General features: G+C 42.9%; 4 long non-coding RNA genes across 6 annotated transcripts in view; 1 reads left to right on the plus strand and 3 right to left on the minus strand.

Moving 5' to 3' along the window:
• The first annotated feature begins 32,895 nt into the window (after positions 1–32,895).
• LOC135578413 (uncharacterized) lies at positions 32,896–82,562 on the plus strand. 2 transcript variants are annotated; one of them, XR_010469958.1, is made up of 4 exons: positions 32,896–33,373; positions 38,366–38,481; positions 40,605–40,677; positions 81,754–82,562. It is a non-coding gene; the product is annotated as an uncharacterized LOC135578413 (long non-coding RNA). The 2 variants fall into 2 exon arrangements; XR_010469957.1 differs by lacking the exon at positions 81,754–82,562 and adding an exon at positions 55,508–59,941.
• Positions 61,953–72,414, minus strand: LOC135578414 (uncharacterized). Its single transcript, XR_010469959.1, has 3 exons — positions 72,293–72,414; positions 67,868–68,046; positions 61,953–62,080 (listed from the first exon to the last, which is right to left on the minus strand). It is a non-coding gene; the product is annotated as an uncharacterized LOC135578414 (long non-coding RNA).
• Positions 82,563–88,671: 6,109 nt separating the features above from the next.
• LOC135578412 (uncharacterized) lies at positions 88,672–95,376 on the minus strand. 2 transcript variants are annotated; one of them, XR_010469956.1, is made up of 4 exons: positions 94,828–95,376; positions 93,911–93,995; positions 92,216–93,801; positions 88,672–89,162 (listed from the first exon to the last, which is right to left on the minus strand). It is a non-coding gene; the product is annotated as an uncharacterized LOC135578412 (long non-coding RNA). The 2 variants fall into 2 exon arrangements; XR_010469955.1 differs by having other exon boundaries at positions 88,672–93,801.
• Positions 95,377–137,664: 42,288 nt separating this feature from the next.
• Positions 137,665–144,179, minus strand: part of LOC110359952 (uncharacterized) — a 6,744-nt gene continuing 229 nt past the window's right edge. Inside the window, exons 1-2 of the long non-coding RNA XR_002415530.2 lie at positions 143,546–144,179; positions 137,665–142,356 (exon numbers count right to left, since the gene is read on the minus strand). The exon at positions 143,546–144,179 is cut by the window's right edge and continues 229 nt beyond it. This is a non-coding gene — a long non-coding RNA (uncharacterized LOC110359952). The remainder of the gene's footprint in view (positions 142,357–143,545) is intronic.

Here is a 144,179-nt window from a genome sequence, read left to right on the forward strand (position 1 = left end):
TGCTGGCATTAAGGCACTGAATTTCATCCCGACTGTTTCAATTTGAGTCAGTATTTTATGACCAATTTCTCAGATCTCAGTGGCTAAAAATCTTGCTTCAGGCATCCCTGTTGTGTTATTTTCCACATAATGACATCGTTGCGTGTAATGAGATGTTAGCAGCTAATTCACTGCTTACATCTGTCTTGGAGGAGAAAATTGCCATTTCTTGACTTATACACTGATTAGTGAAAAAGTAAGTTAGTCATGGCAAATTTTGAGAAGTCCAAACTTTGGAAATTATGGCAAGAATGATGAAGACTCAAAGGTATGTTTCAAGGGAACCACCTACTTTTGAAGAACTTGGCCTTTGCATTTGATTAATTTCGTGCCAGAGATATGCCTCACACAGGCCCTCATGCACATTTTGAAGGACATAGTGTGTTGAACAGGGAACTGATTAAGCCAGTTAGAATGCCATGAACTTCAAACCTTTATTAGAACCTCCTTCTGTATAATTCGTAGGGAAGAAAGCACAGTAGAATCAAATAGGTCCTTTAGGGGACGAAAACTAAGCAAAATCCAGGGGCAGCTCTTTGCTTTGGGGGCAATGACAGTGTTTCATTCAAGTCACTCTCAAATTTGGGAGTGCTCTTCTTGCAATGGTTTGGGTTACTGACAGTATTTTTCCTGGTACAGTCACCTGCAGTTCAGTATAGGATTTAGCCACCCACACGCAGGCAGTTAAATGTCTGAACACTGGATATCTAAACCCTCATTATAGTCAATGGAGTTCCAGTCAATGTGGTCAACAGAGTTTGAGTCACTTGCCTAAATATGACCAGCTAGTGCCATCAAAGGTGATGTAGGATATTGGGGTAGCTGCAGTAGCTGGGAGGTATCATGAGGGACCTATGGAAAGCCTCATGCTAAAAGACCTGCAGGTGGAGGTCACACATTAAACCCCCTGTTATGTCCAGTGTTTCTTGGTATCTGTATTTAAACACCAAGTTGAGTCCAAGGAGCTCTGTGTATTTTTCAGCTGGACAGGCAAGAGGTATCTATTTTAAGGTGAGCTGAATCCCACTCTAAATTCTTCAGTCTGCCTAAAAGTACACTGTAATCCACAAGAAGAAGTCCAACAGCCCCGCTGCTCAGTCTCCTACTCCCTGAGCTCCCTCCTCTTGAGACCCAGGCACCCCAGGCTGTGCCCCTTTACAGCAGCCTGGATCCTAGGGCCAGAAAAGGGGTTCTGGTGAGCACTTTTCTATTGAACTGAGGTGGGAAATTAAATAAAACATTTAATTTAAATCTCCAGAACAAGACTTTTCAGCTTGTTGACCCTGTAGTGGGACATGTATCTGCTTGATGATGATGTGGATGATGCCCCTTCCTGGTTGATCCCTTACAGCATTCATGCAGCCCTTTTGAGGGGGACAGCTTTCTGGGAGCTGCTTGGTCACAGCTGACATGGGGACATGTATCCTGGTGAGGAGCCTGGCCCTCAAATGAGAGCTGGGGACATGAGGAACCTGAATGGCAGGTCCTAGCAGCAGCAGGAACAACTCAAGGGGACATAGCCAAACACAGCATTTTGACTTGAGAATGCCAAAATCCTTTGCATTGGCAATGTCAGAAAAATGTATTTTACACAGACATTTATCAGAACTGCCTATTTCTTGAGAAACTGTGTCTGTTCAAGTTTTTTTGCTGATGAAAGCACATGAGCAATGATCACTGTTTCTCAGGGTCAAAGTCTGATCTCCTACTACCTGCTGAGCAACAGCCTGAGTAGTATCTACAAGCAAAGGAATAGGGAAATGTTTTTGCTCTCATGTTTTTCTCTCTCTTATGTTACACCACTCCTTGCAGCCCTGCATCGGTGAGTACAAAGTACCTCCTGGCCATGACATCATGCCACAGAAAACAGACTAATGAGGCAAAGGAAGCGAGGCTCACTTTTCCGCAGGGAGGCTGGCTCCGATCACCTGGTTGTAGTTAAGACAGATCACACTGAGCTGTTCCGCTTTGTAAGAGCTGAATTTCATTCTGTGTTACTGCATGTTTATCTGATATCTTGTAAAAACTGTTGTCCATTTCTCCAGCCTTTAGATCTTTTGCTTTTCTGAAATGCTAAATCTCCAACTGTGACCCTTCAGCAAAACCAGTTCACTTCATCAAATGAATCCTGTGACTTTGATTATGTAGGAGCTTTCATTAAAGGGGTCCAAAGTAAAGCAGACAAGGAAATGTCTTTGTGATTTGCAGCAATGCGTTGAGAAACAAAAGGAAATGGATGGTAGAGATAAGGAAAATAATATAGCCACAATTTTTTAATAAGGGGAATGGAATTTCCCCTGAGGGTCTGTGTTATAATGCACTTAGTAAAACACAAGCACAACTCATAGTAGCAGGACTTCAATACAAAATATAGCAAACTTTGAGCAGCACAATTAAATTGCTAATAGTCAGAGAACGCTGACATGAAGGCATCACCAGCACATTTTAAGCTCTAGATAGTTGTGCTTTGAACAAACAATTGGCTATTATGGATTTAACCATAAAGCTGTAACTGCCATGTGCACTGCTGCTATGACATATACTGCAACAGCATCACATTTTGCACTTTGTTTCCTTTGTTATTTTAATTGCGAAGTTCAATTATGGCACAAACATTTTTATTCTTTTCTGGTTTGTCTACACTATATTTTGCAGTTTTAAAGAATGAAATAATCTGTGGATGATGTGAATGGGGTTAATTTTTTTCTTCCATGAGTCCCCTATTTAGCTAGTACCAGTGTGCGACGCAAGGGCAGAATGTTTACAAAGGGGTCTGGTTGGCACACAATGCCAGCACAGACTGCAGAGATCACTGATGAAATCACCCATGCTTGCTGACAATCTCACCTGTAAACTGTGTTTACTTTTTTTCCACGTGGATTTTCTTTCCCTAACAAGGGAAGGAGGCTGATGTTTGGGGTTTTGAATATTTTTTCAGTTTGGATTTTTTTATAGGAGAAATGTGTTGGACTATTATTTCATTTACAAACTCCTCAGGAAAATTATCCAAATAGCCATCACAGAGCTGCTGTCTTATGTAAAACCCAATAAAACTATGAAGCAATGTTACCTATGAGTTGAGTTTCTTTATCTTAAACAAAAGTTAGAGCAGATCCCAGGCCATGGCAGATCTCATGTGCTTATTTTTTAAATTCCTTCAACCAAGAACAGTATAAGCCACCCAAAAGATTTGTCTAACTGTTAGCCTTTCAACATCATCCATTTTATTGCAGCATTGCCAAAATAACTGATTATCCTTTTAACAATTCAAAACGTCTTTTTTACCACCTTCATAATTTGAAAGATGCTGAAGGGATTTTGTTCAAAGTTTCCATGAAGATTATTCCTACATCTGTAACCAGCATGGGTGACACCAGCCCAGAACAGCTGAAAAAAAGGTCAGCATGTGGAAAGGAGGAGTTCAGGACAGAAAGTGTCCTGAGACCTTGAGGTAGAAATGAATCTGGCACAAATCTGAAGTCATTTCCCTGAGATGGTTTGCAGCAGCCCCAGTTGCACTCCTCCAGGGGGTCTCAGCTGGAGGGAGCCAGGACATGGTCCAGCCAAGTGGGAATCAACACCTGGGGCAGAAGAGCAGGATGGGCTGGAGGCGGATGGGGACAATGCTCCACAGAGGGACAGCAGCCCCTGCCCACTGCTGCTGCAGAAGGATCGTGAGCAAACACACTGAGTGCCCTGGGAAACTGAGAAAGGATTCATAGACATCGCGCCAGAAGAGTCCATTAGATCATCTTTTCCTCACTGAGGGCCAAATGTGATTTTCAAATGCTTTCTGAGAGCCACACAGTGGAACACCTCTTAGTATTAGAAACTCTCCATTTTCAGCAAGGCACTGGTACCCAGGAAAAAAGGATGAAGTTCAATTTCAGGGCTCTTGTAAAACCACACTCACCAATTTTCTAATAACTTTGAAATTCAATTACAATGTCTGAGATCTAAACCATGACTGATACTTCCCACTGCCGTGCAAGTTAGAGAAAAATACTGAACCAAGGGGCACTTCCTTCCAGCTGTTAGATGTGCAGGATGGCCTTTCACTCCCGCTCCCCTTAGGAGTCCATGGGACCCTGTCAGCATCAGCAGAACTGGCCCTTTCTCCCTTTCCCTGCGGATGATGGGTAGGGGGGTCACGAAGAACAGCAGGAGACAAAGTGGCAGGCTGGTCCCCACGGGATGGCACTGGACCCTGCTCCATGGAGACAGGACATACAGCAGGTACTGGGGATGGAGCAATAAGCTGTGGACCAGAGCTGGCGATGGCAATCTGTCTCATCCAGAGCAGGATGGCAAGTGTCGCAAAGCTGATATAGAGCAGAGTAACATCTGAGCCTGATCCAGTCTGAGCATGAGCAAGTTGCCATCACCAACACCTGACTGCAGGATTTCACCCGTGTCCCCTTTGGCAGAGCCCTGGGAGCTGCCTTCTGCCATCACAGACCCAGAAAAGCACCTGGTGTCTGTTGGGAGATGTTAAGAGCTGGAAAAACTACTACTTCTTCTGTGTGTTTATTCTGGTTGTTAATCTCCTTTCACCGATTAAAAGTTTATAACTCATTTCTCAGTTGAATTTTCCTGGAGTTAAGTCCTAGCCATCGGTTCTTGTTATATTTTTCTTCCTCGGATTAAAGAGCTCTGCTATGCCCAGAATTTCTGCCCATGATGGTATTTACACTTTGTAATCACATCATCCCTTGATCTTTTTGATCAGGCCTCAGTCCCAAAGAGATCTCTTGGAGATAGCAGTGGTGAACAGAAACACTGATTTTGTGCTAGTCTGGCTGCACACACAGCTGAGTGCACAGGGTCAGGTTCCCCTCTTTAACATCACTGGCACAGAAACGCAGGCCATGAATATGGGTAAGGACTTGCAGATTAAACCATCTGAAATGCTTAAACAGATTCCCCTACAAAACTTTGCACCTTTTCAATATTTCCTCTCCTTGTGACTTACACAAGTATTTCTTTCCTCAGCACCTTCTGCTTTACTCACCCTACTTCATCCTTACACAAACATAAAAATGTTTACTGTCTTAATCTGTTTTAGATTAAATTACATTGAAATTGCCAGTGTTTCCCTCAGGTTCTCTGTAGAAACAATTGTGTCTTTTCCTGTCTGCTCTGGGACTGATAGCTGTAACAGCAGGACACCAGCTGGGCAGGGATCACAGACTGGAGAGGAGCTGCTTCATGGCTGATGGCGAGTACCTGCTCCCAGCCTGCACACATGGGGGACCATGACGGTGGGGTGGGTGTCTGGGGGTGTGTGTGCGGAAAAGAGGGATGTGGGGAGCTCAGAAGCAGATGCAGAGGAGGGGCAGGCTGGCAGTCTACGTGCCAGACCACACAGAGAGGCTTTGACAGAAGGAGCTATTTGGGAGAGCACCAGAAGAAATTTCATTTTGAATTGGGAGCAAATAATTGTCCCTGGTTGTATGAGTCATCCCGTGACTGGTACACTCAGTATAACTCTAAAGAAAGGAGATTGCATTGAGGAAATAGCTAAATTCATCTTCAGTTTCTTCTCCTGATAAATAAATCTGCAGGATCCAAAAATCTGGCTATGTACTGTTTGGAAGAGGGCAGTGGCATTCGGCCAGCAGCAAAGTAAACAGAAACTGAGTTTTTGGTGGTACCTCCAGCAGAGACGTGCTGGTGCTGTGAAGTGCCTCCTGCATTCACAGTGCAGCTGCATCTGGCACCCTGGCTTTGTTCATCTGAGTTGGGGATGCGGGGCTGGAGATGGTGGAGCAGAGGACCAGCTGTCCTCTCTGACCTCATGAGCCTCATACCAACACTTTCAAGTCCCTATAGCAGCTACACAGATAACTTAGAGTTTTCCAGAAGATGACAGCAAAGGCCTGGGCTTCACTGTAGAGACGAATGGCTGGACATACATCTGGGTTTTGGGGTGGTACATAACACTGGCCCTAACAGCCCCAACTACCTTGCACCATCCCTGTGCACACATGTTGGTCACCTGGCACCTCTGGTCACACCCAGCCCTGCCCTTAGTGCTGTGAACCACGTCCCGATGGCTCGCAAGCTGTCATGGCCCACAAGTCACACGATGACCAAGTGACCATTCCTGTTCTAGCAGTGGCTTCCTGACTGCTGGCTGATCCCTTTGTATCACCTCCCATGCAGCTGAAAATGGTGATTACAACATCAATTACTTAATTTATTTTACATTTTTTTTCTTTAAGAATGAGTTAATTCATTTTCTAAAGTAGGGTAGTGCAAAAATGGTATATATTATTACATAGGACCACTAACTTGAAAACATCCAAGAAGAGCTCTCTGTCTCTCCTTTTTTACTTTGAGAGTGGAAAAAATGTTAAAAACAAATACCCTAATTTGTTTCTACACTATGATTTCTGCCAAGTGAATATTTATGTCTGAATTTGAAAGATGGGGCGTATAATAGAAGTGTTGAAATACTCTCAGGCAATCCGGAGTTGTTTGATGACACACTCTACAAGGTCAGCCCTGTTTGCTGTTAAAATCAGTGGTAAAATTTCCCTTAAATTCTTAAAGAAACAGGATCAGGCCCTTTATTTAATTTGTTTCTATCTCGGTAGGAGGTTTCTTGTTCCTCTAAAATGTACTTGTAGATGATCTCATGATCCCTGTTGTCCATGTGTGCTGGCAAGGTCCTTAAGCAGTTACAGTGCTCAGACACGACAGCATGCCAGATTACCTGTAGTCCTCCTGTCACCAGGGGGGCTGCAGGTTGGGGGATACTTTTTTTTCATAAGAACTGTCAAACTTCCCCTGCAAATAATACCTCCTAATGTAAAATTCGCTTTCATTGACGAAACAAGGAAAACATACTCCCTACCTTTCTGGGGATTTCAGATGGATATAGTCGAAAGTACATTTCTTACTCACTTTCCAAGCAAAAGTGAAGCTAAACACTTAGATTTTTGCCTTAAGGAAGAGGGGAGGGAGTGCAGCTGTTGATCGCACCTTACGCAAGGCAGCTGCTCTGTGTCCTCAGAGCCCTGCCCTGAGTCTGCTACACATTTCACTGAGGAAGATACCAGAACTTCTATGGGACGTGATTGGACAGAACTCTGTCTGATCAGATCTGGAAGTGAACACGTTTCCATATCTGCTCCAGGACTCCAGCACTAACATTCAAGTACTTTGAGTGTCCACTGTCTCCAGAAAACACGGAAAATGTGCAGCTAAGTCACAGATGAAAATTTTTGCCTTAATTCCTGTTACTGTATAGTAACTGTACTATACGGTACTGTACAGTGTTTCCTTAGAATGGGAATATATAGGATCTCCCAAACACTGATGTATATTTTCTGTTAGGAACTGGCATTTTTATTTGAATGAGATTTTTTTGTGAAGTGGCAATTCACACATTTAAAGCATCTGCCCTTGGCTTACACCTCTAGACCTAGGCTTGGATTTCAATGCTCGGCAGTGTTAGAAGGTAGGTTTTTGGTTCAGAACTCATCTACTGACACCAAATAGGTTGCTCTGATTTGTTTTTTTCTACTTTTAAGCACATGAACAGCCACCACCAAGTAATAGAAAAATATTTCTTGTATCTGTGTACTTTCCCAAGTGTTCAAAGAAAATGGCAGAGCCAATGCTCATCTGTGGTGACAGCCACCACCACCGTTTCTCTTTAACCCTCACTGTCCCTCCATCAAATCCTCCCAGCTGCCAGTCGCAGCGGTTCCTGCACCAGACATCTCCTTTCACTGCACCGCAGCCTTTCCCCTGTGCACAGCTGGGGCTGCTGCAGAATCCAGCTGCAGGACCGGCTGGTTATGGCACAGCCACACCACAGCCAGAAGAGCTCACTCACCTCCTATGCCCCAGCAGCTGAGAAAGGGCTGTGAGCACTTTGACTTTCCTCAAGGACAGCTTAAACTACTCAGTGGATACAAGATTCACCTGGTAAGATCGTGGGCTGTGTTCTGCTGCACTTTTATTACAAACGTTTAAATAAGAGGTGCTGAAAAGTTTGTAATTTTGAACCCGTTTTTGAGGTCTTCCCTTTTTCACTTTCTTTGAAAACTCCAGAGGAATTAGCTGCATCCAAAGGAATTGGTATCTACCCAGCTCCTGGCCCTCATGCTCTGCCCCATTCATTTTCTGATCGCAGTTTCACCTAAACATGCACAAAAACAGCTGGTGAAAATCTTTTGGGTCTGGACCCTGAATCACACGTGAAAATAACAAGTCAAGTTTGTTATTAAAAAAAAAAATATTATGTTGTTAAAGTTATTTTACACCTTGTGGAATGCACTGGTTTGCAACTACTGAGAGGTGTTGTGCAGCAGAGGGCAGCTCTCCCCTTGCAGGGGAGGAGAGGCAGCTCATGACAGCTGCAGCAGAGCTGAGCTGGGGACTTTCTCACAGGTCACATCCTTCCAGCCCCTCAGACAGGTCTTGGCCCTTGCAGTGCATTGCCCAGCCCTCTCTGAGGACAGAATAAGGAAAGAGATGCTATTTAGGTACTAGGCTGGTGCCATTCATAGCCAATACAAGCAGGCTCTGTTTTCTGCAGGGTCCTTTCCTAGGAGAGATCAGTAGCCCTGGAGAAGGACTTGCAGACCCTCCAACTTTGAGCATCTTGCATTTGGGAGTGCAGTCATTCTGCCTCAGGATGCCACCTGAGCTCTCTCTAAGTCCTGGCCAGGCACAATGAGTTGCATTGGTAGGTCCTGCCCACCTCCTGGCACTGCAAGGGTCCCTCCTTCACTGGGATGTGGCAGCTGAGCACAGCGTGCTGGGTGCGCAGCGGACTGTGTGACAGCAGTGCTCACTACAGGGGGCCCTGAGACTGTTTGCTGCATACGCCTCATTAATGACTTACCTCTACTCAGAAATGCTGCTGCTTCTGTGGTGAGCCAGGCTTTGCAGCAGCCCACCACAGGAAGGAAAAACAGCTGATGAGTCCAACTGCAATGGCGGGGAGGGGGCAGGGGGAATCTGAGGCTCGTCCCTCAACTTGGAACTTATTCAGCATTCAGTGGTTAACACCACTATTTTTGCACGAAATGCCTTGGGACTTCAGGCAACCACATATTTATATGATCGTTGGAGTTGCCTTCTACCCCCGCTTCTGTTTTCTCAGCCTGTTGGTTACTCTGCCTTTACAGGCTTCCTGTGCTATAGCAGTCCCATGTCCCAGGGATGGTTCAGGGCTGCACCAAGCAAGGGTTGTCATGTAGATTCATCAGCATATTTCAGTGATTAATGCTCTCAAATGCTCTAGGAATAATTACTTCCATGCTACGTACTTCCAGCTAAGATAAGAGAGAGCAAAAAGTGGGGGAAGGACCTCCTTGAAGGACTTTGAAAGCATGAGAGAGAGACAAATCTTCAAGGGCCAACTTACTAGCTGATGAACTGTTTACTGACCATTTTCACCTGAGATTTCTGTCTGAAACGTTTTTTCTCTGCTCCTTCCTCTCCAGTCTCTCTTGTGAGATGCATTGCAGAGACAGAAGCGGTGCAAGTTTGTGTCTCCACTCCCACCCCTGTGCAAAGTCTTGGGGTGGTTCCTCCTCTTTGATGTGGCCTTTGGGTTACAGTTGGGCAAAGAGCAGCCATGCAGTTTCAGAAACACACATGAACACCGCAAAATAAATCATTCCCGAAGACCCTTACCAGGCATTCATTCTTTGTGGGTTTCTCACAATCCTTTTGGCACAGAAGATGTCATCAGTTATGTTACTCCATAGCAGATCTACAGGGAGCCACGCAGAGCCCCAGGAGCTCACTCCAGCTGAACACCTTGGCTTTGGTGGCAGTGGTCAGAGGCGCCAGGCCAGCAGCAGCAGCCGGGGAGGCCCTGTTCCTGCAGGGCTGCTGGTCCTCACGTACTGGGATCCCCAGGGCAAAAGGTAAAAACAAGGCAGTGAAGCACAGCAGACACCCAAGGCCAGGTCCCCAGCAGGCAGTGACAGGGCTAGTGCTGGTGACCCCGGGCTGCTCCCACTGCCGTTGGGGTGTGCACGCCCATGTGTGCAGGCATGCACGTACATAGCGTCTGTGCTGGACAGCCCGGGCCACAAACAGGTTTTATTGGTGCAGAGCTTCAGGCATTGTCATTTTGCAGTTTTCTTATATAAACGGTGAAAGGTCAGGTGTCCCATGGGAAAGCTGACAAATGGGACCCACTGAGGGAAGGGTTACATACTTTAGCTGCTCAGACATTTCAGCCTCTTACCCTGGTGCTGGTCAGTCTCTGAGCAAAAGCTGTGATGTGCAGTGACCTCATTGCTGTTGGAAAGTCATACCCAAACTCACTAACCCTTAGCCCCGGTTTGCACAGCAGCCTTTTACACAATTACCAGTACGCACAACGAGTCACATCCTACAAGTCCAGGGAATTCAAATCTGTGCTTTAACAAGCAGAATTAAAACACTTTCCTAGGTGTTATTTCTCTCTCATCCCTCCTTTTTTCCTTTCCTCCTCCCTGTACACGCTTTTTTACTGAACCTGCCGAGTGATCCGCCTTCTGCCCATGCAGTGCAGTCCTGCAGACCTGGCAGGCTGTGCCCCCATGCCCCTGCAGCCAAACCCTTTTGCTGCCCTGCAGAGGGGTTTGCAGCAAGGGGAAGAGGCAACATGTCCCTCCAGCGCTGCCTCTGGTGATCATTCTTTGCAGGCAAGGGCAGTAGGGGATGCTTAATAAAAACTTCATGTATATGTAGAGAAATTGGTATCCTGCTGGCTCGATGCCAGGTCTGGGGTGGGTATCCCAGAGGGGCATCCCCTGGAAAATGCTCACCCTTCCAGAAGCCCCCCAACCCTGTCACCCAGGGGTGAAACCCCATGAGCACTGCCCCACGCCATGGGAACAGGGATCCAGCACAGCCAGGGAGCATTGTAGCCATGGCTGTGCTTTTCAGGGACAGCCCTTTGGGGTTCATTTTCTGTTTAATCTGAAAACTAACCCTGCAAGTGAGTCTACCGGCAGGGATATATTTTAAGCTCAAATTGCACGATGCTTGCACAGACCGAGAAATATCACCTTCTCACCAAGAAGAATAGCAGAACTGTCTCCAATGCCTCCAGCCAGGAAGAGGTGGGATCCCATGAACAAAATTCAAGTAAATTTGGGTCCAAAATGTTTTTATTTTTTTTCAGGGAGTTTCCCACTAATAAGTGGCAAACCAAGAATTATCACACAGATTGATCAATGAGCAGAGGCAAGTGACAAATTACACACTTGTACTGGGTTAGATGCTCTACAGACAATTAGTGAGAGGGTCTTCCAGTCAAGGCACAGCTGAACCAGGGCCTGGACACACAGCATGGTGGAGATATTAATTCACTCTTGTCTTACTATTCTGGTATCTCTTTGTTTTCAGCCATGAACACTAATAAACCAACTGAAAATTAGAAAATCACTTAGAAGAGGAGCACCAGAAAGAACCTCCCCGTTTGGGAAGCATTTGCTTTAATTTAAACTATCTAAAAATAATAAATAACAGGGCTCCATAATGACATAATTTGCTCATCTTCTTGGTTTCAAAGTATTTTTTAACTAGCAAAATGATGTTTCAAACATGTCTGTGATATCTCTTCTGGATTAAATATTAATCATGCTGCCAAAGTAATAAATACAGAAATCCTGCCTGGTTGTTCTGACATGCAAGTCCCTAATTGTGTGGGAAGCTGCTCAGATGGGTTTCAGTTTCAGCAGGAGATAAAATGCCACAGAGCCAGTACAGTATCTGTGTCACTACAAGATTTACAGCTCGATTCCCTGCCTGGAAACAAAGGAACAAATAGCTGCGTGTCACGCACTGAACTGAAACATTATGGATTGTATTATTACTCAAGTTTCTACAGGACTTCTCAGTGGGGGAAAAAAAATTCTATTAACTCTCTTTTACGACTACCAGCAGGGCAACGTGAAGAGAATAATCTCCTCCATTTATAAGGTCTGGGGGCCTTAAAACCTGAATAGCAGCCCAAGAGCTTTGTCACAAGGTCTGGCTGTTTCCTTTCCATCATAAAATTCCTATCTCCATTAATCTGTGTTTATTTTCCTTCTGCTTTTTAATTTGCTTAATGGACTTCAGCCGAAGTCTCTCCTAGAAGTCAGAGGAAAGTAAACTCTGATAAATCCTTTGGGACTTAATAGTCACAGTTAAGCACTTCTTTGGATTATTTTGTCTGACTTTCATCTTTGCTGCTGCAGAAATGTCGGCTGCCTAGTACCGCAGCCCTAACCCCATGACTTAAGAGCCTGGGAATGAACTGACAAAAGATATCCCTCTTTTTTTCTTCTTCTGCAGGCATGGAAATACAGCAAGACTAGATTTAAACTCATAAAAGGCAACCAGAGTGTCCTCCACATGTTTGCCCCATGCAGAAGGCACATTGCAGGCTTAGTTCTTGTTGAACTTCCCATCTCTGTTGGTCTCTCCTGTCCCCAGGCTTCGGTTTCCAGGGCAGAAGGAGGAATGCCCAGCTGGGAGGGAACTGCTGGGCACTGTCCTGCACCCAGGCTGGGGAGCACAGCCCGCTCTGGGCACCTTCAGCCTCAGCTGCCTGAAGCCAGGTAATGTTGCTGTATGTGGAGGTACCAGCTGCTCCTCCATCATGCAGCCTGGCATCCTCCACATCAGCTCCCAGCACAGGTGGGGTAAGGAGGGGGCTGCAGAACCCAAACCTCATGGGGAATCTGCTCTCTGGCAGCCGGTAACCGGCATCAGAGCCCTCCTGCAGGAGAGGAGACCTGTGACATTGCCTTGTTCCCCATCCTACCAGCATCATCTGTTCAATAACGTTTCACATTATTAATCTATTATTATTTTCTTTTCAATGGGTAGGATTTGAATGACAGTCAACATTAGTATTAGCCTCTAAATATCTTATTGTTAGGTGTCCAAATCCTCTGTGTTCTAACTCATATATTACTTTCTATGCAGCAGATTTATTTTTGCACAGCATCTATTCCTGCAGGATCCGCTTACTCAGAAATGTATAATTAGGTCACAACTGCCATTTCTAATTCTGAACAAAGGTTCACTTTATTGTTCATTTCAGAAACTCACATTTCCATTTTACTTCTTCCATGTATGATAGACATAGTTAATTAGGTCTCCTTCCACAAACTTCTCTACTTCCTGTGGCTAATGATCAGTCTTTTAAAAAGACCCTTCATGGTTTTAGATGTTGCTGGAGCAATTTACACATATCCACTTGTAGAAAAACTAAGGTATGAAGTAAAGGCAAATGCTAAGAGCTGAGTTCTTCTAACTGACAAACCCTGGTACAGATGAATGATGGGCCCATTGATTTATTGCAACTTGTAAGTCAAATTTTACATATATTTTGGGCCAATCTGCGTAGACTGAGGGGAATCTTTTCCTAAATAAAGTTTCCAGACTCCTGATTTTATTTGACCCACTTGCTAAAGTTGTTGCCTGTGAATGCATAGGCCTTTCTCTCTCAGAAGCAGTGAGGAGGTGGGCATTCAGAAAGTAGTTCTGGTCATTTTTGTGAAAACACATTGCCATGTGCCAGAGGAAAATCTGAGTCATTGGGAAGGCCCCATATCACAGTAACATCCAGCTCTGACTACTTTGTTTCGGACCTGTTTTTCTTTCCTTGATACAGAAGGGCTCAGCCCCCTACATGCTAACCATAAATCTCAGCATTACCTTAATTACAGCAGACTATACGTTATCTGAATGTGATTTATTCTGGTACCAGGTGGCCAGCCACAGAGCAGTATCAACTTGCTATTTCGTAGCATCATTTGGCATAGTAGTAACAGGAGATTAGGAGCTGGAAGTTAATATGGAGTGGACATGTAAGTATACAACTCTAGGGCCTGAAGGCCTAATTTAAACAGTGATCCAGCACATAGGGATACCAGGAAATGGACTGTGGTAGTATCACAAGGAAATGTAGTCTTTGGAAAGGCTGAAGGGTTTGTCAAACTACTACCACCATTCCTCTGCAGAGGCGATAAACCTCTGTCTGCTTGAAACTAGACAGCTAGGGGTGTAGAAGCGTGGCTGGGAGAGCACAAAACTCTGTCAAATGTAAAACCCACCCAAGGAGCTGGGTGAATACTCCCGTGGTTTGCTCTGTGGAGGTCGCTGCTGGCATCCCAGCTGCCGCGGGCCAGTACAGGGATCAGAGGGGCTGAGCGCTCAGTGGCACCAGCTGATGTGTCTCCTGGGCTCGGCTGGAGACAAACGATCTGGAATCCTATTTTTGAGCTCCCAGTGGTGGAACAAAGGCAGAGGCTGAGATGCTGTATCTGCTTCTGTGAAACTCGCACTGAGCAAGGAAAAGCTGCACAGCCTGGCCCCAGGGTGACAAAGAGCAGACTGGACCCTGCTCAGATGAGCCACTTTCCATGGGTGGACAAGAGCCCTTGTGGCTTATTAGGCTGGCTCACTGATCCGTGCTCTGGTGTCTGGGATCCTGCTAACAAAATTATCACATCTAGTAAGAGTCAAAGCTACTTTGTGGGAACCATGAGTTTCCTGTCTTCTTCGCATTTGTGAAGAAAGACTTTGTCATGTTCCCAGGGTAGAAGTCACAATTTGCATTAGGAAAATATAAACAAAATTAAAAGATCGGCCCCATGATAGAGCCGGCACAACAACAACAGATTCAGGAAAGTACTAACTAAAAGCTGCACAGCAGGCAGATTTTGATTTATATTTGTAAGCTTTTTTCGTTTCAAAAAGCAGTATTCCTCCTCTTTCATCTCCAAAACCCAGCCAATACAGAACAGAAACATAGCTTTTGGCAGTCTTCATTTTTTTAGCTAAACTTGTTTGTGTTCTTTCTTAGTGCTTGAAGCAGAGCAGTAGCAAATTACACTGCTGCTTCTCAGTTTGTGACACACTTGACCATGTTTTTTCAATAAAAATGACACCACTTAACTTTGCTGGGTCAGTAATGAAGCAGCAAGAAAGATTTTGTTTGGCAAGAAAAACTAGCTAAGAATCCAGAGCTTCTTACAGCTAAAGCAAAATAAAGGATTTAGGTTAGTTAGACTATTTATGAACTCTAAACTCTTCCCTTAATTTATGTATTATGATGAAATGTATCTCTGTGGCCACTTTGAGCAGTCTTCCACATGCTATGGGAATATTTTTCCCACTTGGCCCGACAGTGGTGGTGGGCATGCTCTGTGGAGCAGAGCTTGTCACCTGGGGACAAGCCCTCAGGAGCCCTTGTGTCTGTCTAATGGAGGAAGAGGTATTTCCCTGTGACATGAGCTGGCACCGCAGTTCAGCGCAAAGTGTTCCCATCAGAGATGGCCAGCTGACTGGAAGGGGGCAAGGATAGGCTGTCCTTTGCTTCTAGGACCGTATCAGCTTGGTGGAAACATCTCAACTATACAACTTTTCTGAGCACCCAGATTTGAGTGCACGTCCATCACCATCCTGCATCCAGCTGAGGGATGGGCCAGCTGAAGGATGGGCCAGCTGAGGGATGGGCCAGCTGAGTTGGTCCTAAGGACACTGGTTATGTTGCCTGAGGAAAACCTGGAGGGTAACAGGCACTCTACCACTTTTGGGAATAGAAAACTCATTTCCAGGTGTGTCAGACATCAAGACCCAAATCTTTTTTTACATAAGCTTGCTTTTTTCTCGTCTTTCTGTTATTTCAGTCTCATGACATCAGCATCTCTAAATGTGGTAGCATGTTCGAAAACACATGGTAGCAAGTCTCGCTTGCACTGAAGCTGGCTAAGTAGCATCACAGCACACCTGACAGGAACAGCAGCCTAAAGATAGGTATTGTATCGTGACATTTCCAGCAGGTCTTTGAAGTCAGCTAGACTAGTGCCTGCATCTGGTGAGACCTCCTGAAGCAGTGGCTCTGGGTTTGAAGAAGCTGCTAACTCAGCCCAAGATGCAGGAGGGCTGGTGAGAGCCTGTGCTCACAGGGGTACAGCCCTGCCTCACGTGGCCGTTTGCATCCCCAAGTGTGCCCATGGGACCACGGTGTCTCCACACAGACAGTCCCACGCAGCCCCTGCCGAGGTGTGGATGTCATTCACCTTTTTCCAGGGGAGGTGCACACTTCCACCTGGTTGGTGTGCACCAGCGGGCAACGAGTTAATTTTTTGGGAAGTGCTTTTCCGTGTCCCCAGAACCAGTGCATGGCACCAGGAGTGTGGGAACCAGGGGCTGGTGTTGGCCAAGCTGCTACACTCTTGCACCACAGCCAGAGACTCCTGTTCAGCATCAGGCCAGCACTGAACCCTCCACGTGTTTGCAAGGCACCACTGCACAGGCAGCGAATCACTTGCAAAAGGCATAATTACACCCCCTGCCTAAAAGTAACTTTTTTCCTGTCTAACAACAACTCCCCTTCCTGCGCCATAAATATTTCGGGGATGGCATTGGCTTCAACAGCAAATAATGTCAATGGCACTGAACTTTGTCACTGAGAAATGATCCATGTAGACAACCATACTTTGGCTTTGCCTTGAATTTTATTTTCCATAAATGCCTTGGCATTTCTCTTGCGGTGTCAGGCTTTTTTCTAGTCACAACAGTCTGTTCCACCCATGCCCTTATCTCTAAAGAGCAACAGCTTAATTGTGGAAGGATTGTTTGTGGATTGCCTGAACTCACGTAATCTTTGTGCAGGGGGTAAAGAAGGCATTTGCTTTATGGCTTAAGGGGATTTTCTCAAGTTCATATACAGCTGGTCTTAGCTGGTAAACTCATATTTGATATTGATGATGATGATTATTATTATTGTTGTTATTATTTTATAACCTCCTTCAATAAGAGTTATACAGCTAAACACACACACGTGCAGGCACACATGTAAGTACACAGACACACAATCTTTCTTTATTTTCCAATTAAACTGTTTTCTAATACTGAAAATGCAGAGAAAAATGTTTTTTCTTGAATTCATTACACCCTCACATTCTCAATTGATGAATGGGTTATGTTTTTCTTGAACAGTCACAGATCCAGTTTTGTAGATACCTTCACAGACTTCATGACTAAGAAATATACTGAATGTGCTTTACTGTGATCATTCCTGATGCCTAAATTTCACACTCAAGAGAATACTGGAAATGTTATTGTCTTAGAAGGATATTTGCATTTATTTGTGGTTTGGCAACAGAGGAAATAATGTTTGATGTAATTTTTGTTCCTATTTGTAAGAGAATTTAATAATTTTGGAGACTGAATGTTTACCTCTGTTTATCCATTAATACCACATGAGTTAACTGCATGAAATACATTAATACCACATGAGAGGTGGCCGAATGCTTTCAGACAACTTTTTTTCCCCATTAGAAAGATGAAGATAAATATTTCTAGAATTGGTCTGATTGTGATGATTGAAAATAACCCTGGAAGCTACTTTGCAAGTAAGGAAGCAGATTTCCAATGTGTTGGGTTTTTTTTGCATGGGATTTTTTGTTTGTTGATTGTTTGGGGATTGTTTGGGGTTTCTTTGTTTTTGTTTTTTGTTTGTTTTGTTGTTGTTTTTATTTGGTTTGGTTTAGTTTGGTTTGGTTGGTTGGTTGGTTTTGATTTTGTTCTGGGTTTTTGTTTGTTTGTTTGTTTTTAATTTTCTTTTTTCACCTTTATTTTTTCAGGTATAATATGGACAAAGGAAGTCACTAAAACAAGCCATGTTTTTGGGTCAGCCACAGCATCCCACCCTCAGTTTACACCAGCTCTGAATTTGGTCCCCTGGCACTAATCAAGAAAGCCTTTGCATATATACTCCTATCAACATCTGTAAACATTATAAGCTTTCTAGGCTACTCAGGGGTTAAAGTTGTTCTAGTAAGTGTCCTTAATAAGGAATTCAGACAGTTTCTGTTTGGTTTTAATTATGACAGCCTTTCATATAGGTTGGAGGGGCTCCTGGCTCTGTCCTGTGGAGACATTAAAGGTCCCTTTGTTTAAAAGCTCAGAGCCAGATCTGAGATTGCCCGTAGTTCACCTTTAGGATACAGAAAAGTGCTGAGACATGGCAGGGTTTGTGGCAGCCCCCGTGGTGGGAGCTGCAGCGCGGGGTGTTGTCAGCATCGCTCTCCCCGCTGCAGCCTGCGATGCTATCAGCATTCCTCGCTGGAGCCTGTCTGAGTGATGGCTGATTAATGAACTGAGGCTACAGCTATCTGTGAGAAAGAAGAATTGCTTATTTCACCCACGTCATAGCCCTAATTGGGAAAGTCTGACAGCATCTGGTTCGCTCCATGTAGAGACACCAGATACACAAAAGGGTTTCTCCCAAGATCCCTGTGATTTTCACTGATCTCTCCCCTGCAACACCACTCTCCCCAGGAAATGTAACAACCAACCTCGGAATTTCTTTCTGAGGTAGAGAGAGAGGAAGGAAAACCATGACCCTCTTCCTTGATAATATTTATGAAATGGAGCACAAAACACAAACTTGTTTCGCAAACACATTGACATTGAAAGTCTCATGCACAGTTTCATAAGAAAAGATAACAATCTTGCAAGTAAATACAACAGAGATCTCTGTTCTGATGATTGGAGAACTCTTTTAATTTCTGCTCTTATACGAGATATCTGCCAGTTTATTTGCTTTCTTTCACCTAACTAGTACAAGAAAATCAAAATAAAAGGCTGCAGATGCACCCCACAGCTCTAGCCAAGATGGACCAATGTGTGGTAGTAACCCGCATTGTCTTTTTTCCTGTGTACCACTGGACTTTCCACATTTCCATTCCAGCCACTGTTGAATATGCTACAGAGCTTGATGGTAAAAGAGCCAGTCTCTCAATAAACTTACTGGATTCACTGATGTTACTTCCCAATTTCTCTTGGCAACCAATTGTTTTCTCATCTATGTTATACTTGGCAGAACACTTAGGGTTTTCCAGATGGTAAAGCTGGCGTCTAGTTTGCCTGAGTGAAAATATCACTGAAGGTATAAGGCAGCAGAAGTTCAGGTCTGAAATCTGAACATAGCATTAAATCTGTACTGGCACTAAATTTCTCTACCACCTGTGGCCCGCTGCCAGGCTGAAGCACTTGGGGTATGTCAGCTATGGAGAAGATAAAATTATTCACAACTGCCTACAAATAAAGACACTGCAGGCATCTTCGTGGACATTTGGTTCTCTAGGTCTTCTAGCTATAATTCTCATACCAGTGATTTATGAACTGCAGATGTTGCAAAATGTGCTTGTCAGAAGGGCAGTATTACGTAAGACTGTCAAAAAGACACTGAAGGCTGTCAGGGTGTCCCTTTGGTGGCTGGAATGTCAACCTAACTATTCTGCATTGATGGTGATAGTGAGCCTCATAGGATATGCAAGATTTCTGCCACGACAGTGAGTCAGGACATAGGTATGCTGCCTCACCTTCTAATCCTCTGCCAAATCAATAAGCTCTTCTCAAGGAAGGGGCTTTCAACTGCAGTATAGGGAGATATGGTGGGAGGCATCATGCAAGCTGAGTAGAGTCTTGGCTTTGCGAAACCTCCCTGTTAGCCCAGAGCCACCTGCAGCGTGTGGCAGGAGCCCTGCCATTTGTGCAGGCATGGGGCCAGCCTCGCTCCGAGGTCCCGAATTTGCTTCTTCAAAGGAAAATCTGAGTAGGTCATGTACTTTAAGAAAAATATCTGCTTTACTGGGAAACCGTATTTTGGCGAGATGAGCATGTCTGATGAGCTCACCTTGGTGTGCTGTGCCACAGTATCTGAGACTGAATGAAAATCCATGTCTCTGACCGTGTGGTTGTTTCATCCTGTCGTCCTTTGATGTAACGGCTGGCTGTTCAAAGGAAACCTTTGAACCTCAAGCCTGTACACTCTCAAAACACGTACATTAGGCCAGCTTCTGGGGGTTCCTCATGGATCCCAGAGGCAAATGAAGGACCTGATGCTAACCTTGCTCCAGATTCTAGCACTGTGATGAACTTTGCAAAGCTAAAATAGAACTGGTTGTATTTCCAGCTACACAAAGACACTGCAGCACCCAAGGATTGGGGACTTCTTGGCTCAGGGTCAAGGCTTTTTCTTTTGCTATAGCCACATATCTGCAGCTGTCTCTTCTCAGCAGTTGCTCCAAGGAACTTGGTGGAGCAGACATGCTCTCTGGCTGCCCTGCATACATGGAATTTCAACAGAATCTGATTTCTGATGCCTCGTTCCTCTCCCCTGGAGTTGTCAAACACTCCAAACCTGAAAAATGGAGGGGCACTAGGAGAACCAGAGGAGCACTGTCACAACAGCACTAAACAGAAAGGCAAAAAAGATTCAAGTTACAGCAGTCCTTGTGCCTATGTCAGCCAAGCTGGTTGTAATATGCCTTTGTCTTCCCAGGAGAACACAACTTTCTTCTACTTATCAGCACACTGCTGTGTGGAAGACATAAACAATCTTACAAGAAGGCAGAGGTATGTCTTCAGCCACAGGAGAGGCAGCCAGACCCCGGAGATGAACACTTGTGCAGCCTGAAGGCCCAGGAGGTGCAAGCCATGATGCCGTAGGAACAACAGCACCCTGGATGCCTTCAGAGCCATGAAGTAAATATTGTGGCTTTCTCGGCTGTCAGTGCTGGGGTAGATCAGGTGCTGTTGTTACCTGCAGCACTCACTTGGAGTCATGATTGTTTCTGCTTTGAATTAAGTCTGAATGGGGAAAAGATGGTTGAACTCGGTATATTCATGAGGAAAGGAAGAAAGGGGTAAATTCATTCCTGATGTATACCTTGTGCAGATTCACACATTAGATACTGGTGTTAGAACTCAACAGGGCTAAACTTTTCCATAGGGGCAACTTGCAGAATAAAGCTAAACATCTGGATATATGTAGAAAAAGCAGGTTTGTTACATACAGGGTAGAGTCAGAGCATCTTGGAAATGCTGTGCTGAGCCCAGTGCTTTCTGTGTTTGGCCTTATGATTGAAGCCTGTGCATGGTCTATGCTTCAGGCCCTTCCAGTAGTCTTCTCACTCCTTCCCAGTCACCTCCATGAAACCTATTTGGGTGGCAGGATTAATGTAGCCAAAGTGCATGTAGACCATCTGGGTGGGCAGCCTTGTTTGGAGATTTTAGTTGTTGGGCTTTCTCAGGGGAACTTTTAACAAATCATATTAACAAAGCACGTGGAGTCAGGAAAATTCAGCCCTCCTTTGAACCCATCTGCTAGATCTTTGCAGGCAATTCGGAAGTGCTCTTCCTGATGGTGCCAGGGGGACAGCTGGAGGAGGCTTCACAGCCTCCACTTTTCAGTCTGAGCTCAATGAACCTTTGTGGTTTCAGCGATGCCAATGTGAGAACATTTCCTCTGGAGTCATTCACGTAAACAGCCTAGGGACCGACTGAGAGCATTCAGCTTTGTTTCACAGGACAGGGACAGTAGCCTGACTGTTGACTTATTTAAAAAGAGAAAAACAACAACAAAAAATGTTGCCAGGAAGCTACATGACTATCAGGAAATGCTCAGCAATGAGGCTGTGTTAAGCAGAGTATGCAAAGCCAGCAAGCAAATCCACTATTTTAAAAAGTAGAACTTTTTATTTGTATTTCTGACAGCACATTAAACTATTGTCAGGAATGTCAAGTCTGCTTCAAATCCCTTTTCACCTTTTTAAAACTATTCTAAACGTGGAGTATTTCTTCAGGACACATTGCAGAAAAAGGTTGTAATAGTGAATTTATTTTCATACTTCTATGTTCTCTTTTTGTCATTAACATTCTTTCCACTGTTCCATGGCCAGGAATGGGTGCCAGGTCCAGGAGTTTAGAAATTATTTCTGCATCATGCGGAAGCTCTGCTAATCGGCTGGCATTCTGTGATACAGTGGGAAAGTCCAGGGATTTTAAGCTGAAACATTTTCATACAAGCCTGCTGTGTCTTCCCATCATATTTGAGCTGCCCTTAAAACTCTGGCTTCAGAGATTTCCTGCCCTCAAAGGGGAGAAGTGGTAAAAATATCTGTTAATGCCATCAACATGGACATTATTCAGAGCACGATGGAAAATGGGGAAAAAAAATCAACAACACTGTCTTCAGCAAAGAACATGTTTATCTAAGGCCAAGGCTTTTATTCTATGGGTTACATGGGGTTTTCTTCTGTGGGGGAGAGAGCCCCCTTAAAATATGGCACTTTATAGAAAGGGAAAACAGACTTTAGAAAACCCACACTTTCAACCAAGAACATAGGTGGAGTGAAAATGTTGACCTCCGCTTAGCATTATCTCGTGCTGGCAGCCCCCCGGCTCAGAGCCGACCCCCCTGGCCCCCGCAGCACTGATGCCGTTCCCGCGGGAGGGTGAGGGTCAGGGTGAGGACCAGCCTTGGAGCCGCAACTGCTGACCCCTGTGGCAGAACCAGACCGGGGCCCCCGTGCACACCCGCTTTGCCCAGCCTCACCAGCCCTGATCCAGATGCACACAGTCCCCATTCTCCAGCAGCAGGTGTGGAGCCGGACTGTGTCCTGCAGCCCAGCTGGGACAGCCTGACAGTGACACCTGTCCCCCATGCCAGCTCTAGTCCATCCTTCCACTGGGAAACTTCGGGGTCATATGTAAAACCTATGGAAAAGAAGGGTAGAATTCCCTTTCCCCCACTCTCATTTATCTGTGCTTTACTTCTCTTGAAGAATTTATTTAGGGTACAATTTGGTGAAACACCTTACTGCACATATTGTGCACTCAGAAAACCAAACATAAGCTTAACTAGATCCTAAAGCTTTGCTAAGTCAGGGTCTTTGTGGTGTGTGTTACAGCCAAGTGCCCACCCACCATTAATTGGCTTGAAGGTGGGATACTGAAACCATGAACTCAAGGAAGATCCTATTTCAATGTCCAATACAAGACAGCATGTCACTGAGCTTCTATAAACACAGGATTCAGCCTAGATTACATCAGCACAAACCAGTTCATTCTATTCATTTGACAGCAGAATATTCCATTTCTTTAAAAACTGGAACTGGCAATTTCATAGCTCTAATTCCTGTAAAATAATAAAAGCTCTGAGTGAAGAATGGACTTTTTTGTAGATGAAAAATCTTGATAGCACAAGTCATAAAAAGGTGTGCACAGTAGTTTAGTACTCAAGATATTCACTAAATAGATATATTTCACTAATGTATGGGAGAATATTCATGTTATTTTCAATACCAGTCCAGACACTGCTTATTTAGTGCTGGTGCACATTTGCCCGGCGTCATGTTGCTTTAATACCTAGCTGAAGTGTTCTAATTAAATGTAATTTCTAAAGGTTTTCTATTATTAATTTGTTGATTTGGAAATATCCTTCTTTACACAAAGTCAGGGGGTTTTCTTGTGTGAACACCACAGTCTCAGGGATGGGGACAGTCACACGAAGACAGAGCAGCACAGCTCATTTGCTCCTTCTCCAACAGACCACAAACAACCTTGTTGCTTGCCCACAGACAGACTTAGCACTTCCTTCCCCCCTGCCAGCTCACATTGTTCCGGGGTGGTGGAGCAGGCTGAGGGTAGCTCCCCAGCAGCCTGAGCCATTGGGAAGGGGATCCTCATTCCCATTGCTGGGGATGTGGCAGGGGTGGTGGCAAAGGGCTGGTCAGGTCTCTGCCTGGCTACCTGCGGTCAAAGGGAGACTCGCCATTGGGGAGGTGCATAAGCCTTCCTGTGACCATTCTCTCTTTGTCAGGATGAATGCTTTTTTATTTTCTTTCACAGAAAAACTCTCCAAGTGCATGAGCAGCTGGCACTCTGAAGCCTGGATTTGCTGTCAAAGAACTGCAGACAATGGAGAATTTCACATGATTTGAGGCCAAACAGACCAACATGGCCACATTTCTCAGTAAATGAACTTCTGTTAGCTGTTAAACCATGTGGCCAAGGTGGGCCTGCCAAATGAAGTACTGCAGAGTGGTCTAAACAACTGTCTAGGTTTCATCACTGTTTAATACTTCCCCAATGCCTGACACCTGCAATTTTAGCAGTATTGACTCTCCACCCTGGTTACACTACTCTCCATCTTTGTGCAGCTTCCCTCCTCTCATAGCCAGCTGGTCACTCTTTATGTTTGGGTGGAGTTTCCAGAGGGGAGTTTCATGAAAGGAAATTCAGAAAATCTCCCCCTAAATCCCATCTTTAACCTGCTTAAATCTCCTTAGACGGACAGCCTACTCTGCAAAGCACCTAGGCCCTGCTCATCAGAAACACTGTAGAAAAATCTGGCTTTGTGTCCCTGTGATGTTGTCTTCAGTTGCCAGGGCAAGTGATTTCCGAAGCTTCATTGGGCCATCATTGCCTCACAGGGCAGCAGAAAGGCTACTGGTTAATACAGGAACTGTTTCATGTGGCTGCATGGAGTGACATAGGGACGTCTCCAGACCTTTCATGCTCTGTCCTTAAGGCCTTGCACACCCTGGCATTTTAAAATATTGTAGAGCACAGCAGGATCCAGGTTCTCCTGAAAGCACTCTACTCTCGGAACGCAGCAGTAGAAGGGCAAAGCATAACACCACTATACAGAGGGAAGGAATGAGTTCTGGCCTTCAGAACATCTCTTCAGCAAAGGATAAAGCAGACTGCTCACAGAAACCATTCCTTTACTCATTAGGATTGCAATCACTGCCCAAGAACTGCTGCCACCACACCTCTTCAGCTTAGAGTGTAACCAGGATTGTGTTGTCAAGAAAAAGATCCACAAGACTACTTCACCGACCTGGCCACATTAAGTGTTATTATGATCAGAGCTTGCTAGCAGAACAGAGCGCTCAGCATCGCTCTGGATCAGGACTGATTTATGATTAAATATAGACTAGAAGAAAAATGAGTAATACTGGGATAAACCTCCTAGAGAGAAAATCACCAGAGCTGTGAGGTTGGATGGTATGTCTCCTGCCTTATGTGAGAGGCAGTCTCCATGAGGATGTAACCCACCTGGCCCAGGGAAGCCACGGCACAGCAGATCAAGATATGGATTATCAGGCATGCCCCACTTCCTATTCCAAAAATATTCCTTTTTCCACCACACACTTCCTTGCTTTTCTCTTGCTGCTGTTGTGACTGTTCACAATGCAACTGCCTGCAAGTGCAGGGCTGCGTGTGATGGGAGGAGATGCAACAAAAATAAGGATCAGAGTCTTGTCCTGAACACCACCCCTGGATCCCAACTCACTCCTTAGGTATTGTGATTTTAAAACCAGAAGGGGCAATTTGCCAGTTCAAGCAGTGCACAAGCTGGTCACAACTGATGATTGCCAGCGATTTCACTTGCAAGCTTCCCCTGCCTCTGGGCAGCAACTTTGAGAATTTCTTACCTGTGCTGTGCCAGTTGTGATGCACCCATTTACCCACCAAGATCTGCCACTGATGGTGACTGGCCTGGGGTGCAACGACTAGGAGGAAAGATGGGGAATCTGATACTCCTTGGGGCGTCACATCAGAAAGGACCCTATTACCAAGTCCTGTAAGGATCCTGCTACAGAAATACAGCAGCTCTGAAACTGTCACAGTTGTTTCAATTGTTTATGAAAATAGGATTTTGCAGAATTAGTCCCAGTCTATCATTCTCAGCTATCATCTCTCAGCTAGGAGAAGCTGAGAGCTCCTGGGACGACTTTCTGAGTCCCATGGAATGGCATGTTAGAGTAATTATGAGGCTCAGGTTGTAAAGGTAAGCTCCCATTTAAAAAGCGTGCTTTCCTTGGACTAATTCCCTTGCTATTTCTCATTCTGGTGATTATCAGGCTGTGTAAAACCATCTAGCCACTGCCTGAGACAGCCTTCCTCATGGCTGTTGTCAAAGAGGCATGCCCACCCGGCCTTGGGAGAGAGGAGAAGCCACACTGACATCTGAAATGTCTCACTCTCCTTCTGATACCCGTGCAAGGGCAACCACGAGAGCTGCCCATTGCTGCCTGCCCAGGACCCAGCAGATGTCACTCCTGGATGGTATTTCTCCCAGTTCATGGGCTGTGTCTGCCTCCAGCTGCCTCAGTTGCCCCGTCCCAGCTGTCCTCCTGGGGAGATGGCTGCAGGGCAAGGCAGGGCTGTGCCTGGTGGGGGGTAAGCTCTGCTCTGCCTGTTTCATCTTACAAACTGGTGCACAAACTGCCCTGGGTGCAAGGCTGGGAACCCTTGCCAGCAGGCTGGTGCAGGAGTCCAGTCTTCTAGGCACTTCTGCTCCTCTGATAATAAGAGTAAGCCAGCATTTGGCCTCCTTGAAAGACATTCCTAGTTTCTCTCAAGAGCCTCACTGGGTCAGATGGACTTCAGATGAGAAGAACAAACCTGTGGGCTGCTGGTTGGGCTGCAGAGTAAATACAACTTACCAAACAGGTCTGGAGAGGTCAGCATCTCACAGACCAGAAAATAACAGAATCACATAACAGTTGAGACTGAAAGGTGCCTCTGGAGATCATCCAGTCCAACCACCTGCTCACACTAAGGTCAGTTACAGCAAGTTGTCTGGAACTGTGTCTAGCTGGGTTTTGAATATCTCCAAGAATGGAGGCTCTGCACCTTCTCTGGGCAGCCTGCTCCGGTGTTAGACCACTCTCACAGTAAAAAAGTTTGTTCTCACATTTAAATGGAATTTCCTGTACTGTGCTTTGTGCCCATTGCCTCTTGTCCTGTCTCTTGGCACTGCTGAGAAAAGTCTGACTCAGACTTCTTTACTATCCCCATCAGGTGTTTACACACATAGATACCACCCTTCTCCCCGCCGAGCCTTTACTGCCACTTTGACATCTAACAGGTTCTATGAGGATCCTGCTATTGAAACACAACAGCTCTGAAAAGTCAAGGTTATTAAATTATTTATCTACCTAAAACCTGGCTTTTACATAGGGTAAGCATGGTGGAGTGTTCCCAGCTTTATCATCCTCAGCTCTGTCATCCTATAAGTAGACAGGGTGCCACCTACAGAGTATCTCACTGGAAGAAGTGTTTTTATGTTACATGAATAACCGGAGGGGTGAGATCACAGCAAGGTGCATATTTCAGCACACTGTAGGTGTTTGTTTTAAATAGAGACAGCCAGCACCAGAATTTTGGATCAAACTATTCCCACTTTGGGGGAAAAGACTTCAAGCCTGGATCTGGGGTTCTCAAAGCTTTGCTGTCGACTGATCCAAAACACTTGAAGACTTTTCTGGAATTGGGGTCCAGGTACAAATACTGTTCAACAGGGTGAGCTTCTTTTCTTAAAGTTTTAGAAATGTTACATGGCTTGTCCCATCCTTGCTGGACTTTCCCACAGTCATGACTAGCTCCTAATAGGCTGGATAATGAGTTTCTTCTTCCCCTTGCTTTTTTCTTGACAAACACTGACTCCTCCAGAGAGAGGTCTCTGCGTGTCAAACCACGATATTCCTCCCAGCATGATTTCATAGTGATTTATTTATTTATTTCGGTGCTGTATCCTGCTTGCTTGCCAGTGGAAATCGGCCTGGGGGTTTTGTTTCCTGTCTTTTGCAATGGGACATGGAAATCTGCCTTTCCAGCTTCACCAGAGTACTCCCAGCCAATATTAGGAGAGGATGCCAGAATATAACAGCTCTTGTACTGCGTGGGAAATGCATCTCTCTTGCTGGCTAAAAACTTTTGCTCTTTGGTGATTTCTCCTTCCTCCTCCACCTTCTCCTCCTCTTCCTTTGCCACCTGCTCTTTTAGAACTGTTGTTAATAATACCTTTGTTTTCCAGATGAGGCAAAGGATTATCTTGCAATCCTTGCCAAGGAGCCTTATCTGTGCACTACACCCGAAACTGAAATTCTTCTATAGTCATGGACTATAGTCATTACTATAGTCATGGACCTGCCATTGCACTGAACAGCTTTATTAGTTCCATCAGCACAAACTCTTTGCCTAACAGAAGTCTTGAAACCTATTTTATTCACGACCACTTTAATCCCTACTTCCTACAGAATGGAGACAAAGGATCTTCCCCTGATAGAATGTGTAAAGCTGAACGTTAAACAAGAGAGATCACAAGGCTCTTACTGCAGCTTTTGCTGCATCCAGACACAAGACTGTGTTGTTGAGTGTATGGGTCCTTCAGAAGGCTTTCAAATGTTACAGGTTGAGACATAATGGCAAAATAAAAAGGGGGTCTAATGCAAACATGACTGTAGTCACTGGAAGACTGTCAGATGACTATAATGGGTCTTCAATGCCAAATGCATTTATTTGAGCCCATGGGATTTGGCAGTTGACTTTATGGGTTCCCAGATAATGTCTTTCAGTATTTCATGCAAATGCTAACAAGGGAGTGCAAGACCTTCCTGAATGTACTCTTGGCTTCAGATTAGCTTAGGTTCTTTATGTGAGCATCAGCTGCAAGTTATCATTTTGTTGAGTTTCAAAAATGCTGCTCCACACTAGAGAAAAAGAAAGATGCAGCACTGGGTTTTTAGAAGAGCTACTGTTGGGCTCCTCATTATGACATAGTGGGAAAACATTGTCCCTAAGCTGTTGTTACAGCAAAAATGCAGAAGATACTAGAGACAGAGAGTAAAAATATCCTGAATTTTGCATTAGATTCATTGAAATTATTTTGATTTTTCAATAAAAACTTACTGAAAAAAGTTAAAGAGTAGGTTCCTGCCTGTCTTTAGTCACATCAGACTCATCAATGGCCGAATCTGTAAAATCCTAAGCAGATTTGTACAGCAGAGAGCTGGCCACATTACAGAAAAACACAGCTTGTCATGGGAAAAGAGCTTGTTTGCCAGTCTTGCACCAGAAACATACAGCAACACGTCTGAGCAGCAGAGATGGCAGAATGAATAGGCCTTATGTCAGCTGCACCTGGCCATAAAAACATGTAGATTTTATTCCATGTCTCTTCCTCCCTTCTCCTGTTGGTCAACCCCTGTGGAGGGATGGTGAGCCAGAGCATGTGAGGGAGAAGTATGCTATGGTTGGCAAGAAAGGCTGGAAAAGAGGATTAGCAATGGTTATTTGAATGCATATGCCTCTTGATAAAGTCAGCATTAAAGATCTCCCTTCTTGATCTTAACACACTCTGACCCAACTGGAGATGTATATTCCCAAACAGGGCTTTCATCACTCCTGCTGCTCAGACTGACCAAATCCACACTTGCCAGTACTAAACTCTAGCCTTGAGTCCTGCAGGATGCTGTGGGAGGAGAGCAAAGTACCTCAATTTCTACAGTCCTTTCCCAGGCTTTGTAAATCCAGTTGGTGCTCTGGGTGTAGCTGTGCATTCAGGCTACAAATTAAAGCTTCAAAAGAAGCTGGTGTGAGCCAGTATCTGCCCAGTCAGGCAACTTGGAAAGCCAGAGCATAGAAATATGAGCTGGTATAACAAGTAATCAGAACACTTGGGGTTGCCTGAGTCATCGTCATACCCTACTAAAGAACATCGTAGGGGCTCGGCTAGAAGCAGGCAAACTTGTTTGGAAGTCAAAATCTCACAGTCTTAAATTGAGTTGGGTATACTTACTATTTCTCCTCAGATCCTGGAGTGAGCAAATGCACGGGCAACATCACTACCGTCTTGGGGAGGGAGTGTGTGAAAACACACAAGACTGATTTAGTGGAAAGTCAGTAAGAAGTGTCAACTGGCAAGGAATGCAGGGGTAGATCTGCAGGGATGGTGTTGAGGTGCCTGAAGCAAGATGCAAGCAGAATTCATGTGGTTGAATTGAAGTTCATGTACCAGTGAACTCACTGAATTTTATCTCCAGGTCGCTTGGCTTTACATCTTATGTCACAAAAAGCATCAGGAATAGGGAGGCAAAAGCCTAGGTATCTCTTCTCTGACAGGCTACAGGATCAGACCCCTTGCTTGTCCTCCTCGGTACAGTGACTGTGTCCTTGGTTGTGCCATGCCCACCTTCAGGAGCAGGAGGGAGAAAGAGCCCCATAACAGGTTGCCCTAGAGCGTGGTTATTAGTGTTTTCTTAGGAGAGATGAGAACTCCTTCCTCTCCAGCTTGTGAGGGTTCTTGCTACCCTCACCGTAGTGCGTACTGGTTCTTCCCATGCAGCCCTGAGACAAGCACTAAATTCCTATAGGCAATAGGGAATATTTTGCATCCCTTTGTTTAGCACTTTTATAATTTATAGACCTTACTTGTGAATTTTTGTGGGTTAATCTGCAGGGACTCCAAGTTTTTCCTGTAGGCCGGGAATTATTGTTCAGGGTCTTGTCTCTGATTCTACTGGGCACAGATCCACAAAGGTGTATGCTGAGTTTTCAGGCATCTTTCATCGCATGACATCAATGGACCTTTATTTTCAGCAGCCTTTGCCAGCAATGCCTATCTCTGTTTCCCTGAACTATGATTAGGAATTTATTTTTTTAAGATATCACAAGTTCTAAATTAGGGGTGCACAGGGCCGCAAAGCATGCCATGTGTTGGGTGATCATAGCTTCTGATGGCTGTAACAGTAAATTAAGGTTGCTTAGTTCTTGCAGGACTGAGCCTGGAAAAAGTCAAACACATGCACAAACATAGATAGCCTGTCAAGCCTGAGGCTTTAAGACACTGGGTCTAACAATATGTGTGACCCTTTCCCCCCAGCTCTTCCACAGTCTAATGAAGGCTATACATGGAAGGTCAAGTCTGGCCCACGATATTGATTAATCACTTTAACACTATGAAGCTCACATATGTTTCTGATGTGAGGATGAGCTATGGAAACACATACCCATAAATAGGTCAGCCTGGACATGTCAGCTTGGTGAAAAACAGTTCTCGTCTCATAAAACTGAGCCGTGAGGCAAGTCCATGTATCATTTCTCACAGTTCCAAATGTCTACCCCATAGCTCCTCATGCACAAGACACTGTTGTGTGCTTCTTTGGGGATGGACAGATGCACAGCAGCAAAAGGAAAGTTTTGAAGGCAGCCTCAAGGCAGAGGCATGTGCTTATCCCCTTGACACTGTGAAGTGATCTGTATGTATAACCCTCATTGCCTCATTTAGTTCATCAGTGAGGCACATTGCTTGGGCTGGGTGCTGTTAAAGCAGCCACACATTTTCTGACAAGCTGCTTTGTCCCTTCTTGTATCCCTGCATTTAATAAATATGTACCTCATGTATCTAGAAGAGACAGGCAGTTTGTGTTTAGTCTGCATCCTCCATTCTTCTCTTGACTCTACATCTATATGGCTTGGTGCTCCACACACAGTTCCTATTCACAGTCCAGCCCAATGCACGCAGTATAAAACAAGAGAGAAGCCAGCAACTCTTAGACCCCACACTTACAGCCTGGAAGCTGCATCCCTTCAATGTGGCCTGTAGTAGCACTAATAGAAACTGGTGGATGGGAGATGGTTACCTGTCAGACCAGTCTGGTATCACTGCACTATATTCTGCAGGATCTGGAGTACAATGCAGAGATACCTGAATGCAAAATCAGCTCAAGTCAATCAAGCTGGAGCTGCTGACACCAGCCCTGGAGGGTGGGAGAGAGGACAGTGGGTGGAGGCAGCACCTGGAACCACTGTGTTGAATGTTTCATGCTCTGGGATGCCAGAATTCCTATTGCTCCAGCATGGAAGAGCACCCACGTGGGGAGGCAGCCTGGCTGGGCTCCCCATGAACCCAACCTGCAACAACCAGGTGCACAGAAGCGAAGGGTTTCTGCAGGACCCAGCCCAGCTACACCACAGCCAAACCTTTGTGAAGTTGTTCAGATACCTGTGCCTCATGCTTTAGGAGTTTTACATTACCAGTGGGATCCTGGCCCTGTATTTCCCCAGCTGATGGGGAGTTGTCTATAAATCAGTGCTTATTTATCATGATTTGGCTTCAAAGTCCTTCGTTAACATTAACTGACAGTTCTCTGATGAAGATTATCATTATCCAAAATAAGGAGACAAGGCATTTTCTTAACATGTCCCAGTGAATCAGTGGCAGCCCAAGGATGTGCACTGAGATGCCCTGGCTCCCCTGAATAATTCACTAGACCTCCTTGGCTCTCATGCTAATGGCTTGCATGCACAGAGAGCCTTACTGAGAACCTCCAGTGAGTGTGAGAAAGATGCCTGCAAGGAATCTTTGAAGATCCTCGTAAAGATGGGGCATGCAGGAAATGCCTGAATGATGGTTTAACTGGCCATGCGTCCTTGCATGTGACCTTTGCTGAGTTCTGTCATGCACATTATGCTGTTAATATCCTTTGAAGAGAAGGCACTTTCCTATCCATTCATGCAGCTACGTGTCTGAAATGCACTTAGTCAGGTAAAGCAACTTGCTTGTATTTACCTCTAGATCAAAAGCTGCTCTGATATCCAGGTATATTTGAATTACAATTAAACTCCTCACAGCTGAAACAGCCCTTTCCATGTCTGACTCTGGTTTTAGGCAAGTGAGTGGGAGTTAGAAGGTGCCTTGAAAGTATGGGCATTTTTAACAACATGAATGAATAAGCAGCGAACAGTTTTGGACCGCAGATGTTTTGGTTCAGCTTAAGGGCAGACATTTAGGCCCTGGTGAGCTTTCCTTAAAAGTCTGAGAAACTGCAGTTCAGACGTGTGCTATCCCTAGACACATGCTTCCCTATCTACTCTCCTTTGCACACAGCAGCTGTGTGTTTGTGAGAAGAACTGGTGTCAAATTAATAGTAAGTAATTGCTGAGAGCTGACAAATCTCTCAGATGAAAGGCATCACCTAATTACAAACTTTTGACATCGTTTGTTTTTACGAAGCCATCAGTTAAAGGGCTGTTGCCCCTAGAAATATTTTTGTTTGTTTATGAGATTTTAAAGTATTTTAGTTCTTGGATCTTGCTAATGTTTTGTCTTCGGCTTTTGTCTCTTTTTTTTGGGGGGGGGGGGCGGTTCTTTTCTCTGAAATAACTTTTTGCCTTTTCTGTTTGGCAAAATCTCTCAGTGTGCCATATGGGCTGTGTAAACAAGATATTTGCATGCCCACCTTGAAAACAGTCCAAAAGCTCACTGCGTGTATTTGCAGCCATGCCTTAGCTGAAGATGCAGTGTTTGGGCCTCATCTCTGGTTTCTTAACAATGTTTCTGTAAATTGCAGCACTTGCTGGAAGGAGACAAGACTTGGGAAAGAAGATGGAAAAGTTCTTAGAAGTAAAAGTTGATCAAGTTCAGCAATTATCTGGTCTGTGTATCTGTGTATGCCTGGACGTGTATACATGCAATTACTACAGAGCCAGGCTGAAGCTTGTAAATAAGAACCACAATAACAAGGCAGATATAAAATAAACAGCTCAGGAGATCAAAGAGAGAAGCACTCAATATATGTGAAACAGAATATCAGACATAGCGCTAAATAGGATCAGACTGGAAACTTAAACCACCACTGTGCCAAGTCCAAGGCTGGAATAAGTTCATGGAGTTTCGTGGTAAACCAGGGATGAGTTTGGCATGGAGTGAACATTTTGTTCTCGGGTAAGTTGTGACATAATGTTGAAAATATTGTTACTGAAGTATGGCTGACTCAAATTAGCTGAGACTCCAAGCGGGAGCCGGGTTGTTGTGAACAGAAACTGCATGCAAGTTAACAGAGGCTAGTTTAGACAGTGATTGCTCGCAGTTGATTAAAGTAAGATAACCACCCTGCTGAAAACCGTAACTGCATTTCCACAGCCATTCACTCTCAGAAGGCTTCAATTAGACTACTGTGCATCCCTTCCTCTGTGCTGGAAACCACGCTGCTGCTCTCCAGACCACCTAGGCACTGTCCTGGGCTCTCTTCTCCTACTGCCATGTGGCTGTAGGAGGTGGAAACACCCATCTTCAGCTTCCACATACGGGGCTGAACATTTTAAGTTTTGATCAAAATAGCTGTTTCCCCTGGTTAGCTACTACACTTTGCTAAGGGTTCAAATAGAGGAGCTGAAAACTAACTGTGTTCTTGGGATAAGCAATTTTGGCCCAATAGGTTTAGTCCTGCAGCGACCTGATCCTGAGCTGCATGTAGGCAGACCCCACAGTTTCACTGCTGTGTCTTCAACACACACTGTGTACATCATTGATGCTTTCCTGGGCAGGGATTCTGTGTGGTAAGTGGTGGATCTCAGGGCTATCTGAGATCAGAGCAAAAGTCCAAGTACAAAAGTCCTAATATGAACAAAAACCTCAGGCCCTGGGGAAAATCTAGTTATTCAAAATTATGTAGGAAAAATAACCCCGGACTATCCCTATTTCTTTGTAAAACAACAGACAGCTCCATTGCATCTCTAAGTATTGCAATTTATTCTGATCCTTTGAATCCACCCCAAAACAAGTGGGAATGATTATAAGCCCTTTTTTAAGGTGAAAAGGAAAATTTGTCTCAGTTCTGAGAGCTGATGTATGAAAGATGCTCTTAACCTTGCAGACCTGGGCAAAGATACAAGTGTTGCTGTTCTGCAGCAGGAACACAGTGGGGAAAGGATTTGCAGAGTCTTCAGAGTCCCAGTGATGCCAGATACTCCTGGTGTCTGACTGATTTATAGGCTGCCCTAAATAACTCGGCTTCCCCTTGCTGATAGCAGAAGTCTGCTTCGCTTAATCCCACTGAGCAGCAGAGAGTTGGTGTCATCTGCACTTCTGGTGAGCATTTACTTGTGAATTTACTGATAACACCTCCTTCTGAGGAAGCCAATACTGACAAAACAATAGCTCCTCTGCTGACAAAGCTATTTAAAACACAAAATAACAAGTTTATGTTACATACTATTGGATCTTCTAAGAAAATGCATGAGATTTAATTTCCACAGTGTATTTCAGTGACCTTATTATTTCCTAAGACTGAAGTGCTGATGTCTCAGCTGCCTCCATTAGCCTTGGTGTTCTCCTGGCAGTGGGTCAGGTCTCAGGGTAGAGGACAAGAGATATGTGTCTCCAGTGCTAATTCTTGGTCATCCAGCGAACCATATAGTGGAAGTAGGAGCAAATGGAGGCCAAAGAGAGCTGCAGAATATAAATGAGAGTGATGACAGAAATTCATGTTTTTATGGCTTTTCTGGCAAAGTAAGGCTACAAGATGCTGTATTATTTAGTTTTGTTCTGCTAGTTTTGCTACAAGTCATGCTAATTACACAAATTGCTCCTGGCTGAAAAGGGGATGGGATTTTGACATATTTAACAAGAAGAGTTTGTCTCCTAATTCAGTTTAGAATTTGCCAATTCTGCTGCATGATTGGAGTATTGCATTGATTTTTTTTTTAATTGCTTCCATTGCTATCTGTTTTGTTTCTTTAGTCATTCCAATATGTCTGTAGCCACCAAAAAAAAAGAACTTTGTGCCTGCATAACCAGAATTTTTTGGTCAAAAAGTGTACCTTTAAATGCTTGAAGAATCAAAGGGCTTTTGTTTTGTTTTGTTTTGTTTTGTTTTGTTTTGTTTTGTTTTTTTGTTGTGGATTTTAGTTTGGTGGTGGTGGTTTTTTTAAGCAAGTCTCAAAAAGGCTGTTTTTTTCTGCAGTTCAGAAAACTAGACTCTGCAATTACCCTTAATCTTATTAATCCTTATCCTAAACTGTATCTTTTTTCCTTCATCCAGCTGCCATCTTTTTGCTGGGAGAGGTATTTGTGGAAGAAAATCCATTGATTTTTATCATTGGTGACATCTAGAAAAGATATGCATGGCTTTGCTCAAGTCTGATGTTAAACCAAAACGATAATTTTGAAGCCATATATTCAGAATGTAAATGACTCATCTCTAGGTGAAACTGACCCTAATTAGATCTAGATCAGCCATCATTTGACAGAGAGAAAGAAAATTCATTTTCTCTGAAATGTGGTAATGGGTAGGAAACTAGCCCCAGAACCTTAAATTAAAAGCAGGTTTTAACATGCTGGCTCCATGCCTGCCTTCAATATCAGCCTCTGCCTGTTTTAGTTAAATAAATGGTAACAAAAGAAGACAGACTGGATGACGCTAAATAAAGCGAAATTTAAGAGAGTAATTATAACATTAAACAGGGCCAGAGGTGAGCAACTATAAACTTTGTGGAACAAAGTGCAGCATCGCGGTTTCTCTAAAACTTTCTTCACCAAAACATCTTTAGTCCTGGTCACACAAAGCTGTCTGTTGGCTCAGGTCCTTGTCCCCAGCCCAGGGCATGAGTATGTTCCCAATGTCAACCTGGCCACGTTCCTGGCATGCAGCTGCCCCGCACAGGACAGTGTGAGAGGTGGGACAGGAAATAGAAAGGGTGGGTCCTGGGGTGACCAGTGGCCCTGCTGGTGTGGCATCCCCCAAGGAGCATCTTACACTGCTTTTCAATCTAATTTTTCATTTCATTTTCATAGCCCATGCAACTTGCTGTTCTCCCCCTAAATGCTAGGTGGCTTTGGAGAATGCAGTTTGCTGGAGAATGGGCTGTTTCTCCTACCTACGGGTTTTGAAGTATTTATGTTAAGGAGGTATGATGAAGGAACAGCCCGTCTCAGTCAGTAAGAGTCCTAAAAGAACAATTCTGACCACCGGCTGTTTTAATGAGATCGAAGGTATCCCTGCAAACCCAATTGCTCTAATAATATATGGTGGGCAAAGCTCAGAAGATTAGAGGCTTAATTCATATAAGCACTCAGGAGAGGTGCACAGAGGGGAATTGAATTTAAAAAAATCATCTGGGCCTCACTTGTCTTTGAAATGTGATGCCCTTGTTATGAATGAGGCTATTTAGGCATCTGTGCTCTGTGTGCATGTGTGTAGTGAGACATGAGAAACACACTCGTGACCAGAATAATCTCTTAACCTGATGTCCTTGGGTAGTTCAGACAACAACAAAAAACAATGTAATGCTTTTAAAATGTTTAGCTGCAGGAGGACTGATCTGGAAAGGAAAAAGGTTGTGTGTCAGATAGCGTTTGGGCTGGAGCAGGGTCTTGGTGCGCAGGCATCACTCATCATCTCCCTGTGCCTTGGTCCAGACCTATCCATGCTTAACAAGCTCCAGGGCCCAAGCAAACCCAGCATTAATGCAGCTTTCCTCTGGAGATGAAACTGAAGCACATCCGTACTCTGGAAGCGGACACTTGGATGTTGGTTAGCACAGTATAGCTGTGTTTTGATGACCTAGCAAGTCCTGTCAAGGACCAGGGAAGGCATTCCCAGACAGGCATCCAGAAATCAGGAGCTGCATCGGCAGTTCGTGAGACTTTAAGCATTGCTAACTTTCATATTGTTTGCTGTTGCCTTCTGCTTTCATACTTTTTTCAGCTGCAAGGTTTCCAGCTTTTGATAACTTTGAGGGACTGAGAAAACAAATACTCTTAATTAGTTGCACAAATTGAGGATCTGGGGATTTAGAAAAAAGCGTTAAATACAGTGAGAGTTGGCAATGCTAGCTGAGAGCTTCTGAGATCTCCAATAATCTAATGCCAATTTCAGGAATGTCCTGTATAATAAATTAATTTGTTGCTGGATACTGAGCATGGTGAAAAGGGGGAGGGGAAGATTATTTATTTGAGCACATTTTTATGGAAAACATTATCATATTTCACAGAACCTTTTTTATGCAAAAGTACATTTAAAAAAATGTCAATTTTGCTGGTGATCTTCATTCGTTCACTGAATGCATTTTTCTAAGACCATTTCTGCAAGATATTAATCTCAATTTAAAAATGAAATGTCAGTGGAAAAGTGCTCACAATATTATTGATCAAACTTTAAAAATCAGTTCGTCTGAAAAAAAAACCACCAACAAACTTTAAATACTTTAAATGCCAGTATTTAATTAAAGGTTATTTTCAAAAGCTGAAGTCTGCAGTTCAGGTACCTACCAAGACATGAGCAGTTTGCTTTGAGATCACTGTATAAGGAATACCCACACCAAGGTCTCTGAAGGGTTTAGTTGCCCTTGTGTTTTAAGGTAACTTTTACAAATGCAGAACATGTTGAATTTTACAGAACTCCTGCTGGTTTCTAGTTCCTGACACCTTTGGCTATCTGGAGTATTTGCATCTTAAAATATCCCTAAAAGGTGGAAGAGCAGATTTTATGACCCTAGTGGCTTGTTCATGAATTTCAAAGTGTTGTTATCAGTATTGATGCATAGGTCTGGGAAAATGTCCCTTCTCCATCACCCAGGAAAAAGGGAAGAGCAATATGCATTGGATTCTCCAGGAAAAACGGAAATGAAAGTGCTTGTGCAGAGTTGATAAAGTTTCTTTTAAAGGAGAAACTACTCCATTCTCTCCAGTAGCATTACCATGGTGGGATCACTTCCCTCCTGCATCTAAAATTTCTCAGAAAATTGCATTTTTTCAGGCCATGCTGGCACCTGGAGAGCACCCCGGACAGTAGGCAAAAGGACACATGTTCAGGTCAACTTGTACACAGTTTTTTGAGTTAATGTCTTCCTTCAGTTTAAGACTATGTTCTCAAATGGTTGCATGACTTAGTCCCACATATCTGTCACTCACCACATCTTCACTTTGCTCCTTTAGAGCTATTGTCTTGAGCTCCTGAACCAGCTATTTCCTGCCAAACTCAGCTGGCCTGAAGGTCCATCCTCCAGTTCCCTGAGGTGATGGGCGCAGAGATTCTGTGCTTTGTCTTACAGGTAATGACTGGGATGTTAGGCACTTGGTGCAAGATGGTATTTCTCAATGACCACTCTTAAAGTGGAGGACAGATTCTTCTGTCTTAATTCACATTTCTTGCCTTTGTTGGCACTATAGTGTCTTTAAGTCTCCAAGTCTGGCCTGTAGTGTTCAGTTACAAGTGAAGAGTAGCTGCACATCTAATAGCTGCTGCTTCACATCCACTCCTGGCCAGACAATGACCCTCCTGCAGCTGGGACAGTCACCCTGCAAGGGCTCAGCCAGCCTGGGCCAGCACAGGCACCTCCTGCTCAGTATCTCTGTGAACATCAGTCTTTCTGTAGTTTGTCATGTTCTCCATTGCAACTGCAGCAAGGGGTAAGGAAGACTTGATCTCTAGAAACAGGAGCTGTGTTTGATTTCTGATGTGCACAGAGGGAACTGATGCTTTGAATTCGATGCATCAGCACACAGGTAACAGAGGGCAGATGGAGTGTCAGAAGTTACCCAGTTACCACTGGAACAGGCTCCCCAGGGAGGTGTCAGGGCCCCCGGACTGTCAGCATTCTAGAAGAGACTGGACAAAGCCCTCAGACACATGATGTGAACTGTGGGATTGTCATATGCAGGGACAGGAGTTTGACCCGATGATCTTTGTGGGTCCCTACCAACTCAGGACATTCTATGATTCTGTAATTCCAATGGTCGGCAGCAATCTTGTCACCTTCTGGAGATGCTTTCATCTTTCCAAAAGAGACATGGTTTTCAAATAGAAAGCATGCAAAGCAATGTGCTGTGGACTCAAATGAAAAGCATACAGGAATGTATAAAAATATATTCCTTAATGTCTTACCCGTACCGCTGGATCACCAGGCATAACAGCATGAATTTATCCTTTGGCAGACCGGTGATATGGGAAACGTTATTGATGTGCTACACACCACAGTGGGCTGTGGTGGACAGAAAGGTGGATTCAGAGGGTTTGGCAGATGGCTAGTGCCTCACAAATACCCTGGTGCATGGCAGAATGGAGCCCTGCCCATGAAACAAGGGAATATTACCCAATTTGTACTGAGATGGACTTTCTGCGCTTGTGTCTCCTCCATAGCACATCTGTAGGAGTCTGTATGGCTCTCTGCACGCAAGCTCACATTCTGAGCTCGCAGTGAAGGGGGTTACAGATGTGTTCATTCTGTGGCTTGATTCAGCTTTAGGAAGGGAAGCAAACCCATTTAGCTGTGGTACAAATGCAGGGAACCTAGGCTGGATCCTGTCCCAGATGGTGGAGCTGCCCAGTGAGAGACCTTACCGGTCTCATGTGTCAGGTCCTGCTTTAGCACAGCCAGGCTCAATTCATCCCACCAATAGATTTTGCTGTGACTACTCATACACTTTACTCTGGGCATGTTGTTAAACGCTTTGCCAGATAAAGACTTTTACTGCTCACTTAAGAACTGATTTAATTAAAAACTATCACATCTTTTGTATGTGTATTCCAAGGGCTTAGAGTACAGGTTTTGCAATGTTTGTTTGCAAACAACCAAGAATACAATTATCTTAATAATGAAACGAAAATTGTGTGAAAGGCAGGACCTTATGAGTTGGGGTAATGATCTATACACTTTTTTACAGCAGCTTTCTTATGCCTTTTATGCTTTTGTTGTGTGCATCTGCTGCATAGGGTGGTATTCTCATATAGCAAAGGGCAGGACACTTATTAGCAGAAGCAAAAGGAGTTAAGTCTCTTTTCTAGGTATTAAGAGTTTTCCTTGTCCACATATGCTAAGAAGAGCACCCATATCAAGGTAATCTCCCTGTTGCTGTTGCTCTGTGTATGTCAACTCTTCCATGACTAATGTGTCCCATATTCTTATCGTCCAAATCTTGATGTCAGATGGTTTCTTTTAGAGTGGGATGTGATTAAGCATTGCAGGCACCAAGAGCTCAGAGATCGTTTTACACTCCTTACTCTGAATGGGTCTGTAACCAGCACGCTGAGAAAAACTTCCAGAGGAGAATGAAAATAGCGCTCATATGTGATATGAAACACTGGATCTTGAGCCTGTGGAGATCCATTCAACCCGTGAGGAGGAACAGACCTTGTATGTTCCTGTGAATCTCAGTATTTCTCTTGGACTTGCAGGAGAACTAGTGCTGGAGCTGTCATGCTGCCATCTGCTTGCCTTTGAGAAGAACAGAAGGGGCTCAGGACAGGGGTGAGTGGTCCATACATCATGTGGAGATGAGGAAACCACAGAAGTAATTCACTGAGTTTCAGAGTCCAGCTTCCCTCAGCATGTGTCCCTGGATAAAACCTGACATTCACTACTGGAGCACAAGTCTGATGAGGGGCGGTTGAGGGAACTGGGGCTGTTTAGCCTGGAGAAAAGGAGGCTGAGGGGAGACCTGCTGTCCTTAACTACCTGAAAGGAGGTTGTAGCATGGAGGGTGTTGGTCTCTTCTCCCAAGTAGCAAGTGATAAGACAAGAGGAAATGGCCTCAAGTTGTGCCAAGGGATGTTTAGATTGGATATTAGGAAAAAATTCTTCACTGGAACAGGCTGCCCAGGGAAGTGGTGGAGTCACCATCCCTGGAGGTGTGTAAAAGGTGTTTAGACAAGGTTCTTAGGGACATGGTTTAGTGCCAGAATTAAGGTATGGTTGAATTCAATGATCCTGAGGGATCTCTATGGTTCTATGATTCTACGAACAATGTCTGAAGTGACATTTGCCCTATACCTTCCCTGTCAAACCCAATAAAAAGAAAACCCTACAGTCACCACAGACTTCTTGCTTATAATGATTCATTTCCCAGGGACCTGCACAGACACAGAAGTGTCACTGCTGCTGAACAGCACTAAAGTCAAAAGCTGAGCACCAGCTTTCCCATCCCTACACAGTTGTCACCTCTGGTACCTTCACAGGTGACACGGCTGCCACCGTGCCCATGTGCATCTGCGCCCTGACACTGGGAAGGGAGGTTTTGCCTGCAAATCCCCCAGCATGGGGACATTCACACCTCGGGCAGCTGTCAGGCTGCTGCTGCTGTCTGCAGCCCACATTCCCTCCTATGGATACCTTCCCCACCAGGGTGTTCTCCCAAATTTGTTCTCCCATCTCTTCTTTTGTGTACATCTGCAGCTTCTCTGACATGAGATTTTTAAAGGGAGAAAATCCAGTTTATCAGTTTTTTGTTGGACAAAATGTCAGAATGGGTTAATTAGAGTTTTCTTTTACTTTACATACAGGACAGTTGTTCTGAAGGTGAGGTTTAGACAGGTGTAAGTTTTGACGAATTTAGATCACATAAATTAATTAAGAGGTACTTTTGTTCTTGGAGAATATTTTCTTTCTGACACTCTATGATGTACTTGAGAAGACAAGATGAAAAAACTTTTGGTTTGATATTTCAAACAGAACTTCATTTATTTTTTTCATCAGAAGCTTTTTTTTTTTTCACCCAAGAACAGATCTGAACTTCAAAAAGAAAAGCAAACAGATTTTAAAAGATTAAGTACTCTGAAATGAAGTGTTTCATTAGAGGTTTAATCAAAAGTCTCAGGTTGAGTCTTCCTATATTTTATTTTTTCTTCCTTTCTTTTTTACAAATTCTACAAATTCTCTGTGTTTGCTTGACCTAAAATTCTTCTCCTTGTCATGCAGAAATGCCAGTTTCTTGCCTGGTTTTGGTGACAGTCCATGCTCAGATCAGTGCTGTATAAAAAGTATATATCTGGATCAGAGTCTGGTGTATATTTCACTAATGGCTTTGTTGATTAGACTTTGTTTACCACAGAAGTGCTAATTGGGTGTATTGCATTTTTAAAAATCCCAGTCATTCCCAGTAAAGTGTGGCCCACTGTTATACATCACAGTATCACCACTATATCTACTAAAAGATTTGTTCTGGATATCTTCCTTTTCTACTACTCCTAGCCAAAGGTCATAAGAAAAATAATCTAAATTGTATTGGCAGGGTGGGGGAGTGATTCCTTAGCAACTTGAACAAATCTATTGTTGCAGAGAGAAAGGGGAATTTCTGCTAATGTAAAAGGTTTCACTTGAATTAACTGTGTACTTGGTGGATGTGGAAAAGCTTTAACATCTTCTTCAGTGGCCCTTTCTTTTGAAGTAGTACAAAATGTCCCTGGCCCTTTTCTTAGGCAAATTATTTTCCTGGGTTCCTTTCAATGTAATGTTTACATAGCGCTTCAGATATGATGGCGCTGTTGTCTTTAATTACAATCCCCTTTAGAATTTACAGTAATTTTTTATCAAACAATGGGATTATTGTTTCTGACTCCTTCTGTTGATTTTTACACCCATCCTGCAGTTTGCTCCTCCCAACAATGGAGCAAGGCCACTACTGAGCATCCTGAAATGGACCCTTGTAGTCCTTGGCTTTTCCTTCAAAACCAGTGTCATGGCTTGGCAGATGCCCCAGGGCTGATGCAGGGGTTACTAATCAAAATCATGAGGCACAGTCCAGCCCCTGAACTGTGTCCACCATGCCCAAGAAAGCTCCTCAGAGCTGCTGGAGCTGTGGTCCCCTGGCTCTGTCCACGCTGCTGCTGATCACCTGCCTCTCCAAAGCAGTGCATTTGCTTCAGGATTTATCTCTTCTTCTATATTCACAGTCTTAAATTGGATTTTCCCAGTTGTATCCGCATATGTGGTCCAGGTATGCCTTGGCTCTTTCATTTCTATCTCCATGGCCTTTGCTTCTTCCCTGGCTGTTCCTAGGTCAGGAGGTCCAAATTCATGCAGGGAGACCTCCAAAGGACTCCAGACATTCCTGGAGTGGTCAGTCAGCCACGCTATTGTATGAGACTAAACATGGGGCAAGTTAGCTCTGCATCAGCTACTGAGTCCCCCTCGGGCAGCAAGTGTCAGCGAGTTGGGAATATCTGGGCAGGGTTTGGGAGATGTATTAAAAAACAGTAAGGCTGGTTAATTGCACAGAGTCAGAAAACACCATGTGGGAGGTATGCATAGTCTGAGTTCATCCCCTCTGCATCCCTGTGATGCCTGACACCCTGTAATTACAGGCTCACAGACATGACTTGTACTTAGAAGTTTAACTTCAACTTTCCACAGAGAAAGCACCTCTTTTTGGTGTAACCATCCTTAATTTCATTGACCTAAGCTTCTCCAAATGTATCTTTTGACTTTGGCTTTTAATACAATGCATTCTTCCTTATTTCCCAAATAGTCTATGGAGCCAGACTAATCGCCACTCATCAAGTGCCCATTGTGTTTCTATTTCCCCGTCCCATGGTAACAGACACTTTTATTGTGACTGTTCATCTGCTGCTCTTTCATTAATGAAACATTTAGATTTCACTGCCACGAGGCCTTTTCAATTGCCTCACATTATAAATACACTTTCAAATGGAAACCTATTGTTTGGTACTCCTAACAGCAACATTTGAGATTCTGCGCTAGATTCTTGCTTGGCCAGTGACAGTAAGTAAGAAATGCCCACTTCAGGAACCAATGATCTCCATTCCCTCTTCATGGGCTAGTTCTCAATTTGCTGCAGCCTAGATGCCCTTGAGAAAGGAGCCATAAGGGGAAGGACCATTATTAGTTTTTAGGGTGCCTCCTCTCACCTCATGAGCCTCAGTAAGAGAGTGTTTAGATAATTTCCCGTAACTTTGGGATCTGATTCCCTCTGCTAGTATGTATTGTCTCTAGTCTATGTCAGATTGTGCATGTATTGCCTGAAATGTCATTTAGGTATGTGTCATATGAAGAGTGTGTTTACTAAGGGAATTACTTTACTGCTGCACGGAGTCCGGGCTGTCATCACTGCCAGGTCCCTGCCGTGCCTCCAGGTGAATGGGTGGTGTTATTCTGCCTAGCAAGCTGTGTGCACATAAGCTCTCCATACTCTTTGGCTCAATCTTGTTTTCCCTTTAATTAAGACCAATCCTGTTATCTGGAACCTGGAGAAAATTAAGACACGTTTAGCCTTGCATTGAATAAGTGTGTATATTATCATTCTTTGTAGCATTAAAATGTCTTTTCCAGGAAGACTGTCTCCTGGGCTGCTTGCCCTCAAGGACTGTCTGGTTTTGTAGGTCTGGTTTGAGGGATAATTTAGTGATGTTTCCAGGCACAGAGGCCATCCATAGACTGACTTATGGACTGTGCCCTTTGCCTTAGTCTGTTTGAGGTGTCTAGTGATAAAAGAGGAAGAAACCCTATCCTCAGAAAGTGCTAATTTTTATAGATCATATTCCTCAAAGTAAAAACCTATCGGTGGAATGGTGATGATAACAACTTTTTTAATAGGGTGGGAAACTGTCCTTCTCTTCCTCCTGTGAGAGGGAATCTGAGTCAGCCCTCCACTAAGTTCTTTGCTCTTTGGTAGGATTCCATACTGTTCCCTCTTCCGCTCTTCTTTAACCCTTTAGACACATGCTGGATCCCTCTCAGAAATAAACTGAATTTCTACTCGTCTCTCTAGTTACAGTCATGGAAGGTGATGTTGGAGATGTCTTACAGGTCTGTCACTGATTATGCATCCATAGCACTTAGACCTTGACAGTCTCCCCACTGGCTGGCTCTTTCGTCAGATTCAAACTTCTCCACACACATCTTTTTGCTACATCCACTTACCAGCTTGATCTGTTTATTATTGCCTGTGTCTCTGTGGTATAGCCTTCTTCAGCTTGGAAACCTACACTGTTTTCATTTGTCCCTCACTGTCACCTCTGTAGCCTGTGGGCAAGGTCCCTCAGCAAGGAGCCCTTCACAGTTTGACCAGGCACCTCCAGAGCCCAGGACTTCTCAGAAAGGGCAGGATGGCTGTTTTCTGCTTGTACTACAGCAGCACTTCCAAGCCCCCACTGCAAAGCAGGTCCCTCCAGACAAATATCTTCACAAGATGGTGCCTGCCCAAAACCACTTATAGTTGGAGTGTAAGGCAAAAGACCATGAGAGAAACAACAGGTTCACAGCACACAAGAAACTAGTGTGGTAATATTAAGGGAGTAAACTTATATAGTGAGATAATGAGGCTATAGTTACCTATAATGAGATTATTCCCCAGAGGCTTGTTTTTATAGGAACTCTAATGTGCAGTCAAGATGTTCATCACACTGCTGCCAGCCCTGCACCTTGCTGCTGCTGCCTTCCATGTCTGAAGGCCTGGAACAGCCTTTACTATTGCTTATGAGTTTTCAAAGGAGCAGAAGGCATGAAAATGCTGAACTTTGGACAGGGGGTTACATTCATTGTTTGCAAAAGATGGTGAGAGCAGCTCCAGTGGCAGCCACGGTGAGAGCAGATTCAGCCTGCCTAGCTCGAGTGACAGAGATGCCTTTCAGGATTTGGTCTTTCAGCACAGTTCTCACGTTTTAGCCAGTTGACAGCCTGCTCTTTGAAAGGGCATCTGTGCTGCTGTGTGAACACGGTCCTTTCACATCCCTTCACTGTTGTGCGCTGCTCTGTGAACTCAATACGCCGAGGTGGGAGTTCACACAGATCAACATCTTTCACACATTTCATCAGGTGCGTCATTCTCATTTTATAGCGAAGTCACCTCAGTTTGACCTGAACTGTCACAACCAGGGAGATTCTGCAAGCCTTGAGGCTAATAGACTTTTTCAAAAACAAATCTACACTCTTCTCTAAGCGTTGAATTAGCTTGATTTGTCTCCAGAAACTACACCTCTGGTGACACCAGTGTGGCCTGTAAATAAAGCACATAGTGTTTTCTAAAATCTTCCAATCCTTGACTTTTCTCTAATCTGCTACCTAGGCATGAGATTTATGGCCAGAATGATTGCTCCTCATTGTCCTTCTGTCCAGAGAATTATCAGCCCAGAGACCACTGTGGCATTTCTGGGATAAGTGACATGGCTCCAGTTTTGAACTGTGAATAATATGGGAGGGATGAACTGCTCCAGATTAAGCAAGAAAGTTTAAAAAACAAACAAAAGGGGGAAGAAACAACATGAGCAAATCCTTGTTTAAGTATGAGATTGACTAGCTAGACCAACTAGCATTGATACTGTGACAGTCTAAGAGGAGAGGACTCTTTTGCATGTCTCAAGTACAATTTTGTTAATTGCAAAGGTTACTTCAGTCTAATCAGCTGTTCATAATGATCAGATCAAACATATAATCACATACCTCATCTACATAAGAATATGCACTAGTTTAGTTCAGCCTGATGGCACGTGTTGTATGAGTATTCTTATTTAATTTAAGAATATATTTCAATTTATTATTAACCTGCCTTGAGCTCATATGAAGTGAAACAGAAAAAGACCTGTCTTGGGAGATTGCTGAGTTAACCACACACTTTCAGAGCAACTTGTCTCACAGGATGCAGTTCCTCTGGCAGTCTTGTAAACATCTTTATCTGAGCTGGTCACCACAATCCGAGTATCTGTAGTCAGTGAATCTGGGGCACAATTCATCACATCCTAAAGCAGATGCATAAATGTGATTACTTGAATTATACTATATGGGCGCTTCTTCTTCCCTATTGCTCCTAAATGGAGCTAAAGGTGGTGAGCTCAGCTGAAGACCTCTAGGCTTTGATGCTTTGCACTCAGATCATATAAACCCTACCTGTCCCACTGCAGAGATTTAATCTGGGCCAGGCCTAACACAGAACCCGGTCCCATGGCAAGCTCTGGTGGGGCAGGGTCTGCCTCTGCCCCAGGCGCTGGTGGATCTTGTGCGGAGCTGCAGAAAATAATGCACAAATTATTTGGTCGCCACTAAAAGCAGTGCCAGACATAGCTTTAGGAATGGCAGAGAGAGACAAAAAAAGAAGCTAACACCGAAGTGAAATGAGGTTATCAGGTGCTCCGGATGTTCACACCTGACTGCAGAAAGCATCTCTGTGGGCCCATTAACATTTGCTAGGAAAGAGAGGGATGGTACAGCCAGAGCCCTCACAGCAGAGAAGGACAAAGACATGCATGGTTTAAATGTGCAAAAGAGTGGAGACAGCTCAAGATCCACATCAGCACAGGTACTCACAGTTCTCTGAAATCCCCAGGGGAAGAAGCAAGAAGTATTATGAATTTTAAAAATGCAACCAGTGTTCCAAGGATCAGGAAAACCTAGGTGCCAGCAGTCAGTCATCCTAAGGGACATCTGTCCTTTCCCTTCTGCCTCCTGTCTCAAGAGTCATGATGGGAGTGATGGAATCTGGAGGTGTAGTCAGTGTTTGAAATGACCTGCTCATAAGAAACCTCAGGTACCCTCTGCTGTTCAGAGCACAGGATAACTGAAAGCCAGTACTCTGTTGACTTACCTGTTAACTTTTCCTTGGAGTTAAAATTGTGGCATGTCAGGAGCAGCAACTCTGCTCTTCTGACATCCTCTCTCCAGCCTCCTCCAGGGCATGTGGGCAGGATAAGGACTCTTGTTACAGAAGAAATAAATTGGCATGAGCTGCCTACTTGAGATGTCTTCAGAATGTGTCCACAGCTCCCTCACCTCCTGTGGATTTGTCCATGAATGGTCCTACAGATACACTGACCTTTCTTGAATCCTGTGTTTTTTAGAAGGAAATTTATGACTAGAGGTGTTTGGAAAGCAGAAATTCACTTCGTGAAATATTTTCATGTAATGACTTCTGGGTCCTGGTTTCTCCAATTAGGAGCACCACTTGCCCCTTTTTGCAATTTTCTATGCATAAGAAAGTAGAAAATAACATTTCATTTGGGGCATCGGATGTTCAGTTCACTGTTGGCTTTTAAAATTACTGAGGTGTTCTCCTTGTTATTCTTCCACTTAAGAAAGAGAAATGGGAACTAAAGCAAAACAGTTTCTTGAAATGTTAAGATTTAATTGAAAAAGCATAATGTGGCATAAAATTGTGGCTGTTGCTTTGGTTATTCCCTGACCCTTTTCTTCCCAGAAAGCACTGGGGATGAATTTGGGACTAGAATCTCACGGAGTGTTAACTGTCTTAATGGAACGTGTAAAGTGCTTAGTTCCAAAATGTTCATAGTTCTGATTGATTGGGTAAGAAATACTCAACTTCCTGAGGCCAGGCATGGGGTTTGACATCCATGTCATAGAATCACAGAATTATTTCAGTTGGAAGAGACTCTCAGGATCATCAAGTCCCACCATAACCTAACCTAACTATAGAACTAAACCATGTCCTTAAGAACCTCGTCTAAATACCTTTTAAACACCTCCAGGGATGGGGACTCCACCACTTCCCTGGGCAGCCTCTTCCAATGCCTGACAACCCTTTCCTGAATAATTTTTTCCTAATATCAAATCTAAACCTCCCTTGGCATGTCCTGTAGCTAAGCCTAGCCTACCTGATTCCGTATGCAGCAGTCCTGCAGAAGAACGTATCTTTCTTGAAATGTGTGGCAAAAGGTAAGATGCTGGACTTGACGGTCTTGCCCAGTAGAGGGGATCCTGTGGGTCACACAAAACAGTGTGAACTTTAGTATGGAGGACAGCAGGTGAAAGAAACAATAAAAAAGTGAGAGGCCACAGTGAAATCATTTTCCAGATTCAATAACTAGCTCTAACTAAGTACTGGGAGAGCTTTTCAAATTCCAAAGGCTTCTGGGTGTTTAAATTTTTCTGGCATCCTCCTATTATCTGAGATATTAAGGTAGTTAAAGCCTGAGAAAAATGTGAGATATGTCTGTGTATTTTGTATGGTGCTATCAGTTAATCCCAAGGCTTTCTCAAGGAATCTGGTTCTTAGACTGGGATTTAGAAAAATGACATTAATGCATTAATGTTCCTTTGCCTCCAACCCTACACCCATTAGGTTTAAATTACAGTCTTTCCCAGCTTGCTCGCTGGAAGTTCCTACTCTTGTGTCTCTTGGCATGTATTTCTCTCTCATCAGTCTGCAAAAATGCTGCTGCCCACCTTGTCCCTCTCCCTTGCTCTCACTGCACCAGCCCCACCTGAAGCCATCCCTTGACCTGCCTACCTGCCTTCCTCTCTGCCTCCTACCTAACTCAGTCCTGGGTTCTTCGCAATCCTATCACTCACCTGCACTCTCAGTCAGGATCTCCACTTCAAATCCTTCTCTTTCTTGACCTCCTGCACATCCTTGCTTCCCCTGAGCTGTGAGATTTTGAAGGAGACTAACTCAGAGAACAGGATGGTGTGACATATGGCCTGGACAACTCAGAAAATCTGAGGTCAGAGGTGGAGGCTGCAGTCTCCTCACACCTCAGGAGGTAACTGAGGCTGCCCCTTCTGCTGAACTTACCAGTGATCCAACCAATGACAGACCAAATACGCAGATTAACAGAAGACCTGAGACCCAGGGTCCGCATAGTACTTAGGGAAAGAGATGCAGGTAATTTCAGAAGTGTTTAAGAAGGATTAGGAACTGTAGAGAATTTAGGGAGCTGCACCTCTGAAACCAGAAGCCAGTGTTGATTGTGAGAGCAAAGTGGCCTCCAGCTGCTAATCCAGCAGAGGCAGTTGTCACAAATCTAAACCTTTGACATCAGTGCCTTGGCACACAGGACATCTGATGGAGATGACATGATGAACTCTTGTCAACCCGGAGCTCCTTTCTATGCCCAGCAATGAAACTTTGGAAAAAATTATTTGGGGTCTGGGAGTACCTGCTCCTTCAGCTGTCACCTCATGGGTGCTCAGCTCTGAGCTCCACCAGCCACCAGCCATACTTGATGCTGTGCATTTTGCTGAGTTAGAGGGGCAGCACAAGAGGCTCTCAGTGCCGAACTACTGAAAGCTGTGATGAATGCAAATGCACAAGGCAGGATCTTCTGCATCCAATGCCTGTAGTTTCAACTATCGTATTTGGTAGGCATCAGGTGTTAGTCTGTATAGAAACTCTTCCACAGATTTATTCAGCAGAGCATCCCAGAGTCCTGGCCTGCAGCCCTGCAGCCAGAGGGACCTGCTGGAACTTGCCAGGCTCCAGCCTGGCCTGGGCACTCTGAGCCCTTCTGTGTAAACTCCAGCCCATGGCAGCTGAATGGCACACCTTGATATGCACCAGTGAGTGGGAAGTAAACCCAGATCCTGCCCAAGACCCATCCCTCGTTAGTGCAGGCAGTAAATTGCTGAGGAGAACATGGAGAAAAGAAGGGGGGAAAGGGAAAGGTGAAATATAAGAAAGTGCAGACAAGATTAATGTCAGTAACGAGCAGAAAGATGCAAGAGAAATGGCCTTCAAGACTCTCAGAAGTGTTGCTAATAAAAAGGAAGAGAAAAAGAAAAACAAGAGCAATGTTTAGGACTTTTTTTCATGTCAATGAGGTACTAAAGGGACCAGTTTACAGAGAAAGACTAAAATTACTAGAAATCCATAGCTCATTTTAAACCTAGCCTGACAACAGCTGATGAGGGACCCTAGGAAAGGTGAAGAATTGTTTAAAGCTGACTGAGGTAGAGTAAATGGGAGTCAGGATAAAGCTGAACATCAGATTGCTCATGACTGATTCAGAATTCCTTGAGTCACTGCTTTTATCAAGAAAAGCCAAGCCTCTGAGGTTGACGGACTGTATCAACAGAAGTGGACATCCCCTTCTGGAAAAGGCTGAGAGATATCATCAATGACGATGGGTGCTTTTGGCGGGGCGTTGAGCCAACCTGCCCAGCAGGTTATCACATGTTGCCAAAATGCACAAAAGTTAAAAAAACTGTATCAGGCTCTTCTCCTCTAAAGGGCTCCCACAGAGGAAGGGGAAAATGGGTGTTTGCAGAAGGGAACTTCTGTCTGGGTGGCATGGCAGTACACCATGCTGGTCTCTAACACTTTCCTAAAGCAGTATGTAAAAAAAATGAATAACAGGCTTAGCTGGCTAGTTACATTGCTGAAACATACATGTGATTAGTAATTCAAAGTCACACTATTTCTGGGTGAAATTCTTAGACTGGAGGTCACTTTTCACAGCAGAGAGCCAGTGCTCATAATTTCCAGTGCCTGGTAACTCTATATGTTTTTTGGTGCCTGCTAGTAATATCTCCTGAAATTAGAGGGGCTTTCTGTGGTGGTCTCAAAGGTTGCATTTATTTCTGGTTTCTTCTTTGTTGCAAATGGAGTTACTTGACGTAATTATATGGAAAGGGAAAAATATTTAGTATTTTATTGTAATTTAATAAGGAAATTTTTTTATTTTTATTTTTTTTTTACATGGCAGGCTAGAATTCAACTTCATTTAGAGATCCAAAGTGAATAAATATGAGTTCTCACATTTATGCACTGTAAGCTTAGTTTAACACAGGCTTCAGTTGCACACACACAGTATTTTTGATGGTTTGAAGGAGAATGAAAAGCTAAAATCAAAACAGGCTTTAGGTGTTGTTTTATGTACTAAATATTATTGACATGGCTGCTTTGACCAGGAAAGTAACACTAATGCATTTGATAAATGCAATATGTGTAATGTTTCCTGGTATTTCCCTGTTTTAAGATTTATCACAGATATTATTGGTATCACTGCAGCCCATGAGATCAGAGACACAATCCAAATATATTCCTTCAGCAGTGTCCTGATGTTACATGCTTTTGAGAGAGATGTTCCACCAAGAGAAAAATATGTTGAAGATTCTCCAGTCTTTCACAAGAGAATGTCCAACAGTTGGGCCATAACAGCAATGCAGCAGCACTAGCCTCACATTCAGCACCAGGACACCTATTTCTGAAGTATCAACCAGAGAACATGGGTTCAAAAGATGTACCAGCACTCTAGGAAACAGAATGGTGCTGTGGTTATATTGGTCAAGGCCTGAACAAGAAGGTACCAGCTTGGTACAGACCCAAGAGCAACCAGGGTGCCTCTTGCTGAAGAATCACTAGTAGATATTTCTCTACAATAATTATTGCTTTTCTCTTCCTAGTATCAATTTAAACTAACTTTATGGTCAACCATGGTTTTTGTTCATTTGTTTGTTTTATTTAATCATATCCATAGTCTTTTACATCTCTGAAAACAGTCCTTTCCTCCTCCCAAGGCTGGGAGGAAGAGCATGGTGTGGGCACCATGCAATCAGAGGGACAACACACAAGAGTTGGGGGAACACGGTGTCCCAGCTGCTCAAAAGCTTTTGGGAGCTGCTGCAGGAGCCAGAACCACGTGGAAACCTGCCCTGGGAGCAGGAGCCCAGAGCCTGCACAGCCTCAGAGGCAGCAGAGGAGGCTTGGCAAGCAGTGCCTCACCAAAATGAAACATTGAGCTGTCCAGCCAGAGCTGGAGGGGATGCCCAAGAGATGGCACCTGCAATCAGCAGCAGAAAATGGGAAAGCACCTTGGCGCACCCGTCTGCCCAGCAAGGGTTGTGCTCCAAGTTGCCTTGAGCTCCACTTGTGGTCACACCTTGGGTCACTGGGCCACCTGTTGCACTGCATTTGTGCCCAACACCAGCCTGTGTCTTCCACCAACTTGCAACACAGCCACAGGGACCCCAGCACACCATGTTTTACTGTGTCAACAGTACCAAGGCTCATCACTTGAAATTCAGCCATGGTGTGCACGTTGTCTGAATCCACAAAAGAAGGTTTTCATCATCTCTCTTAACAATGAACAGAATTATGCATTTGTTTAACAACCAGTCTTGCATGAGATTTAATAATTTCCAGTTCATGTTTCTTGTCTATCTTCCTGTTTTCAAACAGTATTCAATGAAAAGAAAATAATGCTCGAAGGAAGGATTTAATTATAACTACCTTTTCATTGCCTTAGCTAGAGTGCATAAAACTGCATTTTATGCTCTGATGTTGACCAAAGTTTTGGATACAAGTCCAGATACTTTGATATTATTCCAAAGTAAGTGGGTGGGTATTAAAGAAATTAGTCTTGGTGTACATTTTTATAGATCAGAGCAAGATTATTTCAATGTAAATAATTACATAGTTGATATAGTTGCAAAACAATAGAATCCACAAAAAAAACAGTTTTGATCAAACAAACATTTATTTTTTATCTAGTACGAGACATTTCATTCACTTTTCATAAGATAAGACCTTTTAAAAATAATTTTGTTCATTTTCAAAATGGGGTTTTGAAGGAAAAATCCTATTTCATTTTAATAATATCAGAACAAAAGCTTCAACATTTCTGATCTTCTCTCTCTAATCTGCATTTCAATTCAAAGCTATTAATTTCATTTTATGCCAATACATAATATGATTTGCTGTAAAAACTTCATTTTTTCACATTATTATTCAGAAATACCTCATCGGGCCAAACCCATGTGGATCTCTCTTTTACTTCTCTGTCCCTTTATTGTATTGACATGCCTTGCACCATGCTATGGGGGGGAAAGAGAGATGAAGGCAGGCTGTAAGAAGTAGAGAGTAATTTAATGTAAGTTATTTTTCACAGTATCCCAGAAAATATATCTAAAGAAACACTAAATATAATATAGCAAGTTTAGTGGTGGGGCTTGCTGGTGCCTTCACATCATAAATCTATGTAGAAGCTTAATTATTTTACCAAGAGTGACAGAACTTGATACCGTGATTTTTAAAAGAAATTGAAAGAGCTGCTGTGATTCAGAAAGGATTTATCCCCTAGATTTAGACCACACTATATCCAGGGAAATAAAGCAATATTAAGGGTGAGGTGGCTGCAACTTGCAACAGCAACCTCGATACTTCTGTAGAGAACCTTCCTGTACTGAATTGTGTGGGCTAGCAGTTAATTCAGTGAGAATGCAATTTTCGTCAGTCAGTGTTTAATTAAAAGCAGCATTGCATTCTAAATCTGAGGACAGGATCTCAAAAAATAAAGTATGGCTCCAAAGGAAAGGTCTCCTATGAAACAGACATATTTCCAAAATACTTGAAAGATCCTGTGATTTGTAATATTGACTGCATAATGCACATTGCTTTTAAAAATGCAGGTGCATCACTGTGCAACTCACAGAAATAGCATCTTAGCTTTAAACACCTGTGTTTTGATAATTCTGACCTAGTTTTGCATTGCAAATTTATAACCTTTTTGCAAATACTGTTGAGAGAACGTTCTTGTACCTTTGAAGACTTGCAGGCTTTTGGGGTCAGTGTGATGACTATAGGGGCTGGACACTGCTGTTAAGCACTTAATAACAGACGAGCTTTCAACTTATCTGATTACTTGGTCCATTTTAGGATAAAGAAAACAGCTCTGCTCAGAGAAACAGAGTACTTGTTGATATTTACTCCCCATTGGTGGGACTGGATGCACATCCCACATTAATTAGCAGCGGGGAGAGATGTTGAGTGATGTTGATGGCTGGGGGCAGGCATGTCTGCACAGCAGTGTGCAGAACCAGGGCTCTTGCATGGTGCTATGGAGGCACTGGAGGTCCTCACTTCTGCAGAGAAAGTGAGTGGTGTTTGTTCCTGCTAAACCATAGACCTTTGATACTGGAGGTTTCTGCACAGGGCATGGAGAGCTGGCATCTGCTTTCCCTAGGGAGGGTGTAAGGACACCTCCTCTTCCATCTCTGTGGATGTTGTTGGGGCAGCAGGAGTCTTGGCTTCTGATCTCAGCACCCAAGTTACCTCCTGCAGTCAGAGGATTTTTTTTTGAAGCTGTGGCTTATTTATGGCGGCGTTAGTGCTTACACTGTGCTTATGGAGATCCACACATCACCTCCTGCTCTCCCAGACAGCCAGTGCACAATCGTTCCTTCTCTTTACCTCAGGCCACAAGCACAGGACAAGGTCCTACCTCTTGTGCTCACAAGCTTTGTCTTACTTCTAACTCTGTTGTCTCTTCCCCATTCACCACACCATCTCTCAAACTTGTCAGATTTCCCCACAAAAATTTTCCCACAAAACCTATTCCCCTGCTGTCCCACTGGTGCTACCAGCTTTTTAATGTGTCATGATCCCACCTACTTTTAGCGCTGCCCTTTCCTGGCAGCTTTCCCAGGCTGCTCTGCCGCTGAGCCTGGTGCTGCATTCCAAATCTTCCCATTTAGCACCACATGGACTGTGGCTTGGGCCACTCTCACGGGAGTCAGTGAGGTCTCTAATGGCAACACATATGCCTTGCATATAGCAAGGTCTTGCAATTTGACTGCATATACAGACCAACATGTTGCTTTCACTCCTTCTCACAAACAGGACATTCCTTCAGTCACCATCAAAACCCATGAAGTGTGAGAAGGGCTGCTCCATTTTATTGTTTTCTGTTCTTGACGGCTGCTGTACTGCCCTCGCCACCACAGGACCCACAGGCTGGGCTTGCCTGTGCTACATGGTGCAACCAGACTCTGCCAAATGTGGGTCAGCAACTTTCATCCTTTCCCTCAGGAGAAAGAGGAGTTCTCTGTGTGTGTGTTGGTGTTTCTTTTGACTACTTGTGGCTCAAGTAGTCTTTGACTTGTTAGGTCAAAGAAGTGCATCTTAACAAAAATCAGGAATGGAGAGGTCTGTGATGACCTATGGGTGCCTTTATGAGTTCGTTCTATGAAGCCTTGCTCCTGAGGAAGTTCTGTTTCTCACAAAGTTGACTGTGCCAAAGAAATGGTGATATTTACCTTGGTCAGGGCTTGGGATGCCTGCACCCAGAATCATACATACGGCTTGATAGCCAGCACTGAAAGAAAATAATATTTGTGCTTGTGTTTGCAGTAGCTCATGCTACTTGCTGCTAGCTGAAAGTTCCAAGTGGCTGAATACTTCAGATCTAGATATGCTGTGCTGCCATAGCGCAAATAGGAGACTTGACAAGTTCAATTACCACTAGGTTATGATTTGTCAGATTGACAAATCCTGACAGGTAACAAAATTACCATCTGAACAGAGACGGGAAAACACTAGTAATACTTCCATGTAAAAGCTTTGTGTATGAAATGAACTAAAAAAAAAAAACTAAACAGAACAAAATAAACCCACAGCCAACACACAATGTGCAGACTCAAAGAGAAGACTTCAGACTCTTATGCACCAACCTGTACATTCACATTCAATTCCAAAAGGCCCTTTTCCATGCCTGTGCTGATTTAGATCCAGATTTGGATCATCCTGCTGATTATGATCCATATATGGCACCTGATTGGAAGGACTCTCTGCAATCTGCATGTTGCTGACGTTTGATTCATGCCTGCTAAGGCATTTCCCCAAGAGGAAGTCTTTTGGTTCACTTCTGTGGCAATGACTTGAGGGCATTTTCATTTCTGTGATCTCATCAGACCTCACAACAAAACAGAGCCAAATATGCTTGGCATTTGGCTAGAAGACTTTATGAAAACCAGTAAGCAAGAACGGCATGAAGTTCTGCCAGTGAATCAGTAGGGGCGCTATGCACTGGGCCCATCAGTAAATGAGTACACTTAAATGTGCATGAACATTTGAATGTATGCAAATGTGGAGAGAGGCCAAATCATCTTTCTGCATCAGCAGAACCCTGTGCTAATTGCCCTGTGATACCACTGGGATGCTGCTGCATGCCTAACAGTGAGCTGGCAGGTACGATAAATGAATGGAAAGTTGGGTGAAGTTTAAAAAAAGTCTGATTTCTCAGGTTATATGGTCTTTGGCCTCCACCATTATGTTGTTCTCTTAAGTCCCAGAATTTTTATTTGCAATATCATCAAAAAACTCCTGCTAGTTTGCACGCAAGCAGACCCTCTGGCATGTGTTGCCTGAGTCCATTGTTTGTTTGTCTGGCCTTTGTATCTGGGTGTGGAGTAGAGCATTGGAAGAAGGCATAAGAAGCCCTCAGTCTTGTCTTTACAAAACCCTAGTGTTATACACAGACTAAGGAGTTAACAGATCATGGAGCTTTTCTGTAACAGATTTAGAAAAGCAGAAACCAAGGTTATTTACTGTTCCCACACTCTGCACTCAGAGCAGTTTTAAATTGCTAGGTTAACTAGCCATTCCTGAAAGAAATTTTCTGTTCACCAATGTAATCTTTGTGGTTGAAGCAGAAATTACTTACAGACAGTGAAATATGTCTTGCAAAGGCAAGCTTCAGCCAATGGAATATTTTAAAATTCAGCTGTGATATATGTTAGGTTCTTTCTGGCTGGGGGTTAGTTTGATCTATACCTTTTCATGCAGACAGTCAGAAGAAATGTCTTATTTGCTAAGAGACATGTCATGGAGATATGATGTAAAGAAAAACATATTCAAAAATTGCTCTCAGTTCTATTGTAGTTACTGCTAATAGCACTGAGATGTAGTGTAAGCACACCACAAGCCAACTTCTGATGCCAATTACATCAGTGTAAATGAGATTAGAAATTGGCCCAAGCCTCTAGGTTTAAACATGACTGTTTTGAACTTTATTTTCAGGACAGATAATGTTTTCGAGGAAAACAAGGCACTTGTTAATTTTAGCAGTTTTGTCTCAGCACAGTTTGGAAACAGTTCTGATATATTCTGAGCACTTGGCTTTATTTTGCTGTTTGTTGTATTGCCTGAGCATCAGCACAACTCAGCCTGTCAGATGAGATGTTTCAATGAACAAAATACAGGTTCGAAGGCTGGGGACCAATAATGAGAGAAATGCAAACAACCGTCCTTAGGCATGGATTTCATATTTTGTGAATGACATATTTTCCTCTCTGGTAGGTCTGTACTAGGTCTAACTCAATTCCATCTGGTATTCAGTGCTTAGGCTGCTTATTATTGGATGTAGAAATCCATAACATATTTCAAACAGATCAACGGTATCAGAAAACTTGCCATCATGCAGGAGTAAAACAATCCAGTAAGATAAGAATTAATTTATTTTCCTTGGAGCTGTAATCTTTTTGGATACTCAAAAAACAATGTTTTTTTGACCTCTTGATTAATTGACATACTTACAGAAAAGAAACAACATTTGTCTTATGCACAAAACATCTGAATACAAACCTGAATCTGTCCCAAGGAAAAATAATTGGGACTGATACTATTTAGGACATCAAAAGTCTCAGGTAACTTCTAAGCTTCACTTATACTCTTCTTTTGAAACTTGGCAAGAGGCTTCTGTGCTGGCCTTTAGTACAGGCATTGTTGTTGCTGTGAATGTTACCAAGCTAACTTGAGATTCAGGCCAAAGATGTGGACCTAAATGTACTTTCCAGAGAAGATGAGTGTGCAAAGTTCAGTTTTCAAAGAAAAAAAGCAACCAAGGTGTCCTCATGGAAGATCAAGGCTCTTAAAAAAAGTTCTGCAAGAATTACAGTCCAAACCAAGTCAACTGAGAGCAAGGAACTAACCAAGGAACACAAGAATGCAGGAAAACATGTGAAAGATCTAATCACTAATGAGAAACATTTACTCCCTCACTCTCTGGATTGTGTGCTGGTCTTCCGTTCAGTTTTTCTTTTTTTTTATTTTTTTAAAAAAGTATTTTCTGTGCTATAATTCACAACAGCTGGAATCATTTTGTGTGTATATGTGCGTGCATGTGTGTATGCATCGGACAAAAGAACATTACCAACTTGAAAAGGAAAAGGATGGGCACTGGTTTTGGAACTTGGCTCTGAAGGGGATGCATAATGATATGAGAAAGATTAAGTAAGTGGAGGAAGCTGGGGGATCTTCTAGCCGCAAGGCTGCTGCAATGTGGGTGGGCTCAGTGAGGGTCTCAGCACACCCTGTCCTACCAGTGATACCCTGACCTGGGTTCAGAAATTTCACAGTCCCGTGGAACAAGACAGTGGATACATTCCCTGCAAAGCTTTCTTCAACCAAAATCAGTTTGGATTGAGGCCTGGCCAGTGACTGATAGCTGTGCACAGTAATTTCAGTTTCTTTTACATAAACATAATGAGGCGTTGTTTATTGTGGTCCTGAAAGCTTTGGATTTGAGATATTGGGGAAAACAAACAAAGAGACACTTTGCGAGCTCTCTGAGCAGTAAATGGTTCCCCTTGGCATGCTCTGACAGGCCATTTCATTTTAGCTTTGCTGAATCAGCTTAATGGGGAAAATTCAAAACTCATTGCCAAACTCTTATGGCAATTTCTCTTTACCACAGTGGTCATAAACAGATGTTGTTATCCTCTATATTGGGAACCAAATATTCCTTGGGGTAGGTTTGTGTAGGAAGTGCAGATTGCTCCAAAACTAGGGAAAGGCTGAGGGTTAAGGGCGTGCACAGTGGAACACTTGGGTTTGTCACGTGGAACACGCGAATTCCATCAAAAATTGACATGTGTGACACTGGCCAATGTGACACCAAAACATGTCACTACCTGTGTTGCATCAAATACAACTTGGAAGAGGAGGGGCCAGTTCTCGTATTTTTATCTCATTAAATGATGTGAATGCAATATATATAAAATAACCATCTCCCTTCCACAAGGCTTCTGCAGCACAATGACACAACTAAGCCATTAGTGTAAGTTATAAGCTGACTTCCAAGGGATAAGTTGTATCAAGAAGTTAAAAACTTGTACTGATTTAGCAGAGTTAGCACTCCAAAGGGGTATAATTAGAGTCCCATTCCCAGACGCAAAGGAAGACAGAGGTTGCATTCAAGGCCTTAGATTGGCCTTTTGCTGGTGGACATAGTACCAACACAAGGAAATGTTCCTTGGGACATATTCAGCTTTTATTAAGACAATTCATATGGGTGACAGACATGTATTTTTTCAAAGTGTGATAGTCTGAATTGCATACAGATGCACCCTATTCAGTAGTCAGAAGAGTGTGTAATTATGCCATTTTACACATGATAATTCTTTTAATACAGTCAAACACAGTACTTGCGTTTTATGACACAGCATCACATTGCTCAATGGATGACTATAAACCTCAAGAGATAAAACAGCCACCAGAAAACGTGAAAAATTGGTTTTAGTGAGACATTCTTCTCCTGATCATACATTATAGCCTTTGGGACAAATTCCTGTGGCAGATGCACTTCCCACCCCCCAACCCAAAAGAAACAGAAACTTCAAGGTTGATGGACCACTATGGTCATGCACACACCCTTTAGTTGACAGACAGACCCCTTGAGCAATGAAGTGCCTTGTTTGAGAGAAGTTTCTGGACCACTACCATAAATGACCACAGCTGAGATTCAGCTAGGGTATAAATGGAGCCAGCTGTGGGTCCTGTTGAGTTGGTTTTCTTCAGAGTGGTGGTTATGCAGTCAAAGACTCTCCTCCTTAGACTGATCATCTAAGGAATGTTCCTCAATGATGAGACACCTTGCCAACGTGGTAAGCAATCTTCTGGGTACCCTTGATAGTCCTCACTTTGTAAGGATGAGAAGAAGTGCGTTTTAAATTTTCACTCCAAAGTCTTGGGATCTAATCCCTTGAGTTTGAGTCAGTTGTGTAGTAACTACACTCCTAACTGTTATCTGAACCTGTGTTTTATAATGTTGTCAGAGTGTTGAATAATTTTGGATAAACCCTGTTTCTATAATAGTTGGTTTTCTGCTAAACAGTTACAGTTAAAATAAAGTCTGTTTGGAGCTAATTGCCTGTCTGAATTGACTTCTGGGGTGCCTCTGTGACAATTCTCCAAGGAAAAGATGTGTCCAGACTTTTGACTGAAGAAGAACCTTGGAACAGTGTTTCAGATCTCTTCCTGACTGCTGAGCTTTGGAAAAAACATCACTGTCAGAAGTGTCTGAGCCACCTATGTCCTTCCCACCCCTCAGCTGCAACTCTTATAGACTCAAAACTGGAGTATAACTCACTCCAGTTGTACATTTCCTGCTCTTACTGCAGCAGGCTGCTCTTTGAGCAAAATCCCAGCATCACTGCAACCCTGTCCTGGCCTGTCTTTTACTCTTTGAAAGAAGTGTGGGTCGGAGACATGCCCAAGGCACAGTCCCTAGTGAGTAAACCTGGGTCTTAAAGTATTATCTGCAATAAATACAGTTTGAATGCCAGGACACCCACAATGTGAGGCATCTTTCCATTTGATTCTTTGCAGTCCAGGGCTTGGAGCAAGATACGGCACAGACACAGCCCAGTAGCAAAGGGCAAATTTCAGTTTCCAACTGATGGGGTGGCTCAATGCTGAACCCTGGCTGATTTTCCTGCACCTTCTAATATCACTGGCTTATTTTTGCTAGCTGTCAGCATAAGAACACCCCTGCTCAGAAGCCTAAACATGTCCTGAGCATGGGCTACCTCAACTAGGTTTGCAGAAAGGCTGTGTCAAGGCATGAACTGTATCCTCCAAAATCTCTGCCACATCCTCTTGTCCTGTGATGTCCTTCCCAATGAGTAACTCCCCACACCTCCAATCAGGCATAATTTGCCTTGTGTCATGCCAGCTTTGTATCAATTGCCCTCATGTCCAGAAGAGCTGTTTCCTGCAGAGAACCCATAATGTGGATCATGGTTTTTGATTAATAGATCCGTACATTCTTTATGCCAGAATGCATGCCATAATTTATGAGTAACAACAAGGATGTGTTCTGCAAAGAAAGTAATACTTGACTAAATTGTTCTCTTGACGTAAACCTGTAATTTTAAAATTATATATATTTAGAGTGCAAGTCAAAACAGGAAGTGCATTCCCAAAGCGGATAAAGATATTTCTGAACCTAAATATCTAGTGATAGAAAATTGCCTTGAAATGTCTCTCCCTTCCCCACGTAACAAAACCACCCTTTACCAAGTAAGTCTGTTATTTATGGGATCACTTTGCTGTACACGCAAGTTAGCTATGCCTGTTTATTTCAATGGTGAGAGGACTTCCATAGCTCCTGGCTGTCCAAACAGTGTTCTGCCCCTGGAAAGTAAAAGTATATCCATCAAAAAAAAGCAAATGTGGCATTGAGAAACCATTCTAAAAGTTCAGATGAGAAAGAATGTGCCAGGGGAAATCAATACAATTCAGTAGCAGACAGCTAAATACCCCGTGGGAGATGAATCTGGCTAAATGCAGACATTTTCATCTTAGCTACCACTAGCTGCTATTGGCTCCATTCATGTACCATGGGGAGCTAGTCAACATAGGCAAGAGGCACTGGGCTGTGGCATATCTTGTCCTCAAGTAGATGAGATGGCTAAAATAGAAAAGGCAGAAATGGGCTCAGAAGATGCCTGTTTCTCTCCCTGAGCCATAAGCCATCCAGCACGCCTGGTTTGGCTACAGGCAGCCATGTGGTGAGTACCAGAGGTAAGTGCTGTGATGCTAGTGCAGGAGTGATCCTGAACATTAGGTGAGAAACGTTAGCAACAAAATAAAACATGTCATAAACAATGGAGGGACAAAGATTAAACAATTGCATGTATCAGTTGATAGGCAGCAGATGGTATGCTGTCCAACTTCTTCCCTCCACCCAGGGAGCAGCATCTACGTGCAACCAAGCCCTTCGGCAAGAGCTGTGCCCGCTCAGAGAGCGACGTGGAACTGCAGGAATCACTCCTCTCCTTTACCATAGAGCTGCTTGCCCGCAGCATGTGCCACCAAAGTGGTGTAGTCTGTCTCTAAAAGCATTTGGGAATTCACAAGGTAGCAAAACCTATATGTACACATAGAGATCTGCATAGACACACACACATATATATAGGTATATATTACATGTTTTATTTATAACTCAAGATTTTGCATAGGAACTGGTTGTACAGATGTCAAAGCAAGACTTCATGAAACATGTTCCAACAGAGAAGAGTAAGTCTGGAATTACAGCAACTAGATACGGGAACACCAGTTTTACTAAAGCCCTAAATCCCAATGTAATTTCTGATTCACAATATTCAGATGTGTAATAGCTGAAGTAGTGACTCATAAGAGACCGAGCTGTTGCCTCAGTGCTATTTTCATTATTTTATGAGGCAAAAATTAGCACAGAACTATAACCCATAATTAATTCAATGGAAAATTCATATTATTACTGTACTATTCTGTGAAATTGCAAACCAGTAGATTTTTGGGGTTTTTTTTGTATTTCTACTAAAACCATTTACTCCAGGAGTTGTCGCGTGAGTACAGGTTGTTCTTTAGGTAGGTAGCCTGGAGGGATCACCTCCTTTAAGACCTGAGCTCAGCCTGGGCTCACTTTTTTGCCGGCAGATCTGGACACATTTCTCCTAACAGAGGCCAAGTAAGGGAGATGACCTGATCCATGACCTGCCTTGGTAACTGTTTCCCATAACTTCAGAGTCATTGTGCTTTGCTCTAGGCTAAAGGGATAGCATGACAAGAAAAAATAAATACCCATAGCAATACTGCTACTGCTGATAGGTACGTGTGAAATATCCATAGGTGACCAAAAGGTGGGCTGTGTAGTGCCTGCACTGAATTATAATTCTACAGCCATATGTTTTTAGGTCATTTAATTTCATGTGTAGCCCTGCATCTATCAAGAAGCCCCCTGAAGCCATAATTTTTAGAGCATCTTTTGTATATAATTATCTGGCTGTCAGAGTCCATTTGCTCTCCAAAGCAGCCTTGCAAGAAGTACTAAACATCCTCATCTGTTCACAGCTGCAGAGAAGATCTCTAGAATGCGTTATGCCAGCATCTGCTCTGCAGGCTGGTTGTGCTCTTGTGAAACATGTTTAGCCAGCTGTGTTGTACCACTGTGGCCATGGGCACACGGGCATAAAGGTGCCTTAGACCTATCTAATGCAGTCTCCTCCTTTCTAGAGACAACTTCATCAGTTTAACAATTATTTAACTGAACCATGCTGGTGCTGTTGCATTGCTACACTAGTATAAGGAAAATGCCACCAGCCCTCTCAATAGCCACCTTCTCCATGAAACATGTGCCTCAGTGTTCACTATATCCTTTCAATGTATGTTGTTGTCAAAAGAATCCATTGTATTTTAAGCTTCCTGCCTTTGTAACTGATGTGACTCATCCAATTGTACTTTTTCTGTTCATGTAAGTCAACAGTATTTTGCTAACTGAAGTTACAGCTTGTCTTCGGCATATAGTAGAAAGTAACCAGAGGAATGCCAAAAAAAACAAACAAACAAACAAACAAACAAACAAAAAAACAGAAAAAGACTTCAGGCACTTTATTTAGTTGATTTTCACCAAAAAAAAAAAAAAAAGCTTACACCCTTGTCTGATGGTTTTACAGTCCATTGCACAATAACCTGTTATTATGAGATTTTTTTAACCACACTCACCTAAGGCAATATGAGCTCTTATAATTTAAATGAAATATTGAAATAGAATTTTCTACCAACTAGACCATTATGAGTGATACTGATCTACAGCATTCTGTTCATTTGTAGGGGACAATAATAAAATATTTCTACTAACTCAATTGTTTTGTGTCATGAAACAGAAATGCCAAAATCAAGGTCAAGAGTATGTGAGTGGTTTAATTTCCCTGGTGCTAGCCCACAGTAAAACTCCTCAGGATACAGTCTCCTGGTCTCCTGCAAGTCATTATGTATTTAATTTTCTCCTGTAAAGTGCTTTTCTTGAATGCAAAGTCTGTGTATTCTAGAGGTAAATGCATTAAGATAAAAGGTTCAAAGAGTCTTTTTCTAAAGACATCTTATAATGTCTCCTAAGCTTCCTTATGAAATTCCAGTGCAAACCCCAACCATACTGTCTTCAAAAGAATTCCCAGTGCATTTTCTTTATTTGCACAAAGGAAGGAAGGAAAATTAAAGGGGAGAGGGAGGGGGGAGCTGCGGTCAGTGTTACAGCCCTGCAGATTGCTGGAGTCAGGCACTGTGGACCCTCAGAATGAAAAAAGATCTGTTAGGCAGGGCACTGTATGGGAATTTGCGTGTATCTACTTGTCTTGGCTTCCATGGCCTTCAGAGCATCTCATCTCAGCTAGAAACAGCCCAAAGCTATACCCCTCTCACATCTCTACCAGCACAACTCCCCCAAAATTTACACTGGTGTGCTGAGATTGCTGGCTGACATGCTGCCCAAACCTGTCTCACTGGTTTCTCTTGCTGCCTCCCTTTCTTCTTGTTTTATCTACCCATTACCCCGTGTTTTATAGCATGAGCTCTTTAGGGTAGGGACTGCTTTCACAGTGCTTGCACACCTCCTGAAGCCTGGGGATGGGGTGCTCCAAAGTGCTAGAGCCCTGGTTGTCCTAATAAACAATAATACAACCAGCCACACAAGGAAGCCACACCTCTCTACATTAGAGAAAGTAGTAGGAAAGATAAAGATGAGATAGATAAAGTATACTGCAGCAAGTAGCTTAAAATGCAGTTTGGCTTTATTTTGTCTCTCTTTCAAGACTCCTCCACAAAATTTTTGTGAGGCTGCAGGCAGCTCTGCCTGCAAAACAGCACACCAGCTGCCCCACTCCAGTGGCCTGATGGCTCTGCAGAGCCTAGTAAAAGGGTAAAAAAACCCTTCTCTTGTGGTCTCTGTCAGGCAGCTCTCGTGCTCCCAGGGGCTGACTCCAATTTCAGGAAGGCTGTGCTTCCCCCTCCAGCACCGCTGGGTACCAGAGTTCCTGATGAGGTCTGGCGTCCCTGCCCCCAAGCCCAGCCCAAACACACATCAGGCGCTCGGATGGGTCCCAGTCTTTATGGAGCTGCTGTTCACACTGTGACTGGGCACTTGTGGATGTGGCAGTCACTTATCTGCTTTCAGCTTTTGGCTCAAGAAAATAACTCCTCCAAATTTACAGTCTACCTCTGTGAACGACAAACAAAGTCTGCAGTTGACAGGAAGAGCTCAGAAAATCGTTGCCAAGATTTATGGGAAGTCACAGAAAAAAAAAAAAAAACAACATGTCAAGCTTGCCAGTGTTTGTGCTGTTTGCATGGCCACAGCACACCTGGCTGTTCCCAAGTCCTGCTGCCCTGTAGCGCATCCATGGCAAACCACTAATGTTACATTGTTAACCTCTTCCCAGCACCAGATCAGCCCAAATCAGCTGCTATCCAGACTCAAAATAGTTTACGCATTACTTGGTGAGCTAAAGGGGAGGTGAGACATGTTAGGGTTAGTAAGGACAGTAGCCAGGTGCTCTGTGAAGAACACAGTAACACAACAGCAATACACCTCTGCTTTCCTAGTGCTTCCAGTGAGTGAAGGGAAAGGGGCTTGCATTAGCTAAACTTACTGTAGTTGGGTGATTTTTGCCTGTTGCCTAGTAAATTAAATACATCCTTCTATTGTGCAAACACAGGTATGGTAGCTGGGAGAGAAAATTAAATGATAGAATGCCTTATCATAGAATCATAGACTCATAAATTATAGAATAATTTGGATTGGAAAGGGATCTTTAAAGGTCATGTAGTCTAACCCCTGCAATGAGCAGAAATATCTGACCCAAAGATAACCTTAAGAAGACCTGACCTAAGGCAGTGCCTTACTGAGGGACTGAAATAAGCTGGACATTAAAAGTAGTGGACATTAGCAATGATGAATACAGTGGAGCTGTTCTCTGAAAGAAAATACATGATGACAAGCAGTGTAAAATCAGAGCAAGTATTTACAGAAGTCCATAACAAAGACTGGGTCCTCCTCTGAAGGTACATGATCCAACCACGGTATATTAGCTCTGCGTGGCTCTGTTGGGGACAAGACAGACAAGGAGAGCAACACCTGTCCCAGCAGTACAAGCAACTGTTTCCAGTAGCGGGGCTCATGGTCAACCCTGCAGTTTTAAACAGGCATGCTGCTAATACACCTTCTCACTGCTTTTTGGCTTACAAGAAGGAGATGGTTTTGTGCTTGTTTTTCCTGAATCTGGCAGCTGGTTGCTAAATTATCTTAGCCATTAACTCAGTTGCCAATACAGTCACATAGGGTTTGTGCTGGTGGTGTTTCATAAACACACTCAGACTGGGCTTCCAGCAGCCTGTGAAGGTGATTCAGACACACCTCCATCAAGCAGGTGCAACTGTATTTATTGAGCTACCAGTCTCCCTGTGCCACTGAAAAACCTCTAAGAGTTGAACATTTGTGTGCTCAAGACTGTGAGAAAATGACTCCAAAGCGACCTTTGTTTTACCTGCAGGTATACTGCCCTGTGCTGTGATCTTGTCAGATCTTGTTAACTCATCAGTGCTAAGGTAATCTTGGATGATAAAAGCCAGAGAAGACCTCACTGCTGAGGGAGGCTGTGCCTGTAGAATCATGAAAATGGGAACAATGAGGCACCAGCATCCTTTCTTCCTCATTTTACAAAGAACTTTACAGGGGTCATTAACAGCATATTATGGGTGGCTTGTGAAGAGTCCCAGACCTAGAGATCTGGCAGAAAAAGAAAAGCACTGGTTTAGGACTGGACTGAGCTAATCCACTTTATAAAAGCTGCTGGGTAGCTAGTTTGTCCTTTTTTTATTATTTTTCCCCCTCTTTATTACTCTAACATTAAAAGAAAATCATGTTCACTGCACTATAGAGTCTGCAATTGTTTTCTGAAACAGATTTTAGGATGCCTTGTTTAATGTGGATGTTTCTGTGCCTTCACCTGAATGTTTCTGTGTCTCTGCAATGTGTTTCCAATGCTGTTAATCTGCCTCTGGAGCTGCAACACCTCCGGAATTCCTACAATGAAACCCAGGGAGTAGAAATCAGGAAGGTGGTCTGCCAGGCTGTATTGTTTTTTCCAAAGTTAGAGGATGTACCTGGCAGCAGGAATGAAAGAGGGCAGGAACACACACACTCCGAAGTGTCGGGATGTCTCTATCGCATTCCAGCAATGCCACGCCCAGTCCCAGGGACCTGGGTGGGAGTTGAGATGGCAGTGTCTGTCCTTCTCAAATCCATCTTAAAATGCAGTGGCTGTCAGCTCAGGGGACGGGGGCTGTAAGGAAATGAAAATGATTCTTGGTACCAGGTTCCACCTAACAGGTGCCACAGAACAGCGACAGCAAAACAAAAATTGCTCTACACATCCAGGTTTTTCAAGCTTTGGAAATACAGCTGAACACACTTGGTTTTGGTTTTACCCCATTTTCAGTCCTAGTGACAAGGGAGTAGAGGGGCAGTGTAACCCACTGCAGCGACCATGGCTCCTCAAACATGTCCCTGTACCCAAGGAGGTGGGTGCAGTTTTGTCAGCGGAAGAAAGTCTCAGCTCTGGGACCTTATTCTGAGCTTTTCCAAGGTGAGGTGGCTGCACAGGTGCTAAGGAACATGTTTAAAATAAGCTAGTGTGTGGCCAGCAGACAGTCACTTCCACAAAAAAAATATTTATTACCTTTGTAAAAATGCAGCTATACCCCTAGAACAGCAAAGAGAGTATCCTCTCCCAAACTTATTACAAGCTAAAATTTAATAAAAAAAATGTCTGCATGGATCTCTAAACTAATAACCTTTGTGTATAGTGGCTGGTCACATCTGCTCATGGAAAGAGGACCCGTTTGGATCCAATTGCCCTTGTGAGATATTGAGGAGGAAAGCCAAGTCACCTCACTTAGTTCAGTTGATCTTCACTAATTGATGGAATAAAAGCCAAAGCCCTGACCACCAAAGTACTCCAGATTCCAGATGTTTTAAATATTCAGGGTGGTTATAAAGCTACCAGATCCTTTAATACTGAATCCAAACAGTTACATTCTACTCAAACTTAAATGTCTGAAATTCACTAGGTTAGGCTTAATTACAGAATAATAGACTAAGAAATGTTTGTGAGACTGAAAAAGACACAGAGTTGATGCAAGCCTGAAGCTTCACGTCCAGACTGCTTCTGGAAAACCTTGGCCAGAAATCCCCGATACTCTGAACATCCGGGGGAAATCACCCTCAAGGTGAGCACTGGACAGATCATCTCTGCTTCTAGCCTGCGGACCGAGAACGTGGAAAGATGAGTTCCAAAGTGAGGGGATTCTGAGCAAGAAGTAAATTAAAAAGTCTGAGGAAGAGACTCTGTAAATGGAGCACAGAGATCACTCCCAAAAGGAAAGACAAAAAGGTAGTGTTGATGTGTCCCTCAGGACGGGGCAGTGAGAGTGAGTCAGTGGGTGGTGGCCAGAGAAAGAGAGCACAGATAGGACTGGTGGAATGATGTTTTGCAGATAGGGTGTCTGAAGATGAAGGTGAAAGCAGCTTATTCATGTTTGTCATGGATCCAGGCATAAGTGGGAGAAACAGAACATATGACATTATCCTTGGAAAGTGGGCCGAAGTGCTGCGGTCTAAAATGCTGGAAGTGTGTCTATAAGATATTCATGTAAGATTTTCCTCAAGAAGTATTTCTAGTTGGTTGATCTTGGAAAATGAAATAATTCATTTTGTTCATGCCGTGGTGAGTTAGCTGTTAGTAAAGCTATCTTCTGGGGCCGTGTGGCAAGTTTCTCTGGGTATAAACCCTGAGTGATGGATCAGCTCACCAGATGCTGATGTTAGCCCTGAAACCCTGCAGAAACATGACAGCAGGGTGGGAACTGTTCCATGAAGCTTTTCTGCAATGCTCCTGAAGCCAGTTGAAATGTACTGAGCCTGCCAATAAAAAATATTCGGTGCTACTGACTCTCTTCCAGCATTCATTGCTGTTTCTCCCACATTCCTGCTGTCCTGGTGAGGTGGGTCCATGAGGTGCAGATGGCTGCAGGGCTGCCATGCTCATCTCCTGCCCGCTAGTCCTTCTCATCCACTGCACAATACACAGACCCCCCCGAGTGAAGCAAATATCCACTTACATGCACTTTGCACAAGAAGCTACAGCAGATTTGTTGCTTAAGGGTGTACGCAGCCCGCATTTTTAAAGATTGTGCAAGAAGCTTCACTGAGAATAAAGCCTGAGCTTTAGAGGGTTGGGTTTTTTTTAGGTGTAAGCTGGAATAAAAGTTTCCATAGCTATTTTGGATTTCTAAACCAGACTTTCTGTTTGTAAACATCCAAGTAGCAGAGATGCTGTCCTTCCTCCCTTCTCCCATGAGGAACCATCTCATTCCTCGCTGCTTTACCTCCCCCTCTCTGAGCTGCCCGCTGGCTCTGGAAGCAGTCAAGGGAATGAGACAACTAAGGCTGTGTGAACAGCAGCTAAATATGCCTGGAAAACCAGTCCTTGATGGGTAGATGAGGAGATACTGTCTCTTTTCGCCATCTCTGACCACTGCACTCCTGTGCACAGAGAGCCCTTGTGTTCAGAAGGGAAAGACAAGCTATAAGACACCATGCTAGCTGTTCCCAGTATTTCAGCCACATTTTTCATGATTAAGTGCTCAAAACTAAAGCAGGGGGATTTTCCATGGTACTGAGCACTAAAGCTTTGGGTTTTGTTGGTGCAAAGAGAGCCAGGTATCAGCTGATCAACAAAGGCGTCTCTAAACATGGCTACAGATACAGGAATTTTAGGTGTTGAGATTTCAGCTGCAACCTTTCCTTTATTAAAGATATTCTAAATTGGGCCAGACATGAACACTGCCGGCACTGGCTTTGGGCACAGTGCATAGAGTTTCACGATAAAGTGATCCCAGTGAGGCCAGGCAGCACTGCTGACTCAGGGCCTTCTCTGCAAACCGTGTCTTGGTGGCCTTTGCAGCTGGGGCTCTGATGGGCCCACATAGGAGAACAGCATGGCTCTACCTGCTTACATAAGGATAAGGTGTCTCCCTGAGGCAGGCTGGAACTCCTCTTTTTTTTTTCCCTTTTTTAATTTTTCTTTTCTTTTCTTTTCTTTTCTTTTCTTTTCTTTTCTTTTCTTTTCTTTTCTTTTCTTTTCTTTTCTTTTCTTTTCTTTTCTTTTCTTTTCTTTTCTTTTCTTTTCTTTTCTTTTCTTTTCTCCTTTCCTTTCCTTTCCTTTCCTTTCCTTTCCTTTCCTTTCCTTTCCTTTCCTTTCCTTTCCTTTCCTTTCCTTTCCTTTCCTTTCCTTTCCTTTCCTTTCCTTTCCTTTCCTTTCCTTTCCTTTCCTTTCCTTTCCTTTCCTTTCCTTTCCTTTCCTTTCCTTTCCTTTCCTTTCCTTTCCTTTCCTTTCCTTTCCTTTCCTTTCCTTTCCTTTCCTTTTTTTTCTTCCCATGCATTTTGCTCCTGTGACTTGCAGCTCAAATGGCAGGAACATGTCATTGATTGTGCAGTAGTGGGATACATGAGCAGAGGGGAGACCAACTCTGTTCCTTGCTCTCACTTGCCCTGGAGCAAACCAGTGCCAAATTGGGGAGCTGTGGCCAGGCCCCAGCAGCTCCCAAGCTCTCCTGCTCATTGGTGGAAACTGGACAGAAAAGACAGCAGCATCCTGGGGTTTTGCAAGTGTCCGCCAGGACACAGAACAAGCATGCAAACCAAATCATAACCGGAAATCACAAGGAGGAGTGCTCCATTTCGGTACATTCCCTTCTCTTGTTGGGGAGGCTGCTGACTGTTGCTAGTGAAAGGTCTGGTAGGTCATGGTACATGTCAGCTCCAGACATCCTTTCACTGGTATCTCTCATCTTTCCTGATCAGAAACTTCTAAGTCAAATGAAAAGAGAGGTTTTTCATCATGGGAGTGATACCCTTCGACTATGACTTTTAAAAGTTTATTATTAATCACTTATTCCTTTCAACTTTTCCCAAGGCCTAAGAAGTAGGACATGGCTCTAGAGGCTAAAATGTTCAAAGGCAAGACCTGACCTCACAGGCATATGGAAAATCCAAATGAAGGAAGCACCTAAAGCTTTCATTTAGATGAGGGATTTTTTTTAGCAGCTCCTTTTGCAGAGGTTACAGGGAAAGTGGATCTTACAGGGACCTATGAATGTGAGCAAGTCATTTTGGTAGATCAGTATGGGAGTAGCAGTCAGTAAATAAAGGCAATGTAGAGAGGATAAAAAGAAAAGGGAAAAAAAGCAAAAAGGAAAATTGGTAGTGAGAGAAGCAGCCTCCATCTGGAAGATGAGAGCAAGAAGAGAAAAAGGGATGATTCCCACACACAAATGCAAAGGTATGGGGTTTTCATCCAGAAAAAAAGAATTTCAGAGACTTTTAAAGCTTAAGTATCCAACTGAGGTGATTTCTTTAGGAAGCAGCATGGCATCAGAACTTTTTCTTAGGTACCTGGTATAAAATGCAAGAACAAAGTAAACAGCTGAGGCTGGCATGCAGTCCTGAGCATCCCCAGGGGAACTTACTCTGAAAAACTGGCTCTGCACATCTGAACACAACTGCAGTGACAAGAACTTCTTCAGCAGGCTTGTATGGGCTGAAAAGTCAATATGAGAACTCAGAGTGTGGAAGTGCTGACAGGATAAAGGCATCCTCACAGCATTTGAACCTAGTCCAAGACTAACATAAGTGAAAACCTCTTGTGTTGAATTGCAAGTTGCTTTTTTCCCCCTATTTAAATAAACCAAAGTAGTTAAACTGAAATGATAAGAATCTGAACTGCTTATCTGAGCCTTATCAGTGAATTCTACCTTTCAAAAATAGTTATTCAAATTCTTACTTCATCAGGCTTTAGAAGGTAATATTTTTAAAGAAAGAAAATGTGAAAAAAAAAAAAAACACATTTGAAGGTGCTAGCTTCATCTGCATGGCAATGAAATGTTCTCAAGAAAGGCGTTTACTTTTAATTAATAATAAAGCACATGCAAACCACCACAGGCCACATTTGAGAAAATGTTGCAGTTCAAAGTGAGAAAGAACTTTTAATAAATGAAAGTTTCAGTGAGTACGATTAAATGAATGTCAACACAACCATTAGAGCAATCTATCAACCAGCATAAAGAAGGTATAAAAATCAAACAGGCAGGTTATGGGTATAATAGAAGCTTGATTGTATTTTTGCACTTTGACTCTGGGAGAGAGTTGTCTCTCCACAACAAAAGACAATTGTCTCAAACGCAAACCCCAGCCCTATCCAGGAGGAGCTGCCTCCAGCCTCACATGTTTTTGAAGATCCCCACTGCAAGGATTTACCACCACGTTCCTCACCAGTGGGGCTAATTCATGTTCTGACATGACATGCTGTGTCACCATGCTTACAGCCCATGCCTACATTAATGCCTACTACTATTAAATACTGCTTCTTGTGAATAAGACCTCAGATGAGCCACATCCTCACATGACCCAGCGCTGCGCCTGCTGCTCTGTGGCCATGTTGGGGGTCCCACTGTCACCCTGCTCTTGGCTGGGTGAAGAACCATGGCCAAGGTGGATGCTGACTTCAAGGTCAGAGGATGGGTAGCTCCTCTTTCATCTGGGGATGCACGCAACCCCTGCAGCTGGCCTCCTGGGGTTGGGGGACAGGTTATGGGTCACCCATGCATCAGTGTTTTGTGATCTGCTCCCACCTGCTGAGAACAGAGTTGTTTTTTAAAAAATTTGTTACCCTTCATTTCTGTTCTCTCTTTGATCCACTTCTCCTTGAGCTTGGATTTATTCCTTAGGGCTGGGGCTGCCCCTTCTTGAACAGCGGAAAACCTGTAGCATACCACGGATGCTGTTAGCAGCCAATATATACTCATATGTCATCATAACAACAAATTTCTAGGCTACTTTCCAACCCCACTCCCCACACAGCTAGCACTGTAAAGAAAGCTTTACCAGGAGAAAACACAAAGAAAGAACATAATGGAGGGTGCCTGAGCACAGCTCTCCTTCCAGGAGGTGCAGAGCCAGCCCCCATAGCCTGCAACCCAGTGGTGCTCTGCATGAGCACACAGGCTCCCAAGGGCACTTTCCCAAGGAAAACTGGTGCTGCCTTTTGTAAAGAAGATGCTTTTTCTTTTATTCTTTTATTTACTTTTGCTCAGAAAGATAGCAGGGTCCATAGTAATGCTGACCACGGTTAGCTGCATCAAGAGAGAGGGAGTGATGCTCAGACTATTTTCTTGCTTTGCTATGCTCCCCTTTCATTTGCAAGTGTGTTGAAATGACGGGAGCCATTGTCCTGGAGGAGCAGGCGGTGGTGATGCTGCAGGAGGAAGTGCTAAATATATGAGTGGCTAAATGTGAGTTTAGTGACCTCAGCTCTGTGTGAGATAGGAAAAACAAGGACTATGTTCAGCTCCACCAGGCTCAACAGCAAGGGCATAAAATGCCTCTGAGTGGGCTAAACAGCTCCAGCCCCAGAAAAAGACAGTTGAGCCGCTGAGATTATACTTAATTGGCTTTGTGGGAAGGCAGCTTTTCTGCAAGGCTGCCCACGCTGTCCCCTCGTACAAAGACTTTTCATGAGCTACTGGGGACATGTTGCCAAACATCTCAGCAAATGCCAGTGCTGTAATGTAATCTCAGGAAAGAGAGGAGCCTGAAGCCACGAGGACAGTCTCACTGCCCTCATGGTCCATCCCCACCACCTCTGTCCCTGTCCCTTCTCTTCTGGAACAATTCACCCCTGTTCCCCACACTCCATCCCTAGCAGGCTGGATGGACCCATCATCCCACCCCCTGTAGCAGTATCAGTAGCAGTGTGGACAATGTTTTAATCTAGGGAAGGAATTGGATCTTCTCCCATGTCACCATATATTGTTTAATCTCTTGTTCAGAATTCAGCCCTGGCTGGGGGAAGGCAGGGTTACAGCTACACAAACCCCCAAAGGGGAAGGCAGTGCAGATACCTTGTCCAAGCCCATTTTCCTTGCAGCAAAGACACACACCTGTGGCTCTTCTCCACCATGCCAAGAGGTCAAACATCCCACCTTGTCTGTGAGTGCAGCTGGCTGCATTGGGCTCATCTGCTGGTGTCTGACAGCAGAATTTTGCCCTAACTATACTACTGCCTCCCTGGCAGTGCTCAAGCTGCATGGAGCTCACCTGGCTAGAAGCTACATTTAAAACAAGGCCTGGAGTATCCTGCTGAGATGCTGGTAGAAAGACTTACCCACACCAGGAGTCCCAGGGAATTAGATGACATGTCTGTCTGTCTGTGCTTTCTCTGCTGCTAACAGAAAATTTCCCACAGGAAAATAATATCTCAGTCAACTTTGTCATCGACAGTCTCCACATCTTGCCGAGTGCCACCGGGAGCCATCACAATCACGTGCCATGTAAACATGGACATATCATGAATGTACTTGGGGCTTCGTGTTACACAGGAGAGATTCAGAGGAAAGTAGGATGCTCATGTTATGCTGAGGTATTGAGATGGATGTCCAAGAGCATGGTCTTTTCCCCTTGCATGTATCTACCAGTGCTGTATGTTGCAAAGAGCCGGTCACTAATGCAGACAACGCTACAGCAGTGAACGAACAGCACCTTGAAATAGGCCATGGAGAGGCCTCAGCTGTGGATGCAATCCAGCACACCATGCAGGGAGGGGGTCTAACTTCCTTCTGAATTTCCTTCCCAGATTAACTTTTGTGTGGGATATTAGGAGCAAAGGCTTGACTGGGCCTTATTCATGTGATTGTTTGTGTGAGCTTGGGCTCTAGGTCTGCACAGATGCATGCATCTTCTGTGTTTGTAGCCAAATGCCTGGCTTATACACGCAAAGCAATTACAAACAGACCAGAAAAAATGATAACAGTTTGGTTGGGGGGCTTTTCTTTCTTTCTTTTTTTTTTCTTTTTAATTTCTCTTTTATGTGTTGAAGTTGTGGTCCAGTTGATTTAGAAATTTTATTCTCCAAAGGAGCCATTTTACCATTCTTAGTTTATTTTCTCAACTTTCAAATCTGAACCTAAGCCTCTGTTTCATAGCCACGCTTTGAAAAGAAAAGAACTTGGAGCCAGATGCTGAGCTGGTACATCCATAGGAACACTTCATTTTGTTTTCTACATGGTGCTTTTTCAGGCAGCCTGTTCTGAGGCTGGGCATAGTGGAGCAAGTTTGACCAGGCTGCTTCCAGGGGTCATTCAAGCCAAAATTCATGGTTACATGAGCCCAGCCTAGTGGCTCCCAGCTGGTGAGACGGTGGTTCCCAAGTGAATAAACTCTGCTAGTGCTGCTGGCTGGAGGTGGGAGCCCTGGGGAGGTACCCAAACAGCCCTGGGCAGACCTAGCCTGGTCCAGCCCCCACAGCTGACCAGGCTGAGACATGGAGCTCTGCCAGTGTCCTCCAGTGAGGCCCAGACCTTTGGGGGCTGCAGTTGCCACACATACATTGTGAAACATCTCCATAAATGAAATAAAGGGGCTACTGCATATAATGCAAAGTACCCAGTGAGGGGTGCTGCAGATGGTATGAGAGAAGGTCCCCAGAGTAGAGCAGAAGAGCCCTTTACCCCATTGAGTTGTTTTCAGCATTCCCACAACACTTTGCCTTTTGAGCTCAGCCTTACAAGCTTCAAGGCAAATCAACAAGTTCAAGCATGAACCTAATTCAAGCTCTGAATAAAACCCATACCTGACAACTTTAATTATTAGGCTGATGCGTCATATTTACATTAATTTGAGCAGTACTTAGATTCAATTATAATAATTCTTCCATATATTCATTCCAAGAGATTTCAATGACTTAGCAGATGGCATATATAATCAAAGCTTAGCTAAAGAAAGAGGTTAGCTTTCTACAGACGAATTGTTCCTGTACCTGGATGCTGACTACAGCATCCAGTGCATGTGTCTGCCTGGATGTGCCTAAAATGGTATCAGCATTTTGAACACAGGCGAGCCAAAGGACAGGGACTGGAAAGCCCATGAGCATTGACCATGCTCCCAGGATCGGATCACATCACATCACATCACAGCCCCTCTGACGGGGGGTCCATGTCTACGTTGCCATATACTTTTGCAGTCTGGAAGTACTGCTGGATGGATTCCTCTTTTGCTGTTCATTGATCATCCTGCAGCAATGCCCAGCACAGACTTTTTTCAGTGTCAGCTGACCAGAAAATTTATTCCAGACCAGGCAATCCCTGAGGTCCTTTCCAACCTGGTATTCTATCATTCCATTATACTGGGTGGGACTTGAGTCCTTCTCCCTGCCTCTTTCCCAGGGCCTTTTTTCAGGGACACAGCTTACATCTGTTGGACGCAGAATGTGACAAGGCACTCAAGCAGAGTGTCACACCAGCAGCTCCCTGCACCGTATGACGATCTTTCTAGTTGTTTGATAACTCCTAGGTATAGCCTATGCTGTTTGTGATTGATAAGGTGTTAGATGATCTGCACCCCCAAAGTGGAGAACCTGTCTCCTCCGTTCCACCACCAACACCCTAGGACAACACTCCCATACTCAAGAGCTATGAAGAGTGAAAGCTGCTGTCCAGATATTCTCCACCCTTGTCTTTGGGTTTCTTTTACTCATCTGGTGCAATATAGACAGCTGAGATGTGTGGCAAAGTATTGCTCTTTTCCCAGGCATTAGAGATGAGGGCACATGACAGACAAATTTTAGAGTCCAAGTTCTGTTTGAAGACCTGTGTCCTCACAAAACATCTTCTCAGGATGTTTTTGGAGGAAAACAGTGAGCAGAAAGGACCTCTCTCTGAACAAAAATCTCACTCTCACGGTAGGGGATGAGCAAATAAATTTGGGCTACTCCAAAATCCAGCAAAAATGCTGTGATTCTGTGACTATTCTATACTTTGCAGTGGTGGGGATTAGTTTCTGAGCAGTTTGTCTGCCTTGGGGAAGGTCCTGATTTCAAAGGAAGCAAGATCCAGCTCTGACAATCACTGCATTTCGTCATCTACTTCCATGCTGCTTATTCTTTCCAACATTTCGGTTCTTTGATTGAGCTGACCACGCCGATCCCACGGGTGCACGGGGACCTCGCTGTCCCCACCGAGTACACAGCAGTGTCGATGTCACCCCGGGAGGGGACTCGGCGCTGCGCCCCGCCGGCCGCTGCAGTGGGGTGTTCGCTCCACTCGAGGGAGCTCACGCTTTTGAGTAGCTGAACTTCAACCCTCGCAGCATCTTCAGGCAAAATCCTGTGGGTGACAAACCCTCTGTGCCAGGGGAGACTACACCCCGGGAGGCCTTCTTTCCTCCTGAAGGGCTGAGGTTTGTGCCAGATGTTTGTGCCAGAGCATCCACTGCTCCTGGATGAGGTGAAGCATTTTCAAGCCTGTTGTGTTTCAGCCCAGGGGGTCCAAGTCTCCTGCCACCTGTCCCAGCAGTTGGGGCAGCCACGACACCTTACACACTCTCACCTGTCTTTGTCACCTCAGCTGTCATGGCCCAAGTGCTGCTGAATGAAGGTCTGCAGCATGGGGCAGTGTGGGAAGGGACAATTTCCCACTGTGGAGCGGACTGATAAGGCTGACAGGACAACTAAACAATTTTAAAAAGTAGATTTGAGGAATAAGGCTTACTTGGGCTATTGCTTTATAAGCAATAATTGACCTTACAGTGTCCTGCACAGTGACTTTGCGCAGCAGGCAGAAGTCTACATTTTTCTAAGGAACCACTCTTCTAAGGAAGCTGACTGTGTGTAAAGGAAATGACTAAGGAGGTAATTTAATTCCCTATATATGTATAAATAATTCCTTGTCTCATGCATCCATGCTTCACAGTATCAAGACAAAACCAGGATCTAGACAGATGCTTAGAAAGCACCTGTACCTTTGGCAGAACAGTGAGAAAGGAGCTGTTCCTCACATCCCTGGTCAGCCAGGAATCCCAGAAGTGCAGATGCTTTTGGAGAAGATCAGAAGGCAAAATCCATCCCTGGCTTCATTAGAGACAGTTAAACCTGATGTCTCCAGCCACTCCCTGACTTGTCTCCCGAAAGCCAGCGCACACCGAGGCGTTCCCCAGGCAGGGTCAGGTGTCAGAGGCAGCTTCTCCAGTGAGCCGGCATGAGTCAGAGTGTTTGGGAACCGCTCCAAGCTATTGGAAAAAAACAACTCCCAAATTAGCTGGGGTGGCTCCCAAGTGAATCCACCTCCGCGGGGAAGGCGGTGATCTAATGAAAGCGTGCGGTCAGAAATCAAAAGAGCCTGGAAAGCATTCCAAGCTGTATAATAAGATTTCACATTTCATATCTTCAAAGCATTAAATGAACATTATCTAATTAATCCTCACAACACTCCTCAGAGATATTATCCTTATTTTACAGACAGAGAAACCAAGGCACAAAGTTAAGTCACTTGCCCAGGGCCAGAGAAGGGAGTGTCAGAGCTGGGATTAGGGTCCAGGAGTTCCTGGCGCCCAATTTTTTCCTCAAACAGCTGGGTCATGTGTCTTCCCTGCAGGGAAGATAATAATGAGCCCATAATTACCCATACAAATTCCCAGTGACCAGGCTAACCCGTCTGTATAAAGCTATTTGCAATTCCAATAAACACGCCCATGATTTAGCTGCCTCCATGAACTACCAGTACTCTCTCAGCCATAGGCAGCCAGACTTTCTAATAAAGGCTGTTCTTTGCCAGAGCCAGTCCCAGCTCTGACCCACTCCAAGGGCCAGTGGAAAATGTCCTTCCACTTGTAAATCCCTGGGGACCATCCACATATGGCATGAGCATTGTGGGAGCTGAGGTGTCAAGGCAAAGTTTGGGAAAGAGGGAACAGTGCTGGAGAAAATGGACAAGCCCTTCGGGCACACATGCCCTTTTCCAAGCCTGACGCAGAACCAGGAACTTTGTGCTCAGTACAGGCTGAGAGCAACTCCTCACCATCAAAGAATAGGTTATGTGGTCAAATGCATCACTCAGCTCGATCTGTCATTTTCATAGAATAAATGACCCTTCCACATGTTGACATGATCCCCTGAATTGGCCTTGAGCAGACTCACTGCAGCATCACTGGAAAACTCAGTGCACCATGCCTTTGGCTCCTACCCTGTCCTGCCGAGGGAAAAGTGAAGCAGCTGTTGCCTCCCCACTGCTTGAGCTACTGCAAATGTCCAGAAGAGATGGCTCTGCCCCGAGGCACCTATTTTGACTGGGTTTTAACATGTTTTTCCAGCAAGTTGAGGCCTCTATGATTGTGCCATGACTGTGTGAGTGTATGTGTGGCTGTATGTGTGCATCTTCTATCAATATATTTGAACCCAGGTTAGCTGGTCTTCCTGAGATGAGGCTCAGGTGTTGGGTGCCGTAATGAAACACTAGTCTGCTGTCATGTCGGCAGCGATGCCTTTTCACAAAACCTCCATCGTCCCTACTCGAACCCAAGTTGTTATTACTCCAGGAAAGAGATCACCATAAAATGACATTCTGGGATGTATTACACTGCTGTGACAAGCAGCACACACTATTTTAGCTGAGACTTACATGTCTGCTCTGTTTCTTCTCCCACACTGTGCTGTTTACTCTTGCTTGCAATGTAATTCTCTAGGGTCACCTATGGTTTACATGACAGGCCAGCAAAGCACCATACTAGACACAGTGAAACACAGGAATAGCCCCTTTTCCTGCCATGTCAGCCTCTGTGCTTGGGTCAGACCGCTCATAGCGATGCCAGGGATGCTGCAAGAACTAATAACTGATAAAGTTTTTGATGCTCAAGAGACCTATGATGCTGCCTGAGTGCAAATAGTTCTGTCACCTCCACTGGGGCCAGGACTGAGGCTCACTCCTCCAGAGCACTATAATCACAGTGATATGGACTTCTCTGGGTGCCTTTTCTCTAGGCAGCAAGTCATTGTTTCCCAGCCAGGCTACACCACAGGTAACTGCCTACAGCTCCCAGAGTTTGCTTCTAATCAGGCACCAGCACCAGAGACTCTCCCACACAGCTGAAGTGCTGCTTAGTATTTCCTCTGATTCACAGTGATGTGGAGAAGCCCATCTGCTACTTTTCAGCACCTTAGGCAATACTTCAAAACCAGGCCAGCCCAGCAGCATTGCTGAGCTCCAGATAATGTCGTGCTGGTTGAGAGCTGTCCCATGCTGACCACACTGCATCCTTTGACCACTGGCTGTTGTCCTTTTGGGGCTCTGGGGCTTAGAAGGGGCGGGGAGGAAGGGACAGCCTTGGGGACACAGAGGATGCCACGGTACGTGTTCTCAGAGAGGTAAAAGAGAAGGGTGAGGAAGGGGTGGCGGCAACAGAGTTTCCTCTGAGAAGAGCTGGACACGTGTATGATCTCTATATGGTGCAATGGCACCTTGTCATTGAGAAGAGAAGCATGAAAGAGCACTTCAATGATGTTAAGAAGAAAGGGTCCATGTCTGTCAAGCCCCAGGGTGCCACATCACCACCCAAGCTGGCTGCAGGGCAGAGCAGCAGCAGGGCTGTAATGGAGCACTTGAGAACATGCACAACTCTTCCTAAGCAAAGAGTTGCACAGCAAAGCTGATTGCTTAGTAATGGAAGAGGGACCACTCAGCATTTAGGGCTATATTTCTCAAACTTGATCAAAATCTGCTCTGTTCCCAGGCTTTTAGTGCACCCAGTTGAGGAGTTTAGTTGTAATGGTTGTGCTTTCAAATACAGAGCAGTGGTTGCTGTGAAAGGGTGAGTGCACAGAGAGCTGCTTCAGTGCAGTGCTGAAATGAGAGATGTTGCTCTTTGGAAAATCTGGCTTTTCCATTATTTTTCATTATTCCTTTGATTTTTATAACTGCTTTTATTTGTATATCTGGAATTATCATTAAAAGAAAGAAAAGACCCATTCTGTTTACTAAAATACTTTTATGTGATTTTTTTGAAAATAATTATCGTAAATGTACACACACACATTTTATCTAGCCCTTATATTTATTAGTAGATTTATGTTGAATCAAATCACCTCTTCCTTACTTTTTTCATCCAGGGACCAAGAACTCCTGTGCAAACACTTGTGTAATCAGGTTATCAAGCCACAGAGATGTTTTCACTGCAATAATAACCAGAAGTTCAGAAGAGCTTCTTGCTGGCTGATCTACTGAGCTGTAATAATAAAACCATATGAAATACACATATGTATGTGTATATCTTTCCCCATAAATGCAAAACTTTATATAAAAAAGATTGACAATAAATGCTGACAGTCAGAAATTATGTTATTCCAGAAATACTGCTAACCATGCAATAAAACATTTTCTGTGAATGGTATCATTTAATGCCATAAAGTGATGGTACAAAATGGCATGTTAGAGCCTCATTAGACACTGACAGCTGTAAGCATTTCAGGATGTTGTATTAAAAACATCTGCATAAAGAAAAAAGTAGCATTAAAAAAAAAAAAAAAAAAAAAAAAAAGAAAGGAATTAAAAGCTGAAAATAGCCTAATGTCAATTTGTTGTCTGGTAGCTGCTGAAACTGGGAGTGACCAAAACCTTCTGATTTCAATAAGCTAAATATAGCAAGGGTTGAGTCCTTGGGATCTAGGCACACTGTGTCTTAAGTTACACATTTTGCCTTATATTCCCTGTCTCATTGGGCACGCATTTTGTGAAATGCCTCTGTATGGTTATTACATAGGAGATGGCTTCAAAAGGCAACGTAACCACTGCACCACCAATTTCTTACCAGCTGTGGTCTAGCATATTTTTCACTCACCATGCTCAAAAGAAGGTTTTAGACATGAAGAGGTCCTGGGCTGCAAGGGAAGATTAAAATGTTTGCTTAGGATATTGTGCAGTAACAGCAAAATACATGTGGAGTCGATCACTCAAAATCCAGATGCAGCTACTGTTTGGCATCTGCTTCTGCTGTTTCTAATTTTGTTTTTCCTGAAGCTGAGCTGCCATACCTTTGGTGTCCTCAGCTACCAGGTGTTGGTGCACAGGCAAGGAATCCAGGAGGAGCTGACCTCGTGGTACTACCATATCAAATATCACAAAGGGGTTTAAAACCAACCAACCAACCAAACAAACAAACAAACAAACCCAGCCTCACCAACCTCCTAAACCAAAGTCATGAGTGGGTCTGATCCCCAAATAGGGGCACTTCATGGGCAACTCTGCTGGTTTCAGAAGGCTATTGAGCCTCTTGGCTGTTGCAAAGCAGATTAGCAGATTCTCACTTGCAGAGGACAGGTAGAGGGAACATATCCAGAGGGCCTAACATAAGAGATTTGGGTGAAGGACTGCAGTTTCAGTTGCTAAAGGAATGACTCGCAGCCGTGGATGGAAGCCATTCCTCCTATTCTGTTGGATGAAAATACCACTGGAAAGTGAAACTGGAATTGTAATACTTTGTGAAATGATGTTCTGTTTCCTTAACAGAACTGTTAGTGTTGGAAAATGGGAAGAGTCAACAAAAATACACAGATGTGCAACTTTTCCTTCGTGCTACAGTTTCAAATTCAACGTCTTTCAGAGCCATTTTTTTAAAAAATCTTTCTGATTTTTCCAGCTGACTCTGGAAGCATGAGCATCTGATGCCTGGAAATCAGACTGACGATAAGCATCAAAGCAGATGTTCTATCATTTCAATGTACTTACTCCTCACAATTTAGAAAACCTGAAAGGAAAAAAATGTCTCTAATGGAATCCCATTGAAATGTAGGCAAGCTGAGCAAGCAAGTTATGCCACTGAACAAGAGACTCAGTCACTTTTGAAAACGGGATGCAGCTGAAAGTTTGAAAGGCCAGCAGCAAGGTCAGGTTCCTGAGACTTCAGTTGCTGAGCATCAGCTGAGCTGTAGGCACTCTCAAAATGCCAAGTAATGCAATTACACATAGCCTAAGTGAAAGAAAGTTTGAGAAAATCAGATTACTTTGTATTTGTCACGGCCTAACCTGCATATACCCATAGACAATCTCTGCCTCAGCTGATACGGCAACTTGGTCAGCTGTAGTAACGTGACCAAGCCAGAGCTGCTGTTCATGTGTCTGGTCCAAGGCCTTTAAGGAGCTTGTTGTGGCTTTCCTCCCACTTTACTTTTGCATTGGTCCAAACTCTACTAAGTGAAAGGAGAGCCACAACAGTTGCTGAACTGTTACCCCTACATAGTACTCCTGATATGGAGACATAAATTTATTTCCCTTTGTGTCTAGCGTGATACAGGAAGAAAGCCTCAACACATGAACACAGCCTTTTCAATATTTCTCCTTTTCAGATGCTCTCAATCTGTTGAGAAACAAAACAAAATCTTTCAAAATGTTTCACCAACAGTTTCGCTCTTCAGCAGCAGCTTTGCATCCTGCAACCCGCTTACCCCAAGCCATCCTTCAACAGCCATGAAGTATCCCTTCCTCTTGCCAATCCACAGGGAATTTCATGGGCAATTACTTCCTGCCTCCATCTTGAACCAAGGACTCATAGAAAGATTTATTCCTGAGCAAACATCTGAAAGCTTCACCAGTTGCGTCTAAATATTTATGTTCATGTCTACATAGTAAAAGATTGCATCTAGTGTAAAGGAAAGAGGTACAGACAAATGAAGGAAGTCTCAGTGACAAAGGAAAGTGTTGAAAACTATCGACCACTTTGAAGGTTAGACAAATGGCTCCTGAGCTATAAGCTGCATTCCTGCTCAGATTGGAGCACTGTAACTTCATTGTTAACATTGCTAAAAGTAGTTTTGCACAGTCTTAGGAGGGGTACTCTGTACAGTGCATCTTTCATAATTAAAAAGAAAACTATTGTCCCTTTTCCAAGTTAAATAAACCTTGTTTATCCAGAGGGGGAGTAAGTGTGGTGAGCTGGTCTGAGAGACGATTTTGAAACTTTAGATCCAGAGGAGTCTGAAAGTCTGAGTTAGGGACAAAAGACTCATCTGCAGCATCATATAAAAGGCCCTGGCACAGAAAGCTGTCAGGATCTTGGCTGTGAACACTTGGTGCATGTTGAAAGCCCAAGGACAATAGACCTGACCCAGCACCGTGGAGCCAGAGGGCACTTCAGGAAACCTGCAGTGTGCGCAGCCTCGAATCACAGCGAACACAAGCAGAAAGGATCAAAGGCAGCGTGAGCTTTCCCCACTTGCTGCGCTGCCTGCACATCACTGCCTGCACAGGCTTTGCACTGGCCCACAAGAGGCTCTTTGATCAAGGTGTTGCTTGACAGCAGCAAGAAAGCACGGACACAGACACTGTGAGGAGGGATGGGGTTTCCAGGTGGAGGAGTTTGTATTTTGAGTCTCCTCTGGTGGCCACTGAGAAAGCGTCTGAGTAAGTGCTGGCACTCCAATGGGAGGACAGGCTCAGAAATGAGCAGAGCTGGAGTCAGCTGCCATTCTTCATTGACTCAGTCCGAAGGTCTCCACTATGCCCTGGCTATACTGCCGCATACTGCCATTCACTGTGCTGACCATAAGCTAGGAGTGAAAAGCTCTAAGCAAACATTTTTATTCCTAAGAAATCTTGCAATAATAAAGACTCATCTTAAATGTGGTATTTCTGGTGATATGCTTGATGCTGGTTCTTTCATCTACCGGACTTCAGCAATGAAGTCAGTAATTGTGGCCAGTCACACAGTAAGTGTGGCAGGTTCACAATGCCAACTGAGATGTATCGTTTGCAACGAGCAGCAAGGTTTGTGGCTGGATTTAGGCTGAGTCCCTGGCCAATTCCGCTGCTGACTCCACTGGCAGGCCTTCAGAGGCAGCCTCTGGGGCTGTTTTGGATTCAGGCAATTGCTGGTTTGGCCTCTGTCTCATGTCTTCTTGGACATGGCTCCCCTTTGTCTTTCTCTCTGTGACATGTATTCCCTCTGAAACAATTAGGACCTTCACAAGCTCTTTGTTTCTAACTTTGGGCAGTTTAGCACAGAGTATATTTATCCTAATTGCATACTGAAAGTGCACTCGGCTCGGCTTGGCTTTCCCTCATCAGGACTTGTAAGAGGATGTTTGTCATTGCTGCGAGCAGCACTGGATGTGGCAGAGCTGCAAACCTAAGGATCTGCCTGCCCACCCCTGCTTTATCCTCTGTCCTGGAACTGAATGACATTGGATATTGACGTCTTTAGAGTTTTCTAGCTCTTGTTCCACTTTAAAATATCAGCTCTACTTTAAAGCTTCATGGTTCCCATCAAAGCAAGCATATCTGCTCTGAGTCTGGGTGATGTCAATCTCCCCTTTAATAGAGCAGAGCTAGGAGGGAATAAAAACATTTGTGTTCTGCCTTTAGAGAGCATGTCCCAAGGCTAAGTCTGTGGCTATGGTACAGGAAATGAGCCCTAGAATGGAAAACTATCTCAGGTATCTCTACATAGCATGAAACACATTCAGGTTTTGAACAGAACTGGCCTCCAGTAGATAGAGGACTACCCTGGGCTGTTGAAAACTTCTGCCCCATAGGCTCCCTAGTAAGTCTTTAGGATACCGTTAATGCTGTAGCTATGTTGCTAACCCTCCTCATCTGTGTGCTCTTACCCTGGAGCATAAGAGCCTACATGGGGAACATAATCATAGAATCGTTTTGGTTGGAAAAGACCTTTAAGGTCAAGTCCAACTGTTAACCTGGCACTGCCAAGTCCCCCGCTAAACGATGTCCCCAAGAACCTCATCTACAACATCCCCAGGGATGGTGGCTCAGCCACTTCCCTGGGCAGCCTGTTCCAATGCTTCACAACCCTTTCCATGAAAAAAAAATTCCTAATAGCCAATCTAAGCCTCCTCTGATGCAACTTGAGGACATTCCCTCTTGTCCTATCACTTATTGCTTGGCAAAAAAGACCAACACCCTCCTTGCTACAACCTCCTTTCAGGTAGTTACAGTCCTGTATTTATGCCATATAGTTGCCCATGAAGATAAGCCTCTTCCCACTGCTGTGCTTCATTCTCCCACCTGGGAAACTGCAAATAATACGTTTGTCCCTTCCTGGAAGGTTATGGGAGCAAATCCTCTGAAGATCTGAGGTGCCATGGTGGGATGGGACCAGGTTGTGCAGGGTCCTCTGGTCAAAAGAGAGGTCAGTCTGCATCTTTACCAAATTCAAACAATAAAAAGGGATAAAAATATTTTTGGGGGAACCTTCCAGATTGCTGCAAAGAATTTTCTGTTAAGTAATACTTAAATGTCTACAAACAATGTTTTCTTTCATCTTTTCCTTCTTTCCACTGCTTTTCTCTTTCGTGCATTCTTTGGCCCTTTCCCAGCAGGAAGCAGTTTCCAGCATTTCTGCTTCCCATTGCTTCTTTTGCCCACTCTCCACAACAGCAGAAACTAATGTTGTGATGCCAGCAATTACGGTGTAATTGGAACAAAAATGTAAGAAAGTTATGTAAGACAACAGCATACAGCTCTGTACTCTCTCCTGCACAGTCCCTCTAGATATACTATCAGGAGGCTGGTAAAAAATGCAAGAAAATCATAATATCTTGTATGACTAGGTGTACTACACCTTCCTTCAAAATGTCATTGAAATATCTACAAGATGGAAAGGAAACCACTGTGACTTTCTGATCTGTGTAGAAAGTGATGTCTTGGGGTTTTATTTTCTTCAGCCATCAGGAAGCAGGGAGATGATTAATGACTGCTTCTTTCCCATATTAAGGAGAGAAGGAGACAGGAGAATTTGTTTGATTTTTTTTGGTATATCTGTGGTCCTTTAACCAAAATTCTGTTAAGATGCAGGTATAAAGTCTTTTAAAACAACATCCTCTATGTCAGATGATTAAAGGACAAGGGAACAAGGTCAGAGGTGCCTGGGGAAAGATGCATCTGACTAGGCATGTCTGTAGGGTGCTTGCAGGCCTTTCTCACATGCACAGAACAGCTGGATACAGCCCAGCTGCAAGCTAGAGGCTAATGTGTCTCCACCAGTTCCTGGATATCTTCAAGACTGTGTAGCATCATGGTGGCATAGTGCGTAGAGCTTATTGTCTTTTTTTTCTGACTAGTTTCAGAACACCTGACCATCTGAGCTCTTTCTTGGGTGGTAAAATTTTGCACGTGACATTAATGTGCTTGCTAGGCATGTGGGTGACTGTAACTTAGAATTCAAACAACCTTCCCAGTGTGATCTCCTCAGAGCCTGTTCACCAGTCCTTCAGCTAGGAGCACTTGTGGATCTCGCTGGAAAATTTCCATCCAGGCAAGCATCCATCTCTCCCAGTACTTGGGAGTATGTAAGTAGATTTCACGAATAAAACCACCTCTGAACCCTGATGTTGCATTTCATAGCTCATTTTAAGCTTGCGACTTGGTGATGGCAGCAGAAGGCTAAATCCGGTCTGCAAAAGCCAGCCCAGAAGCAGGGTAAATGCCTGAGTTTCTGGCCACTGTGAACTCCCAGCTGCTGCTGTAGTTCTGGGGAGAGCTGGTGTAGCTGAGCCTTCGAGCTTTGGTACCCTCAGCACAACAGTGTCCTAAATGCAGCTGCGGGACGTGAGATAGAAAAGCTTCATAGTCAGCTCCAATCTTTAGCTCATTTTGAGGTGGAAGCAAAACCATCTGTACCTCCAACATCTGCTGCCTGGGGGACTTAATGGCCTGGGGTGGGATGGGCTGAAGGGGACATGCTGGCTGTAAACTTAATTTAAACCAGTTTCCATAGGCCCTGCCACTGCTGGCTGGCGTGCTTCCTGCAGAGCCGCCAGTGCCAGCAGAGAGCAGAAGATGGCTGGCACCAGGATGGCCCTTTACACCCTGGGATTTCCCGTCAGCAGGCAAGTCTGTGGTTAAAATGGCTTCCTGTTTGCTTTACCCCCAGAAAAAGATACAGTCAGCATCCAGACCAAGTATTCCAAGGATAGTACTTCAATTTATCTTTCAGCTTGGACTATTTCAACTTCCTTCCTAAACTGCATTCATCCCCATGCAGAAAAAAAAAAAAAAAAAAAGAAAAAGGCACCTCATAGACCGAAAGGACACATTTATTTAAAAAAATAAATGGCAGTGGGTGTGTGCTGCCAGATTTATGGCTGAGAACGTAACACACAAGCACTGCCCTGCTCTTTGATAGCTTAGCACTTCTGTGATGTGTGAATGAAGTCCAGCAGGCCCAGGACCATGTTAATCTCAGGGTTTTGATCTCTGTCTGTAATGAGATGCCAGCAGCCTGTACTTCAAAGCCTGCACTGATACAGATAATCTTGTGAAAGGCTCTCTGCATATCCAGCCAGCTTGTATTGGGGATTACAGCGACAACAGGAGGAGATGATGGAAGAGGAGGTGCTTGCTTGATGCTCGGTCCTTCAGTTTCTTTCTAATGTTCCTTTTGGTTTTAATTTCTGAAGGGTGGTGTGGTACCCCCCCATACCCAGCTCGGTAGGACTTGCTCTGTCAGATGGACCCTGTGTGCTACAGGGCAGACGGGGAGGCCAGGATGCTCTTCTGCCCGGGATGTCTGTGAAAATATGGACATTAAGTGCTCAAGTGGTGGATGCTACAGCATCTCAGCTGAAATACGGACAGGGGCTGTGTTAGAAACTGCACAGGCAGTTAAATGTTACACTTCCAGACTTCTGAGGTTATTTCTTTCTTGAAACAGTTGTAAAGGAGTAGGGGAAAGGGTAAGGATGACAGCAGACCACAGGCTGTGAGGAGCATGTTATAAAGGAAAATGAGCACTCGTTTCGCATACACAATTATGCTTTATGTTGAAAGTATATAATTTTCAAGGCGTGTCTGACCAGGAAACAGAACTGAAATATTTTTATGTCGATGAACCCTACTGATCCAAGAGAAAAACAGTGGCAAGGATGTATTACAAATGTGTCCCTTGATTGCTCTTCTAGTGAGAACATTTACAGAAAATAAGACTGAAAACTAGACTATCAATTTAATTGGAATAAATAGAGGTTAATATCTGGCACCCTGGTACCAAACCCATTGTTCTCAGAAACCATGCTCAAGACTACAGATATTTAAGCACAATTAAACCTGTATTTTCCAAGCCTAAAAAGGGATCATGTGGCATTCAGTCTGTATTACTGTTTGTCTTACAGGGACGGTAGCACTGACTGCAGTATGTTGAGAGAAATCAGAGATGAAGCAAGAGCAGGAGAGTGATTGTACTGAATAAATTCAGTCACTCTCATGTGCACTGGCTGTTTCCCACATGTAGACAAGAAGCACAGGTTAGTTTTTGGGCAATAGCAGGTTAGTGACTCCACAGAGGACATCTAGCCCTGTCCTCAGGACAGAGCGATGCACAAAGTCTGTTCAAGATCTTGAAATGGAAACAGCCCTCCGTGTTTTCACCATCACACACTTAGATCCAGCATCCTTACTTAAGTAACAGTGCCCTGTCATTCAAGAAGCTTATTCAAATGGTGATAATAGACTCCAGTGGATTAAATGTAAAAATATACTTAGACAACAAAACAGTTTAAGGGGCAACAGCATAAAAGGAATTAAAGCTGCTTCTAAACTCTGCTTCAGTGCATCAGGATCAAAAAGTTTTGCAGAAGTCTGTGGAGCCAGCTGAAGTCCAGGGTCTAAAAGCAGTGCTCAGGGAGGACAAGACCACTGCAGAGAAACAAGGTGCATTAGAATCATAGAATGTCCTAAGTTGGAAGGGACCCACAAGGATCATCGAGTCCAACTCCTGTCCCTGCATAGGACAAACCCCACAGTTCACACCGTGTGTTTGGGTGAGGGCTTTGTCCAGTCTCTTCTTGTACACTGTTGGGCTTGGAGCCGTGACACCTCCATGGGGAGCCCGTTCCAGTGCTCCACTACTCTCTGGGTGAAGAACCTTTTCCTAACGTCCAGCCTAAACCTCCCCTGGCACATCTTCCTGCCATTCCCTCAGGTTCTGTCATTGGTCACTAAAGAGTAGAGTTCAGTGCCTACCCTCCTCCTTCTCTTGTAGCAGAAACTGGGAGATTGCCACATGGGAACCTTCTTGAGAGAGGACTTGGCCAGAATGTCTCCAAAATCTTGGGGGATTGCATTGAAGAAGTCATGGCACAAATCAATGGAATGGGTGGTCACCAGACTGACAGGAGCAGATGGCAAGAGATTCAAGACAACCTAAGGATGGCCAGATACAATTACTGAGATAGTGTCCATCTCACTGAACACTTCCTTGGTCAGGAAGCAAATGTGCCACCAAGGTTAAGAAAGGTACTAGGAGGATCTGAGGATCTAGAGATCTGAGAGCGTGAGGTCTGTACCAGCCAAAATAATAAAATTTATAATAAAAGATCAAACTAGTGGACACCTTAAAGAAGTATGATCTGAATAGATATAATGTACTCGGTAAAAGTCAACATGGCTTCTGGAAATCCTGCCTCTCCAATCTCTCATAGTTCTTGAAAGGACTAACAAACATGTTGATGAAAGTTAATCTAGTAAAGTCTCTCCCCACAGACTTTTAGGGAAACTAAGGAGGCAGGGGGAGGAGGAAGTCCTGGCACAGAGAAACAGCTGAAAGGTAAGAAACAGAACACAAAAGGAATAGTGATTGCACTCAATAGAAGGAAGTTACCTGTGGAAATTTCAGGGATCTGCACTGAGGTCTGTTCTGTTAAAAATACCCATAAATAACATGGAAAAGGGCATGAGCAGTGAGAGACAAAGGTCACATATGATACAAAGTTCTTTAAAGTAATAAGGGCAGGTTGTGACAAATTGCGGAAGCATCTTATGAGACTGTATGAAATGTCAGGTGAAATTTAGCATAGCTAAAGATAAAGCAATAGAACACCATGAAAACCAGTCCTAGTTTCACACATCAGATTTTGGTCCTGGAGCTGATAATTTCCTATTGAGGAGCAAGGCTTTGGTATTAGGAAGACACAACTGCAGTGCTGCAGAGCTGTGGAACTCCTTGCAGAAGAACACAAAGGACAAAAATCATTTTCATCAGTTCAAGAGGAGACTGGACAAGTACTTGGAAGGAAATACATTGCAAGTCACTTGACAAATGTCAGTGGATTCAGAAAAGTCTAGTGCCTCTGCCTTGCTCCTCTCCTGCCCCCGAGACCAGTCTGCCTTTGAACCCTGCAACTCTGTGGTTCTTGTGGGCTTATGGGGACAGTGAAACCAAAAATGGGAACAGCTGAGAGCCTATTGGAGCTCTGAGAAGGCCAGGAGGAGGTTGGGACAAGGTGGAAACAAGGCAATGGTGACTGCATGGAGGAATGAGTATGCATAGCCGATACAGAGCAGCTGGGTTACCGCCTCTGTCTTGCACTACATACTTGTGGTGAAGCTGATGTTTAAGACATGGCATGTCTGAAGCTGCACCTCACAAACTGACTGGGGATTTTAAAACAATGGTATAATTGCTGCTCATGAGACATACGTGAGGGTGGCAGAACAAAGACTACATGTATCCAGTAATTACAAGAGACAGAAGGGCATATATGTTCCCACTGAAACTGCAGGTGTGGACCAAGAACCATCAAAAAGGGTTCGACTGGTTTATCAGGGAAGGGGGCAGAGACTGACCAGTTGTGAAGAACATTGACTGGAGTAAGTGATGAGAGTGCATTTCTCATATGAGGACGGTTACAAGAGACAAGAGAGCAGGCAACTGGGGCACTCGCAGATGGCCTGTCTTCCAGGGTGGGTCAAACACAATGATGGGGTCAAGGAGGTCTAGGAGGGAAGAGATTTTTGAACCAGTTAATTTTAAACTTACTTTAAAAAAATATCTTGATGGGAGTAGTCAGATGAGATAAAGTGGAGGGGGAATAGAGGGAGAGAAAGGGAAGATGGAAAGAGAGTGAAAGATTGTTTAGAACTGAAAGGCTCAGAAGAAGTACAAGAACAGAAAGAAAGTCCACAGAGAAGACAGAGTCAGTCTAAAAAAAATAAGAAAGGAAAGAAACAGGCACTAGGAAACTAAATGATGAGTTACAGTCCATGGAGTAAAGCATGGACATGGAAGCAAAAGTGAGAGATACACAGTGAGGACTGTGTTTGATTTCAGTGGTGTGTCATGGACACATCTGCTGTGCCTCATGCCCAGCTATATATCAGCTCACTACTCTGTCTACACATCAGATTCATCTTGTGAGAAACCTTCTGATAAAAAGCAGAACTGAGACTTTAATTTTTTCACAAGCTTTGTAGCTTTAGTCCCTCGTGCAAATGATGCTGTATATGTCCCTGCCCCAGCTGATTCCCTTGGGTCACATGGGCACAAACACTACCTGTCAGACTCCACTGTCTCTCGGTTCTCAAGGAGGGCTGCAGATCCCAGTTCAGAAATCGCGGTTGGCTCAGCCTCTGTGTTCACCCCCAGGCCTGACATGGCCTCAGTGCCCCAGCAGCCTCCCAGAGAGTCTCCCTGAAGGCACAGTTGGTGGAAAGGGAAGGAATATGGAGAAATGTGTTTTTGCAAGCTGGGCTGTCTCAGAAGCAGCACACCACCGCTATACTATCAATTATAAACTGAAAAAAAATACCAGAAGAATGCTGAGGTTCATAGTCTGTGATTAGGCAGAGACCTTAATTTATGCTTGCCTGTATCCAGAGGATGTCTGCTACTCAGGGTTGAGCTTTTGCACACCGAGCAAAAAAGAAGCAGATGCCATCAAAGCAATGTACCGACTTGCTTCATTAAAACCAGCAGCTGCCACAAAGAAAGTTTCCTGCAGGACCACTAGTCAAGCAGCATCCTCTTTCAGGCAGCCTTGATGGGAGATAAAACCCCAATTTCAGTGCCTCGCTGACTCAGCTTCCTTCAGACAAACCATGCTGCGGTGAGGACATGAGACACAGAGAGAGGACGGGGCGTGAGGAGAAGGAGGGACAGAACGTGAGGAAGCTGGAGGAGAATCTCTCCCCTTGTTTTCCACTCCTCACACCACCAGCACTTTGCCATGCTGAGCATCTGCAATTTGATTCCTGAGGTGAGGATTGGGGGTATCCCCCCTCCCCACCCCACCCCAAATGCAACACTTTCCTTTTTCATCTGTGCAGGAGAGCAGGGTGGTAGGGTGTATAAATAAAGAAAATGAAAAAAACTCCCTGGCTTCAGAGGTGCAACAGCTGGAGGTGTCCTGCACTCACAGTAGCTGGCCATCTTCCTACAAGAGACAAAATCCAAACTAAAACAGCAACAAGAGACTCTTCACTATTTTTAAACCAAATTATTTAGTACATAAGTAAGGGAAACAGATGATCAAAACTACTGGCCTCCTCCTGGTCTGGAAATGATCATGAATCCTTTTTCATTAACGGCAGGAGCAATGACTTCTCTGTGAGGCAGTTAGACATCTCCCTGTTTAGCAGAACAAGAAAGGTAGTGAGTCAAATGACTGTCTCTTGCTTCAGAAGGCATCAAAGAACAATTTTTATAGCACATGGTAAAGAGAGGATTTGTTTGTGTAGTGTGATATATTATTATATTATATTAAATATACTTTCCAAAAATATATCCTCATCCTGTCTCTGTGCTTCTACAAGATGTCTATTTATACTAATTTATACACCTCCAGAATCACAAAATGCTACTATTCTTACTTCAAAGACTTTCTTGAGCATGAGCTGGGGATTTTCATTAGACATTTTACACCACCTAGATGTTATTGCTTTCAAGTATCTTCAGAACACCAAATAAATTCGTTTCTAAGCTTTTATTCAGTTAAAGCAAGCACCTGCAAGATATACACATAATCATTTTCCTAGAAGATAGGCTTATCATTACTTCAGCCAGAGGGAATCTGTGTTTTATCTCACCTGCTGCAATAACCCATGTTAGTCTTAATTCACACTTCACTTCTGGTATCCTCTAGGACACCTTTAACGACTTCTGGAAATCTTCTCTAGCAGGCTGTGCATTTTAGGAAGAAATTCTTTGACTGAAATCAATGGCTTCTGGCTGCTGGAAAGGTTTTACTCCTTGTTTCCAGCTACTACATACTTGGAAACACTCCCAAGTGCTTCTGACTATATAGTAGCTGTAGAAACACAATTCGACTGCCAGGGGTGCAGCCATAAAACCAGCCCAAGATCTCAGCAGTTCTCATTCTCTAGTGCCTTATTTGCCTTGCCTGTCACCCCTTACCACTAGTATCTTAAGACGTACTTGCACAGTGAGTAAAAAGTCATACCTGATGTAAGACACCAGAGAACCAGGCCCAACAGCTAGTGAATGAGGTTCCTGCGCAGATGATGGTCTTCTGAAAGGTCCCACACTGCCAATGTTTCACAGAGAGACGTTAACACCTTCCCAGGAGGCACCAGCCAAAGACATCTTCCAAAGATTCCATCGGGGAAAGAGTCTCTCCTCCATTTGCAGCACTGCAAATGCATGTCTGAAGAGTCTTGAATTTCATCCATCCGTAGAAGAAGAGGAGGTACTTCTAAATATAAAAAACACCTTTGCATCATTATGACATAAACATTTCAAGGGCCTTATGCTCCTGTGACGCTGCCCCTATTTTGCGGGTGAAGGAACAGTGAAGCAAAAATACATCATCTCTTTTGGATCAGAGAAGTTCAATGCCAGAAATTAAGTTGTTTTTTCTGACTCCCTGAGCTAAGAACATGCCTTGTTAGTCTTTTAGAACAAAAGGCCACTGTTAAATGAGAAAGTAGAGCCTGAGCTATTGATTGTCTCTTGTGGTCTTCCCAGAGCAGAGCACAGGCCATTTCATGGCAGCAGGGTCATGGGAGCAGTGGTGCCCGTAGCACCACAGTACCAGTCAGGTCCAGTCAGAGGACAGCCCTCTCAAATGTCAGAGTGCAATTTATACACATTTTACTACTAGGCAAAATGTTTCCTCAGTGAGCTTCTCACTTTTACAACTGATGCTTCATGGAACCTATTTTGAAGTGAAATATTAGAATTAATAATAAAAATAGAAACTCAGAGCTTCTGGAAAGGGTGAACACAGGTCAAAAATGGTGGTTTTGTACATGGAGAATCCAGGTGGAATTTTTCTATCATTATTTGTTGTTAAGTTCTGCTGGTAAAACAGTGAAGATATCAGAAACTAATAGAAGAAACAATCTAGCACATAAGGATAAAGTAAAAAATTCTATTTTTTTAAAGGAATAGGGGATATCTGTCCACTCAGAAGATTTCTATGTCTCTGTTCTGCATCATTAAAAACCAGCCCTCTCATGACCAGAAAAGAAAATTTAGAGTTGTTTAGTTTTCAAATTTGCTACAGAAGATGGAAGAAAATAAAGAATGTTTTTCTCCTTTGGTGAGTGATTATTCAGTACTGGTATAATTCTGATAATAGGAGGTCTCCATCAGAAACTCAGTTATTTGACCTCTACGTCTGGTCTGCAATGTCTGCATTTTGTAAAATAAACTACTGCAGCCCCCTGACGTGATGAGATATGGTCACCACATCACTGCTGTTAATCTGCTGCATGCTTCCTTCACGTTCAGGAGCAGAGCAGAGCTCATCACACCTCTCTCCAGCCAGATGAGAAGAGGCTTGTTTTTGGCTGGCATGTGAGCAGATTGAGCCCACATCTTTTGATCTGAGATCTCTGTGTAGGGTGAGAAAGAACTGGATAGATCACACATTTGTACAGCAAAAGGATAAAGACATAACTTTATAACTCAGACATGCAATTGGGAAAAAATGTAGCAGAAATGACTAGCTTAAGGCTATTCTGAAAGTCTCTACTTTCATTCCAAATTTCAATTTACTTTTTTTACAATTTTCTTTCTGAACTGACTTACAGTTATTTAGACAGAATAATGTTGTTAATAGAGACAATTTATTTTGTTTTCTAAAACTGTCACCTAAGGAGAAAGAGATACTTCTGCTATGAAAACAGAGACTGGCACTCAGTGATTCCAAGTGACCTATTACATGCCAACATACACAGTTTGCACCGATGAGTGTCCAATGGCACTTGTCTGATTTTGGCAGGTCTGACTCAGATGCATGTCTTCAAATACCGACTGTAAACCAAGTCTGTTACACACTTCAGTGAGTTTTCCCTCAGCTGTAAGAACTAGGGAAGTTTTAGCACAACTTTCTGTCTGACAAAGAGTTTTGAATTTTACCTTGCGACTTTTCCATTAAATCCAATGCAAAAATTGTGTTACTATTTATTTATACTAACAAAATCCCCCAGCAGCCATTAGTTACTTTATATTTCAAAAATCTCAAGTTCATCTGTGTAGTATTAGTGATTTAGAAAGGCAGACATTAAGAAGCAGGGGTAGAACAAGTTTGGCTCAAGCCTGTGTGTCTGATAGCATCCATCACACCTACATACAGGTGTCTAAAATAGAAGGTCAGATTAACCAGGCTCCTGCTACAGCAAGGATAGGTCTCGCTAAAGGGTGAATTATCCCATCCTAAAGCCGACATGTGTGTATGAATTCCAGTTCAATGAGCTTAGTCAAAAAGCCTGTTATGACAATGCTTAAGCAGTGTATCCTACCTCTTCTCCAGAAGATGCGATTTTAGGAATCCCTGTTTTCAGAAGACAATTTGGCTTTCATCAAACCCCTTCAATGCATGTTACAAACTTGATATATGAATTACCCCTCTGGAGATAACCTGAACGTGTCATAGCACATGAACACAAAACTCTCTTCAACTATTTCCGCTTTTTTAAAGTTTTAATTTATTCATGCACTTTGTTTGCTGGATTTTTAGTTGAAAATTTGTTGTTGTTGTTTTAACCAAGACCTTATGCCTTTTTTTTTTTTCCTGTGCGATGATGAAGGAATGTAAGAGTCATTGTATCAGACTTGTAGATTAAGCCTGTGGTATTCTAGCACAGACAGAAATAGAAGAAATATTTTCCATATAAGGCCCACATTTTAAGCCTGGGAGCAAGAAAATAAACTGTATGGGAAGCAAGATTTCTGAAGTTACAATACCAAACAGAACAAAGTTACATTGAAAGGAATATTTCAGAGCAGTTAGCTAAGGATGCTGGGATTTCCATGTTGTTCTAGATTTCTCTCTTACTTTTGGAACTTTGTATTTACTACACAGTGTTCAATATTGTTAAAGAAGCATTCATCCCACTCTCCAGAGCTGAATCACTGGTGGTCTCTGCTGGGACACCTTGCTTCAAATTGTGCTTAGAGCAGAGGTTACTGAGCAGCCGGTGGTCTGATTGCGGTCCAAAGTATTGCTGCAGATCTGCCTTTGCAGCTCAGAGGTATGCCGTATACCTTCAAGGTGATATTAATACCAGTGCTACTAGAAACCGCAAGAAATTATTGTGGTTTGAAGTTTCATTCCAAGGTCTCAACTCAATCCAGATGTATGTTTCAGGTCTTCACATTTTTTCAGGAAACATGGACAAAATTTTTCAAAAATTGAGTGACTTCATGGTAAAAAAAAACAACAACAAAAACCACCAAACCCAAACAACAGAATTTACAAAAGGAGGAAAAGCCTGGTGGCTTTAATCAAACTTCTGTATGCAATTTCTGTATGCAATTCACCTCATCACACAATATACTCTTTAAAGATCTAGAAATGAGTAGGGTGATGTTTGTAGGGAGAAATAATATGTTTTATTAGAGCAGCTGATCTAGTTAGAAAAAGCTTAGGGCATGCAAGATCTTCACCAGGTCTGAAATGGAGACTGCCTCTTGGATGTATGAAACGGCTGGACTCCACCTGAGCACAAAACATACACACACAAAAGGTCCTCTAAGGCCACACCATCAGCATCCTGCATCCTATAGCCCCGTCCCTGGGGGCAGCACACTCCACCCCACGCCTGACCTGGTGGAAACCACCCAGGGGAAAGGGAACAACTACCATGCACTGGGGTGAGCTCACATAGAGAATGGACAGACCTCTTACCGGGAGGAGAGATTTCTTAAGCAACAGCCATTATAGACCTTCAATCCTGCCCTAAAGAAAAACATATAAAATATTTTAAACTGGTGGAAGTCTACTGTCTGTTACAAATAATGGATTTAGCTGGTTATTTAGTTCAATATGACTGCCCCTTCTAACTTCACTCTGGATACTGCTCTCTCTTTTTCCCTTGGGATAAACACTTTATCTCCTCTCCATCTGCAGTATCCCACTCTTTGCTCCAACAGAACATATTATATTTGTAGCCAGGTGTCCCATCTAATTACCATCTCTAGTGAAACATGAACAAGTTGTTCCTAGTTTGCACTCAGCATTAACATTTACTGCCTCCACTTCAAATCTGATGTTCAGAAGACATCAAGACATGAGATTACCCTATCTGCCTTGGCAGTTTGTTCTACAGTATGGTCATCCTCACAGATACATACTTGTTTTGCACTCTCTCCCATTGCAATACCTTCCTTTGCATGGAAGAGCCCTTAAATATCCTATCAATGTAATTCGACAAGATGATCATGCAATTTCTGCCTTTCTTCAGAATAACCAGCCAGAATGAGCATTTCGAAGTACCTCACTATAAGGCATTGTCTCAATCTCCAAAACCTTTTTCTGGCTCTTTTCTGCACCCTGTGAAGTCACCAGACCTGGAAAGGGCTCTGCAGGAGTGGCACGATCAGTGCTATACTTAGATTTGTAACACCCTTTCTGATCTTTTCACTGTTCTTCCTTACGCTCATGTCGTGTTAGGTCATGTTTGTTCACTTTGCTCTACAGTTTTGCTATACTGAGTTGTTCTCAACCACAGAAAACCTAAATAATTTTCATAGATATTGCTTTTAGGACATGGCCTCTCCTTTTGCTGCATAGTTTTGTTCCTAAGTGGAAAACTCAAATTTTATCATATCAAAACAGAGTAACAGCCCTGGATAATTTTTGTAATTGAATCTAGCATCGGGATTTCCATGATACAAAGTTCAGATTAATAGCAGTCCAATCCATCCAAATATCTTCTAAAATATCATCAAATTAACTTTCTTTGGCACTTTCGAAATTAACACAGTATTTCAAGATTTATAACAAGCATCAGCAAAGGAAAGATTTAATCTGCCAATTGTTAGAAATATTAATTTCTAATAGCTGTTGTCTAACAGCCTACTTAGTCTTTAACAGACTGCAGTCATTTAACATCCTCATGTGGTAGCAGCCCATTATCTTGCTATTTCCTAAATGGAAAATAGTGTGTTTTATTGAATATTTTATTCTATATCATCATTATTGCCCTTTCAAATAATGGTCCTATATCATTGCTTCCATTTCTCTTGTTCCTGAAACAGGTAAAAAAAATCTCTTTTCAGTGTCCTTTGCTTCACTAGTCACACTGGTGCCAGCTTGCCATACCAGTGATGTTTTCATCTTCCCTCTTCAGTGTTTTCTACTACAGAACTTGCAATTTATGTTCATTGGCATTTTGGGGAGGATAGTTACTATTTATTTTATTTATATCTTGTTCTCAGTTCACCACTGCACCAGAATGAGCTTTAACCCTAAGTTGTCTTTTCTCCTGACTGACTTCCCTAGCTACGTTTATTTTGTCCATCTAAGCAGCTCCTTTTAAAGGATTCCTAGGATCCTCTCACATTTTTTCTGTCCACACTCTTCCCCACAGGATTTTCACTCATGAAGTTCCCCAGCTGGACAATGACAACTGGTTGAAGCACAGGATAACTCCCAGGTGGATCTACCTGGCTGACCGTGGGCCCCAGCTGCCTGCAGCTACACCTCAGGGAGGTGGAAAGCTTCACCTCTGATGGATGAACATTTCCCATGTCCTCTTTACCACCATTTGATGCAATATAGTATATGGAGTTCGTCTTTCAGACATTGCATTGGATACTATTACAGTGGAGGCAAAGTAATTTGAAATCCTCTTCCATCTTGTGTGGTTCCTAAAGATACTAATGTTAAATCAGAGGAATTCCCCATGTGTCACTGGTGTGGGCCGGGGGAACAAGATGACTTACATTTGCTGACAGATGACACTCTGCAGGTAAAAACACAGGTACAAATCATATCTGTTACTGCTCCCTTGTAGGGAACTGTAGGATTTAATCGTTTAACAATTCATTTTAGGAATAAATTCTTTCCAGTCTCACAGGTGCCTTATTTTTAATTTTCACTGTGAATTCTATTTCTCTTCCTGCAGAGATCAGACACAAAAAATACTTTGTTTTCTTGGAAATTCAATTTTCCATTAATTCAGTGGAAGATGATAGAAGATGCTCAGCCCACCACATGGGCACAGTGTGTTCCATTAGCTGCTTGTTAACAAAAGGAATCAGGGGTGCAGTGCACTTCTGTGCAAAGTCCTACCAAGCAGCTGGGATCCCCCTCTCTGCCGTGGCTCTGCAGTGGCAAATGGAGAGGAAAGGAGCTAAACGAGCGTGATCTCCTTCCAAGCAAGATGTAGCAGTGCCTGTAGTGAGTTAGGAGCTGTGTTTGCATGTCTACAGGCAATTCAAAAACAAGGCAATTTGCTTCCGATCTGAGGTGGACTAAGAGCCTGCTGCAGTGATATTTGGGTTTATCCTACAGAGACATTCCAGGACAATTTTATGCAGAGCTAACACAACTCTGGAGCTTGTAGGCAGGAGCAAACACACAGGCTCAGCACAACATTACAAACTGTCAGGTCTAGGTAGGTCAAATAACTGGGTAGGAATAATTGTGTTTAGCATTTTTATGTGATTTCAGAACACACACTCAAACTGCAAAATTTGCTTTGTGATATGCTAAACACTTCAAACATTTTTAAAGTTTCCTGAGGCTTGTCAGAGCCCTGTCTCATTTTATTGAGTTGTATGTTTAACTTTACGAGTCTATCAGATCAATTCTAAAGTAAATAATATTTGAACAAGATGAAGAACATAAAGCTGCAAAATAAAAAGCTTTTTTAAAAGCATCCTATTACTCTGTTCAAATACCCCAGCATTAGAGTGCCTGGGAACCTCTGAGGGCTAAGTGTACATTTTTAAATAACGTAAGTTGTTCGGGCTGCAGTTACCAAATTCCAGCTTGACACTGAGCACTTAAAGATTTTAGAGAATCCAGACTCTCTTATCAGCTTGCCGACAAGGGCACTAAATGTCATGTGGGCTTCCTTTTGGCTTGTAGCCACAAGCTGCACATAGTATTTAATGTAGTCTCTGGTTCTTAAAGTATTAGGAAAACCTGAAAACAAAGTGCCTGCCATTAGTGAAATTGGTGTTGTCTTTTGACATTCTACAGTATGCATTTCTGGTTTGGTATGCCTCAAAACTGCCCTAAAAACAGAGCTAGGGGAGTTGCCTGTAACTTCACAAGATAGAGAGAAAATTTTCAGTGAGGGTCCTGCAAGCATGTGTTCCCATTTTCCATCCATATGCTTGGTATATTGATTATTTTATTAACCCACTTTGCTAGGTTTTGTGTCACACACTTTACCAGAAAATAAGGTATGGATCACGTGCATTACGCTAATGATTGTGGCGTTTTTTTTGTACCTAGTAAAATATTTTAATTATGGAGTTAAATTCACCATAATTTAATGCTTAAACACAAAGGAGTAGTAAAGAAAGATGACAAAATCATTAAATCTGTTCAATATAGCTTTTATCTTTAAGAATTAAATTTTTAATGTCATCAGATGATTAATATTATAGAGAGTATTACTCTGAAAAACTAGCTGTCAAATACCAATAGAAAGATTGGTGTAAAAAGCTACAAAAGGATAATCGCCTATCTTAAAAGGAATTAAGCCAGTTTAATCTCAGTAGTAGTATCAGAATGAAGCAGTAGGGAAAAAAAAGGTTCAGATATATCTACTAAATTATAAACTACAAGAGGGGAAAAAAATCATATTATTCTTAATACGATTCTAACTATGAACATTCTTCACAAATGTGGGCATTTCCAAAGGTTTTGCAAAACCAAAACCTTTGTGAGATTTCTGTCCCTTTTTGAGTATGGTGTTATAAGATCTAATCCATAATTTCTGTCCTGTGTTTGTCCCAGACTAGAGTCTCTTCCACGCAAGCTGCTTCACAGCATGCAAACGTACACTAGCTATAGGATGACCCCTGCTCTATAATAATCTAGTTAAATTCTCATTTCTAGTCCTGTTTATCTCCATTCTTTCTATTAGATCTCTTTTCAGCAGTATGTGACCTTTGCCTATTTGAAGACATTTACCCAATGCTAACCAAAGCGAGCACAGATGAGGAAAAATATCTGGACTTTCACAGGGAAGCAAAAAAAGGATGTGTAAATTGGGTACTGGCAGAAAACTTGTGGGAGACTTCCCAGTGTGATTTTGGCACCGTTTTGCACACCTCAGCCTATGATGCTACTGCTGTGTTGGGGTTGGCCACAAGGGAAAGGTGACATTGACAGATAGACATCCCGTGCATGGCTGCAGTATACACCTCATGTGACCAACATGGCGTATTGCAGAGGGACATCCTCGAGAAACTGCAGAATATCCCTCGAGCCCCTTCTTGGGCTGGAATTTGGGTCCTGGATGCTGAGGTGAGACCATCTGCTATGTTAAAAATAATTGTGAAATTATCCAGCATCCTATATTTCTTCATTATGCCAGCCTGACCACAGCCCAGTGCTGAGAGGTTGCCTCAGGGACCAAAGCATGGTTCTGTATGCCTCTCTGGGTCCCTTGTCCAATACCAGTGGCATCAATGCCATCCCTAAACTCCAGCTCAGCTGCCCCAAAACCTCCCACCAGGCTTTAGCCTCATGTTGTGGGCCCCAAGGCATGTCAGCTCCTCCAGATCTGGAGCCCCAGAGGGCTAAGAGCAAACTGCCCAAGCCATCACCTTGTGCAGCCTCCCGGCCTGACTGCAAGCGTGGTGCTGGGCACAGACACCATGTGGCTTGGCAGTCCCCAGCGCCAGTGGCCCTGTGCCACCTTCCATTGCAGTGTTCCCTATGGACGGTACTCTCAGCCAAACATAGGCACCCAAACTTTGTTAGCTACTGGGAGCAGAATGAAATAATGTCAAGTACAATGAAGTTCATTGGGCAAGTCAGTTCCAGGGGTAACTCCTTGCATCCTAAAAGAGGGTTCTTCCAAGACCTTTGGACACTAAAACCCAGACAGAGCAATACAGACTGGGCATTTTGTTTCAGCGCAATTAGAGGGTGAGCATCTAGCCGTCAGCTGTGTCTTATGCAAGAAAGTGAGTAACTGTCTGCATTTATAAAACAGGAAAATTTGTAGGAAAATTGCATGTTCTGAAACTGGTTTTGTTGAAAATCTGTATTTCCTTTCCACATATGAGTTTCTTACTTTCTTTTATGCATTTTGACATTATGTACACAAAAGGGCTTTAATTCAATTACTTCTCTCCGTATTAAATTATTCTGACATTGTTTATTCCATTACTTCTTCTACAAATTTGAGGAGGGCTGAACACTGGTTTTAATTCTGTCTGTCAGTTCCTGATTCATTGCCATTGCAATGTACATCATTTGAAGTGGGAAATATTAGCAAAAGCTGGAAATTGCTCAAGGACATACTACTGGATTCACCCAGACTGACAATCTGGAGAGAGAGGGGAAAAACAGTTATTCTGGCCACAAAAGCATCCTGGTTAGAAGGAGATCTGAACGTAAGAACAGAAATGAAACATTTACATTCAAATATAAAAGGAAAGTTAATAGAAACATGTGATGTACAAATTGAGTTTAAGCCAATTGATAAAATGGACAAAAAGTAATGAAATTGATGAAAATTCAGTCTTCAGTGGCATTAATGTATAAAATGTGTTAGGAAGAAAAGAAGTTCAAACAAAGGATCTGTGGATATTTAATAGATGCTCTTGCCTTCAGAGCAAAGTGGGAAAACTGATTCAACTCATAGGACGTACGTATACTGGAAAGTTAATTATCTTTCATAAAGGAGGATTCAAGACAGAATCTACTAAAATTAGATATTTGATAATCAAAAGGACACAACAACTTACCGCAAAGGGTCCTAAAGGCTGGGGAATTACTGAAATTAATACTTTTGAGTAAATACATTGGCATTTCCCCTGGCTTTGGTACATTCTTACTTTTCCAAGACTGAAGAAAGAGGAGAGGATCTACTCAGGAACTGTTACATTGCTTCTCTACCCAAGCAAAATATTCGAACACATTCTCTATATAAATTTAAAAAAAAAATAGTAATGAGAGTAATACAGAAACAGCACAAGTGTGTACAGTTTCATGGAACACAGGTCTTGTCAAACAAACCATTTCTGTTTTGGAGAAGATGACATTTCTTGTTGATAAAGGCAACCATGTTGACCAATGCAGTTTATTTGAACTTCTCCAAAGTGTTTGGTTTGGTACTACACTAAATTCTAACTCAAATATTTATACAGAAATAAATGGGCATGCCCAAGACTAAAAATCTGGCTCTCCTATGATCTCTGTTGTGTTAGTATTCTTTCCAGTGCAATGTGATGGTGCAGGCAGCAGGGCAGACACTGAAATGATGCAGGTAGTGACAAGAGAAGTTTGCAGCAGGTCATTGTGGCCACTTCAGGGATGAAGAAGTTGCATGGGGACTCAAACCATGGTTGAGTCATCCATGGCAAAGATACCCAAGAGCAGGGAGGCCATCTGATGCTGCTCACATAGATATAGGAGGTCACCTGAGTGGCTGCCTGTGGGCACCAGCTCTCTGAATCTGTGAACTGTTTTACAAGTCCTGATGGCTTTTATCTCAAATGCTCTCACAAGCTGAATGGTGAACGTAAATGCACTCAGTACTGAGGTCTCAAGCATTCCCTATAAGGTCTAAAATACAGCAACTCAAGGTCAACATAACATACATATTTCATACAACCTAAAAATTACTTTCTTTTTAAAAATGGCAATTTTTTACTTAGATATTCTAAGTTTAAGAATTACCATAGTAAGAAAGATAAGTAAATAATTAACTTTACAAGATATGTTTGTATGTGTACAGAAATGGTGAAATCTTTTTCACCTTCTTGTTTAAATATGGTGCATTAATAGCACAGGTTAGCTTGGTGCACTTACGTTTGCATTTTACAACCATTTCCATCCATTTACATCAAGTAGTTAAAATGTCCGTAAAACAGGTGCTAAAATCTTATAGCTAAACTTGGACTAGCCATGGAAACATCTTACACATTTTCACCATTCACCTACTGTTACTACTAAAAAAAAAAGCAGAACAAAGGGGCATGTGAACATAGCTGAATCAGACAGCGACACGTGAAACAGAAAACAATACATGGTGCAATTTCCATGATTCCAGATTTTAAGGAACAGCTGTCCCACACATCAGGCTTTGCATTTGCAAACACAGTAGGATAAGAATAATTTCCTATTTCCTGGGACTGCTGTGTTTATTTTTTCATTCCTACAGCAATCCATAGCATTTTCAAGAGCAGATTAGGCATGGACTTCTAATGCAAAGGGAGTGGTTTTGTATACCACAGAGGAACAAAAGATAACCCCGCTAATTTTCTTCTTTGTGTGTCCTCTCTAATAGTCAAAAACAGAGGGATTGTGAGAAAGGTGAGCTGATGCAGATTTCAACTTCTGTCAGAGAAATGCATCCAGATAATACATACAAAGCAAAAATAATAGCACTTAACCTTACAGCCTAAACCAGAATTACTTTTATTTAAAAATTCACTAATATGCAAAGGAAGTAAACATTGGAATTTGAAGAATGTCAGAGTAAATGGATGCCTTTTGTCATGGAGAAAGCTGGAAAAGCTTACTGGAAGAGAATTGCACTCATGGCTGTGCAGTATATGCTATCCAAGCATAATTTACAATATACTTTTTCATGTTGGCAAAAGAAACCGATTCCACTGAGCCACTGTTCAAATGTTTCTGTAGTAAAATGCTTATCCTATGCAACCTTCATGAAAATAAAATAAAATAGTGCCAGAACCAAACCATTGATGTACATATACTTGTGGTCACTACCATGCACTCAAATGGCATCACACTACTGTCACACCCTTGCTCCTGGGAATCTGCAGAGCTACAGGTTTGGCATCCTGGATAATAAATGGCCAATACACCTTCCTTGATCATCCAAAAAAAAGAAAAAAAAAAAAAAAGAAAAGTTTCTTAATTAAATACTTTAAATAATTTAGTATTTTCTGTTTATTTGTCTAAGAGATTCCCACTCTCTTGCTTTAGACTTCACAAGCATCTGCACTGGATCAGAAAATTTGAAATGAAGCTGTAATCAGGTCCTGGCAGTGATTCTGCATGGGTGACCAAAGACACGGCGACTGATGGCTGACCTGGCAGGGAGGTGTGAGCTGGCTATTGTCTCCAGCACAACCGCTCCCTGACAGATGCTGGCCCAGCTTGGGCTGCATTGCAGAACCACCCGCCCCGTCTGTCCATCTGCTCCACATGAGTGATGCTTGTCTGGACACACTGACTTTAACAGGACATGATTTTGCACACATCTTTTTAATCTAACAAATGCAGACAGAATTTCTCCTTCCTTACTTATCTTCAACAGCGTTTAAAATAGGTTTACTCTGGCTATGTAGGTCACAGGCAATTCATTTCAGTTCCCAAAGCTTACTAAGGAAATATTAAATGGTAAATCAAGTATTAAAACCATTTCTCAGCCAGATTTCACAGATGTATAGCATTTAATAACTTAAGAACTCTTTATTTCCACTTATTAAATTTCTGTTTTCTTTAATTGTGGGAGTTAATTAACAAGAGCACAATAAAAGTAAAATGGTAACCATTACTTAAGCAGCATTAGCAAAGCAGTCACCCTGAAGTGGCATTTAAACTGCTTTACTTTATCCTTGTGAAGCGGGAAACAATTGTTAACAGGGCAGCTGTAACTTCATGAAAAGCTTCACTTTTTTAGTGTACCTTTTAGTACTACTTGATTGTTTTCAGTGTTAGTTGAAAACATTTGGGAAAGATAACCTTAAAGAGCTGAAAAATCACATCTTTCTGACTTCACAATCACCCTGTCTGCCTGCAGAGCTGTATAGCTTAAATGTAGATCAGTCCAAAAGATAACTGTTCCGCTAGGCTCGATTTCATATTATTTTTCTAATAGCTTATTTAATTACTCTTTTTGTTATGTTCTGCCAGGGTGAATGACCTTGCTAATAATCAGTTATTTTTTAATAAATTTACTACCCGATTTAATTAACTTTTCGTAATACTGTACTTGGAGTTATTGAACGGATTAGCCTGCTCCAGCTAATGTATTTCCCTGGAAATAATAAGGTAAAGGAGCGTGGAATAAGCCTTATTGCCATACTCGGGCAAAAAGTTGAAGAGCAGTTTATACATCAAATCAAAGTTCAAAGCCCAGTGTGTTAATACAGTCTCAGTGTTTAGAGAAATAGTGTGAGCCAGTCTTGAGAGGGGCAAACACCAAGCTGCTTCATTGATGTTCGCTTTGTTTGATGTATATTTTAATCTAAACGGGAAAGTTTTGCCTTCTTCTGTGATGTGTGGTTGGTGCAACCTCATCCCCAGAGGCACAGAGTGAGTAATTGTCATCCGATGCCCAGAAAATGTTTATTTTACAATAAAAATAAAACAAGTTTGATAGAAGAAAGCCATTCCCCTACCACCACTGCCAAACCGGCTGGGAGGATCCTCCACAATTATCCTCTGCTCTCCCGAACTAGGCAGTGCGGCTTTTTCTCTCTTAATTCAGTTCAGCACTTAGCTTTGATTTCGGAAATCCTATCATCATCGTGGCTTGTAAAAAGCACACAAAAGTGAGCAAAGCCTGCTTTGAATTAGAGAATTACAGAGAAACACTGCTAGTTAAGAACAATGTGAGCTTGTGATCTTTTTATCTTGGGCGGCTACAACCCCAGTGACAGCTAAAGTATGTCCAGAGAGTGGGAACAAAGGTGGTTTAACCCTTTGTGGCCATCGCCCCTACCAGGGAGCTGAACCCAGCCTGCCAGGCAGGTCTGGCAGCCAAAGCTCACTGCAGCTCCTCTCGATTGCGGGTGAGCTTGCTTTTCTGTTTGGCATGGAAAAACTCTCCACTGAGCCTATTTGCAGGATTTCCAGTTGGTTTGCACCTCCAAGGCAGCACAAACCATGGAGGTTTAAGGTGGAAAATCTGTCTGGCTGCCTGGATTGGTGATTAGGCACCAGGGACAACCCACCAAAATACTGTGCCCAGCTCCATCCTGTCACCCGAAGCACATCCCATCATGAGAGTCCTGCTGGGCTGGTGGCCACTGTCTCCTGTAACCCGGCCATGGGAACTGAGAGGCAGCAAATCAGCCTTGTTTGAAGAGAAGGTGAACGTGCAGAGGCAAACACCATGTGTATATATTCTTCTCGTTCTCCCTTTTTCCAACCTCACTCCTGCAGGTAGCTGCTGTAGTTCATAACCATATGCTATTTTCAATGAACTTTAAAAAAAAATAAAAAAAATTATGAGAGCGCTCTGCAAGTAAGATGTTTCCCACAAAGATGGAACATTTGTAGGCTCATCCTTGCTCTCCTCACAGTCCCAAAAGGCACAGAGCTGGCCAGCATGAGCACAAAGTAAGAGAGGAGACCAGGCTGTGGGACTCAGAAACTCCTCCCATTCTTGAACAGCTTCGCATCAGAGATATCATACCATAGCACCTCCCATCAAGTCAGTCTAGAGTCAAAGAATACATGGACTTGGACTATACAAGTGTCCAAAATGTTAATACCACCAAAATGAACCTCCATTTCTTATTATCAAGATATTATATTGACTGTTGCAGAAAAAAATAAAAAAAGTCTACTGAGATTTTTTAATCCTCTTAGAGTTATAAAATGGGTAGACTTTAAAAAAACCTCTAAAGCAAGTGTTTCCTTTCTGTTTCACGGTTATTACCAAACAAAATCAGGAAATTATTTTCAGTAGGACTGAACTTCTGTATTAGAAATTATATTTAGGAAACCTCTGTATGTATGTTGTAACATACCACAGAAATCCTGTGAGCCTGGATGGATTTGTATAAAGCAAATCACACTTGACTAACCCAAGTACCATTTTAATCATAGGATTAATATAGAGGAGAATCAGGAGGCATAACTGTAGCTGGATCTCTAGGAATGTATTGAAAATTTCATGTTGTGTATCAGGGTCCCACTTCTCTAAATAGGACTTTGAATGAAACAGGAATGAAATCATATGCTGAAATAATATTTCAGAAAAAAAGTATTTTCATGAAAAGAAATTCTGGACTTAACAAAATGTAAAGTCCACCTGGTACCTCTTTCATGGTTTCCTTGCTGCTGAGTAGAGCTGGGGAGCTGGTCCTCAAGGACTGGTTGGACTTAAGCTCTAACCCTTCCCCACAGGTCTGGTGTCTTTTCATCCACTTCAGTGACTCCACACCATGAAGACAGAGGTGGAATCCCCACCTTCCACATATCCAATGATTTACCCAATGATTTTAACCTTCCTTCTCAGCTAAACTATTTCTTATATACCAAGTTTGCCTTGTGTTGCCTACTGTGTTCCAAAAGAAATCATTTTCCGTCTGTTGCAAGGCTGTGTCCCATTCAGAAAGTACTATTAATCTCAAATCTAAAGGGAATAAACTGAAAGACTCCTAAAGAAACAAAACTGACCCTACAAAACATTTATGAAGTCTGTGACCAAATTAAGCCCTAATAAATGTTTCAGAGGCACTTGAAAGCTTTCATGAATCTGACATTTTTCCAGCTAGACCAAAAAAAGAAACTTGACACAGATAAAAACTTTGGACAATACTGGGTTTTAAAGCTCAGTCAACCCAGCCTTTTTTCTATACAAAGAAATACTAAAAACTATCATCATTCAGTTGTAGTGGCACTCACACTAAATGATGACTGCTCTTGTTGCTGAAGCTAACAATAAACATTTGCTCATCAAAGGCTTCTCAGCCCATCTGCTTCTAGACATTATACCCAGTTAAAACTTTGTCCTCGGAAAGTAAGGAATTTGTGTGTGTACAGTACAAAGACAAATAAAATAAAAAGTTAGGGGAAGCAGCAGTATAAATCAATGAAGTAACCCTCCATCCTTATAAAACAGCAAAAAAGTGATGTTTGATGTTCCCATGTCAGAATTCTGAACACAATGTCCTTGGTCTCAATTCAGTAAGATGCAGAAGGTGTCAATTCCCAGAGCAAGCCCCTGGCCTGGGTAGGGGCGAGGGGAAATTCTGAAGAACCATTTTTATAAACCAGGGATTGTTATGAATTTATGGTTGTCAGAGTAGTATTTGCCATATGAGAAACCATTTCCAAAGACAAGGGAAGGAGGGCAACTATTTCAAAACCCATAAAGACACCTGACTTCAGAAATACTCCGACTTTTAGCTGCCTTGTTAACTGATCACATCCACCCAAGGCATTGGTAAGTCACTCCTAACTTTGTGGGAACTCTTTCTCATCCAGTGGACTTTCTGAAGCCATTGGAGCCCAAACATCACTCTATAGCTGAGTGCTCTCTAGCTAAAGCACAGTAGTTGAGTTACTTAAATGCCCATTTTGGGAGGGTACCCATTTGAAATGTGAAGACAGAGGCCATTACAGAGGGATGTGAGCTTCAAGATGCCAGCAGCCTGGTACATCTTGCATCCTCTGGGCTGTGAGATGGAGTCACCCATCTAAATCCCTCCCTACCCCACGATGTGGGATAGGATGTGGGACATGTCGGAATTGATCTGCTCTTGTGGAATGATAGCTTCAGATAGTGAGGATCCTGGCCTAGGGTTCTATTGGAAACCTTATGTAGATCTACATCATCAAATGCTATGTCTACGCTCTAGATGGTTTCCACTTTGGTTTCCCTATTATTTTCAGTCATTGGTGCTGGAAAGTCTGGCTTTGTCACAAAATACTGACCTCAGTATACAGACACGGTGTGCAAAATATCCACACTGGACAGCACCCATGGCTAACGTAAGTTAAATCTCAATCTACTCATCTCCTTAAACCCTGAATAAAATTTAAAAAATCCATACTCCATCAACAGCAGTAGAATTAGAGTCACAGACCTCTGAGATTACTTCTCCAGCCATGTCTATGGTAACACAAGCCAAAAGTAGCTTGAATTCTCCAGATGAAGAATGTCAATTTAATTGAATCCAGATGATACCAATAAGGAGAAAAAAACTCTCTGCCACAGTAGAGACCATTGAAAGCTGCACTCTCCAGCAGAGACAGTCTGCAGGAGATAAGGAATTCTCTTTGCTTGAACTTGACTCATTTTCTTCCCTACTGTGATAAAATCCATGGCCAACAGACACAGATGCAAGGAAATTTCCCTGCAGCATAACAGGACTTGACAACCAAAAACATAACATAAACAATGAGTTTCCAGCTCCTGGAGGTACCAGGAATGTTGAAGCAGTGATGTCTATCTTCTTACCTTTATGGTAGTGCTGAATTACAGCAGAGAAAGGACATGCAGGGCACAGAGAAGAGGAAACATTCAGGCACTACAATTCTTTTCTCCCAGTTCTTCTCACAAACACCTTCTGCTCAGTAGAGCCTCCCAACTTCATTTTCTGACACAAGTTAGCAGTAGGATTGAATACTGGAGAACATCTGCTGGGTTGTGTGGAGGGGAACAGCTCGATTGTCATGTTGTAGAGATCCAGGAAACACCAAATCAGTTGTTTGGTTTTGGTTTGGTTTGTTTTTTTTTCCAGAATTAAGGAATCATAGTACAGTACATTGGAAAGATGCATCTCCCCTATTCCTCCTCGCTCTTGGCTAGGTGCCCAGTTATAAGTGTATAAGAATTACCAGTAGTATTTTTTTTCTTGTGGCAATTGTTAACATATAAAGTTTTTTCATTTTTACCAGGTACACATTAGTGCATGGGTCCAGAGTCCAGAGCATCCAGACTTTCACAAGGCCAAAGGCATTTCAATGATTTAAAAATCTAAAGCATCTACACTTGGTTTTGAAATATCTTTGCAGAGCCCCAGAATGTAACTAGAGTAAAAAGTGTGGGGTCTCATGCTTTATGTTGCTTTTCAATGACAGGCTGGCAGTTTCCAACTCAAAGGTAGTATCATAATTAGGATTACACTTCCGGAATGTAGAAATACAGGCAGATGGTTCTTGTAACACTCTGAAGAGTCTAGAAAATCACAGCGAGGACTCATTTTAGTGCTACAAGTCCTTATATTAAGATTGAAGGTGACATCTGGCCCAACAGGTGCACTTAGCTTTGGGTAACTCAGCAAGTAACTTTGGGTAACTAAAGCAAGTAACTCAGGTCCTGAAGGTGCAGGTAGATGCTTCTTGCTTTCTCATGCAGAAGTCAAAAAGAATTAGCAGGGAGGATGGTATGACTGAGCCTCTAGATACTTTTAATTTGGTATCCTGAAGCAACGAGGTGGTACAGGTCAAGACAGCTATTGCTGGTACTGAAGATACCGTGAAGATACCGTATTGCCTTTGACGGTATAGATCAACATCTAGGTAACTTTACAATTAAGATTAGGATCAGCACTATGGAATGTAAAATTCAATATATTAATTATTGCTGCATTCTGCTGAGTCCAGAAAGCACGGTAGCTAATATACTAAGTACTTTTCAGCCTTGTTTCATTTTTATGTAATGTCAGGTCCCTGGGTACCCTGCAAGTTTGTACTAGGGATGAAAAACCGAAAGCATCTTGAAGAACAAACTGTATTTGTTAAGCATTGAGGAAAACAGAAAGGTTGTGAAAAAAAAACTGAAGCAGAGGGACTCTGGGCATCTTACATTGCTTTTTGTTGTCTGAGACAATTCCTTTCATTATGACTTAGAGATAAGATCAGGTTTTATTCTAAAAGAAAACACACCTAGACAAGCTACTTTTGCTGCATCTTTCAGATGCCACATAATTGTGGAGAAGTTTTACTCAGTGCTGTGTAATGTGGGGTTTCTGACCCAGCAGCCTTGCCAAATAGGTAGATGTTAAACATGGATTTAGTGATATACACACACCACTCTAACAGTATCATACAGGGCTCTGACAGATGTGATGAAGTCTGGTATTAGTAGGGTTGTGCCCTGTGTAGCTGAAGGTATTATTATGTGTCTCACAGACACTACGGGAGAAGTAGCTAACAGTAAAGTTGAAGAACTTAGACTGAGTCTTAGTTTCTGAACTCATACGTGAGTGCACTTCAGGCTAGGGTTGCAGAGGCAAAACTGCCAGACAGGTTATTTTTGTTGTATTCTGCAGGTGGAGGAGCATTATGGGAAGGAGCAGTGTACATGAGGTCCAGGTGCTTTTTTATTACTTCAGATAGAGCTTGGCCTCCTGGAAACACCTCACCTCAAGATTATATTGTGATTTTTCATTAAACCAAGGGTTATTTTAGGGTTGCATTTTGACAAATTATAGCAGGGACAAAGCCTATTTTTGCTTTGCCTTGTTCATTCCAGGAAGATGGGTCTGGATCTAGATAACTAAAAAGCTGGATATCCTATACAGTAAAAAACAATACAAGGATCAGAGCTCTTGTTCCCTTCAAAAATTTCTGGGGTCTGCAGTACTGAAGAATAATGAATTTTCTGACTTCATCTGGTTCTGTAAATCCACTCTGCTCCCTCCAGCCTTACCCAAAATCCCTACCCAAGCCCAGCCTTAAACACACTTAAACAGGAATATTTCATACTCAAACTAAATTTCTCAATCTGTCTATCAGCTGCCTCTACCCTTATTGCCTCTAACTTGCAAGATGGCACATCAAGACCTAGACCCCAAAGGCAGGTGGATGGGGAGTGGCACCTTCCCTAAAATCATTACAGAAGGGCTCTGGGCTACCAAACACCTTTTCTTACCTGATCTTTTTGAGCTCTGCACGAACAGCAAGAAAAATGTGTTTGGCTGCTTCCAGCTCCTCCTCCCTACCCCCAACCAGAAGTCCCAGCCTAGGATCTACAAGGGAGAGTCTTCAGTCCATCAGCAGGTTTTCAGACTCTGTCTGGGCCCTACACCACTGCACAGGGAAGGTATTTGGGTCTCACAACAAATCTTTGTCCATAAACTCAGAAATAACCAAAAGGCCATACCTACCTGAAATCACAATAAAAGAATCTCACCCCTCAAATACCACTCTTCTCCATAAAACCCTCTTAGCTCTGCAGAAGCCATCAAGAATATTTTGTTTCACTTCTCCAACTTAGACCTTAAACATGACATTAACTTAGTATGTTCCCTCATTTCTGATGGGACCTTTTCCTGCAATATGAAAGACACTGGGTCATATACAGTGATCTAATGACTTTAGCTTCCATTGCAGGTCTCCTTTCCCAAGGCCTTGTTGATGCAGAGCAACTTAAGAAAAAAAAAGTCTCTAAATGCATTAGGTTTTGCACCTCACAACCAAGGTAGTTATGTAGACAGGACTATGCCCTGCCTTACCTGAGTGTCTCTAACTTCTGTCCTTTCCTGCCTCTATAGAAGCTTCAGGATGTAGCAAAGACGGCCCCTCCGGCTGCTTTAGGTTTTCTCCCTAACTTTAACCATCATCCTGACAGCAGTAAATATACCCCAAGACAGTGCCAGTCCTAAACCCATAAACACATATCTCTCTTACTCCCTGTGCCCTGCATAAAAACACTGTCTAGATGTTTTATATCCACATATCTTAATTGTAATCCCATCCCTAACATCCCAGCTTCCCAGGGGACCATAAGCTACATTAAAAGCCCTGGCTCCCTTTAGTATGAGTCCTCTCCCTATCTTTCTGGTCTGTGCTCGATACAGCTAGTATAACTTGTTTGGCTGCTTCATTTTCTCTGACTCCAACCTGAATGTATTGCGAAATGCAATTATATAGAAGGACACAACAGCCTTCAGCCCTCATAGTTTATTGCCTAGGTTTTACTGGATGACTCAGTAAAAATGTCACTAAACGCATTAACTTCTGCAACGAGAAATCTACCCCTAAAGTGATGTGTAGGCCATGGGGCAACCCCATTCCTGAAATGAGTTAAGTCAGAGGAGAAAAACAGCCAGACAGGTTATTCTTGTCAGAACCTGCAGAGCCCAGAAAGGCAGGGAGAGAGCTGCTTTTAGTGGGGCACTCGCACTCACGCCACGATTTACAGAAGTGGCTGGTCCCCTGAGTACGTTTGAGGTTAAAGCTGTTTAGGAGTCTGGAGCCTAAAGCGTTTCAGGACATCATTACTGCAGCACCCTGCAGTGACCAGGCAGCGAGATGGGAGGTAGGAATGGACTGCAGCATATTTAGCAGAGGGTCTCTTGCTGCTTGAACTGCTACTTAGGTGCATTTCAGGTTGGAATTTGGGTTAGGATTAAGGTTACGAAATTTAAAGCAGGCAGACAGTCTATTTTTGCCATCTCAGGCAGAGTGCAGAAAGTCAGTGAGCAGACACTTGGTAGGCTAGAGCTTTGTCTAGCACTTTAAGGTATTAGCCTAGTGATCTGGAATTTACTGTATTTCAAGTCGTAATTATCATAATACCACCCAGGGCCTACAAAGTAACAGATAGATCCGCTGCTAGGGGAGCTGGAAGCGTTTCACAGCCCCTTACAAAGCAACCTGGTGCCCTGGTGCACGGTCGGTTAAGACAGGGGTGTTGGTTGGTCTCCCTGTCTCTACAGTCAGGGACTGTGCTAAGGACACTAAAGTGTCTTTAGTTAACAGTAGTCAAAATTTGATGCTGTCCTTTATTTTAGGGACTGTTTTCTGGTTATTTCACTATGGATCTGAGCGGAAAGCCAAGGAATCCAAGGCACGCAAGAACCTTTTAATTGCTGAATGCCCCAGGGACATGAGAGTTGGAAAGAGACTGGGTGTGTGTGGGCATCAAGGCAGAATATTCTCTGTTATCGAAGGGTTTTGTTTCCTGATTATAGTAGAGTTGAGGCTGAAGTTTGGGTTAACGTGTGAATCAGTTACTTTAAAAAAATGGGAAGTTACTTCAAAAACCATGGGAAGCCCCTCTGGCTTCATACGTGGTGCAAACGTGATCCCCTCACTGTGTGTCTGCCTGTGGACTTGGTGATGTGCATTACACATCAATTTCTGATTCTCACAGGTCAGCAGGTAACCTTCATAAGTAAACGAGTGTCCAAATTAAATACAGGCGTGTTTCAACAAGGGAACTCAATCTGATTCCGAAGGTGAAAGATCAAGTTTATTAACTAAGCCACCCACCTCCCCAGGAATATTACATGAATTAAAACCAGACTTCCTGGTGTTATATATGCAACAGCTGTCAAGAGCATAAATTATGCCTGAAGAGGTTTTAGCTGCTCTTCTGAAAAATACGAAAACTCAAAATTCCTCTTTAAATTTAAGGGTTACAATTTTTTAAAAAAACTTATGTAGACAATATCCTGTCTTCTGTTTATAGATTTGGGCAGTTGGAGTAAGCTGTCCCTTAAGGGAACAGAGCAGATATCCAGAGACTTACAACATTTGTCAATTAAAAGACTTTTTTTGTTGTTGTCATTGTTTAAATGAGAAATCCTCTTTAAACTGGCCATTCAAAATGAGATAATATGCTCCAGTTACAGTCATCTCTGAAACCTACTGATAGGATTAAAAGCAGGACTTGAATTACTAGTTCCTTTACAATCATTAAGGGCATTGGATCCAGATAGTTTATGGCACTTCTCAGACAAACACTAAGTGCTAAAAGTCAAAATGAGCAGCTGATCTCTAGTATAATCAGTGCTGAAAGTTACTGCAGGGGCCAGAAATGCTGACAGTTCATTTACAGCACAAAGAGGAATTACCATACCATTCACAATAGACAAACTTTGAACTAATAAAAAAGAAATTACCTTCCCTCCAATAGTCATACTGATCAGGCATCTTTTCATGGAACTTCCTTGAATGGAAATGAGCATTATTGACTTAATTCAGTTCAGGCTAGTGTAAATCAGGACTAATTCAATTTTACTCAGTGGCGTTAGGCTAATACAAATAAGTTCCTCGTTAGATTTTCTCTGTGATCAAATTACTGCATGTGAGCTTCAGCATCTAATAATTTGTTCTAGATTCCCCATCAGCGCTTAGAGTAAAAAAGTTGTAACAATAAATGTAAAGCCTCCCACCAGAATTAATCTGGTAAGATGTTTCCTACAGCAATGCACACATAAACTTTGTACTTGGCATGGAAAAGGGGCCACAAGGTGTGTTGAAAGCTTTTTGGAGAAATGGCCAACCATTGACAGTAGTTCCCTGGTTCTTTCTTGAAGCAAATGAAAACCAGGAATCTACATTTAATTATTTATTTTAAAAGAAAATCACTGATCAGTCCACCTGCAGCTGATTGAATTGACAGTTTGTCATTAAGTAGATCAACTTTACGTGTGTGCTTGTGAATTATCTGAAAACACAGCAAACCCCAGAAATTTCTTCATTCATTAATACTATTCACTATTACTTCCAAAAAAGTTTCTTAGAAAGTACTTCACTCTAGGGCGATTAAAGCCATCCTAAGCCATTGAGACCATCTGAACCAGGGCACGTTGGAGACACAAATACAACACCAGCCTGATCTAACTGGTCTTTATAAAATCACTTTCCCATTAAATGTTGGGTGATTTTGATCCTTGTATATTTTTCTGTGCTTATTTATTGGAACACTGCTTGGAGCACGTGGTGCAATAGCAGCCCAGAGTGCCTGGCTGTGCTCCACAGGCTGCTCCCTTATGGTCACCTCCTCAGCTGCTCAGTGCCAGCTGCTCCAGCATTGCTTTGGAAGAGGTTTTAATGTAAGGAATTCTTGTCTCTGATCTGTATTGTGATTTCATTTCGGAATTGAGCCAAACACAGCAGAAATACACTTGCAGCCTTAACCTTGGGTGTAGAACTGTTTTGTTTGCAGGCAGATATTAAAAATAGTTCCGAGCTCCCTGTTCTAATCCTTGTGGGGAGCTTTCTGAAATTCTGGTGATGCAGATGCAGATTGAGACCAAGTGAGACTGCAGTGTGTGAGGGGTGTCCATCCTACATGCACTTGCCCATCTGTGAGGGTCAACAGCAGGGCTTGCCAAAATATCCCGAATTGTGTACTTGCACTTCTTGGACAGAGCTGTGGGACTCCATAGAGCTTCAGATCCACAACCTTGATATGTACATACATACTGAAGCATGACACAGGGACACAAATGTTCTATGAGTAGTTTCCAACAAGGCCATGGTTTTCTCCTCCGGGTGCAAAGCGGGAGCTGGCGGCACCAAAACCTGCAGCTCCCAGTGCCAGAGCACGAACAAGCAAGAGGCACAGAGGCTTGGGGACATTTGCAGTGCTGCCTGAAATCGCTGTGGAGGCGAACAAAAGGAGACTGTTGGGAAGCGCCGAACCCGGCATGCTGGCAGAGCTGGCCGGGTTTGCCGGCGTCGCGGCAGGGCTCCATCCCCACCCACACATCGCAGACTGGCACCATGGCGTCCCCAAGAAGAATATACTCAATTCTTAATGAGAAATTCAGTGATTTATCTGATAAGGGAGCAATTATCTGAAGACAATATCATCGTTTGTGGGTAGGAAGCCATCCTCCATCACGCCAGAGATGTGACCAAACACAGTACATGTTTTGCTTCAGACTAAGCATTCCCTTTCATGTAGACTGTGGCTTCCTTTCACAACTGTAACTGGTTTGCATAAAGCTACCTTTCATCTGATTTCTTGATAAATAAGTTTTTAAACTCACAAGGGGTCAGTTGCTAGTAACTAGAATATTTTCTGCAGGAACGTGTCAGAGTAGGTATATAATACACCTACTACAACATACTTTGACAAAGAATGAACCCTACAGGAGTGTATCACAACAGTTCATCTCAAACCCTGCAAATTGGCCACCAGTGTAATTCCCTCCTGTATCACCTCAAACTGCACTGCAGAAGCGGACTGCAAGGAGATCCCAGACATCTGATTTCTCCCACAGTTGCACTCATTCCCCTGTTTTCTCTTAGAGAAAGTTTTTAAAGGAGGAAACAAGTAAAGCTCAAATTCCTATAAAAATCAGCTTCTAAACATTTGAAAGCAGGAACAGTTTCTCCTGCTGGGAAAGCAACAGCAGCAGCAGCTTCAGAGACCATTCAGCTGCATTTCCTGGCAAGTCTAGCACATGCCCGACCATGAGCTCACCAGTGCTCACATGAACCAAGGCGGATCTTCCCCTCTTTCTAGGCTGTAGGTAATGGTAGTCCTTTACATCACTGTCTATAGGTGGGCAGGCCTTACCAGCCCTTGGGGTGAAGGGCAGCAAGTGAACTTGCTTTAAGTTCAGCACGCAATTAACTGGTTTGCAGGGCTAAGATGGCTCAGTCCTGCAAAACTGAGTCACACCTAGTCATCATCCTGCAGTTAAACTTTTGGTCTCTATTACAATGAAGTAGTGGCTCTTCATCTATTTCGAACCATAGAGCACATAATCCCTAAAGAACATAATCCAAATCCCATTGCTTCCAATGCAGATGACTTAGTCTTTGTCACAGAATACAACTACACACAGAGCTAGAATATACATGGCTTTGAAGTAATCCTTAATAAATATATTTACTTGCTGCTTCTTAAGAAAAATCCCTACCATCAGAACTTAATCTCTTCCCGCAGAAAACAAAAAACAGATTTTTCAGTGTTTCGCCTGTTCCCTGTGACTTTAGATTAGAAGAGGAAGACTGTCCTACTAAACATGACTATCTTTTCAAAAAAGTAATTGTTAGAAGTGACTTAGAACAGGCTCAAAGAGGATAGAGAGGAAGATGGCAAAAGAAGATGGCTTTTGTTTTGATCCATTGCCCTCACAGTTCTTCAAATCCTCTTTAATTTAACTTACTAGACTGCTTTCACTGTTGGTTTAGCCAAAATCACAACCTAATTTCTCCATGTCACAGCTACCAGCTTTTTCTCTATTGCCTTTTTAAAATTATTATATGTTATAACATATCTGTGATGCAACTCTACAGGCTACAACAGAATAGTTGTCCAAACTGCCCAACAGATATTAACTGATACTGGGCTTTCCCCACACATGATTTCCATATGTTGGAACAATGGGATATCACAGTTTGGAGCCCCTGCTGCATCCAATGTGGACAGTTTGGAAGGCACTCTACCCCTTAAAATCTGTTTTAACCTAGTGTTAAGCCTGAGACTGTATCATAGCTTAAGGGTAAAATATTACAGAAATACTGCTATTTGCCCCAGATAGGCAATTCATATCTAGGAAATTGTGATCAAACATTTCAAAATAGACTAAAAAAAAAAAAAGAACAAAAACCAAACCATACACAAAAGCACAATGAGGTACCTAAATAAGCCGCCTTAGAGTCATACCACGCGAGGACTAAATAGTTATGATTGGCTCTTTGTTCAGTCTCTTAACTTCTGAGAGATTTAATTCTTTTCTTAATCATGTCATTTGAGAACAAATACAAATTCTTCCAGCTTGTCAGGATGGGCACATAACAGGAGAGAAATTAGGAGTAAAAATACTCCAAGTGTCTTCAGGAAGGATTAGGGCTATCCTGGAACAGCACTCATGTGGGATTGCTCCATATATGCAGTTTATAATCTCGTTCTCAGGAAGCTGCTGAGAGATATTAGTGGGTGGGAGGGGAAGTACTTCATAGTCAAGTGGCTGAATAACATTTTGCAGCTTGTGTTGAGGCATAGCCCAGAGCTGCAATTTGTCTGTATCAGGGCTCACAAGCCTTTTGGTTTCTTTTTCACTATTGCATTTTTTACACTTGTGACAGGGATACTGAACAGCATCAGTTCCCGATATATTAAGAACTGTACAAATTCAAAAGTATTCAAGGTCCATGTGCCCAAGATCTTCCTGCTTGAGGAAAGATTAGTTTTGAAAAGCAGATTTTTTTGAAACTAGTGAGCAAAGCATTATCTTAAATGCAAAGACTCTTGCAGCTGTTGGAAGCACCACTGTAACAGGGACATTTTTTTTTCATGTCCTGGAGTCAGCAAAGGTGAGTCTGAAAACCTGAAATGGGTCCCTTTGAGTGAAAACACGCAGACATTTTATCGCCCGCCCAAGTAGCCCCTAGGCAAAAGAGCAGGGATGCTGGCAGGGACATTGCCAGACTAATCCCACTGCTCATGTTCCCTATGGGAGAAAGAGTCAGCATGAGGCTGCGTCAGAGCTGGGGGAAGCCCAGATCTGGTGCAATCACAGCACAGGGAGAGCTCTGTCTTACAACGTGAGCTTACATCATGATGAATGGGAAGAGAATTTGGTGCATCTAGGATCACTTTTAGTAATTCTAGTTAATGTACAAATTGAAAAATGCTTCATTGTTAGGTAGAGAGCTCTGGACTCCTGTCTGAGGCCTGTTTCATAGCTCCTCAATTTCATAGCTCTTCTACCAACCCCCTGGAAGCAAAGCTGAAAATAAATGTTTTCCAGAACTTTTTGAACCACTGTTTGCAGGGGTTTTTGCAACTGCGTCCACACTTCAGCTTTTTCTGGCAGTGTTATTGCAGAAGGGGCTGGTAACAACAATATTTTAAAGAATAAAGGAGGCTTCATCTGCAAAAGTGTTTCCCACAGCTGCCCAGTTGGTACAGCACTGCCCCAGGCTGCAGTTAGGACAGCATTTTCCGTAACAGTGAAGCTTGTTTAAGAAGCTCTTGCCTGTGGCCTGTTGTTTCTGTCCTTGTGCAGTATTTCAGCATCTTTTTGCTTGCACGAGTGTAACTCTTTGTTAAACTATGCCATGATACAAATCATGGAAACAATCTGAATTAAGAAACCTTCTAAGAAAAAGTTGTGGTCTTGCAGGGATTGCTTTTGTCTTTAATGCGTAGTTTCCACGTCTGGTTGACAAAGCTGTTCAAACAGCTATCATGGCACAATGGCAGAGATGGTGAAGTCCAGTGCAGGCAGGAAGAATGAGAGCTTGGAGCAGGGATTTTTGAACAGTTTTACTTTCGGACAAACCATGTGTATAACTGCAGCATGAGATCCCCAGGCACTGCGGGCTGCAACCTGCCCTTGCATAGCCCTTCTGCTCCTGCATCCTCCTGCCATTTCGCCCATTGGATTTTGGAGGGCATGCTCAGATGCTGTGAGCTAGCTGTTTTCTACCAGTTTCTTCAGGAGGTTTTATGATACTGAGGTTTTATGTTTTTATTTTCACCACTCCAGGTGTTTATGTAAAAGGGAAATGGAATTCATGCTTTGGCTTTTGTGTTGTTTTGTTTTCAAACTCAAGTTCCCCAAGAGAACTTTAACTCTTTCAGGCCCTCAAGCACAACCTAATCCAACTGTAGATGATATCTGTCTAATGGCCTGAAAAGGAACATCAGAAGGGTGCCAGTAAGAGCTTCTCCTCTGTCACGTCAACAAATCATCCAGTAAAAACATGCAGGCAGATTTGACAAAGGTATTAAAAGAAAAAAAAAAGAAAACCAAACCATATGTTCAGACCTTCTTCTTTACATGCAGGATCAACAGAATGCAAAATCCATGTCTCTGTTTCCTCCACGGGTCTTCTTTAAAACTGGTCTCTTGTGAGTTAGATTAGTGATGAAAAGGAAACAGAAATATGATACTGTCTGGATTGCAGGGCTGTGATAGTAAGATTCCACTGCTTATTCATTATGGGTTAATTTAAAAGAGAAAAGACATTTCTCTGAATGGCCCTCATGATAGTCTTGTGAGAACAAGCAACAGACAGAGTGGAGCCCATCTGGGATGTTACCAGTTAGGCTCTCTGAGGGCAAAGACCTTGTAGTGCATTAAAATATTAACTTGAAAGACACTGTTTGACTCTTGCAGAAACCATATCACATATATTAAGCTGGAATTGCATATAAATTTATGTCATTTTTATCAGTTACTCCACAATTGTGTATTTTGTTCTCCATCCAAGGCATTAAAGTTCATTAATTTAATTTCGTCTTATCAAGTAGCAGCCAAACAGATGCTCAGTGAAGAAGAGGAGAAGAAAACAAAAAGCTTTTTCACGTTAAGGGCTCTGCTGTATGTCATGGGTGCTTACACGGGTTCACAAATCACTAGTGATAAAACGGATGCCTACTGCAAACCAGAGACATCAATCCAAGAAGAGGGAGCCAGAAAGCTGACTGCGTGTGACAGTAGCCGAAATGAACTTTAAACCAGTTGTTTGCTGTTGTATAAAATCTCCACACTGGAGTCATAACTTTTATTGTGTATTCATACTAGCAGACTAGTGCTGCTACAGGAACTGTGAAAGAGGACTATCGTGTAGAGACACGGCAGTCAGCATACTGGACAACCAGGCTTACAATTCAAGCATGCTCACCTATTTTCACTAAACACAGAACTGCAGCATTTTCTTACAAAAGCAGCAGCAATACACTTCAAAAACAAGCTTGCTTCTTTGGTGTTTTGTCAACAAACACTGAACATGCTTTTCATGTTCATAAAAAACAGCTATTTCTTGTTCAAAACCCTTTGTAGGAAGAGTTCCTGCCCTAATTTAACAGGCTGCAACCTGTTCGGAGGGAGTCTTGACAGGACAACCACAATGGACCTGATATGAATACCTTCAAGAGTGGCAGTTAAGTATTTCAGTTAAACTATGTCAGCCTAAAATGAGATGATTTTTAACAATTCAAGAGATCAAAATCACCAGTAACAGAGAAAAACAGGAAATCTTAGTTCTACAAATGAAATTCACATCAAAAGATGCTGTGCTTCCATTTCTTCATCACAGCCTGAACAAATGAGATAAATCCAGGCCATCCACTGCTCTGGATTTCAAATGGGATTTATTGATTTTAACAAATTGGGATCAATAATACAGGGCATAATCTACCAAAGGTGCACCACAGGACTGTACTTATTCTCTGTTTCTGTTCTTCTATGTGCCTGAGCATGGAAGTTTCAACAAAAGTTCAATTTCACTTTGTTACCTGTACAGGCCAAATATCCGTCTTACTCCAATTTCAGGTCTCTGACTATGGCAAGGATCAGATGCTTCTAGAAATATTAAAACAGGGCAAGTATAGACCAGTTCTTCCACTGGAGAGGCATCATTAGAAACTTCTTAGGCCAGAGGCTAACCTTGTTTACTGACAAGCTATGAAATCATTAATCTAGATTGAGGGGAAGGAAAAATGTAGATTTCTCTAGCTTTCAAAAAAAGTAGAAAATCCATCCACATCTCAGCTTTTGGGGGGTTCCTCTATAATTAGGAAGAAAGGCTGGGGTCTCTACATGTTTCTCCCAGAGTACACTACAATTAACCCATCATACATATTACTTGGGAAGAATTGCCTCGACACATCCTGGGAGTTCAGAAGGCAGACCTGCTCATCTTCAGAAATGGCATCAATATAACTTAGAAATAGCTGAGCTGGTCCAGCGCCCTCTGTCTTGGCAATACACTGATACAGCCAGATGGCTGCTGGCACCAGGCTATCTCAGCCAAAACCAGCTGGGGAATCTCTGCTGAAATGCAGCTGAACACCGTCTAGTTCTCAGATCAAAAGATGCGTTTATAGAATTCAACAATTATTTTTATGGAACATTTAAAAAACCACTATTTTAAAAATTATTTTTTGCAAATCTGACAGCAAGTGTTTTCCTTCACCTGTAACACAATTGCCCAGCAGACCCACAGAAACCAACCTGTGCAGCGTGAGTCTCTGGCCTCACTTCTCCCATGACACAGGAGCTGTGCCACAGCAGATCAGACATGGGCTGGGCATTAGGTGGTCAGGATCTTTGGGTGGCTCGGCATTGGCTCATTGTGGTCTTGGGAAGTCACTCATTCTCTCTCTGCATCACTGTTTCCTGCTGGGAAGTGGAGATAATGTTGTTCACCCATCTTCATGAAGTGGTCTGACTGATGAAGGTGGAAAAACACTCATAAACTGTCATGCTGAAGATGCCAAACCTAGGGAAAATACAGAGATAAACCAGATATTAATCATGGTTTGACTGCTCTTGGAAAGATTTATTGGAGTGATATGATCAGATATGACAGTAAATGAAAAATAAATAAAAGAGAAGCTAATAAAATATTAGAGGTGACAACAACACAAAGCAACAACTAGCCTGCAGGAAAAGAAAGTTACTGGTTTGCTGATGGCTGCAAAATTGGCTAGCAAAATACCCAAGGAAATGTTGAGTAGGTGAATACTCTTTTGCCTTGAGTGCCTACAGTTCATTGATTTTAATTTAGGAGCATTCAGAAAAAAATCATTCTTGGTTTATTCTCCCATCAATTTATTTGAACCAGTAAGTCTTTAAAGTCAACCAAATGTAATAAAAGGATGTTTTCCAGCATATATTGTTGCAACAAAGAAGAGAACAGTGGAACACATTTTTCCCAAACCATTTACTAGTCTCCAGGGAGAGATAATTTCCTTTCAAACAGAACTGCATTTCAATTCATAGGACATTTTTATTAGCCATTTTGGACTAAGTAATTGACTCTTTTGGAAGCAGTTCCCTCATTGTTGCAATATCAATTAGTCAACAAAACACATAAGGTAAAGTGAAAAACTGACAAGATACAAATCTGGTCCTACTTGGCACTTTGAGTAAACCTCTCCTCCTTTTATTCAGCGGCTTAGTTGCTGCTCATAACTTCATATCACCGTATCTAAATGAGCAACAATTTGTTTCTTTATGTGGATTTGTAGAAAATGCAACAAAAAGCACTCCTACCGTCAGTAGGTAGAAGCAGTGTGTAAAGCAGGAGGAGATCAATGCATGTTGTGGTAAAGGGATCTCTTCTGAAAGCAGATGCAGTAATTGACACTGGACCGCAGAATGGACAAGTGGTTACTTCAACATGAAGCTGTGGTCCAAGGGCACTGATACCTTGCAGGTTTTGGGGGGCAATACAATAAATTCCCAGTTCCCCTGAGTGGGTGATGCAGTGTTCTGGATCATCACAGCTGCTGCTGATGCGGGGAAAAATAACAGAAGATGAAAGTGTGGTAGACTGAGCTGTTGAGAAGAAAACCAATGAACAAGCCGAGGGCGGAACCTCTGGACCTACCAGCTGTGTACACTGAGTCTGCTTTGTGTAACCGTGACTGCACGAAATCACTGCTACGCATCAGGGATTTGGGCACAGAGTGATGTATGTACACTATGCATTTTTGGTTGGATGTAGTTTCTTTTCGTGCTCTGTTTTGAAAGAACTCACTGTATTAGACAGTTAAGGAGTGTAGGAAAGTTTCCAGTTAATGACTATTTGGCCATTGACACTTGCTCTTATATTCTTTCCTCTTTTGTCAAGGAAAGATCAATAGCACATGCTCAGCACAAAACTAATGTAATCCATGTCATGTTTTGAAAGATTAAACTGCCACTTTGTTAGGAAGTATCAGAAAAAGTCATCTGAAAACCCGAAAATACTCTTGGGCAGTGGAGTGCATAAACTGTGTATTACATAGGCCAGAAAGAAGATACTGTGAAACCTTCATTATTGCAGACTGGACTGAATCATCAATATTCGTGTGACATGATATGACATGATGTATGACTGTTACCAACTGAAATCTGATTAGCAACTTCAAGTACAGTAGCTTTTTAGAGCTGTATTCAAACAATGAGGAAGAATTAAAGATCCAGGCAAAGTTTCACAGAGCAAATAATTTCCTTTTAATTGAAACCATAAGGGCACAGTTTTGGATGCAGTGAATGCTCTGGAGCTCTTTGCTTCATTTGAACACGAGTGATTTTAAGCACGTTATTACATGAATGTATTGCACTACATCCTTCACTTGAAAAAAAAAGGCATGGAGAGGCAGCAGAAAAATGCATTTTCCTCATCCCTCCCATTCTGAATGTGGCACACCAGCAAGCTTTTGGCATGGCACCATATATTAATACTACACATCTATATGGGAATCATATACCACATTTTTATGTTGCTGTCTTGGCCAATGTTTCCTTCTTGTAAAACATCCAAGCTTTCTGGTAGAAGTTTTATTACAAAAGATGCATTGTTTCCACTGAGTTATGTACTAAGATTAATCAGGCAAAATTGTGATATTAACCCTGATGGAAACAAGACATCCCTTATTATTTGCTGTTAATGAAACTTTATGATTTGAAGAGATCTCAAAGGGCTATGAGTAGATTCAGAAAGGTAGAGAAAATGTTATTAATTTCTGTGTCTTCATTTTGCAAGCTGTCTGGTCTTAAAGAGATCCTTAATAGAGGCAGAAACTCTGACAGCTGCAAATCTTTGCCTGTTGGCTTCCTTCACAGAGGAAGGAATGAGAGCTGGGGAGTGGGGCAAGGCGAGTACCGCAGTCACATTTTGCCAGCTGAGGACACCGTAGAGGATGTACACACTGATCACATGAGCTTTTTGTTGTTTCAAGTTGCTAAATGTCATGAAAACAAGCTTAAACACTTTAAACAGTTTCCGCACATCACCTTACTGTTGCTGTGGTTACCTCAGGTTACGTTCTGTGATCACAGATTAAATACTCTGGTCAGTTTTAAGCGGAAGAGCAGACAGTGGGGCTTGATCAAAAAAACAAAAGTGGAAGCACTTGTGTGCACATGTGGCTGAACTGCAGGGTTTTTTTCCACTGAACCCATAGTATAATAGTGTTAAAGTACTTCTCACAGGAGCACAGAGAGGCAAGCAGCATGAACAGGGAAAACGTGGTCACGCAACTACCAGCTCTGCAGAGTTGCCCAGTGGGGGATGCCTGCAGTGCAAGTGCTGCCGCCTGGACAGGTCCAAGTGCCACGCACAGAAAGCAGAATCGCTTCTTTTCTCCCACACAGTTCATTTAAAAATGAGACTTCTAATGAGATTTCAGGTAATACATATTATTACACTGTTTGCTAGCTTTAAACAATAAAGGTAAATTGCTTGACCACATGAAGCTGTTAGCATGGACTCATTTGTGCTGTCAGAGTCCAAAGCTGGCTGAGAAAGGTATCTCTCCTTGCTCAGAACAGGAGAAACTGCTATTTTGTGAGTAATTTGGGATGAAGAACAGCACAGAGAAAAAGTCATGCCCTCCATAAAAACTTAGGTAAGCACATGAATATGTAAATAAAGTAGTCACATAAACTAACACTTTACTCTTTCTGTGTCCAGCTAATCAGAACACAATTTTAAGGAGACAGTTCCTTTGTATTCAAAAAGTGATGGCAAATAATAATTTGGATTTACCCAAATCATCCATTGTCATATAGTAAGAATCACAGATGAGATCTTATCCAACCAGTTTTTCCACAAGTTTCTATGATGCTGTGAAGCTATCAAAAACACATAATGATTTTTGAGTACACAGGAAATATTCATAAACATAGTTTAGCAAATATCTAAGCAAAATTCTTTGCTAATGAATTTAATTTCTTTTTTCTCCATTTTGCAGTACAACCCACGCAACTGCTCCACACCATGTAGTAATCAGCTGTGATAGTCCCTTGACCGATAGCACCTGCAGCATCTATAGTACTGTATGAAAATCACATTATCTGAACTGTGTTAGGCTATAATTGAATAAATAGAGTTGCCATAATAAACATACTCATTAAACTTTTATTCCATTGTTGCCTTTCCTGTAGATTTTTTTTTTAAATAGGGTGATTTTAGAATGAAAAGTACACATGTGCAATAGCTGATTTAAGTAGTACAGAGACCTGTTAACTGTGACTTTTGGATAAAATATTTTGAGACTAGATTTTAGATGCTGCAGTGGCAGAAGAAGATGAGTTCAAAACTCCAACTTGGAAAGTCTGCAGTTTTCTAGGTTTAATGAAACCCACTCTGCTCCTGGAGACTTTTGCGTAGTCCCCTCGCAACTGGCAGGCAAGGCGGTGGTGAAAGAGATGCCTTTCCATCCCCAGCCTGGTATAGCAGAAGCTGTGCTGGGAAGCAGCCTTTGAAGAAATTCCCTTTGCAGGGAGGGAGATGATGTTGAAACCTCCCCGCACACAGTGTGACTGTTCACCAAGGACAGAACATGATTGCCAGCAAACCCCATGACCTCTGGCCAAAGATGGAGCTATTACAAAGCCCGCCCTGATATTCTAGCACAATCTGTGCAAATAACAAAACGACAATAAACTCAAGGCAGCTTTGAGATGGGGTTCTCAGTAAGGCCAAATTGAGATGTTGATCTTAGGTTTCTTTGGGATGGTAATGTAAGGCTGTTAATAGCACTACTTCAATTATTTTCACTTTTCAGGCTGCAAAAACACTGAAATGCACCTAAAAATGTACATTACCACCTAATTATTCTAACTTGGCTAGTAAGCTGGCCAAGACATCCCTCTGTCTGGGTGGGGCACAGGCATGTTCCAGCAGGAAAGCCATCTGAGCCCTATCACAGCCTTCTCCTGCACTTCTCCTCTGTGCACAAACCTGGGTTGTCCCAGAGAGAGATGTGGGGCAGGCAGGACTATGCAGGCAGAGATGAACAATGCCTTCACAGGAACAAAAGCAATTTCAAATCCCACCAGTTTGTCAGATTACTTCAGATACTTGACTGAATGTCAAAAATGTTTCAATGAATTGTTTTGCCACCCAGATCTTACTTCTAGGCCTTCTTTTAAAAAAAAAAAAAAAAAAAAAAAGAGCTGAAACTTAGTAATTAACTACTTATTTTCAGGTTTCCTCAAATATGTGTTTATAATTCCATTTTGCAAATGTGACCCAAAACAATAAGGCTTTGAGATGGTTAACTTGAATCAAGAGAAATACCTTTCCAAGTGCAGTTAGGACACAAATTAAAACCTCACATCCAGCTTCTGGAGTCTTTCTAATGCCCCAGTTCTGCCCTGTCGTTTTCACAGATGACTGCAGACGTGTCTCCCACACCTATTTGTTTCATGCCCAGCAGCTCCACAGAACCGATCACCTTTCTTCCAAACGGATCTGGTCTGCTGTGCACTGAATTAAATAAAGTGTGTGATGCCACGTGTGCCATAAAAAAGCATGACAATGTGATTCACATGCTGCCTACAGATTTTCTGCAATTTCTTTGTATTGTAGGGCTTGTACTCCATATCATTTGGAGGAACTCTTGGAATAATGATTTGGCATGTATAGCTGTTTTTTCCATTTCTGTCATTAAAGCTGCTTTCAGGGCCATACTGAAACAGCAACAAAAGCCTTTCCCACATCACAAATCACTGTAGGACTTGGTGTGCACTATATCAATAAAAAGATTAGCTTACTTATAGGAAAAGGATGACAAAGTCCACAATTGTCCAAGCCATGAGAAAAATGAGGTTCTATTTCAACTAAACCAGCTAGTAACAATGTCACATTCTAACCCTGAGCTCCTCAGGTACAGTACAAGGCTCACAAGTAGATTTTATCTTATGTGCAGCATTAAATTAGTGCCATTAACCTTGTAGGTCAGCCCTTTGAAGTCAAGCAGGCATTTTGCTATTGATTTCCATGGAGCCAGGATTTCATATTTATTTCACTGACTATTTATTTCAAAGCATCAGGAAAATTTTCTGCTTAGAAGCCCAGAAAATAAATATGAAACAGAAGGATGTGGAAGAGGGATTTCTCCCTTGTTAGGAATGCAACATCTTCCAGTACCATCCCCACTGATAGTAATCTATGCAGACTCTGAGACAGCCCTACAGGGACCAGCACAAGTATTTAAAATACTTAGAGAAATCAATTCTAATGGCTTTCCAGGAGTAGAGAGAGAAAGTGACAGGCAGACAAATGACTTGAGTGAAGTTGAAGCAAACAGAAATGGGGCTGGGGGAGGGCAGAAGAGGTTAGATTTAAACCTGGAATTGTGCTGTACTGAAAATATGGAGCAACTCCCATTCTTGTTCCTATTCAAATACAGTGTTTTAAGATTCATCAGAACTAAATTTGACTGAGCCAGGTAGAGGAATTTGAGAGAGAGGTACTTCATATTCTGTTCCCATTCACAGGAACACGAAACCACCAGGTTCCTGATTTTATTAGTTAAGCATTTTAAGGAACATCAAGAGTTGATAGCAAATTTCTGAAAGGCCTGGCTTCTGTCATGACAAAATCGTATTCTGTAAGAAGAGAAGTAGCCAGCAATGAAAAAATGTATGAACAGTGGGGAAAAGACACCTGGCCAGTGACTGGTGACAGTGAAGTGCACGCTAAGGAACTACACGTGCAGAGTTTTCCTGGATTGCTGTGGGAGACCTCAGAAAACCACAGGACTGTAGACATGATAACCACCGTGTAAGAATGGGCCACATATTGAAATGGTGCACAGCAAACATCGGACGAAAAGATGGCTCTTTACAGCAGAGAGATTCCCATCTAATTGTATCTGTGGGTGTCACTTAATCCAAAAGATTTTAGTCAAAATGCTCATGGAGATTGTACTGGAGCCCAAGCAGTCAGGTTGTCCCTACGTGAGTCCTATCCAAGCACATTAAACAGCAGTTCCAAACAACTCACAGAAGTTACACAAATTCTTATTTTTGAATATAATAACAGAAAAACCTGTTTCTAGTGAGCATGTAAGAGAGCCTTGCAGGATGCTCAAGTAGGTTTGCATAGATTCTTCTATTCCTTCTAAAGGAAAACAATTTTACAGCCCTTCTTCTTTGGTATTTCCATAGCCCCTGGGCTCACTATTAATTTGTAACTGAGGACTTGAATTTTCTGGGAAGGGTCAAAATAGAAATTCTTAATTCCTCTGCACATTTCCTTCTAGGCAGCCTACACAAACCCAAGTGGAATTAATCATTTTAATGAGAAGAAAAAAGAACGGTGTTTCAGCTGCTTGGGGGGGATCCTCAGTGTGTGGCAAAATGTACTACATGTCATAAGGCCCTCAGACTCCTTATTTTTTCTTTAGAAAGGTGAATATGTTGTATTTTTTTTTTAAAGGAGTAGTGCCCCATTTCAAAGAGAGGACCAGAGGAAGCCCAAGGCTCTCAGATCACACATATTGAAGAGGAACCGGGGTTTGTCCCCTTTCCTGGCTACTCAATGTGATTCAGGATCTGATTTGCTGAGGTTCCCAAGCTCTCAGTCAGAAACCAAAGCAATGCAAACTGTGTTTTGTGCATACGTAGTACGGTCTGATGTCAAATACTCTGAAAAGCAGGGTCCTGCCATCTCAGGTGGTTGTTCCAAATTCAGCAGGTCGTCTCTCACCTGAGGCCCTGTGCTTATCTTCCCAGTTGGAAAATGGGGTTATCCCCCACCAGATCATTGTGTTCAATCCACATGAAAATGTCTTGTGTATGCTTATGATTTTCATAAACAATGAAGGCAAACTAAAGGCAAATGCAATCTTTCAAGTTCATACCTAACACAACAAAATAGCTCAAATTTTCCTTTCACCTTTTTTCTTGCAGAAACTGTTCACAGACCTCAGCACAAACCAGTGAACTATTCCATGTCCTGAAACACACTGCAAAGTATTAATGGGAATTATTCATCATAAACATTTAATTTAATACCACAGGTTGCATTTTTACACTGTGCTTCTTAATGCTGATCTTCTCAGCAGGGACCTTCTGGAGAAAGCAATAAAATACAACTGCCAGGCAGCATCCTTGTGACACTGGTGCAGTCCCCAGTGACAGCTGGACTCAGAGCTTTCATTTCAGCTGCCTGAGAAAATGAAGCAGCAGTGACAAGCTGTTATCCCTAATATAGCAGAGGAGAGGGGCAGGGCATGCGGTGCTTTGCCTGAGGATGTCAGAGGAATGATGAGACTGAGCAATCTTTGTTTTGTTTCCCAAGGGAAATGTGGCACAGCACACTTGAGCTGGGGCTTGACCCCTTCTGCCTCAGGCTGTCTTTTCCCCGGCTGTCTCCTTGAGCTCCTGCTGTACCATAGCTCTGCTTCCCAGGGTTCTGTCACACCATCAGTCTGCCTGATTTGCAGTTCCAGCACCTCTCATCTAGCCTGCTGTCCCCATCTCCTCTTTTCTGCCATTTCTCCTCTTACCTAGTCATCCTAACTTGTCCCTAATTGGTCACTCTAAAGGCAGGGTTTAGCTCCTCCCTAAAAACACCACAGCTGCCCTGAGACGGGGAGTGGTGAAACTCAGGAAGATAAAATAAGGGTAGGCAAATGTAGTGGGGACAACAGCAAAAATGCAGGAGGAGGGGCCAGCCCGTGTCTCTCCTCCTAAGGCAGAGGATTAACACCAGGACCCACATGAGACCAATGTCCTGAAAGAGTCCAGGTTTGGCTGTTGTCCAAGGACAGAGTGTAGCAGCTATGCGCACGGCAGAGGGAGAACACCCAAATAAAATAATTGTTGTGTGTCATTACCATCCTTTCCTGAATCCTTTCATTGTCCCAGGGACATGTACCAGGTCTTCTTTCCACACTCAGCTGCCCAGCTGGACCCCCATGCTTCCAGAGTAATGCTCAACATGAGATCAGGTTTGTCCCTCTACTGAATCGTAGCTTTCTCAGTAGAAACCACACTGAACTGAATTTCTTTCTTGCTTTTTGGGGGCTTCCCCGCAGCACGCAGCATCACTTCCAGAGTGGGATGCTGAGACCAAGGCAGCCCGAGGCAGGGCATGGGCGGGAAGGAGGGTGCACAGGTCCAGGAGGGCCGGGTATCGCTGCAGCATGGCCACCATCCTGCAGACGCCAGACCCAGCACAGGGGCACTGGAGTCTTGGACAAAAAGTTACTGGTTTGTTGTTTGTTTGCTGATTCTTTCAAGTAGCAAAGGAATACATTTTTTCCAGCACTCTCTTGCTACAGGAGCGGGATTGGTTTTGAAGAGACAATTCTTTTAGAGGCAACAAGCTAGCTTGAGGCAGGCACCAGCAGGGAAGATTTCTGCATGAACAGTTAAGGTTATAATCATGAAAACCAGCCCTATAATTAGGACGGGGAGGCGTCTAAACAGGCAAGTGCCTGCAGCCCCCACCCGCCGACCTGACCTCGCAGGGTTTGCCATCAGCCCCACTCTTAGTACTGTTTGACTTGAGATATTTCTTCCCCCCTGTCTCATGCCCACCTTCTTAGGGGCTTTTTAAGGGAGTTTATCAATGGCTCTTTTGGAAAGTCAAATAAATTATGTCAATTAGTCCCCCTGCCCAGCTATTTAGTGACATTGTTGAAGAACTCCATTAGTTTCATTAGAAATGATTACTTTTCCATTTAGATATAATGTTCCTCTTCTGTGTAAGAGTGATATTTACTGATGCTTTTACTTTGAAGTTATCAAGGTTTTCTGTGTTTGGCAGTGTGTGAGCATGCACACTTTGGCAGGATTCAGTGCATACAGTGATGAGGGCATTGTAAATACCTAGACAAATTAATAATGTAGCACCAAAGAGGAATACAAGTCAGTTAATATTAATGCTAATATCAAAAGAGTCTAGTGCAGCAGACAAGATAATTTTTCTCTTTGTCAGGAATAAAGGGAGATCATCAAGGGCCATGTATAGATTGCATATCTTGGCTTTAAAAACACAAAATAATTTGAAAAAAAGCCATTCTAGTTCCTCTTCTTTAAATAAATAATCAATGCTAGTTCTCTCCCTCTGACTTAGTAAAGAAATGAGAATTATGCCCTTAAACCAAGTCTCTAAATTTATCTTGACAGACCTTGACGAATATAATTACAGAGCACCTAACCCGAGCAGCAGCTGGGGGGGGAGAAGTTAAAACAAAAACCTAATATTGGAAAAAATTGATCAGCCTTCTTTCCTTTTCTCTCTGGAGCCTGCTCAAAGCCCATTTACTGAAAAGACTGATGGCAGCACGGAGACTGTGGGACTAGTCCGAGCTCGCTGTGAAATGCACTTAAATGATTAGGGAATATTGGACACCTCTGCTGGAGTCGGCTGTTTGTCCTGCAGCCCGGGAGCCGTGCGGTGCTGCCCGCCCGCCCTGCTGCTCAGAGCTGCTGATGGGGCAGGAGCCCTCCCTGATCGATACCCCGCTCCTCCGCCGCCCTGGCTAAGAGCTGAAGAGACTAGTTGGTGCATATGTGATGACTAGAATTTAATTATATATCAGATTGATTTTCAATTGCAACTTCAAGGAGCCACTTGCCAGGATTTCAAGTTCATGAGAAAGGCCCTGTGTCTCCTTGCTGAATTCTTTTCTCCCCATATTCCTGTGCTATGTGGAAAATTTTACAGACTCTCTACCTTCAGCTCTCTGTCTGGGGATAAACAGCTTCAAAGTTTCCAGTAATAATGAGAAGATCAGCTCTATCTGAGACTGAACCTATTCAAAGCTGGAAGAGGAGATTTTAAGATGTGGAATTAAACTAAAAGGTCTGGTTATAATGGTATTTTTTTTTTTAATTTAATGTAGGTTTCCCAGCGCTGAGTTAGAAAGCAGAATCTACCTTCAAATTAAGTTTTTTTTACTTTGGGGATAGCACCAAAGGGAGCTGAATTCGATCCAGTCTATAGAAATGGGAATGTGTAAGTATTATAACATTGTCATTTTATAAACCTATCTAAACCTAGTCCTGGATGAAACTGGGAAAATTCTTCATACAAGATCAGAATCTAGAAGTTTCCATGAAACCCTTCTAGGTCAGTTTTATTTCTTTTATGGTTGTTCTTGTGGCTGATAACCTCAGAGATTTCAATACAACTTTCAAGAAAATACAATCATTATGTGAACTGTATACTGGGCAACTACATGAAAAACTGAAGGTGGAGCTGGATTTCAGAGGGGAAACCTCACTGCACTGCACTAGCTATTGTACAGTTATTTATACAACCCAGCTTCTTGTGCATATCTTTTCATCTGTCAGGATTATAAAGTTCAACCCAGTTCCCCAGCACTGTGAGATTCTTCTGCAACTTACCAGTCAAGTTTGTCTTCTCTAAAATAATCACATAAGTGAACACTGTCACGTCAGCCTCAGCCCATTTCTTCAGCATTTCCAAATGTATTGATGCATTATGATTCAAGTACCATGACAGTATGATAAATGAATTTATCCTTTTTCACTGTTTTGCAACAGAAGTTGCCATACCTTCAGCTAGAAGGTATGATTAGCCTCAGCCTTTCCCCATCCCTCCAGTAAAACCAGAACATTCAAAACAGTTCAGAAAGGACATGGAACTACTGTATCTCCCTTTTCTGCTGCACTCACAGCTTTTATCTATAGAAAGCATCCATCAAAATATTTACTGTATTGTCCAGCCCTACAGACAGTATTGTTTTAAAGTGAGCCAAACCATCACAGAGAGCTTGCCTCTGTAGAAAGCCCCATTGCAACCTCAGAGAAGCTTACAATAACCAGCATTATAGCTGGTGGTCAGTGCACACAGGATGGGGTCTTCAGTGCTAAAGCTTTAGGGGTTGAGTTACAGCAGTGGCACACAGCACCTGAGTGGGGGAGGCATCAATAATAAAAACATCTTGTCTGTGTCTGGGCTTCTGAACACCACCAAGATCAGGTACACAAAGTTCACCTAATCAACAGGGTGCATCTGCAGAGCCAACACATGTGGCTGTAACAGATACTGGCCCTTTATGTGAAGGTGAGAAAAATTCTCAATAGGGAGGACTCAAATGCACTGGAGTCAGTGGGGCTGTCACCACCGCTGCTCCAGAAGCCTCCATTATCTCTTTCACGTCTGTTTCTCAGATTTCCCTTGAAAGCTCCGTTGTGTCTTTGACATGGAGATGGTACAATGAAAATGGAAATGTCCAATGTTTAGAGGCAGGGGTCACTTGAATATTCTCAGGATCTCAGTGAGACAAAAGGAAAATATAAATTAACTTTACCATGAGATTAAGAGCACTTTGTGATTAAGGTTTTGTTCTTCTCACGAGGACTACACTCCCCTTTCAGCCAGGATTTCCTGACATCAGGCAGCCAGGGTGTGAGAAGGGCACAGAACAGGGACTGCAGCGTCAGGGCAGCAGCATCTCTCCTGAGGGAGAGTCCCATTCAGCATTTCAGTGCTCATTAGAGTATTCTCTCAATCATAAACCAAGGGCTAAGAGTAAGGATGATCACAGAGAAACAAACCCTTGACATAGTAGGCAGCAGGATGGTTTTTTACCTTATCAAACAGAGGATAGGCCTAGGACATATCCTGAGTGCTACTGTGTTTAGTTCTCAAAAAAAGAGCAGCTATACAGTCCCAGCACCACACATGTACGAGTAGATCAAAGTTTAGTCTTAAGTATCAAAAGGAAGTAGAGACAGGTCAAAATCAGAAACATTTTTATTTAAATCTTCACCTGTTTGCTGCAGAGAAGCTGCTGGGGTGTAAAACACCCAGACTGCCTTTTTTCCCACAAAGCCAGCCTTTGGAGGCTGCCTCCACTTTGGAAACAAAGTCCCAGAGGCTATGACTTTTCATGGCCACCTTGTCTTTTGTCTTATAACACATTGCCAATAGCCATGTCTTCGAGCTTTGTGTTCAGCGCAGTAAAACAAAGCACGTTTGAGAAGACCTTGCGTTTTCCTCCAAGAGGACTGCTCAGTGCTCTTCAAGACAAATGCTTCTAGTTCCTGTGGTGAGAGATGATTCAGTTTTAAGATGAGGACAATGCAGGCGCGTGTATCCACCAAATGCAAGCAGGTTCTTCTTGTCTTGAGTCTCCTGAGCCTCCTCTATCTAAAATGAACAGGATGAGATCAGTCACATTAGTTGGTTCAGTGAGTTTCTGTGGTGGGCTCAGACATGCTTTTGTCATCCTGTATCTCAAAAGGGAGAGTGTCCGGTGCATGGTGGCCTGAGTGCTGCTCCTGTTCTGTGGTTTCCCTTCCAATGCCAAAGTCTTCTTTATTTTTTTTTAAATCTTGGGCCTGCATCATTTTCTGAACCCCCAGACACTGATATTTTGGTCATTTTTTTCCCAGTCTTTCTGCCCCATATCTGTTCCCTGATCTTCTCTCTTACTGCTTCTTTTGTTTCTTCAGTTACCACTTTTCTCAACCTGAATCTCAAAATAGATTCTCCATTTGTCCCCTTATCAGAAAAAAGATTATTTCTCTTTGCATTTTTCCCACTTCTACCACAGTTCACTCTCTTTGTCTTGACTCGTCCTATATTTAACCTTTCTATAACCTTTCTAAAATATACAAACCTTTCTCCCTCTGCCCATATGAAAGTTATGTTATCCCAAATTTTTCCTGTCTACTACACTTCTCATTGTCAAGTTTTCCTCAGGATTTCTTATAGGGAGGATGTTATATAAAGCATTTATTGCACTGTATCTCAGGGAACCAGCTGTTTTTAGTGTTATCAGTGGCATAATTAGGATGAACAATATTATAAGGAGGTTGGATGTGAAATACAGAAGCCAGATTACATATTTACTCACATCAGAGACACACAGAGGCTTATAATGTGGACAGGCAATAGATGACTGCTTCCTAAAAGTCTCATAAAGGATTTCTCTTTAGCCTTATGTAATCTTAAACAACAATAGGTCCTTGTAATCCAAACCCTTGTGTCCCTTCCACAAGCTAATGAAAATTTGTATGCGCCTCTTGCCACATTCAGGCAACAGAATTAATGTATCCACAACCACTTTTCTCACTTTGTTTTTCCTTTATTTGCCTGAAATTACTGTATATCCCAGGAAACACAGTCTGCATGTGCTATTCACCACACTGAGTATCATCAAGAGTAGATAATATATAGCATAAAACAGGCAACATCCAAACTAACACTGTCAAAGTTATGACATCAGATTCCCAAGGACGGGATTGGAAAATCAGCCTACAAACCTCAAGCAGTGGTTGACATAACTGAACAGAAACCTGCCTTGAGGAAAAACAAGGCACATCAGTGGTGTGCTCACTACATCTCAAAATCTGTAATTATAACAAGTTTAAGACCAATGAACACTGTTCTCTATGTGCATAGGATACTCAGATCTCACCTCATCTGTGCACAGAACCCTGTGGGATCTCTTCCAGGCTGGAAAGAAATAAGATTTTCCTCTGTTCCATGAAAAAACAATTATGTTTCTTTTCAACTTTGGGGACATGACCCCAGGCAGATCCAGTCCCATGGTGCCTGTTAATTGCACCCTCAGGGACTCTTAACCAGAGGTCCTCATCTGTTGGTGCTGTGGCCCCAAGGCTTCCCAGCCAGCCCTGCCAACAGGCTGCCAAGCTGTCAGGTGAACAGCCTGCCAGAAAGCAAGAAAGCCTCTCCATCAGCCATTCTCAGTCTTTCTACCTTTGTATATTACCGTGCTGGTTTTGCTGGGATCTAGTTAATTTTCTTCATAGTATTTAGAAACTTTTCTTTTTAGTATCTAGCATGGTCTTTTGTTTTGGAATTAGTGTGAGAATAATGTGATAACACACTGAACTTCTCATGGGAAGGAGTCCCTGTCCCTGGGACAGAGTTGATTTTTTCTTTCCAGTAGCTAGGCTGTGTTTTGGAGTTGATGTGAAAACAATGTGAGAACTCACTGATGTTTTAGCTGTTGCCAAGGAGATCAAGGACTTTTTCAACTTTCCAGCTGCAGGTGCACAGAGAAGCTGAGAGGGAACATAACAGAACAGCACCTAGATTGACATCCAGGCTGACCAACGAGATATTCCTTACTATTAACATCATGCTCTGTGTCTAGCTCCATGTCCATCTTTTCCAGCTCTGCCTTTTGCCAGTTTGCCTTTTACCTTTTTGCTCTCTTTCTGGGATTGCATGTTCAAGACTGGAGAACTTTTCTTCCAGGGCTGGCTGTTTGGCCCCATCATGTTTGAGCTCAAACTTCTGCGACTAGCTATACTGGGCTGGTGTTTGTGAGCAATTGCATTGTGCATAATTTATTTTATAAATATCTGTATTTTTTTTTTCCTCTTCCTTTGCTGTCTTATTAAACTGTTCTTCTCTCAGCCCATGAGTTTATCCTTCCCTGTCAATTCTCTCACCCATCCCATTTGGGGCTAGGGAGGGGTTTCTTGGTGAGAATCTACATGGTCCCCGTTACCAGCTTGGGTTAAACTACAGCAATTACTTTTCTTGCTGCAGGACGCCCAGAATCAGAAACCAAGAGCCCACATGAAGCTTGATCACACAGCAAATGTGTTGCTATTATGACTGAAGAGGAGCAGCCTGAAAACCTGAGAATAGCAAACAAAATTACCCTTTCTGTTTTTAAGAAGTCATGCAATTTTTGCAGCCTGAATCATTACTTTCTTGTGAGAGGCTGAATTATTTGGGAAGAAGACAGTCATACTGTCTAGCACTGGGCAGCCAATAGCTGTGCTTTGAAACACCCTTGGAGAGACCGCTCTTCCTTGACTGTATAGGGAAATTTGGCTGCTTAAATTGGCCTGAATCATCCTGCAGTTAAACGTCTGCAATGGGGATTGCAAAAATGAGTGTGTTGTTGGAATATTTGTCTCTGACAAAGCTGGAATGAGTACAGATCTGAGGAACCTCTCTGCTTTAATAAATTTACCAATTATCAGAGCACTGCTATAAATAAAGTCTCTCGGTGAAGAGGCAGTGGGCATCAGCTAAAGCCATTTTGCCAGCAGTTAACAGGTAACATGTATATGCCCAAATGAAGTATAACATCCTGGCAAAGCATTTTTATGTATGCATGAAAGAATCAGTGTTCTGGCATTCCTCATATAAAAATGTCTCCAAAATCAAAATCCCATCTAGCATTGTCAGGTACAATGTGTCAAGCTTAAAGCTTGAAGATGGGTAGAGATGTCCCATGAGCCAACTTTGGGATTTGGTTGTGTAATCCTGTTTTGTCAAAAGCCTGTTGCCTGAGATCTTAACTAAGTGTTTTCAGAAAAAAGGTTTGAAAATGGCTTAAATTCTCAAATCTGACAGGCTCAAATTCAGAAGGTAAAACAAATCATGACAGTTAAGTGAGATGGCAAGTTTTGAGGCAAGATGTGAGACCACTTTTGTGACTGACTTTTTATATCTCCATTTTATGTGTGAAGTGCAAAGACACGTAATTACTTGCAGAGAAGCTATGTGGCAGAGCTGCGAGTTGTACCCAGGCTTTTCCAGACCCAAACTGGACCCTTCTCCGCTTTTGTCTGACACATGGGAGCCATTTTTTTTTCAGGAGTTGGTTACTTTCAACAAATTACTTGGTGGGAAGGAGGGAAGGCTGTGGGTTTGTGGGCTGGGGGTCAGCCCATCATAAAGATACATATGTGCAGCTAGAGAACAACAATAGATACCCAGCTTTGAATTCTCCCCAGAGGAAGTGACTCTAAAGACTTTGTCAGAAGTTGTTATCTGGTGACAGCTGAAAGTTCCGAGCAAGAAGATACAAGAATGAGAAGGAGACATTATATAGTGCAGCTGGTTCCAGTCCCGCAGAGCAGCTTCCATGGGAGACTGAGAAGGTTTTTTGCTTCCAGGGAAGAGTTGATAAAATCAGACATTTGAAAATTTTAAGTTCCACTACAGTGGGAAAATATTTTTTTTTTTCTTTACTCTGATTTATGATGAGTTACCACAACAAATCCTGAACATTGAAAGGCTATTTACTTTTTATGTAAGACAAACTCTTTACGATAATGCAGTGCTTTTTAAAGCCAAGTTCAGCCAGCAGCCTGAAGGAGGGCACCAATGTGAAACAAATGAATTCTCTACCCATAAGATTCAATGAACTCTTTTTTTTTTTTTTTTTAAATCTCCCAGGTAAGTACAGAATGGGTTTTCTGTACAACTGAGAGGTGGTCATTCAGCCTTTCTTTTCCTGCCTCAACAATTATTATTTGTTTTTTAGTGAAAAACAGCAAGGTAAATAAGAGCACTGTCATAACCAAAGAGAAGAGCTGGAAATCTGAAACTTGGTCTGCAAATCCAAAACACCAGCCATGATTCATGTTCCACTGATGTGGCACACGCTGGAAATGGGGATGAGCACCAGCTTCTGGCACGCAGCGGTCTGGTCTGGGGGGAGAGAAGAAACGTTGCAGATGAGTAAACTCCATGAAAGTACCCATGCTGGAAACGAAGAGAAGAGCTGCATGCATCAGAGTGTACAAGCTGTCTTTACGCTTAGGAGCATTTCTGTTGTAGAAAAAAAAGCAAAAACACTGTTTACAGTGAAGCATCTTGGTTTAGTTGGGCTGTGTTACCGACAGGTGGCTGGTTTTACACCGTTGGGCTCTGGTCCATTAGAGCTACTGCACATGCAGAAACTGGCTTTGGGCACAAAAGAGCTGAAGCACAGAGGACTCCCTAATCTTTGTTATCCTGTGTTTCTTGCAGGATATTGAACACATGCTGTACCCCATCTTGTAGGTATGTCTAGGCATGTCTATAAGGATTGCAATTCTCATCTTTATCTACCTCCAGAGGCTAACTGAGGGTCAGAGTCTTTACTTCCAGGATAAGCTGGATGGAAATGTTTTTATTTAAAATTGAAAAGTTTTTTATAGAAAGCAGCTTTATTCTTTGTGGAGAATTTCTGAGAAATTCTTCCTTTCCACAGAAAATTTATGTGGGAATTTTTTTAATAAAAAACAAATATTTGAAAACTCTCCCTTTCCCTAACAGAATACTTCACTTCCCAATGCCTCCCTGTAATGGGGACCTCCAGCTGGACTTCATTCCTCATAATGAGTGGTGCAGAGGTTTCCCCGTGATGCAGGACCTTCTCTTCTAAAGGAATTTTTTGCACACCTCTTGTGTCCCTTTTTTCAAACAAGCTCTGGTCCAAAGTCACAGACACTGGAACCAAGTGGAACCACGCAGGCAGACTGTAGGCTTTGAATCAAACACACAAAAAACAGCTCACTCATTTTCCCTGGCTCTCTGACTCGCCTCTGCAGTTTCTTTTCCAAAACAGAAGGCAGAAATCCCGCAGTGTGTAGCTGTTATTTGCCTTTTCCTTTCCCCTCTTCTCTGCTGAGGTCAGGAAATAAAGCAGCCCAAAGGAGTGCTTGTTCCACACATACTGATGCAGCACCACATCACCAGAGGCAGGGTTATGCTCTGTGGCTCCTGCACGGTTGCTTTCTCTCAATGCTCAAGCAGGACCCATCACAGCAGTCACTGCCGAGGCTCTGAAACAGATACCAGCGCCAAAAATCACATCACCAGCAACTCAACAACATCACTTATTCAACTTCTCTACCTGTTCCAGCATCAGGAAGGATCCTCGTAGGACACATCCCATGCAGCTCTGTATCACAGATGCATTTTTCTTGTGCTGATTTTCTGTGTCCTCTTCAGGCAGTTTGAAAGATGCTGTTGCTGACAATGCTGCTCTAAGGCATCCAAAATTTGTGAATTAGTAAGAATACAAGAAATGAATGTCTATTTTTTGAAGCTCAACAGATCTTGCATTCAAGGACACAGAAAAGACTTCTCCGTAGGAAAAAAAAAAAAAAAAAAAAAAGGAGATTTAAAAAAACATAAAGGTTAATAGTAAGAACTGAATATTATTTCCATGAGCTGCTTCATACCAGGACTAAATCTGTCTGCTTTAAACAAAAAGAGATAAGCAAGCATGTCTCCTGAAAGTGATTATGCCCTTATTTATTGCTGCTGCATTGCTGGGGTGGGAGGCAAAGGTGGGTTTAGCAGGGATTAGCCCTCAGTTGCCTGCATTCAGGCAACCATTGCTGCTGGGTGTCAGAGCTGCTGCTGGGGCTGCACGGCCACAGGACCTGTCCCAGAGAGCAGGCGGGAGGCACCTCTCCATCACCCACCGCAGCGCTCTGTCCTCTTCACTGTCCGACATGGCCTTTCTTGCTCTGTGCTTACCA

Source organism: Columba livia, chromosome 2 (assembly GCF_036013475.1).
Source record: "Columba livia isolate bColLiv1 breed racing homer chromosome 2, bColLiv1.pat.W.v2, whole genome shotgun sequence".
NCBI classification, from domain to species: domain Eukaryota; kingdom Metazoa; phylum Chordata; class Aves; order Columbiformes; family Columbidae; genus Columba; species Columba livia.